Source organism: Punica granatum, chromosome 2, assembly GCF_007655135.1.
Source record: "Punica granatum isolate Tunisia-2019 chromosome 2, ASM765513v2, whole genome shotgun sequence".
NCBI classification, from domain to species: domain Eukaryota; kingdom Viridiplantae; phylum Streptophyta; class Magnoliopsida; order Myrtales; family Lythraceae; genus Punica; species Punica granatum.
In genome coordinates this window covers 43,021,871-43,133,438 of record NC_045128.1, presented here as the reverse complement: position 1 = coordinate 43,133,438, position 111,568 = coordinate 43,021,871, and the positions used below count along the sequence as shown (strand labels likewise).

The window sequence follows — 111,568 nt, the reverse complement described above, 5'->3', positions numbered from 1 at the left end:
ATGTCCAGTGTTGATGTCAACCTGGAAGATTGTATTCACCCAGCTGTCGACAAAAGTTTCTCTCTTATATATGGCGATTATTAAGATCGTGACTAATCAGGGTTAGAATGTAGCTGCAGGTAATTTCGGGATGAGGATCCAAATGATATACACGGAGGGTTATTGAGGTGGTGTGCGTTCAAACTTCTTGTGTATTTAACTATTTATTGTGAGATGAGGAGAGAGAAAAAATGACCGATGAAGTGGACTTACGATTCAATATAGCTGCACTCACCACCAAAGGATCTGATCTCTTGGAACACAACTTGCAGCTTAAAGTTAATATGGTTGCTGATGAATAGGTCAGGTTCAGTATGTATTGAATGGATCAATGCTAATCTCATAAAGGGTGAAAACTTCTGGTCCCTTAAAGTCCCCAATAATTGTTCATATGCTTGGAGGTTGGTCCTAAAACTGAGAGATAAAGCCTATTCACTTGTAAAATAGGAATTGGGCAATGGCAATCTTATTCACTTTTGGCATGACAACTGGACTTCAGGTTGTCCTCTTATAAACTTCACAAATGGCAGAAAGTTTGGGATCCCTCTCTATTCTACAGTGTCTAAAGTAATTCATTGCAGCAGACAGATTCAAAGGTGTTGCAGAGATTCTACTAGGCAAAGCATCCATGATGTTATTTCTGATGTGGCATTAGTCAGTAGCAAGGTTGATAAAGTAATTTGATTGACTGATAGCAAAGGGAGATTCACAATAGCAAGTGCTTGGAATGCCTTAAGGCATAAGGAAGCTCTTGTGCAGTGGTACAACCTGATATGGAAAGATCCTCTTATTCCGAGGCATAGGTTCATCAGCTAATTGACTGTTCGTAATAAGTTTTCAAAGCTCGATAAGGTTATTACTTGGAACATAGGAGTTGATAAGCTTTGTCATTTTTGCAATGAAGAGGATGAGAGTAGGGATCACCTCCTCTTTGCTTGTAAATTCTCTAAACATGTCTGGATTAAAATCTTGCAGCAGAGTAGCATAGATAAGACAGTGGGTGACTGGAGTGAAGAATTGGATTGGGGCATCAGGTATCTAAAGGGGAGATCTTCTAAAGCTTCTCTTCTTAGCCTTGCTTGGAATGCCTACATCTATTTCATATGGAGGGCTTGCAACTCGAAGATTTTCGAAGATGAAAGTTTATCCATTGAAAATGTCTGGGAGTTGGTAAAATGATATGTTAAGGCTGGACTCTTGGGTTGTAGTGAACTCCTCAAGAAGAATAGACATAATCTGCAGAATGATATTCTGTTGTGATGGGACATCAGCTAAATGGTCTGTTGGTTGCTTCTTTTCTTGATAGGGAGTGTGATGGTATCTGACTGGGCTTGTATGCCTTGGTAGTGTCTGTTGTCTGAGTTTTGGATGAATGGCTTTCCTTGTACTGATTTGAGCTTCATGTGGTTTGTACTCTGATTTGTTATATACGAAGAGCTCGTTGGATTTCACCCAAAAAAGTAAAAATAAAAATAAGTATGTGTAATCTCACTATAAAAATCTAATTTAAAATTTCTTGATCACCAAACGATAATGTATGTTATTGCATTACACTTCCTTTGTTCATATTATGCATTTCATTGATCAACTGCGTGTTACATATGGCTTCCCCTCTCATGTCCAATCATAAGATAAGCCAAAAGACACGCAACGAAACAAATTACGAAAATCAAACCCCCAGCATCGCCTCTGTTCATCATCCTCGATCTCTCCGGGACATCTTGTTAATTCTCACTTCCCTTTTCTTGGTTTTTACCAAATCATATATCATGTCCACTCTATCTCTTTCAAAACATACTCTACAAGAAACACACTTATTAAAGACAAATAATGAGAGGCAGTTATAACATTAGCGTCTGAAATTCTCATTTTGAGACAAATACAATATATATTTCTTATGTGGATTTTATTTGCCTTTTAAAAGCACCTAAAGTTAATACTTTACTAACTTACAAATCTATACCGCAATTATTAGCAACAAGTAAGTCATTTGTCTCAAAAGAATAACTTTTAGAAATATATTAGTAGAGACGTATAGAAAATTTGTCACTAAATATTTTTTAGAAAGTAAAAGTGTTAATTGCTTCTAAATCCAATCTTATTTGCCCCCTGATATATTCTTTTAGAGGTAAAATACAATTGCCTCTAAATCTAATTCTCATTTGCCTCCAATTTATGAAATTTTACCTACAGAGTAAGTAGATAGAATGTTGAAAGCTTGATGGATTATTTTTACCCAAACATAAATAATTTATTCAACATGAATTAAAGGATATTCAAATGACTCTCAACATAAGTAGAAAACATATTTTATTTATTTATAGATGTAAATTACGTTATTCAGATTTTGAATTAAATAAAATAGTAAACTAGTATTATTTTTGTGTATTTTACTCCATCTATTTGCTTATATGTGATTTATGACATAATTTTTTTAATAATTTAACAATTTTCAACTTACCATCCGAGAAGATAACGATATATATATATATATATATATAATGTTTGATTTAATATTATATGCATATTAATGATTTTTATTAATTTTAAATAATTATATAAATAAATTTTTTACTCATTCATGAGGCTTGACAAAATATTAAATATAAATTAAATGTATTCAATTCAAAAATGTATTGGTGGTGAAATGGCAAAGATGCGAGACTAAAAATACTATACTAGCGGGTCGAGGGTTCGAGTTAGATTCAAAGCACGATACAAAGATACGAAAGAGAGATAATAGTCGAATGTAATTACCATCATTTACTTTGAAATAAACTTTATATAGGCAATTACAACCGGCCTAACTAATAAATTTAGTAACAAAATTTGTTATTATATCTCCTTATTGGAGGCAAATTTAATTAACGGTAACAATACTAACGTACCCGGCCAGGTTATATGAGGATCGAATATCGATGATAGCCGCTAGTAAAGCTAACATGGTGCCCCCATATATCTGAGGAGAATAAACTTTATGAGCGGTCTCCGATGAATTTGGAAGTACTACCATCAACTAACATTCTGATTTTCATTTGCAAACTAAGTAAACAAATCGATGATGGTGGGATGCGCATGTACTTTGGCCTTCTACTTCCCTTTATATTATAATCTTTTTTGTGTCCTGTCCTGCTCAGAGATTTTGTTGCCTTTAGCCGAATCCAATCTTTTGACTTTGGACCAGACAGTGCGCGCGGGTTATGTTCGGTAATAAGTTTAGAATACTATGCCCAACCAATTAATGTAAAGGGATTAAAAAAGCACGTCGGGCTAAGTTCAAAATGAACAATATTTACCTTTTTGACGGGATCTTTTATAATGCCAAACATTAGCCCCCTATTGACCGTGGGGCGAGCAAACCTTTTGTGTACGGAATAGAGAGGTTCAAAATTTTCACTTGCGAAATCGAATCTAAAACGATGAATTTTAACTTATGTCACTGTAATGAGCTCCCTTCCTCCTCTTTCCTCCGTCTCTCTCTTAAGTCCCCATGATGATTGATGATGAGAGAGGGATGAAATGGATACATCGTAATACATGTGTTTATGTATGAAAATATATGTCGTTTACCCTTCAAAGAAGGACCGCGGACAACTGAAGCTTCGTGTGTTTGGCCTTCTTCCCGATTTGCATCCTCCAACAAACACCCAATCATCCAACCAGCGACCAGTAAAACCTGACCTTATTCCCCGCAAAAGTTGCCAGCTGGCCGCAAGTTGATCAAAAAAATCTTATATGCAACCTAATAATAAGTATTATGACGATGTTACATCCATGTTAATAAGGATTTGTCATTTTAATTTTTAATATTTTTAAAAAATAAAAATAAAATTTATTGTTGATAAAAATAATATTTTTTAATGTATCTCGTGACGTAATCTTACTTGATATTTCCAAAATATCAGCAAGCGCTAAGTCAGCCACGTGTGTAGGAGGGGTCCTTCTCCAACTTGATAAGTCTAAATTCGCTCCTTTTATTATTGTAATAATATTTATAATCATCTTATCGATATGTCGTTAGGTTGACTGGGTCTAGTGGTTACCCTTGCACGTCTCTGATCTTTATAGTTAAGATAAGGATTAAGGACCGTCCCGGTATGATTTGCCGGTAACTGATAAAATCACCCTTACAAAAGTACAATTTCAATCTGCCTATGTATGACTTTGGGCTGACTTGAGCTCGACCCAAATGATCAAATGAGCCCAATTTCCATTTGGCCCGAATTACTTCTCGTCCTCCTGGGGCCACCACTCCCCCGAGTAAATGTTCTTTGGTTGTCTCATTATAATCAGTCACGCCGGTAAGGCTTTTATTTTCACATACATCGTATTCGAACATATGAGTAGCAAGCTTTAATCATCAGAAAAAAAATGACTAAACAAGGTTCGATCTTGATTCGAACATCAAGTTTTCAAAATCGCGTTGCAAGTTGCAGATTTGCATCTTCTTTTGACCTTCAATAATATCTGAGAAAAAGTGAATAATTGATTTTGATGTGCAGTTAAATAAGGAGCTGCAAGTTCTTGAAGAATAATGTTTCTGATATGTCACCAATTCAACATAACTATATATATATATATTTAGAAGCCTAGCTAGATCTAATGAGATTTCTATTAACTTCTGACTAGACGGGCGCACCGCGACAAGCACGAACAACAAAAGGAGAAAAAAAAAAAAAGACGATTAGAATTGAAAGGCAGCGGTCCCTCGTGGACAGTTAAATAGAGAGAGAGTAAAAATGGGATTAATGGATAGTTATTTGTTACTTAATTATCATTACAACCTTAATTTAGTCCTTCATATATATTTTTTTTCAATATGAATCCTGATATCCGAAAGTTCAAATTGGGTCTCGACTAATTCAGTCAAATTGGGTCGGCTCACTAAGAGATAAAGTTCTCCCAGCATTGATTTTTTTACATTTACAAGAATTCGAATCTTAAACCTTATTTAAGCAGAATAAGTTTCGAACCGCTCGAACAAATTCACTTTGGTAATTTAATGGTTCATATTAATTGACACTATAATGTTAAGGGTGATTTCGGAAAGAGAAAATAAGACGAAAGCCAAACTTTTGGGTTTATATACACAAATAAATATATATAAGAAAAACCACCCCCGCGCGCGCGCACATATATATATAAGTATAGATAGTATAGATATATACCCTCCAGAATTATTTAGATGATTAATCTATATATATAGTAAAATGAATTGTGCTCGCAATACATGCGCATATCAATAAAATAAATATTACAGTTAATAAGATACAAGAAATAAATATATACAAATGAAGATTTGAAGAACACATATTATGAAAAGAAAAATAATGCAGGCATGTGATAATTAAAAATTTTAGCTTATAAAAAGGCATTAGTTGTTTAATCACAAAATGGCGACCAAAAAGATATATTTTTCACAAATTTAATATATTATAGTAAATAAAATAAATAATGGATGTTTTAACAATCTTTTATTTTACAAGTCCTTGCGCTTTATTATACATCTTTCAGTCTTTTCATCTATTGCTGAAAATTTATTATTCCAAATATATCATATTTATTGTATGTAATGTAATAACCCGTGCAATGGAAGGAAAAAAGAAAAAAGAAAAAAGCCAGGTGTCGGGGCTCAGCGATCAGAACTCTCCGTCCATAGACGAGTTCGGCAAAACTGCAAAACTTCCATGCAAGGCGCCACCTGTCCCCTCCCTCCTCCTTCCCTCCTTTCTTCCTTCCTCCCACACTGCAATGACGCAATCGCTCAGTTTTATTGCATTTTACAAACAACTCGTCAATTCATACACCTTCGTTCGTTCTTCATCCACTGCTAGCTGCTGCTGGGAATCAGTCGATCGAAATCCACAACCTGATCGATCCGTTTCATCTCATCGATCGTTATTGCTCTCCGTTCCGTAGTACTGGTCGATATATATATATATATATATATATATTATAGATCAATAATTATGGTGAAGCTAGCTTCGGCGAGGGAGAGCCGGATGTACGGCCCACGGCTAGCCAGGGACCGGTTCGAGTACATTAACGCCGGCCTCTATGTCTTCTCCGCGATTGTCCTCCTCGGCGGTTTCCTAGCCGAGCTATCCAAGGAGCCAAAGTCGGGCCTCGTCATCATCCTCATTGCACTGGCGATAATACTCTTCGTCAACGTCCACGACCTGATCGCGCACCTCGCTGGGATTGACTGCCGGCTGCCATTGATGGAGTTCGATGTGCAGCTCGCCCTCGTGGAGTTTGCGGTCCCACTTGTCCAGGCTGCTGGGTCCCTGCTCATGTTGCTCGGGATACTCTTTCTCTTCATACAGGTCCGTTCAGGATAAAAATAAATATATATGTGTAATCCAGTCGGATGCGATCCGTTATTTACTAACGAAACCCTTGCTAAGAAGATTATATATCATGATCGTCGTTCATACTGATCTTACACCCCATTTATCATCTAGTTGATTCGGTAATTAATTAATTAATGCTTCATTAATTGGACATGAATGAAGTTCATTGCTTGGCATCACTTCGGTCGCGCAATGCCGATTAATTATAGAGCAGTTGCAGTCTTCGCTTACGATGATTCTGAATCTATAAAAAGATCTGCTCATCACTGGTCGTTGATGGAGAATTACTTTGCGTGCAGGAGGAGAAAGGATATGGGTACTTCAAGTTGGAGAAGCACGCGTTGAACATGCTCGTCGCAGGGCCCGCCCTGTGGCTCCTTGGCTCGGTCCACAACTCGTGCCAGATCTACGAGAGGGCTGATGGGCACGCCCAAATATTGCAACAGACCGTCCACATCCCGTTCCTGATGGGAAGCCTGCTGCTCCTCGTCGGTGCTATCACAAATATGCGAGAACAGGCTAGGACGGTCCACCACGGCACGAACCTGATGGTAATCAACTAATTAAACTGATCATATGCCTCGAGTTCCTTCATGCGATTTTGGATGCTCCAAGAGCACTAGTTTATCCATTCTCAAAGGCCAGTTATCAGCAACTTGGTCTATAGCGATGGTGCAATGTGATATTGCCAATGTGGTACACTGTCATGTTTCCCATTAGTTTCCGGAGCATGAACAAGCTGGTACAATTTGAAGCAGTTAATGGCTTTCTAACATCCTCCCAAAGTTAGTTACTTATTCGGTGAATGCAATTCAAATAGTGCCGTTTCATGATCATGCAGGGAAGGACATTTACATGGTTTGGCATCATCGGTAGCGTGATGCTTATAATTGGGGGATTAGCGAACGTGGTCAAAGTGTTTAAGATGCAACAGGGCGGACTTCGGCTCGAGAAGCTGAGGGGAGGGGCTCATGAGCTTCTGCTTCAAGAAAGGGAAGGCCAAGTCCCTTTAATCCTGGAGGAGCAGGGGAGGCGGCGGCGGCAGGCCGAGGAGCTATCGCAGGCAACCGCTGCCCAAGCGGCAAGGGAGACAGCTGCACCGGCTGTGAGTACTCCTTATAAGGATGTTCTTGTTGGCCAAAGCTAAAAAAGGGTTCAGAATGTATTCAATACAACCATAGCGACTATACTGTACGTAGCTCTTATTTAACCTCGATTGGTCTGGATTAAATTTATGTTTCGGTGCAAGGCTTCGAAATTTTGCATGCTATTTCTTGATATGGACAGTTGGTTTTGGCTGCCCCATTTAGTTCCAAAGGCTAATCAACCAGTGAACAGATTGATCGATTGATCAATCATGAATGCTCCTAGTTCACACCGTTATATGTATCCATAAGGATTTTTCCCTCCTCAATCGATAAGATTTGTCGTTTGATCACCAAATCGGTGATGTTGTATGTTTGCTGTGTCCTGCCTTTGCAACTCTTCTTTTGGGAGGAATTCCAACGACAATTCCTGTAGGCGAAGGCATCACCATCTGAACTCCAATGACAAAACAGAGCAGTTTGGGGATGCCGCTAACACAGCTGAGCACGGCCCATGGATGCCCTGTGAATCCATTAAGCCGTCCCGCTTGACTGGGACTTGCTTGACTGAGACTTGGTTTGAGAGTATTGTTACTGAAATAAAAGTATTGAAAGTATAATTATTAAAAAATAAGTGCAAATTTTAAAATAAATAAATGTGTTTAGGAAGTAATTATTTAAAATTGTTGAAATTAAAATTAATGTGTAAAATAGAGAATAAACATAAATAGTTTTTATGAGAAAATCATATTTTTAACTAGTAAATTAGTCAAATTATGAATTTGAAAGAATGTATCAAACACTGTTTGACTACAATTGTTTCCACGTGACTACAATTTTTCTACGTGTGCGTTTTAGTTTTAAGCAAGCAATGTCAGCGAAATAGATTATGGAGATTCATAGCAAAATGGAGATTCACAGCAAAATGAAAGCGTAATAAAACTTTGCAAGATTTTTCCTTTAGGATGACGTGGTAATAAAAATTTAATGAGATTATCAGGTTCGGATTTCCATTTAATAATAAATTTTCATATTTAATTTTTTAAATTATTATTATAATTATTTTTTAATAATAAATTCTCTCATCTGTTATTACATATTTTGTCGTTAGCGACTGAATTGGAGTGGAAATTGATTCCAACTCTAAACCCAAACCATTTTTAACTTTTAGGATTAAACTTACACTACAAAAAGTTAATTACAAAAAACTATATCTATATATCTATATCTATATAATTAAGCTAAATGAAAGTTACAATAGAGCCCTCCCAAGCCATCTACATGACATAGTGCAATTTAAGTCAATATATTAAAAAAAATCCTATATAGTACATCAACCTCATTAAAGCATATTTTAATTCAATTATAAAAATACTATATATGTCATATTAACCCACCCCTCCTTATTCTCATATAATAATATTTAAATAGTTTCATATCAATCAATTAACAAATAGTATCAAAATGTAATACAATTCCATGGGTTGAATACTTTTTTTTCACATTCCAATTCTCCCACGATATCCATTTTATCAACTACCAAATCAATTAAGTCCCACATTAAGAATACACTATCATTTCCTTAAAATGTTATTCTACATTTTACTTTGAATTATTTTTTACTTATTTATTTTGGTGAAATACAAAGCGATCGAAATCTTTACTTTTTTACTATAAAAACTAGTATCCTTTCACGTGAATGTAAAATGATAAATAAATTTCTCTATTTTATCTCTTAGAATTACTTTGTTGAGAAAGCTGCTATACATGAGCTTAACTTTTCTTTGATTTTGAAATTTATCATAAACACCATGACATACTTAGTGTACATGTTAAACCATTAATGATTAATCAATTTTTAATCGTAAATATACAATATTAGGTAGAAAAAACTAATTGTATATTCAGAATTGCCTTCTATAAATTAATTACATTAATTTGTGCTAAATAAAATCTCATATTGTAATGTATAATTCCCCACGGATTATATTCACTAGTTTTTTTTTATAAGTAAGATAATTCATTAAATACGAGAATTAAGTACAGAGTATGAGGGCCTCAGGTTGGGATATCCTTGGAATAAACAAAGCGAGGGGGAATTGGACAATAATCCAAATTGGCCTAAGTCGTGAGTAGTGGAATTTTCCTCCCTCGGTACCCAAGAACAAACCCATGAGGAGAAAAAACTAAGAGCTAAAGAAATATCCTCAATTATGCTTCTAATTTCCCAAGGGGAGCTACCAGGGTTCTGAATAGCATTGACAAGTTGCAGGGCATCACATCTCAACCATATCTTCGACAATCCTCTTTCAGCGGCAATTGAAAGTGCGAGGAGGGCTGCTTTGGCTTCTGCTTGGAGAGGTTTATCTTCGTTTGAGGATTGGTACCAGGATAAAGAAGGAGTGCCATTCAAAAGCTGAAGAGTCCCGGAGAGGCATGTTTTATTGATGGTCCAGGCTGCATCTGTGTTTAAGATAAACCAATCAGGTCCTGAAGGTGCTTGTGATGCAAGGAGATGCAGATGATGGCGCGGTTGCTCTTTTTGAAGATTGTCCCCAGTGAGGTCGCATCTATGGTGCTCCAAATAAGACCTCTTAATCTTATTTATGCATTCAGGCAAATCTGCTGACTTCCCTGTGTGCAAGACATCATTGCGTGAGGTCCACAGATAATAAAGAGTAATGGCTGCATAAAGGGAGAAGACAGTCCTGTCAAAGAGTGTTGGGAAGATTGATGCAGGGGGGCAAGAAATGAAGTTGATAAGATCCTTCACATTAACTATGGGGAGAATGCTGGAGTGCAAGCCCCAGGGTGATTCCCTCCAAGCAACACGATAGAAGATACAATCTCCGTAGAGATGATCAATCCTATCGGAGCTGGTTTGGCATAGGGGACAAGGTGCATCCTCTTCGCTAAACCAGGGGAGGCTTTCACTACCTATCCTCCAAATATAGAGTTTAAAGCGTTCATGAATCTTAAGATTCCAGATTGCTTTCCAAGATATTCCGCTGTGATCATGGAATCTGTGCAGTTGATCAGTGAGGTAAAAGGATTTAACAGAATGCTTCCCTGATGAGTTGGGGGTCCATTCTGCGGAGTCTTCAAAATCGGCTTGGGACAGATGGATCTTAAGGATGTTATGCACCGTGTCATGCTCAAAAAGGGATGAGATAAGTGGAATGTTCCATCGCTTTGGGTTGAAGAGCATTAGGTCACGCGCCTTTAGGGCAGGGTCTTGGGAAACATCTACCCTAGGAGTTGGTTTAAAGTTGACCATACCTGGGATCCATGGATCTTGCCAAGCTGAGGTTGAAGAGCCGTTTCCTATAGAAAAGCAAGTACTTGCCTGGATACTATCCTTGCACCACTGGAGGCCTTTCCAGATCGGCGAAGCTGAGGGGCGGTTGGGGGAGTTTAGAAAATTACCGTATTTGGCTTTGAAAGCTCTACCCGCCAGGCTGCCGTTACCTTTTGTGAGCGCCCAAGCCGTTTTGGAAAGCATTGCCTTATTTGAGTCTTCGGCTCTTCGGAAACCAAGGCCCCCTTTTGCTTTTGGTTGGCAAATGGCATCCCAATTTTTTGGGGCATAGAAGTTGCCCTCCTCTTTGGTAGAGCCCCACCAGAATCTCCTTGTCACTTTGTCAATTGTATTGAGAGTGGACTTTGGAAGTCGAAACAAGGACATGGTATAGATCGGGGTGCTGTTGATTACTGATCTGATCAAAGTGGCTCTCCCCGCCCATGACAGAGCTTTTGTTTTCCATGCTGCAAGTCTATTTTTGATCTTATCAATGAGGAATTGGAATGAATCTTTCCTTTTCCGTTTGATGAACATTGGGTTTCCCAAATATCTTGCATTCTCCTTCAGTTTTCTAATGCTAAGGATGGATTTTGCTGATCTTCTAGAGTCCACTGTTGAGTTCTTGAAGAAGAAAAAGCCTGATTTGGAGCAGTTGATTTCTTGGCCTGACCATTGGCAGAATTTATCGAGGATGTCTTTTATGGTTGTGATATTAGCAGTAGAGGCCTTAGCCAGGATGAGGAGGTCATCCGCGAACATTAAATGGGTGATCTGAGGCCCTCCACGACTTATTTGAATGCCCTTAATATTGCCGTTTGATTCAGCCCTGTATAGGAGACGTGACAAGATTTCCATGGATATGACGAACAAGTAGGGGGAGATAGGATCTCCCTGCCTTAGACCTCTGGATGGCGCGAAATGACCATACGGAGAGCCATTGAGAAGGATCGAAAAGGTTGATGTGGAGATGCATTGATGAATCCATGAGATAAAGGTCGAGTGGAAGCCTAGCTTTTCGAGAATCTTGATGATGAAAGGCCATTCCAGCTTATCGAAGGCTTTCATAAAGTCAATCTTCATCCCAACCCATCCTCTGCGCGCTTTCGTTTTTCTCATTGTGTGGACGATCTCTTGTGTGAGAAGGCCGTTCTCATTTATCCATCTCCCTTCGACGAATGCAGTTTGGTTTGGAGAGATGATCTTCTGGATGAGTGGCTTGAGTCTGTTGGCAATTATTTTAGATATCACTTTGTAGCACACATTGCAAAGACTGATGGGCCTTAAATCTTTGAAAGTGGATGCTCCGTTACACTTCACTAGTTAACTTTTAAAGGAAAGCCGCATTATGAAATGTTATCAATTTTTTTTATTTTTTTTTGGTTTGGGGGTTGGTGTGCAATTGATCAAATTTATAGGAATTTTAAGAAAAAGGAAGACGAGCAAAGCTACAAAAGGCAAGGAAGGAAGGGGAAGATATTGATACGACACCGTACCATTCTTTGCGTCGGCTGAAAATGGCATGACCACTTTACCCTTCTGTTCCAAAGAAATCTAAATCTAAATCTAAAATACGCCGACCTCATCCTGCTAACCTGCGCCGCCTTCGTTACAGGACAGGCCTCCTTGGTGGCTTACAACACGTTATTTCCTCTTTGTAGCCTTCCCGACTCCAAACCCCAATCTCCGTCCCCTCTCCATTCCGTTCCTGCGGAAACCCTAGATTTGAGAATTGCACCGAATTAGGGCTCCAAAATCTCGAGGGTCACAGGTAACTTGTCCCTGCACCTTGCGATTTTGTCCTGATCGGTCGTTTTCTTCGATTGTCATTAGGGATTCGTATTGGCGCGAGAAATCGAGCACTCCCCGTCGCCTGTTATGCTCTAAAGCTATTTTCCTTGCGAAATTGTCAGTGAATTGTTATTTTATTGTGTATAACATAATTTGGCAAATCCGTATGCTCTCTTATGGGATTAGTCCGAGGGCGAGACGAGAGCCTTGCTCCCGAGCTGAGGTTGGGTCTGATATGTGTAGTTTATGTTGCTGTTTGATGATTTTCTATGACAGAGGAACTATGGCACGGTGTTATGGTCTTTGAAAATATAATAGGATATCTTTCACGAACGCGCTGTACAGAATACTTGCTGTATGCTTCTCCATAACAGAGTTTGTGAACTTTCGGTTCCATGGCTACTTCAATGAGTTATAATGACTATGGTGGTCTCCGTATTGCAGAATTCTGTGCAGGCTTGTGAGTGGTTTGGGGTTTTTTGAGCTGAGTTGAGTTGAGTTGAGATGGCATCTGTGTCCAGTCAGCCTCAGTTTCGTTACACCCAGCCTCCATCGAAGGTGCTGCATTTGAGAAATTTGCCGTGGGAATGCACGGAAGAAGAACTCATCGAACTGGGGAAGCCATTTGGGAAAGTTGTCAACACAAAGTGCAATGTCGGAGCAAACAAGAATCAAGCTTTTATTGAATTTGTGAGTTCCATGCCGTTTCCATTCCCCAACAACAACCCCCCCCCCCCCCCCCCCCCCCCCCCCCTCTCTCTCTTTTCTCCCTGGTGGGATCAAAGTAACTGGAGCAATGTTACTTATGCCATCTGTCTGCTGTTTATTGTTCAATTTATACAGGCTGATTTGAATCAAGCTATTGCTATGATATCATATTATGCCTCATCCTCGGAGCCTGCTCAAGTACGTGGAAAGACTGTCTACCTGCAATATTCTAATAGGCAAGAGATTGTCAATAATAAGACCACGGCTGATGTTGCTGGAAACGTTCTGCTGGTAACAATTGAAGGAAATGATGCACGCCTTGTCAGCATTGACGTTTTACATTTGGTAAGCATATTGCTTGCACTTCCATTTCGAATTCGAGAGGTAAAGTTGTTGCTCTGAGGATGTCCCTGTTGAGAGTTGTAGAGTAGGTTGAAGTTTGTCATGCTCTAGTAAACTTTTCTTTGACATGAATGTCAATGGATTAGCAGGCCCATGTCAAGGGAATATCTTCAATGGCAGCTTAGTGCATCGGGAGAAAAGAGCTTATGTGTGTTTGTCTCCTTTCTCCTTTCCTTAACCCTGCCTCTTTCTTCCCTGCTCTTCCTCCACATCTTCCTCCTCCCTTACTTGTAGATTAGGATTTTTCCTCTTGTTTCTCTGCTCCCTCTCTCTTCTTATATGCTTATGCATACTTGCATGGGTAGAAAGTGGTTTTTCAATTCACTAAGTGGAAGGTTTTCTTCCTTTTGAAAAGAAAGTGAACGATTACTTGTTTTGGTCTGTAAATTTAAACGCTATGATATGATTAGAATTTGTTAGCTCTAACTGATCGATCCTTGACAATAGAACACAGTTCTTATGTTTCAAGGGAGAAAATCCGTTGTTATGCATTCTTGTTACTCTTAATCTTCTGACGAGGCATTTTAAATAAGAAAAATGTTGTGTTTTCCCTTCTTGGATAATCTTTCTGGTGAAGTTGCTGGCATATTTTGCCAGGTAAGTGAACTCCAGTAACGAACACCTAATTTTGCTAGGAACTAGGTGATTGTATACTCTGGAGACCCATCTGTGGCTATTAAAATTTCTGTTTTTCTACTCTCATATGATGAGGTTTGGCTGGAACATCCAAAATTCCTGCTGGAAGTTTGAATTTGAAAACTTTCCTTCATTAGTTGAGATGTCAATTTATCTACTAGGGAATACTAGGTGATATGTTAAGGTGTATTAGCTGTTTTCATGCAACGTGCAATTTCGCTTGTAATTAGTGTTTTTGTGGAATTTCGTACTGGGTTTTGCATTAATATTCAGGTGCTGAATATTGTTTCTTGTAATGCAGGTGTTTTCAGCTTTTGGCTTCGTCCATAAGATCACTACTTTCGAAAAAACAGCTGGATTTCAGGTCTATGATAACATCACTTGTCTCTCTGGTTAATATATGCCTTCTAGTTCTGCTTGTCTTGACTATAATGTTCTTTTTAGGCCTTGGTGCAATTTTCTGATGCTGAAACTGCTTCTTCTGCAAAAAATGCACTGGATGGAAGATGCATCCCTAGGTAACCCTTTGACTTGTAATGGCCTTTATGTTAACATTATTTCAATTTTTATCTTAAATGTGCTTGGATGTTTAAAGATAAGATTATGCAGACACAGAGAGCCAACCGCCGATTAGAAATTTTCTAAACTAAGTTTATTGACATGTAATATTCAATCTGTCTCCTTTTGATGATGCCTGCCATATCTAAGTATTGTTTTCTGCATTATTTTTATTGTTGGAAATCAGCTATTTGCTCCCCGAGCAAATGGGACCGTGCACTCTCAGGATCACATACTCTGCGCATACTGACCTGAGCGTGAAATTCCAGAGCCACAGGAGCAGGTAGTACAAATGTTTCATTTTTCCATTCTTCATGTGGCGTGGCAAATCTTCCATGCTCGAGTTCGGTTTATATATATTGCCTGGATCTTTAATCTATCATTATGGTATCAACCATTTTTCTCATCTTTTTCTATTCTTTCAGGGACTACACCAATCCATACCTACCTGTTGCTCAATCAGCAATAGATGGCAGTGGTCAGGTAATTCCTTTGTGTCTCCTACTGCATGATGCCCTCATTCTCCAAGGCATCTGATATCTCTCTCCCCTCCTAACCTTAAATAATTGTCTTAAAAGCTTTTGGTATCTCGTCCTATGACCATGAGTTGTTGCGAGCTAGCCATTTAGCTTATACGCTTGAATTTCTTAGTTTGTTCAAATGATGCATATTTGTTGACAGTTGGCTGTTGGCGTCGATGGGAAGAAACTAGAACCCGAGAGTAATGTGCTTCTTGCGTCAATTGAGAACATGCAGTACGCAGTCACGTTGGATGTTCTTCACATGGTATGTCTGTTAGAGAGCAAGAAAGAATATGCTATAGTTGGTTGCTTTCTCATTCTTCGAACTCATGCAGCACTTGTATACTCGCTAGCCCCTATATCCAGAGATCTCTTACTTTATTGGTGTCGCTTTTGGCTTTTGTTATGTTAGGTCTTTTCTGCTTTTGGGCCTGTACAGAAGATTGCCATGTTTGATAAGAATGGGGGAGTGCAGGCTCTGATTCAGTATCCTGGTAAAAATCTTGGAGAATTTTCTAAGAATTTGTTAAGAAGGTGAATTATTGATGGAACTGCCCTGCAGATATTCAGACGGCTGTAGTGGCCAAGGAGTCCTTGGAGGGACACTGCATTTACGATGGCGGGTTCTGCAAGCTTCATCTTTCATATTCACGCCACACTGATCTCAGCATCAAGGTGATTAATCATAGTTTTAGCTTTTAGGTGATAAGTGTTCTTGAGTTTGGGTATACTGGAAGGTTAAGCAACTTATTTTTTTTGCTTTTGGGGGACAATTCTTATCTGGACCATGCATCACCGATGGATCTTTTTAAATTTGGTGCAGAATGTCTGATTTGGGATTCACAAGAATTGTCTTACCCTTCTTTATATTTAAAATCGAATTAAGGAAATAGGGATGTCCCCTGAAGAGTGGAGGAAACTAGGGAGCGAGTTTGATAAATTGCTGGTTTTTGCTTTCAGGTTAACAATGATCGGAGTAGGGACTACACTTTACAGAACCCTGCAATGGCAAATACCCAGCCCTCCATTCTTGGGCAGCAGCCTGGTCCAGCCACTTCTCAGTATGGTGGGCCGGGGCAGTACCCTCCTGTCTCTGGACAGACGATGATGCAGCAGCCAACAGCGGGTTGGGGCCCAGTCCCCGGCGGTCCCCAGTCCATGCCTATGCAAATGCAGAGCAACCCCTACATGTCTCAGGCGCCCGGACCCTATCAAATGGGTCCTGGGATGATGCAAGGACCGAGTCCTGGTGGGTTACCCCCACATCATGCCACAGGGAGGCCTCCTTACGGTGGTCCAGGTCCAGCGCAATAGCCAGCCGATAGCTTCTTTTGTTAGGAAATCGGGTGTCCCTCAAAGTTTGTGGATCCCTCCCGAAATTTTGGATGTGATGGGATGATGGAGCTTTTGCATTTATGGGACCTGCTGCTTGTTTTCGCTTTTGCTGGTTTGGGAATTTGTAACACATTAATCACTTTGTGCCTATGACATTTCTGCCTTACTAATTGAAATCAGATGCATTTGAGTTTTTCCTTTATCCTCGAGTGTAGTTTTGCAATTGGATTCAAGTTTTTCCCTTAAGTGGCTCGATACAGGTTATCAGAAAGGCTCTGTGGAAGCTGGATAATCCAAACAATTCATGTAATGGAAACAACAATAGGCGAACATGTTAGTGAAGATTGTAATGCTTCTTAATTAATCTAAGATGATGCAGATACCACAGAAAGCAAACACACCAATCTCTTCAACCCGAGTGAATCTCGCAATCCCTCCATAGTAATATTTTAGAGCCTGCAGTACACTTAAAGCTGCACTGCTTGTGCTAGCTACAAAGAATGTGAGGTTTGGTATATAGTGTCCAACAGACACCAACGGACACAGCTCTATGGTGACTGTATTTTTAAGGCCTGTCAGATGCCGAGAGCTTCAGGATATTAGCGTTTTGACTGTTGAGTCTCGGTGTCTTATTGGTCCTTGGGATTCATTACTCAATTGATAGGTGGAATGTGATCCTTCGGCGCTCAGCCCTCGCACACAGCAGCTAAAGATTTGAGATTGCACTCGATCAAGGCTTCCACAAAGTAATGGGTCTCATCCTTGGTGTTCCCCTCAGGCACATCCACCACAAAGGACTCGATCACTGGGGTTCCAGGCCTTCCATCGATTAGCTCTGGATGGAGGGAGATGATGGAAGAATAGTTCTGAAAAGAGCAAAAATTGAATGCCACGAGAGGTCAGCAGCTAGCACCTTATAGAATGGATGACTCATGATGTACAAATACGAGCAGCAGTTCAGGTAGAACTGATTTTGCAAGCTAGTGAATGAAATATAGCATATGTTATACGATGACAAACTACAGAAAAAGAAAGAACATACCCTTAGTCTGTGATCACCACCTACAATCTTTATGCTAAGCACATGCTCATTGCCATCAAGAACTTCCAATCTTTCTGTGCTTTTCGTGGCAGGAAGTCCGGACTTCACATCTACTTCCCGGAGACTGCCAGTTTCAAGGTTTCCCTGCATGAAGCACCTGCTAATGAACGGTTTGTACTTCTGCGGTTGATCAAATCTCCTAACCAGAGACCACACCTATGGAGATTCCGTTTTTAATCGACAAGAACTGCTAGAGAGACTACACACTAAAAAGAAATTACGATGAGCCTTTGCATATACGGCATTTCAGAATCTCGTGCGCATGATGAGCGGTCTAACCAATCCTATCAATCATCTCCGTATTCGTAATTCCTCTTCTTCCATGAAGTTCATATGGCAAGAAAGCTAAGCAAAGAAAATCAGAACAAGCTTCTTCAGATTGACATAAGTTATTCAACTCGGGTAGAAACCTGTAACAATTATGGGCGCTTCATGGAAGATCTCTCCCTCATTTTGTTAAGGCTGATGAACCGGTCATTGGAAAAGAAGAATCTGCCAATTGTTAAGTGATTTCAACCGTACAGTCACAGCTCACAAGCGCAAGTCATAGCCATAGACATTGACCTAACTGCATCCAGCCTTTGATCCCCAAAGAGAGAGAGAGAGAGAGAGAGAGAGAGAGAGAGAGGGAGGGAGAGGGAGAGAGAGATTACGGGATGAAGTGGAGCCTTGATGTGCTTGACGAGAGCAGAGCTACAGTGGCTCCCCGCGAACTCATGGCTATGGTACCTCCTCATGTACTCACTCTCCGCTCTGCCCAATCAGCATCCATTGATGCTCAAATCTCCAATCATCATTTCGCCAATCAGTTTAGTTAGAAACAGCAATCAGCTCCAAGCTTTTCACTCTCCTTCAAAGCAGCATGCAGGCAGCTACCGAGCAGAGAAGAGAGCATGCTCCGCCGGCTGCACACACCACACCTCCAATCGCCGGAAGCGAAAGAGATGATTCTTCCACAGAGAATTTCTAGGGATCCGACGGAAGAAGAGAAGGATTTCGCCTGAACAACACCATGAAATGGATTTCATTTTTATTTTTTTTCCCTCTCGGCGGGAAGAAGAAGCAGTTCACTCTTTTTGTATCTTCTCCGTCGGTACAAATTCCCACCGAAAGAAAAGAAAAAAACCAAATGGGCCCGCGCCTAGGCTCATCATGAACCTAATTTCACTAAATGGGCCCTTCTCAGATTTATAGGCCCATTCTTCTTTGCCATTTTTTATTTGTTTTTTTTTATTAGATTAAAATACTCAATAGTCCATCAGACATGAACTCCAAACCAAACCACAGGCAAGTATTGACAGATATCTTCCTTCTTGATACTTCGTCGAGAGTAAGTAACTTGTTCTTTATGGCAAGCTAAGGGATAAAACGGTGTCTTGGAATCAAAGGAGTTGTTGACCATAGAATTCTCACGCAGTTGAATATAACTAGCCTGCTCCTCATTAACAACCATTTCTACCCTTCCTCCTTTATAACATCATAAACTTTGGTCTGGTCAGGGGACCTGCCCACGCCATTCCACCACTTTGCATGTAAACATTTAGAGGACATAGAAGATGTTAGTTGTTAAACCAAAATTATTTAAAACTAGTCTTTTAGCCCACGCGTTGCGCGGAGTCTCTTGCAATTTTTCATTTTTCAATTGATATTTCATCAATTTAGTTCTAGAAAATATATTGAAACAGATAAGTATAGCTTAGTTGTCTTCAGAGAATTTGTGATACTTAATGAGGTACCTATTGAGTTCCATATGATGCGAATAGCATAAAATAAAATAAAATGAGTCGGAGAGACTTATGCTGCGTTTGGTTTCATAATGGGATTTTAAAATCAGATTTTAATTTTAAAAAAGAGTGGTATAAATAGGATCCACCCAATTATTTTGTTTTGCTGTGGAAAAAAGTGGTATAAATGTGGTCCACTCTTTGAATTTGTATAAGTTATTTTGTTTTGTTGTGAATAAAATTAAATTAGAATTATGATTCTAAAATTTCATCTACAAACCAAACAAGCCCTTAGGTGGAGAAAGAAAAAGAGGTAAGCGTTGTGAGAGTGGGGAAATTTAGTTGAAATTTGGTATTATGAAAAGTTATGTCTGGAAAATTTAGATAATAAAACATCTCAGAGAATTTCCATTACTTGAAAAGTTCTCAAACCTTTTGTTATAATTGAATCCAATGCAGATCTTGTGAAATGAAATTCTCTACCATTTATCCAAAAAAAAAAATCCAATGCAGATCTTGTGACCGAGAAGAATAGACCATCGAACATGCATTCCTAGGCAGTGTCTATATGCGTGTTTATATCTTTTGCATAATAATGGAAAGTAAGACCCACTTTCCCTCTATCGAAAAAAGGATGTCACGCCTTATTGTAATGTGTGATTATTGGGGGCTGTGGGATTAACCATATCTCGGGTTACAGCCAAATTTGGAGGAATATGACCATTTGGAAAAATACGTCAATAAATATTTATATCAAAAGATATTCTTATTTAATATTAGTATGTAAATAGGTGATCAATCACGAGTTAAGAATTTAAAAAAAAAAAGACTTGTATGGAAGATTCAGCGCATGAATGATACGGGAGTACTTTAAATATAATATATATATATATATATATATATATAGTCAAGAAACTGTGGGTGGTTTTCCCATTCCCAACACCGAGGGCATATTTTAATTACTTTCGAAGAATTCTTCAACTTCTTGGAAATTTTTTTAAAAAAATTGAGAACTATGAAAATACATTTACTTATATTAAAATAAATGAATAAAAGATATGTTTACTTTTGTGCATGTATTCGTGCTAAGCATTTATTCCCTTTGCCTCTTCGTTTTTGTCATACCTTTGAATTTTCTGAAGACTCTCCTCGTTCAGCCCCGTACGAATGTTTTTTCCAATAGAGCAATTAAGGAGTCGTCTCGTTAGGAGCTGAGGGTTTACAAAATTAAATCAAGAGTTGAGGGTTTTTAAAAGAAGCTCGTACATTTCACTTTTTGACTTATATATATAAATAAGAGTTAATTGTATTTGTAATTCAAAATATTTTTAGGTTGGTCCAAAATATTTTTTTGGTAACTTATTGGTACATTAAATTTCAAAACAATTTTGATATAGTACATTTCGTCATCTGTGTTTGACGCCGTTTCTACTCTAAACTTTTTAAATTGCAAAACGACTCAAAGTTTTAAATTTTTTTAAAATGTACCCCACATTCTCTCTCTCTTCCTTCTCGACTTTCTCTCTCTTCTGCAAGTTCTCTCGCTCTCTCTCTTCACCTCACCTGATCTCCGCCGACGACGCCCCCGCCCTCGCCAACTTCCCGATGTCCGCCTCCTCCGACCTCCGCCCTCTTCCTTCTCGCTTCGTACCAGATGACACTTCATACCATAGCACGAGCTATGGTGGCAGAGAGCGACGAGATCTACCTAGGGCAGAGAGAGGACTCTAAGGACTGGACCGAGGATGATGAGCCAAGGGAGGCGTTCAAGACGTTCAAGAGATTCTTCACCACAGTCCCACTCCCAGCAACCCCAGAACACCCTCCCAATCAAAACCTCAAACCGACAACCACCAGATATGAAGCGGAAAAGATCAAAAACCCTCGAAATTCGGATAATCCCTAGAATTCTCCGCACAGAAGCAGCTAAAGGTTTGATCTTTGGGCAATCTTACTGCACCGGACGAGTTGACGCTGAAACTTGCGAGCAGTAGACGATGAACACTGGAGTTAGGAGGAGGAATACGATGAATAATGGAGGAGAGAGAGGGTTGGGGCAAAATTGAAAAAAAATTAAAAATTTAGGTCGTTTTGAAATTTTAAAAAGTTTGGAGTTTTAATTAAAAATTTAAAAATATTTTTTATTATAATATTCTTGCCACATCAGTATTTTGCTGATGTCATCAATCATGAATTGACGAAATGCACTACATCGAAACAGTTTTGAAACTTAATGTACCAATGAGTTACCAAAAAACTTTTTGAACTAACTTGTAACATGTATGAAACTTTTTGGACCACAAATGCAATTAACCCAATAAATAAAATATAATATATTAGCAATTGATCTTTTATGCCAAAATTATTAAAAAGAAAAATGATCACTTGGTAAAGTGAATTCTTTAACTGTCTTTCATGTTCTCGTTCGACGAGTATAAAGAAGACAAGAAGTCGAGTAGATGAGGAAATGCTGAGAAAAACACGCCAGCAACTAATTGGAACTCTTGTTACACCCTGTTTGGTTTTACAATCAAGTTTTTAAAATTTTAACTCTAACTCTAACTTTACTCATTATATAACAAAAATCAACAACGCAATTATTACTTTTCCATTTTTTTTTTCATTTTTTTTAATCATTCAATTCAATTTTTAATACAAAACTTTCTCAACTATCCATTACTTTTTTCACAATTCAACAACACAATCATTATTTTCTCTTAACTATTCATTACTTTTTCACACTTTTTCTCATAATTTAACAACACAATCATTACAACTAAATTAAAATCAAAATTCAACTCTACTTAACTCTAAAACCAAACACATCAAGTTATTGATGTATTTGAGTGGTTTTCTCTTATTACGTCGTTGCGATTGCTTATAGTTAGAATCCATATAGAATACTAAAAATCGAGTCAAAGTATCGAGGTGCCATGTAAGACAAATGAGATTTCTCCTTACGCGACCCTTCGTCTGACCGCCAACAATTATGTCAGAAATGGCACACTATTATGTTGCCACGTCGCTTCATGAAACCGAAATTATTCGCAATAATGAAAGACGAAAAGATTAATATAATAAATCTATTAAACTATTCATAAGTTGCTATATGGTTTACATTTTGGTTGAAGCACTAAAAAAATATTAAAATTTTGAAAAAATATATAATATTAGTCAATTAGAATTTTTAATATATAAATTTTTTTTATAAAGTTATAACAATAATTTTATTGATTATCACAACCAATCTAGACTCGTTGGTCTAATTATTTCAGATTTTGGAAGTGTTATATGAAGCCGAAAATGCCACATCATCTCTTGGTTGACTGAGCTACATCATATCTATTTCGAGGAACTTTTTTATCCACGTGATAATTTATGGGTTACTCAGATACTATCATATTCAGATAAAAAACCAAACGACAAAATTATTTTATTTTTTCAAGATCTATTTTTATTCTTAAAAGAGTTTTATTCCGATAGACAGAGGATGAAGGTGGGTGCAGCTTAAGGATAGCAATGAAGACCCAACCCGCGTAGGTATACGCCTCGGTCCAAATCATTCTGGGCGGGCCATAATCGCTTCGTACAAAGAACATGGCGGGCATGGGTATTCTGGACAATACCCATGCACGAGCTAGGTAGGGCATGGGCATTATTTAAGACCTATCTCGGCCTGGCCCGCCCCATGCTGACCTGCAATGATTTAGACATTATTTATAATATTTATAGTTTAATATTTATCTTTCCCTTTTTGTTGCGACTAAATTCACAATTTGGTCCTTGAAAGATACACCTCGAAACAAGTTGGTCCTTGAAAGATTTTTGTATACTAATTGGTTCATCTGTTTGAAATATTAGCACCACTTAGTCGTCCTGTCAAAATTTTATCTAGTCCATGACGAAATTCACTGGCTATAAGACACCCAAAAGCGACTTCATTTTTTACCCTCAACTAGTGACTTTAAAAAAATAAAAATAAATTTGGGACTGGAGGGCTCGATCTGCATGGCGTCTCCCTCTCTCTTTTGGTTCATCAAAAGAGGAATAAAGGACGAGGGGCAGATGTAGGCTCTCTCGGCGACTACCCAACTGGGTGGGGTTGCCGGAGCCTTTAGAGGCATCCATCGACATCGCTCGAGGGAGGGCCATAGTTGATCTGAACCCCCGTTAAAAAAAATGAAAAATAGTAGAGAGAGATAGAGAGAATGGGAGAGAGAGAATGGAACCGAAGAGGATATAAAACAAGATCAATATAGGCTGGCGAACGCTGTCCTACAAGCTCTCCATCTCTGTGAATTATCTTCTCCAATAAAGAAAAGCCGCACGAATTCTGCATCTCCTCTAAGTACCGATCAACCCAACTCGACCACCCCCTCTCTCTATTTATGTTCGGTTCGATTGCCCCTCACCAAGGTAAAAAACGAAATGGAAAGATGAGGTATCGACCTCCCTTAACCCTTCCTCCTTAACTCGGCCACCTCGTCATCCCTTTTCCCTTTCCTCCTTATCTACCATAGCCAATCGTGAGACTAGCTCCAAGGTCTCTACCGCCCACATGAGTTTAGAAGCTCAAGCTTCGCCAGGACAACTCCATGGAGCTCTACCCCTTCTTTGGATTCTGACCAAGAGAGAGAGAGAGAGAGAGAGAGAGAGAGAGAGAGAGGAATGGGGGTAGATCGACCACTCTTCCAGCAACGAGCTCCCTTGAGGGGGAGAAGGATGGTGGTGCTGAGTGTGTACTATGCAATGGTCTAGTGCGATCTACTCCTTCAAAAGAAAAAATATATTTTTTATTTGAAAAGAAATTAATTCGTTATCTAAATCAACGTTATTTTGGGTATCTATTGCCAATGTGGCGTTTAACGGGCTAGGCTAGCCGATAACCTGTCACATAATTAATATCCGTCGGGGACTAAATGAAAATTTGAATGGAAGGATCAAATTGTACTAACGTTCCAAATGGAGGGACTAATTAGTATACCAAATATCTTTCAGGGACCAATTTAAAGCGAAGCGTATCTTTCAGGGATCAAATTGTGAATTTGGTCCTTTTGTTGCCGGAGCCCTAGCGCCCCACACGCCACACCAGTGCCACTAGTCTCCTCTTCGTCACTGAGTCTCTCTTCTCCTCTCAGTCTCTCTTCTCCTCTCAGTCTCTCGCCGCTCCCTCCTTCACGCCCTCGACGCGCCGGCGACGCCTCGTTCCCTCACTCGTGCTCTATCTGCTGCGGCCGCTGCCGTTCCCTGCTTCCTTCCTCACTCCCTCCCTCACTCCATCGACGCCTCGTTTCCTCGGTCCCTCTCGGCCTGCTGCTGCCGCAGCCACTCCTGCTCCGTGTCCCTCCCTCACGGTCTCGACGCCTCGTTCCCTCACTCCCTCTCGGCCTGTTGCTGCCGCAGCCGCTCCCTGCTTCCAGTCCCTCCCTCACGGCCTCGACGCCTCTTTCCTTCACTCCCTCTCGACCTGCCGCTGCCGCAGACAGAGGTCTGCTGCTCCTGATGGCCTAGTTCTACATGTGTGCTTGTAGGATAAGTTTAGTTCTCCCATGATTTTATGTATATATAGGTATATATACTTGGGACAACGTTCTCCGTCCGTGACTTGGACCTTAGCTGGTATATGGTCTCTGCTTTTTTTTTTTTTTTCCCCCCGGATGAATATGTGGTCTGTGCTTTCAGGAAGTAGGATAAAGTCTTAATTTAGCAAATATAATAAGCAAAACTGATCATGTTAAACTGCACTGAGAAGATCGTTTCTACTTGTAAATGTAATTCTGAAATCTGAATGTGCAAGAAAGCGGTGGCTTCCTTGGAATGTGCGAGTAGAGTCTCCTTGTGCTTTCTTCACTAAAATTAGGAGATCACAAAGGGCCGACATTTCGATTTTTTTTTCCTCAGAGATTATTTAGTAGCTTCTGATGGCCAGGGAAGTACGTCTGCTCCGGGAAAGTTGCTTGATTCTTGCATAGTTTATAGAATTTTATTTCTCACGTTTCTCATTGTATATTATGAAGGGTGGTGGTGATGTTATTTTCTCTTTGGTCTTTCTGCGAAGAGACAATCTTTGATTTAAAAAAATTTGGTCAGATATTGATGTGCAATTAGTCCAAATTCTCTGCTTGTTCTAAATTCTATTGAAATGGGTTGCAGGAACTGTGCAAAAATATAGCTGTTGAAGCTGAAGATGCAGGCCTGTATTGGAGCAGTGGTGACAGGCTCTCTGCAACAGCACATATTGATCAAGGCATCACCTCTCCCTTATAAAGGGTTCAATATAAATGGATTCCCTGATCAATTTAAGCTCAGTACAGTTAAACCCCTTCAGTCTTCCTCCACTGGAGGAAGTTTAGTCATTGCCAAAGCAGCCTCTTCAGTCTCTTTCCATGTGGCTGAGCTGGAAGGTCAGTTCTTGCCTGCCAAGCATCTTTTGTTGCTATAATACATCATCTTGCGTTTTGCCGTTTTGTTTTAAATAGTTGGGGTTCTTTCTACTAACTGATAATCGACTAGGCTAGCTAGGGAAATATTAGATTCCACATTTATTATCTGAACCAATCGCTTCTTGCTTCCTTCAATCAGGCAATGGATACACCTTCATCGATGATGCCCTCAATGAAGCTGATCCCGAAGTGCATGCCATAATTGACAAGGAAAAGAATAGGCAATTTAAAAGCCTTGAGCTTATTGCCTCTGAGAACTTCACATCTCGGGCAGTGATGGAGGCAGTTGGGTCATGCCTTACAAACAAGTACTCCGAAGGATTGCCTGGAAAAAGGCAAGTGGTCGGACCTCTGAAACTCCTTTTTCTCCCATTTTGACGATAGCCAGCTGATATTCGAATTTGGTCCTTTTGTTTTGATTCAGGTACTATGGTGGAAATGAGTATATTGATGAGCTTGAGATCTTATGCCAGGAGAGGGCATTGGCAGCATTTCATTTGGACTCGAAAAAGTGGGGTGTGAATGTTCAACCATTATCTGGTTCTCCTGCCAATTTCGAGGTCTACACTGCATTGTTAAATCCCCATGACCGTATAATGGTATCTTCTCCACCTTTATTCTGGCAACTTTGTCATTAGAATTTTTTGTTAGAGCAACATCTTTATTAATTAATTTCTTGTTAATCAATACAGGGTTTGGACTTACCTCATGGGGGACACTTGTCTCATGGGTTCATGACCCCTAAGCGGCGGGTTTCTGGGACCTCTATATATTTTGAGTCCATGCCTTACCGACTCAATGAATCAACTGGTGATGCACTCTTACTCTTGTTCCTGTAATCTTTGTTTAGTTAAATATTATTCGTCGAGATTCTTTCTGCTAACCTGTTATGAAATCTGTAACAGGCCTCGTCGATTATGAGATGCTTGAGAAAACAGCAATTCTCTTCAGACCAAAACTCATTATTGCTGGTGCTAGTGCATATCCTCGTGATTTTGACTATCCCCGCATGAGGAAGGTAGGGTAATATGTTATTACAATTTGCTTAACTGAAATGTTTGGTCCTTTGTAGCTTCTTCTTCCTATTGCGTCTTCTAATTCATTATAATTTTTTGTCATTGAGAAAGATTGCTGATGCTGTCGGGGCATTTCTCATGATGGATATGGCTCACATAAGTGGGCTCGTTGCTGCTTCCGTGGTTGCTGATCCCTTTGAGTTCTGTGATATCGTTACAACTACGACACACAAGGTGGTGATTCATTCCCCCCCTGCTTTTTGGGTTCTAGACTTCTAGTTATCTATGATCTTTGCATTCTTGCATAATGTGGTTGAATAGAAATTTACAGCGATGGCCTTGAAATGGGTGGAAAACTAGTTTTCATGAACTTTATGGCCTGTCAATAGAAATTGTTACTTTGCATGCCGGATAGCTACTAAAGTCTTTTGATGGCTTGATTTTATGTTTTCTAGTCATTGAGGGGGCCAAGAGGTGGCATGATCTTTTTCAGGAAGGATCTAGTTCTTGGAGTTGATCTTGAATCCGCTATCAACAATGCTGTCTTTCCAGGCTTACAGGTTTTACAGCATCTTCTCTTTCTAATAATCTGACATTGAATTAGTTTTGACGCTTCCCAAAGTCATTGGTTTATTATACACAGTTTGCTCTTTATTTTGACACTTACATCGTGCTGAGTAACGTGAACTTCTACTATGCAGGGTGGTCCGCATAATCACACAATAGGGGGGCTTGCAGTCTGTTTAAAGTTTGTGCAGTCACCACAGTTTAAGGCCTATCAGAACAAGGTATAGGGGTTTACATTCGTGATTCTAGCATGCTTCTCAATCTGACTGTAACCTTATGATTTCCTAATCTTGGTTTCTATTTTGTAGGTTGTCTCTAATACCAGAGCTCTGGCAGACCGATTAATGGAGCTAGGGTACACGCTGGTCTCAGGAGGGAGTGATAATCACCTTGTCCTTGTAGATCTGAGGCCAATTGTAAGTTTCTTCCGCTGTAACATAACTAACAAAGATCCATCTTAAGAAAAGTTTACTTACTATATCGATAATGCGTGAATAGGGTCTAGATGGTGCTCGGGTGGAGAAGATCCTCGACATGGCGTCTATCACCCTCAACAAGAATTCCGTTCCTGGTAAATCTTACAAGCCATTGCCCGTCTTATGGGGAGTTTCTTTTGTACATCCAGTCTGAGAAAAATTCTTCCAGGCAGAGTCAATCACAAACAGTTGTGTTGTGGGGCCTGGGAAAGTAACCAAGGAACCCGTAGCTATCAATTGTTGTGATTGACCCTGTTCTATAGGAACATTTTTTTAGACGAGATCTAGGTTAGAGAGTATCCAATCTTGTGGTGTTTGTATTGTTCTTCATCATTCTTCTGTGAATTAACCACTTCTGGTGATTTCTCATTTTTAAATCTAAAAGGTGATAAGAGTGCTCTGGTGCCGGGTGGCATTCGAATCGGATCGCCCGCAATGACGACCCGTGAATTCTCTGAGAAAGAGTTCAAGGCAACAGCTGACTTCATTCACGAGGGCATACAGATCACTCTTGAAGCCAAGAAGTCTGCTCAGGGATCGAAGCTCCAGGACTTCATGAAGCATATCACTTCTCCTGACTTCCCTCTGAAGGAAAACCTGTCGGACCTTCGTCGAAGAGTCGAAGCTCTCACAACCCAATTCCCATTACCCGGATTATAGATAAATCCCATGGGAGCAGAAGCAGAAATGAGATGACTGGGATAAGTAGATGAATAGATCGAAAGTGTAGAAATTTTGGTCATTTCGGGGAGGAGGATGTCATGTCATACAAGAACATTACAGATAGAATAATCATGTCTTCTTGTCTCGAGACAGGAACAAACTTTATGGTTTTGATGATAATTCACATAGTTAATAAAACGAGTAGAGGAGTTTCATATTCACAGTAAGGAAAGCTCAGATAGTAAAATTTCTCAATCCCCACAACCCAACTTATGAGAAAATCATTCCTTACTCCAAAAAAGAAGAAAAAGAAAAAAAAAGGATTCATTTCCCTGTTTTTCCCTTGTCGGTCGGTCGGTCGGTCGGTCAATCCCCTAGACCCCATATCTGGGCCGAAGACCTGCTGCTGCAAGAAGAGGCCCTTCTCCATCTAGCCAGACGCGATAAAAAGGTCAGCACTTCTGATGGATCGCTGAGCGAGTACAGAGCCTTAGTATCCTTCGGGACCGTTGATACGATGATTGGGTAACCTTGCCCTCTCCTCTCTATGGCCTGCAGCTCTCGAAATTACGGTCGACCAAGTTAGTTGAACCCATTATATATTGTTATTATTATCATGAGAAGAATCAAATTTGAAGTCAAATCAGGGCGGGAAAAAGACAAGTATGACCATACAGCACCTTGAAAGCATCCTCATCGGTTCGATCATCTCCTATATACAGAGGGAGGACGTCGCTCGAGTCCTTGAACCCGAGTGTCTCTAGCAAATACTCCAAGGCGTTGCCTTTGTTCCACTCTATAGATGGCCTAATTTCTATAACCTGCCACATATTAGATGAAACTGCGGTTATAACGAAGGAAAAGTAAAATAAGTAAAAATGGAAATAGCATCATCGGAAAGATCAAACTGCATACCTTCTTTCCCCCGGTTAAATGGAAATCCGGGTACTTCGCTATTACAGATCTAACCATTTCTCGTAATATATTAACATCCTGGAAATACCGAGAATTGAGGTTGCTTTGTCAATATACTAGCAAGCAACAGAACAGAAATTAGGACTGATAATATGATATTGTAGGCTGGAGCATAAAAGCTCTCACCTCTTCCTTGACCTGTCGAAAATGTACGGAAATGCAAAATCTGTTGTCCTCTAACCTTGCACCTGGTATTCTTCTAGTCTTTTCCTCCAATTCCGCATAAATCTGTAATTAAGAGGATGAATAATTTAACTCGGATCATGCTGCGGGAGCCAAACAAGATCAATAACTCTTGCTCGTTACAGTGTATTATCGTTAGATAATAAGCTAACCTGTCGAATTGCAGGCAAGAACTTCTTGGCTGGTTGGAAGAGAACTTCATTTCCCTGCCAAATCAGATCCTTTCAGTGCATATTAGATCGTCTCGGCTTGAATTCTCTAAAAATAATAAAGTATCATATATATACATATATCCATCCTGGATCCACAGAGAATGGGAGCCGTGCTAACTAACCTTTTTATCAAGAGAAACGGGAGGGCTTTTCCCATCAGAATTCTTCACAGGGTTCGGCGGAGCCATTATGTCCATTCCATGGCTCCCCGCATAATAAACGTTCGGTAACTGTACAAATTCTTTTACCTGCAAAGTTACAGAGAGAAAGGTTCGGTTGGTTAGGATATATATATATATATATATAATTGCAAACAGATGGGAAAGGGAAAAGACGAGGATAGAAACCAGTCGTTCATCTTTACCTTTTCTCTACTCCGCCCACTGATAATAGCCGTGGGGAAGTACTTTGCGACTCCTCGTACAGCTGCTCGCATCTGTAATTTGTTAAACAATATATATAGGTTTCATTAGCAAGGAATGAGACATCAATGAATGAAAGAAGGGAAAAAGTAACAAGCGGGGGAGTCTCTTGGTGTCGACCTCATCGGACATTAAGGCACGGTCGGGGTCATTTACAATGGGGGAGAGGGTCCCGTCGTAATCTAAAAACACGACAATCCTCTTCCCCCTGGCTGCTTTCATCATCCGTTCGAACGAGCGTAATGCTGAAGGGTGCTCCTTCTACGTTAATTTGTCAAGTCGCAACAAACGTCAGTGCTAGCGTAAAAAAACCAAACAAAAAAAATCCGATACACACCATGCTTGAGCAAATCCAGAAGAACTTCACAAATTAAGCCTGGTCAGAAGAATGTTGTATATTATGCGGGAGACTTACCAACCATGATAGGTAGGCTGCTTCCGAGGGCTCTGGTTCATTACTCGAGTCAACATCCAAGACGACGGACAGCGCTGTCTTCATTGAGGCAGAATCGCTGTCGATGCTGTTATCGACGTTTTTCGATCTGGAGAGGGAACGCATCTTGTGCTCGGGGAGGAGCACTCTCTGGAGCCCCATTGCCTGAAGGATCTTCACCAAGTTGGCCTTCATCTACGCACGAGTACGAGTCAAATCAAGAAAAACCAGAGTCTTAGCGGGAAAGCTAATGGGCTGGGCCGGAAGCTCGCCGAGCCCATTAAGTATTTGGGCTAACTATACACGTACGTAGTCCAGCCCATTTCATCAATATAAAGTAACGTAGGATGGGTGGGGAGGCCAAGTCAACAATTTATTTTCACCAGCTGCCGCCATAGCAACTGACAATTGGAGAACAACTAATTTCTAAAAGTCTTTAAGATTATACTCACTGGTCGAGTCGTAATCTGGAATAACTAATTTCTGCTCGGGCGAATCAACCGCTTGGATAATATAGGGCAGTTGCTTAATTCACCAACCAAAAATTGCTCCCCTGCAATCAATCAATCAATAAAAATAAAAATAAAAATAAATGGTCAGGCAGGCTCTTCATTAATATATGTATATGGGTAGGAAATATTTGAAGGCAAAGGGGACGGAGTCTTTAAGTTCAACTTATAGGATGGGATGGAGAAGAGAAAGGACGACAGTAGAGTTGAGATGGGCGAAGGGTAGACGCAATGGAAAAAAAGGGTCACGAGGAGGACCAACTGAACCAAAGTCAAGTTGACGAGGAACTCGTGCCGTGCCGACAGTTCTTGCCCGTCCCAAACCCCACACCCGAGCTCAAAACCCCCACCCCGCCCCCCTTTTTAGCATGACTCACGAACTCCCTCCTTTGATTTTCTCTTTTTTTATTGAAGTTTCGTGTCTTGTTTTTTTTTTTAACATTAAAACTAAAAGAATCATCCCTCGAGACTGAGAAAAAAAAAAATTCTACATATGCATGACAAACATGTATATGTATCAACCGTAGAAGGGAAGAAGGGAAGGCGGAAAAAGGAATATAAGAGGGGAGACGCCTGACAATCAAACTCAGCCCACAGTACTGGGCCGAAATTTCCCCTACGTTTTTTGTCTCTCTCTCTGTTTTTTTTTTTGTGCGGTTTGCTTTGCTTTTCGGTCCATGAGTTTCTAATGTTTTGGGGATAATTAACGTGCTAAGTGCAGGTAACTTACGAAGGGGGGCGATATCGCATTTCATGCATAAGGATTCACCACGCAAACAAATTAATTAAATTAAATTAAATTAGCCACTGATCTATCTAGTAGCTAATAAAAGACCTATTTGTGCATGCATGCTGGGTAAACGTCCAACTATCAATCAATAGACGTACTTCTAGTTTATGCAAATTATACATGCATAATAAACAAATGCAAAAGGCAAGCGAATGACATACGTGATCATCATCATCATAATGCATCATGAATGAATACATTAAAATAATACTCCAGGTGTGTATATATTGGACAGATGCGATCCATGGTAAGAAGTTACAGTTGCTAAAGTAAACGACAAAGAAATTTACAAAAAGCAAAATAAAGTGCGCTGTCAAGTTCCAGTCACAGAGGTAAAAAGAAACTTTTTGTCAAATGACATGCACGCATGTGAACCCAAACAGCAGTGTTTTTTTTTTGTCTTCTTTTGCTTTTCGCAGGTGTTGCGAATTAGTTGATGTTGGGGTTAGAGAAAGCTAGGTCACTTTCAAGATTATTTTTATTTTTTTTGTGAATATTTTATTAAAATTGCATAATTAGAAAACAAAACTATATTATATTATATTATACTATACTGATACATGAAAAGTCTCCGTTAGTTTGGTGAATAAACATTTTGCATGTAGGACGGGTGCATATCAGATGTTGGCTTCAAGTTAGGTTTCTATAGTCACAAGGCTAGCTAGCTGATTCAGTCGATGCAGACAATATACATATAAATGATGATATATATTTTTTATTATTATACAGAATATTATGTTATCATTATTAATTAATTCCCTCTTGGAACGGAGACATGGAAGCAGAGAAAAACAAAATTTCTCCATAATAGATCAGAGATCAGAGCATGGGTGATATATGATCCATTGAAACAAGTTTTCCCTGCCATTAAATAGAGACAGAAACTGTAATTCGCAGTTATACCGAACCAGAGAAGAATTAAAAAGAAGAAGACATCATGTCATTGGCATGCATGGAGAATTAATTGGAACGGATCGGATAATAACCTATATATGTAACGTAACACACTCTAGACAAGAAAGCAAAAGTGCGAAAATTCAAAGCTGCAGCATGCACATTCCTGAAATCAACTCGCACGATCAAAAAGTAAAACTTTTCTTTTTTCTTTTTCATTCAAGACTGATGACCAGAACTGGAAGCTTTTGAGATACCGATCGAGTCCTATCGAAGGCCCCTTTTAAGGAAGGGACTAAGCACTTCTCTCGTGCTTCCATTCATTCCACAGGGCACAACATCAACACTCCTTGGACAAAAATTCTAGCTTTTTCCCCTTTTCTAGAAAAGAGAGAGAGAGAGAGAGCACGTAGCAAAAGAACACGTAGATCCTATCCTATGGGGCTAAAAATTGACAACCCAGTTTGTTTTTAATCAATTCTAAAAGGTTGACCTCCTTTATCTAGTATCATTATATCATCGTCGTAATTATATATGAACTTAAAAAAAAAACATTCAGAAAGAAAGATGTGGGGTCGAGCGAGAACGGAACACTAATGGTGCGTTTGATTTTAAAGTAAAATTTTAAAATCAGATTTTGATATTAAAAAAGAGTGGTATAAATGAGGCATATCCTTTGACTTTGTATGAGTTATTTTGTTTTGTTGTGAAAAAAAAATAGTATAGATGGGATCCACTCTTTGACTTTGTATGAGTTATTTTGTTTTGTTGGGGGTAGAATTAGGTTAAAGTTGTGATTTTAAAATCACATTTGCAAACCAAACAAACCATAAGACTGTGTTTGGTATTAGAGTAGAGTTGAGTTTTGATTTTAATTTGTTTGTAATAATTGTGTTGTTGAATTATGAGAAAAAGTGTGAAAAACAATGAATAGTCGAGAGAAAATAATGATTGTGTTGTTAAATTGTGGAAAAAGTAATGAATAGTTGAGAGAATTTAGTATTAAAAATTGAATTGAATGATTAAAAAATTGAAAAAAAAAAGAAAAATAATAATTATATTGTTCAATTAAATATAAGTGGAGTTGAATTAAATAGAAAAAAAATTTTAAATCCAAACATGACCTAAATAGATCGATAGAGAGAGGAGTAGGACATGACAGCAAACAGCCAGAAGACAAGTTTACGTGTCAGGAGAGAATTGGGGGCTTCATTCAGCAACAAAACCCCATATAGATCTTAAAAAAGACAAAATTAAAAGGGTCCCATCCCATCGTCGCACCGTCGACGCGTCTTTGCTACTGCACGCGGTTTTCATCCAAACCAACGAAACCATTTCTCTCTCTTTTAATTTGTTTTGTTTTTTTGACAGTTCGACACTCTCTGAATTGTTGATCAGGAAAGTACTTCAAGACACATAGATAAGATAAATAGATAGAAAGATAGGAGAAACAAACGCAAAAGTCTACATCCATCCCCCAGTTCTAAGAAACTAACTCTCAACTATTAACCGTTTGGCTTTTCTTTACTTAATTACTACATAGACTAGATATATTGCTTCTCTACATTATCATGGATAAAATAAAAAAGGGAAAAAGAAAAAGAGATCGATAATTTTTATGAGACAAAAAGAAGGACAATTTTCTAATATTATTATTGTTGATTGATTGATCATAGTATATATAGATTTATAAGGTGAATACATGGCAGTACATTATTGTTCAAAGTGAATCACCACCTAAATCTAAGCCTCGTTGGCTGAAACTTGGATGGAAGTGCCGACTAGGAGTAGTAGACTAACAAACTCCTGAGCTTAATTTGAAAAATACATAGGAGGAAATGAATGATATATATGTCAGAACATCGTCGCACTCATAGTCAAGATAGTTATAAAGAAGCTATACAACCATTCTCGAGTTTTATGCGTGAAAATTCTTCAAGACCCCTTGACTTGACTTGAAAAAAGATATGTCGACTATATATTGGAGTATGTAGAGAGAATATGAGTTATTAGATAGAAAATTCTAATGTTTATTATATATTTTCTTCACGAGGGACTACTTTGAAATTTCTTGTAAGCATGAAATGGCTAAATAGCTACCAAGTTATACGGTAGCTAACAAAGCATAAGGTCAAAATGAATATTAGTTGAGATATTTGTGATGCGGAGAATTAAGATATTAATCAACATCAACAACCACATGAAATATTTCCTTAAGAATAATATGTATACACACACACATAAACCTTTGATGGACAATTATTCAATAAATATTTTATGTAAATTAATATGAAACGATAATATAATCATGGCCAGCACATGCGGTATCACGCCTTACATATTCTCACCTCTATAATAAAATAAAATTACATATTTTCCTAATTATCTATATTTTTGTTATTATTATTTTGAAAACTAAAGATAATAATATATATTTTTTAAAATATGCGTAATCTCAGGGGGCAACACGGGTTCAACCTCTAATAAGTGATAAGCTAATAAATCCCAACATCATCCCTCGATTTAGTAAATATTTAGGTACTTTTTAGTCCCGTCAAAAGTAAAGTGGCTCGTTTCGTAGGAGAGAGGGAGGGGGCCCCATCACATCAGAACAACTGCCCCATTAACTTTCATAACTGAAACAAACTGGTCGGTGGACCCCACACCGGCCACCCGCACACGTGGCGGATCCCACCGACATCCTGGACGAGTCGCTCGCCTGCGGGGCCCTGGGGGTGGGGGGGTTTGCTTTCTTTCGGTCGGGGAAGGAACTGCTGACTCGCTCTGTGCAGTCAACGGGGGCCCTTGGCGGGCCCTCGGCAGGACACGTGTATCGCCGACCGACCATAAGCCTCTCGACTCTCCTCCCGCTATTCGAGAAGAGAAGAGCGAGAAAAAGATTCCCTCGACCACCACCACCACCACCGGAGAAATACAGGCCTTTCTCCGGGGGAGGACCACGCACCATTGACAAGCTCGTGAGCGTCACGTTCCACGTCACGAGCTACCGCGCATGCATTACACGCGCGGGGAGATCGCGTGGGTGGGGCCGTGTGTGTGGGGGGGGGGGGGGGGAGGGGAGGGGAATTCTAGTAATGTTTTTGCCGCGGGGATCCCGCTTAAAAGGGCAAAACGAACCCCAACCGCTTCTCGTTTTCTGAGGTGCACTGCTCTCAAAGTCCTTTTCGGCAAAATTAATGGGCGGCAATGAATGAAAATTTTCCTTTTCTTTTCTTTCTTTTCCTATAATATAATTTCCCGCAGAAAACCGAAATATGGAAAATAAACCAAAAAAATATAACGATTCGAAGAGAGAGAAAATCGAGATCGCTAGCTTAGGGCGCAAACATGATGAATAGCTAGCTCATCGACCGGAATAGAATCAATTTACGAGCAATTGATGAGCTAGTCGGGAAAGAGCTTGAAATCAAACGGACATGGAGATTAACGAACGAAATGCAGATCACCAATCAACAGCGCGCACCGAGACACAGAGAGAGAGAGAGAGAGAGAGAGAGAGAGAGAGAGAGAGGATGAGGAGGAAGCTTACAGGTTAGGTCTTCCGTACGTACGTCGGCGGTAGGGCTTCGATTGCTTGGAGGCGCTCTGCACTCAAAAAACCGCGAGAGCTTTGACGAGACGAAGCTGATTCTTAGAGAGAGAGAGAGAGAGAGAGAGAGAAGAGAGAAGAGGGGAAGGAAGGGTGAGGGAAGGCGGAGAGTATTTATAATTGAAGGGGAGAGGGGAGAGTTCGGGGGGTTTTTGGAGCTATTAAATTAACTTGGTTGGTATATTTGACCCCAACTGACCCTCACTTCGCTCTTAATTTACTAAAATGCCATTATATAATTCACGAGCCAATAAAAAATTATTAGGCGGTTTTACATCATATACATCAAGTGGCGCATTGAGATAAAATGAAGAAAACCCCACGAGGTGGACTTGTGCATTTTGCTTTCTAGAAAATCTGGAAAATGGAGGTAAGTGTCATTACGTGTTGAATACCTTATATGACTACTAAGTCGCGCAAACAATTACATATCGTTTGTGATCCACCATTGTTTCGATGTACGTGTATGCATGCATCATTAATTTGCCATTTCCTTTTCAAGTCCCACTACCTCTATATGTTGTCAATTTGTATCAAGTGATGGCGAGATGATCAGTTATCATGTATGAAATCAATATCCGTTCGTCTATATATATATATATATATATATGTATGTATATATTTATAAGAACACCACAAAGTCTTTCGTTTCTTTTTTTTAAATACGCCTATGAGCTCTACACACTTTATACCATGCGATTGGATTGAGCATGTTTAAATGCATAAGACCATATCTCAAAACTGTAATACATGTAGGGTCGGAGATTGTTGTGGATCCCATGTAATTGGTGGTTGTTTTGAAAGTGCATGCACATATAATCACGTAATTGGATGAGGCACAGTTAAAATAAAATAGATGGCCATGTAATTGGATGCGATCATAGTTAAAAATAATGCTGCAGTTTTCCATAACTTACGGCAGTGAGTTTTACGTGTACCGGAACGATTCGCATGATAAGATTCAAGATTGTGATGGACGGTTGTCTCTTTTTTTCTTTTTCTTTTTCTTTTTTGGCGTGCATCATAATATCCGAAAGTTCAATGGGTCCTGAGTAATTCAATTTGAGTATTCTTTTAAAATCACATATTGTTAGACAACAGGGTCCACGCATTCAACTGGTACAAATTGGTCGGACTGATCAACTGCTTGCTTGAACAGCGCGATATGTTGGTCTAGGATTCGTTGTTGCCATGGATCCCGTTTCCTCATTCCTTTCGGTTTATCCCAATGGATCATTGCTCTCAATCGAAACTATATATATATTATTCTACTGACAGCAAGCAAAAGAGAGTTGGCATATGGATTAGTAACATAAATAACCGACGTTTCTTTTTGGCCAAAAGACCAATAATTGTAGGGGTTCAAAGTACGTAGATAAAGTGCATGAGAAATATCAGTTACGTTTCAATTTCAAAGAGAGACCTCATTTTTGCCGAATACAGGATATTAATAGAGGGGGGGGGCAAAGCTCGCGATCTATACATGGCCTCAATCTCAATAACAGGGAAATATCTTCCACATTCAATGGCTCATTTGCTAGGACTAGTCTTGTCTTGCTCTGGGCCCAGCCAAAAAAAGCAAAGGGAAACAGGACAATGGGATGCATTTTCCACTTCCTTTTAGTTTAATAAGAATTCTTTTTAAATAAGAAAAGACAAATAATATAGTCATTTTCAGCCTTCTCTCCATACATGCCATGCATGGTCCTTTTACAATTTGTATCTAACCGAATTATCAGCTAATTGAAGGGATTGCCATAAGAGAAAATTGTGATTAAAGAGGGAACTTATGTGAACCATTACGAGGACATTCCTTTATTTTTATTTTTTTGGCTTTGAAAAGGATGTTCTTTATTCAACTTAACAAAACATGGCCAAACATGGATTTTTACAGAGTAGAGACACAGTTCCGTACAACAGGAGAAACAAAGAAAAAATTCTAATCAACACCCCATTTCTCAAAAAACCTTATGTAATTATTGTTTCGTGCCTTCCTACATAGTCTTGCAGCTCCCAGCAACCTCCCTTGCACAGAGAGTCTTATTGAGGACCAAATCCCTTCTGAAATGGGCACAACTCCAGAAAAAACTCTCTCATTTCTTGCTTTCCATATCCACTACAAGTAGGCTTGCCAAGCTAGTCTTAGTAATGCCAATAAAATTGAATTGCCTTTCAGATTGCCTTCAGACCATCGAGTTTCTTCACCTGTGCTGTCCTGCAATATTGAGAACTCTCTCCCATATTCTTTTTTGTAAAGGGGCAGGTGAAAAGAATGTGGTTTCTTGTCTCGGTGACCGGACCCTTTCTGCCCCATAAGTAGTTTGCAGTTGAGTGGATCTGACAGGGATTAATGGCCTTGCCTACTAATCTTCCCACTAACGCATTCTTCCATCGAGCCTCACCTTCCTCTATGATAGCCTTTGGTGGCTTCACAATTCGTCGCCCATTCACTGGAGCTTCGAAAAACCTTTGACTCCGAGGTAGGTGCAATCGCATTTCTTGAATTTTCAGGTACTGGCGTCTTGGCACTGTTAATTGATCGATGATCAGTCGATGCACCAAGTGCACAAACTGATTTCTCTCTCAATTCAATAGATCCCCCATCGTCCAATAGCACTACAGTCGCCATTCTCATCAAATCGGTGAATCAATTCCTCTCTAGTCGAATCTTTTGCTTACCTGAATCAAAGCTAATCAATTCAGGCCAATGTGAATCGAAGATTCTCATCGAAAAAGTCTGCAATTTCTGCCAGCGATGATGATCACAAGCGGAGATGGAGATTCCCGCCAAAAAACTGTTAGAGAGGATTTTATCTCTCTTATATCTATATACATTCGAAATTTTAATTTCAAACATCCCATTATAACCGAAAAAAAAAATTAAACGTCCCATATATGGCCTTATATCAATTCTAGTCGCACTAAATATCCAAACTGACTCAATCAATAGGTTGGGACACCTCTTGTCTTATCGAAAAAACTATCAAGTGAGTTAAATAAACACGTTCGCAGTTAATTAATCAATCAATTAATTAATTAATCTAGCTTCTATATCTTTTGGAAAATATTAATATTCGACCTTTCAATTAATGTATACAATAAAATTATCAAATTAGAGATTTTGCTTCCTAAAATATATAAATGCCCATTAATATGTTTATTATTTGACATGTTTCCACTATAATGTGTCTCTACTTAATTAGTTAAGAATGAAAGAATTTACATCTTCATTTTAAAGTTTAAAAATTTCAAGGTCGATTATTAATGAATGGCCTTTTCGAGGATAGAATAATCCTCCAACTGGCCATTTAAACCTTAGAATTAGTATGGTAAAAGGAAACTTTGATAATTTAAACATAATATCTTCTTTGTTATTTGCAAACCTTATATTTTTTTTGCCATAAAAAAACTTTTATAAGTTGGAAATCAAATCTACGTGATATTAAAAATATCAAAACTTAATCTTTACTCTCTTTTTTTGGTCACACAATTCTTTATAATTGGAAATCAAATATACGTGATATTAAGAATACCAAAAACTAATAATAGAATTGGATTTATTTTTTATAGTTCTTTTATTATTCCTTTTATAATGCTTTTGATGAACTTTTTTTTTTTTTTCTTTTGAGATGTTTAGAAAAAAGTTTGTTCTTTCTTTTAAAAACTGTATAACTAGAAAATACTCTTTTTGCATTTTTTTTGAGTTCTTTAAAAATGAGTTCAAAAAATGAACGAGACCGGAGACTGCCCGCTTGGATGATGAATGTGATGTCTAAGAGGGGTTCGATAACAATGAGCACTACGAAGGAAGGACCAACGAGGATGAAGGAGGAGTTAGATATGGGGAAGAAGCGGGGTAGAGTAATTGGTCAACTCATCAGGCTCATGACCTGAAGATTACTCTTTTTTTTTTTTTGGGGGGGGGGGGGGGGGGTGATGGAACCTAATGTTTACTTTGCGTATATATAACGGACAGTCGAAAGGAATCGGCTGTTAAAGGTAGCGTTTCAGAAGGGAAGAAAGTTGCAGCGAATAAGCTAAATTAAATAAGTGTATATATATATATATATATATATATATATTATGTCATTTACCTATACAGTAAATGTAATTTCATATAGTACATTAATTATAGTTTTACACAGATAGAAATTTCTAACTCTGTCCCTGCAAACAAAGTGCGTTCCATTTTTCAACGGTAGACCAAACTTATTTTCGTCATAAAAAATAAAAGAAGAAAGATGAAAGTTTAGAGTGTGAAATTTTTTTAATAAGAAAATTGGAACCGTGTTAATGCAGTAATTGCAACCAAGCAGATCCCAATCAAATCGAGTCAAACCATAATAACTTCTGCTGCAGGGGACAAGTTTCGCAGCACTTAATTAGAGGTAATAAAACGGATATGGATTGATTTGTGTGATTTAATACTTGTTCTTTTTAAGTAAAATTTCGAATTCGAATATTGTAAATGAAGAAAATTTATATTAGAAGAATTTTATTTTTTTAATAGATTAATTCAATCCGAATTGAATAATGAATTAAAAAAAAAATCGTGAGGAACAAGTTTTGTCAATGGTGGATGTCAGAATCCAACTTTGGCTTTTTGGTCTTTGCTCTACAAAGACACGAGGGAGTTCATTAATGGCCATTCCCATCTCCACTCCTCGAGGCAAATCCTTGACTGACTGGACGGACGTACTGGTTCTCCATAAAATTAGAGCATCGAATGAGACCATTATTTTTTATACTAGCTTCTCTCTTTAAATTCGATATCAGTTAATTCAATTGATTGATTTGGACTTTTATTAACGGAGATCATCACATGCCGGATCTACAACGATGAACATAATGCAATCACAAAATGTACGTACACTCATCGAACATTTATATATGTATAATAAAATATGCGTCTGTAAATTGACCTTCTCGTAGGATTCCTAGGACCGACCCAATTAAATGAAAGAATTAACCAAGAAACTTCGCCCGAGGTCGTCGCACGACTTGGTTGGGGGCACTAATTAATTTAATTTATAAATCAACGAATATATTATATATAATAAATAGATGTCTTCATTGGAATCTCCGTCTTCGTTAAGGCAACTCTTCGTCTCCCCTGCAATTGCATGAATGTCGTCGGCGAAGAACACGATGTTGTTTTCCTTTTCCTTGTCCCTCATTTCTTTTTCAAAGAAAGAATCTCTCTTGTTTTGTCAAACCTGCCGTTAATAATTTATGCGCTTCGGAATAATTTTCTGCTATTGTCCACATCTCATGACTTTGAAACCATTGACAGACCACATACAATCATGGAAGCCAATTTTATATAATAAAAAAAAATTAATAACAATTTTCTTTTCTTTTGTCTGGTTTGGTTTTATTAGTTGATGGTCCTTTTCGAGCGTGTCATTTGCTTAGTTTTTCCCTTTCTAATTTTAACCACATCTCGAGGAAAATGGTCGAACGAGTTCCGTGTCGTGATAGTTGCCGGTTATCCTGGTTCAGTTAGCCTATTCGATTCCGTAAATCAATATCCATTGCAAAGTACTTTTACGGGTCCAAAGGAAACCTAGAAGCAGATATCTTGTCATTAAAAAAACATTCACAGGAATCCTTAACAAGTTAAATTAGTCAACAACGCAAAATCCCGGGATCCAACCCCAACCATCTCATGGGCCCGGCCTAACAACGGGCTACAATAAAATGCACTTTCAGGTCCGAAATCAAACAGCACACAGAAGCTACCTCAGACCGGGATATGGTCGAGACGGACTACGAAATGCTTTTGCTTCATTCTGTGGATCAGCATGTTCGATTAGCCGATACGGTGGACTGAATCGCACTTGCTTATTAGAAAGTGAAGCATCCCAAGTTCTTCCGTGAAAAGGTGCACTCGTCATTTGACAGAGGATTAAATGTTAAAGTCCAAACTACTATCATCGGGAGATGACAAAGAGAAAACAAAAACCAATAAATTAAACAAATTGACAAATCCTCGGCGATTGATCTGTACAAGCCAGCAAATCATGCATGCGCGCAGATCTTAATGTTACCTCAAGATAAATTAAAACTTTTTAGCTACAACACTTCTTTTCAGTCAACCCGCATCGACTCAATTGTAGCCTTCTCTTTGGTGTCTTGAGAAGCCACTGGGTCTACGGGCACTTTCTTCTCATGATGGAACTTCACCACGAGGCAGGTTATATTGTCAGCGCTTCCCCGGGTATAAGCGGTTTCTGTCAACTTCCGAGACGCTGCTTCGGCTTCCTCCTCTGCTCGGGCGATTGAGACAGCGTCCTGCAGATTGCCATTCTAGACAGTCAATAAACTTCTAAAGAAGAAAATCAAATAGGCCACTGCCCTTTTTAGGAATTAAAGGGCTTTATGGCCTTTTAAAGCATAGTGAAGAACAAACTTGGAGAGAGCAGAGAAGTTGGCCTTCACTACCTCGTTAGGTACAACGTCCCATAATCCATCACTTGCAAGAATGACCAATTCGAGTTCTTCATCGACCTCTTGGTCCTGAAAAATTACACATAAATGGCTTCAGCCTTTTCTGGCATATAAGACCAAAACTGAATATTTAATTCATGATGGTAACCCGAGCAATGATATCTGCATTATGTCGACACTTTTCTATCTTGTATTTGAGGAAGGACAAGAAGAAGAGGCTCATATTAGATTACTGTTGGATATTTTGTGAAGTAGTTTTGTTTACTGACATGAAGGACCGGAAAAACACATTTGCATATGTGCCTATATGACTTCCCCACAAGATCACCAATCAAATATTTACCTGAATCTCGGGCTCTGCTACAACATATTGCTTTAGCATGCGGTTCCCAAAAGCACGAGACATAGCCAAGACACCTCCAACCCTCCATGTCCCTGTTAACAGCACGAACAAATAAAAGGAGAAATTTGACGCTTAGAATAGCAGGTTCATGACAACCGTTCAGTGCTCAAGTTTCTTCGGACTAGGACTCAGTATATATACACATCGAAGGTTGAAGATTTATAGCAATTCTATTGCGTATTATGTCTCTTGTACAGAAGAATCAGTAAGGAATTGATTGTAAGGCGACATCCACAGACTTACCTGCCCACATAATAACACCCCCAGCACTTTCTATTCTCTTGCGCTCATCAATTCTATTAGGCTTATGATCTTCGGAGAGAGGAATAGCTGCGTACGAACATACAGAAACACATTTCAAAAACTGACATCCAACCATGGGCCATCATTAGCCAAAAATGAAAAAGAAGCAGAGGCCTGGAGCAGATATCTCGGGAAATATAGCATTCACAACCTATTAGGAATCGAATTTACCAGATGTGTTCAGGGGAAAAAAGAAATTGCAACTACCATGTAAGATAATAGCATGAGCTTTAAAAAATTTCCGAGTTCTCTTCATGACATGTTTGCAGCATATCTTTAAATAAACAGGGGTTAGAAACAGGAAACAATCTCGTATACCGATAATACCTTTTCCAGCTATAGATATCACAGTCCTTGAATCTCCCACATTGGCAACATACAGGTGGCTACCAACTAGCACTGCAGTTGATGCAGTTGAGCCATCATCTCGCAAAGAATCTCTTTCTGACCCCAAAAAATCAACGTCAGTCTTTTGATATGTCTCACCTGCAGCAATCAAGCATAAATTCAAATCAAGAAAGACCATTGAATGACAATACACACAAAAAGGATATCATCACAAGCTAAAATTAACTCAAGCCCATCAAATCATAGAAGATCTATTAAGATTTATCACGTGTAGAATCCAACACAGTATAGTGATGATCATTTGCAATAGTCCCGCATACTGACATTAGGTGAATAGAATTATTGTATGGCAGTGAAGAAACGCACATATTGCTGACTTTGTATCTGTCATAAATTGTGGATGCTTCATGAGATTGTCAAACAAATGCTCCTTTAAATACTCAGCGGCCCGTGAACCACCATGACCTGTACAGATACACAAATAGTACTTAATCACCATGCTTCAGGATAAGATTGTAACTAGCATTTAACATTAGTTACTCTTTAATATGATGACTTAGAAAAGAAACCGAGTACAAAAGCAGACTTTAAGTTCATTATAATTAAAACAAGGTCTAACAACCCTACTACAGTCCCAATTAGAATCAGCTGAAGCACATACAAAACAGAAGCAAAAAATTACTGCACAACCATATCTATGAAAGCAAGTAAATAAATAGCACAGCAATTTCAGAAGTATGGACTTCAATGCCTATCACTGACTTCCCAATATCTTGAAATTCCTCCCCGCTGAAGGTTGATATCACATAATCAAGGCCTACCATATAAATACAACCAACCCAATGTTCCTTTCACACCTAGGCTGTCCACTTTAGACACTTCCAACAACAAATGCAACTTCTGCTATCTGATGTTTTACATCAATCCTATTAAGTAACATCACCTAAATCATCTCAAGATGAGAGCTGAAGACAAAGAATCAGACCGTCAAATATTCCGAACATGCATATTGTCCTCCCATCTATTGTGGATGTCTTAATATCATAAAAATCCTCCATCGTCACCCTCTTTCCCCTGAAACTTGAATATCCGCAGCTTAATCTTCCATCATCGCTGTCAATCAGAGGGAACATGTGTTAGCATATGTGATATGGGCAAACAGGGAATCTTGTTCATTCAGTTACACAGTCAAAACAGGGTGCTTTGACAAAAAGAAACATATCTACTGGACGCAGTTATTGCAAAGGAAAAGGAGAAAAAACTCAAAAGGAGGAAAGGTAGTTAAGCTAAGAGAATGAAACAGTTTCAGCTTTTTTTAATATTCTCCCGTCCAGTTCTCTGCTAAAAGGACAAATTACGAAGATTTATGCTGACAAGTAGGAAAGACAGTAATGATCTCATAAGTTGCATCTGGAGTTAAAAAACAGGCACCTCTTCCAACCTCCGCTGGCGAAACTAATATCTTCCTCTTTCTCCATCATGAAGACAACCGCAGGATCTGGTTTTTCCGATGCACCTGTATCTACCATCATCTTGAAGCTTTTTAAATATCGGTAACCCCAACAATAACCGTTACTTGGGTCAGCCTCTTTTTTTTTGTCTGTTAATAGGTAAATGTCCTGTACATAATTCGGATAGCAACAATCAACATTACTTAATTTCAACAGTCATATGAATCACATCAAAACGCACATTTACAAAGACAATAACAAATACCCGTATTAGAATCAGATCAGCTGCTGAAAAACATGTTAGGAGTAATTAATAATACGATCATGTAGCACAATTGCAGGAGATTTTACTCCTACAGTTAAAAAGTACCAAATTAACCGTCAATTTCCTTTCTCTGAGATGAAAAAGTCTATTCATTCCTCTTATATGTAGAAAACTGGAAATTACAAGATCCAAGATTACAAAAAACACAACTTCTCACGGATGATGTCAATCTTCTGAACATTCATCATACTGAGTTGGGAAAGACAAATAATTGATCATAAAGATCTGAAGTTTTTCCTATTGAATCGTTGTAGGTATTCTTTGTGCAATCCTGTCCTCCTTTTCTTTTATCAACATTTTCATTAGATCTAAGTCTGTTAATTGGCCTGGGCCCACAATCTGCCAGATTGATGACAACATCTGAAGAAGGCAAGAGATCGACTTTGCATCAGTTCAGGATAGCCAAAGCCTAATAATGCCAGCAAATATTAATGTGCCTGTTTTTCCATGACAAGTCCTTGCGAATGAAATGCCAACATATGGTAACTACTCAAATCGGGATTTGGAGGATAAAGAAGCAATATATACATACGAAAGAACACGCATTTGAACGGAGGTTCTTTCTGATCAAGAAACTAAGTCCGAAACTAGAAAGCTGGAAGGCTGATATAAGCAATTGATCATCAAATAAGAAGATCAGCATTTCCATATTTCACTAGACACAACGAAAACGATTGCATCAGGATCACATATCATGTTATAAGCTGTTACATCCGTCCAGTGTGTTTCCGACAAATGCACGACAGGTTTTAAAACAAACAAACAAGCGAGAAAATATTATACGTATCAAAGGCTGAGATAACCGGTCGAGAGAGCATACGGGGAGAGGGAGACACTCACCAGGAAACCAATCGGCGCATCCCAGCGAGCAAAAACTTATTCAAAGAGGATCGGCCAGGGTGAAAGGAAGTCGAATGACGAAAGATTCAGCGAGCTGGATAACAAATTCCAAGAGACAAAGGAAACAAATGTAATGGCGACGGATCTCCCGCCGGAATGTCTCGGATTGCAGCTCCAGTAAACGGTTGCGGCCGCGTGGAAAGAACCGGACAGCGATGATCCGAATCTGATGATCTATAGAAATGCTTACGTGAGTGGAATCAGCTGAATCTCTCTCTGTCTCTCTCTAAACAGCGATGGAATGGAATGGAATGGAGGAGAATCGGATTGATTGCAGGGAATGGCCGGACGAGACAGAAGCAGAAGAAGAATGATTGAAAACCAGAGAGAGAGAGAGAGAGAGAGATTACAAAGCAAAGGTTGGAACCGAAAAGAACAGGCAACGTGGCGCACTTCATGCATCATCCAATTCCAGTCTGGGGGCAGGGCAGGGCAGGGCAGGGCAGCTATATGCTGCAACCCAACCCATTCCACCGCTCCAGCTTTGACAGACCAATCGTTGCCACGTGTATCCAGCTACTATGAATTGACGACCGGATCTCAGATTCTCAGGCGTGCCTACACACTACGACAGGTGTTTTTTTTTTTTTTTGCAAAAATTAATGTTTGAAAATTTTAATTAAGAAATGCATAATTTTTTTTACCTTTTCTTTTTAATTTTTAATTTCTTATGTGCTCCGACCAACTCGGGCCCTCCTAATTAGATTAAGGACTTTATATATATATATATATATATATATATATATACTCTTTATATCCGAAAATTCAATACATCACGACCAATTCAATTAATAAAGTATTGATTGAGTGGTAAACAACTCCGACGTTCTTAAAGAGAAAAATTTAAGTTCGAATTTCGAAAAATACACTTGTTGAGATGAAAAATATGATCTAACACTTGATCTCCCAAAATTGCTCTCATAATTTTTAATGGTTGTGAGATTCGGAACTTCATGTGTAATCCTTTTGAAAATTTATACTAGGAATTGGGAGAGACACAAGTGTGATCTCAATATTATAATAAGGGCTTTTCTTATAAAAATGGCATTATGTTCCTGGTAATTTTCGGATTTTTGGATATTCCTAATTCGTGAAGTGACTCCACTGTCCTTGCACCGTGGTTACGATTGAATCGTTCGGCAGTTTGAGTATTCACTCCTTTTCCATTTCTTCTTGACCTCCCATATCTTGACGGACTGCTGTATGAAAAGTTGAAAGCGATGCAATTTATTCCATGGTAGTGGGGAAAAAAAGAAGAAGAGCCAAAAGGATAGTCTTTCTGGGAGAAAATATTGGATGAATAATATGCAATCAAATAGACGTATAAAACTTCACTCTAAATGACACGTGTTCAGTAAAAAGGAGAGAAAGTTGTATCATAGGACTCATGTCATTTGACGATGGACTTTTACAAAGTCAAATGACTGTGTATATTACTCACATAATATTTTCTCGTCTTCAACTGCTCCACCTACTGAGCAATTGGAATACAACTTTCTTTCCCTTCATTATTGCCAGATACGGGACATTGGGTGACAATTCCAAAGACTAGCCCAAATCCAATGAGTTTTCGGGTCGTTAGTAACAAGACACAAAGCTGGGAAATAATTATTTACACCGGAAAGTCGAAGATTCATCGACGCTTCTTCTATGACTAGATCGAGTGGCTCGACAGTACAAGATGTTTCATCTGCACGGTTATCTTCGATGGGGTGCTGTGTAAGATTGCATTTAAAGTCGCGACAGCTTCAAGAAGATTCTTCCCTTTGTTTAGCATGATACAACTTGCCCTGCCCAAGTAAAACAGGACATTTCTACCCATGTCATATCTGTACGTATACCTTTCGTTTATAAAACGTATTGAAGACGAAAGCAAGGGGGGAAAATGGACTTAGGACTGACCTCCTTCCAAGGGCAACGTCAGTGATCTCAGCTCGGGTAGGCACACCCGATTTAACGAGTGACTCCAGAACCTGAGTAGCCCATATGACAGGAACATGGGCGGCACCACAGATTGACAGAATCTCTTCCTGCAGGTAGGCCAGCTTCTCCCACCCACACTCCACTGCAAGGTCTCCACGGGCGATCATTACCCCCAGGGGATTAGGCCCCTTCATCGCCTCCAGCAGCAATAGAGGCAAGTTCTTGAACCCGCTTTCCGTCTCAATCTTCAGGATGATCCCGAGGTTATCAAGCTTCCGCTGCTCCAGCTCTCGGCGAAGCAGTACAATATCTTGAACATCCCGCACAAAAGAGACTCCCACCATGTCAGCACAAGAAGATACAAAGTCAAGGTCCATGAGATCCTTTGATGTGAGGCCTTGGAAACGAATACTGCTCTCCGGAATGTTTATGGATTTGTCCGATCCTAGTTTAGTTCCTCGAATACCAGCACGGGTGATAGAAACTATAACCTCCGAGTGGCCTGTTCCTTGAATCACTCCCTCAATTTTACCGTCATCGAAATAAATGCGCTCTCCGGGTTTGACCGAGTCAAATAGGTATCCAGAAGGACAGGTTATTCTATGAGCACCCCCAGTTGGCTCTCTTTCACATGAGCTATCTCGAGTTATAATCAGCAAATCTCCAACTCTCAATCTAATAAATGGTTCGGAAGCAGGGACATCCACAACTCGACCGAGCAGGTGCTTACCTTTCTTTCCCTTGAGATGCATTTCTGCCCCAGAATGAATATATGCAGTTCTTGGACACTCTGCAAGGAAGCTATGACCACCAGTTGCGTGCAACTTACTATTAATCTTAAGCACCCTTTCCCTCCCCCTAGCATCATGGAATCTCAACACATCTCGAGGGCCCAACCTGTCTAGTAACTCTGGCCCATCGATGTACAGAACTGCATCAGGAGGAACGTGAGCATGAGGGGCCCACGCTCCTTTCTGCAATAGCCAAACTTGAGCAGGAACCATCACTTCTCCGCTAGCATCTCTTTTTGGAGAGACTTTAATCACGCATGGTCCGGGTTTTAGTCTGCCAGTTCGGAGCTTTGGTCCAGCTAAGTCCATGAGAATTCTGCAGGGCTTCTCCAGAGCTCGTGAGTTATGTCTCACTCTTCTGATTATCTCGCTCCACAAACTTGAGTCTCCATGTGCACAGTTGATCCTAAACACAGTGGTTCCCTTGTTTAAAAGGTCAGGAATCAGAGATTCACTCTGAGTTGCTTCCATGCCAATTGTTACCATAATAAGAGTAGTTCTTCTATCATGAAATGTGCCAAACAGCCTTTCTCTATTCAAGGATGCCCTCTTCCTCAAAGCATTTATTGAAAAATCTCCGTTCTTTCGTTTATCCAAGCTTTCTGCAGAGTGAGGTCTCAAACCAATATTATCTTGGGCACTCGGAGAATTTGAACTGGCATAATGACACAACTGAATGCCTGCTGTGACACTCGCCAGGACGTGCGAGTTGATAGTCCCCAAATCCAGAAGGCCAGTGCAAATGGCATCATGTTTGAGCTGTTCAATGTCAAGGCTTCTTATTGCCAGATGATGAATCAAGTTTGCTGCGCTAGTCATGTAATTCCTGTTCAAACCATACATTAATAATTGAAATTTGAAGGTAAAACAAATTAAGCTGAAGAAGGAGATTGCTAGTCTAAAAATAAAAAAATATTCAGAACAAACCCCAAAATGAAGGAAAGAATTGCCTAATTAGCACCATAAAGAATGCAAGTATGAATGGTTTGCTTGCAGATGAGCCAGCAGTAATCATCACTCTAGATGGTCTGACTTATATATTCAGGAGCAAAATGTCGAACATTTAATTGACTACCCATGCAGCATAAGAAACCAAAAACATACTTTATGTGGCATGTAACACGCTCCATCCCAGAGATCCAAAATTTTATGCAGAAAGACATAAAATTTTGCATGAACATTTGAGAGTATGAAAGGTTTTAGTTACATTTACCTATGGCACAATGCCAATCGCGAAGCATTCCACTGTTCTGATGCTAACACGTGCAAGTAAACAGCACTTAGTTTGTCAAGTAAGCTGCTCTGGCAAACTAGTTGCTCGATACTTCTAGATAATCCTGCTTCTGATCGAGAAATGGGATGGACTAAATCCACATGAGGATCGTCACTGCTCCTTTGATTTTCTAAGTCATCGAAAGTATATCTGCTGCTCGTTTCATCTTCGTTAATTGCTCTTGGAACAGCAAATGTAAAATTCCACCAAGCGAGACTTCTCTTAAGTCTTGTTGATCCTCGACTGGCAGGAGTCGGCTGATTGACCTGAGGTCTACATGGTGCGGACAAGTTTGCATTGGATAACAAAGATCCGAAGCAGCAAACTTTTTCAGATGCCTGCAGAATCAAGTGCAGAATTATTGCCAAAACTTTTAGCTACAGTAGTTCATACTTCAAAGAGAAGAACATTGATGTAATAAGCCGGAGAAAATTCTATAGGACCGATACGGAATGAGCTGAATCTAAGAAGCAATGCAAGTATAGAAAAATAAAATAAAAATCCTGAGATGTAGAGATAACGTTCCGAGTGCTCACATGGTCTGGAAACCACCCTTGATACGTAGCAACAGCAAAAGCCACAGCTGAACTAGAAGTCATCCAATCAGTCAGATGATGCACCGGGAACTGGGAAGCATGTGGAATCAGCCCTTCACAGCAGAGTAATCAAATATGGAGGAGGCAAGAGCTGGAAAGGAAATGAACTGTGGATAAACAATATTAGAACCGACCGATTACATTGATAATTGATTGACGATGAGCTGCTCTGTTAGTCGATATAAAGCCTTCACTCGTCAAGGCAAGGCAATCCAGAAGATTACGAGAATCGATTACAGACGACGAGAAAATGGATTGCCCAATGACGGAAGCGCCAAAAATCATTCATAACGGAAAAGTTGAGCTCGTCGGTCCGAACAGGTTCAGAAATGACTCAGAGAACAAGAGTAGTCAAGAGAGAAAATTGGTTACCTGCTACGAGTTCCTTCATTAATTTGATCCTTCTGGGCAGCTCGACGCAGAGAGCTGCGTCTGAATCTCCTCCGAGAAGAAGGGGAGAGAGAGAGAGAGGCTGAAGCTGAAGCTGACTGGTGGCGGCAATTGGATGGGGGCGAAGTGTGGATGCCGCGTGCCAGATTCTTCCACATGGCAGTATCTTCTTATTATATTATTAATTAACAATAATTAATAATCCATCGCCCAGCCCAAGATCAAGCCCAGCCCCAAGTCCGAGTCCTAGTTTTATTCACTGTACCGAACTTTTTTTTTTTTTTAATTACAAAAGTGGCCCATGAGCTAATACAACATTCACTATATTGTATAGTGTATTGTATATTGTACTAGTGTCGGCGACTCATGCATGCATGGCAGCAGGGGTGGTGTTAATATCTACACGCATTATGGTGTAATTATATTCAGATGGGTTGCAAAATGACAAATAAATTCATGACTTAAATGATCCTTTTATTTTATAATTAATATGTACATGTCTAATAAAATATATATATGTAATTATATTCTAAGAAAAAGGGGAAAAAAAAAAAGTTTGCAGGAGTATGCAAATATGCAAACTCTCCCCTATATTGACCAAAATCATGCAACTTTTTGGTAATTGGATTGGATTGGATTAGATTTGGATTGAATTGGATATAAATTAAATTAGATTTTAATTCGCCTTGCGATTTTAGAGCACGATATTTTGGGAAGCGGCATCCTTCAAAAAAATATCTTTGCTATGTACACCAAAAAAAAAAAAAATCTCTTATGTGTCCATGACTAAACCCGGTGCGAGAATCAGTTCGTCTCACCGAGAAAAAAAGAGATATTTTTCCCCCTTTAAGTAGACTCACCAATTCAATTTCATCTGCCTACTTTGCACAACCTGCTTACTTCTGTCGCTGAAACATATAACACAAAACTATATCATGCAGAACATAATTCACCTGTAGGATTCATCGCACTGGAATGATCAGCACGCATTAGGCAAACATATAGAAGGAAAAACTCTATTAACCTCATTTATATCAGGCTCATAGACCTCTTTATAATTAAAAAAACAAAAGAAAAAGAAAAGGAGATAAAAATACGTAAGAGGAAGGACACGTTAAATTTGGTATTAATTAGTCGGAAAGAACAACGATCACAGCTGGAAGAAGAAGCTATGGACGGAGTCGAACTTGTCGATTATCCAACCGAGGACTACTTCGGGAAGGGAGGGCTGCTCTGGGGGCCTCTTGTTGTTGGGGCCTCTTGGTCTTCTTGCTGTTCTAACTCTGCGACCTCCTCTTTCTTCTTCTTCTTCTTCTTCTTCAGAATATCGATAATCTTCCATTGTTCGGATGTAACGAAATGAATCCTGGTGCTCCGAATCAATCCTGGTGCTCTCAGCTCTCAGTTGGAATTTGTTCATCCACATAATGAGACGTAAGCCTATGTATATATAGAGAAAGGATGTCGTTTATATACATAGAGCTGAATCCGATTATATAAATATATATATAATTTTTGGTATAAATCATTTTAATTAAATTGAAAGGGAAACTTTATCCATAATAAGCGTACATAAGATATCAATTAGAGAATGAATGCGATGTTCATTGGTATCATTGATTATTGATATGATGTGCACATCTTAAAGAGTATTTTAAGATCATGGATAACCGCTGGTACATATCTATCTTTTATATCTGCGTGTCGATCCACAAAAGATCGGAGTACCGAAAATCTTGGGCCACTTTATAAATTTATTTTCAAAATCATATCCTAGATATGGATCGATTTTCAATTTCAATTCTTCCAAGGAGACGATGGATCAAACGGAATCCTTGAACGGCATCCCTAGGCCAAATGTGATCATTATCGATCAGGAACATCAACGAGACATGTCAATAGAGCATTTAGATTCTCCGCGGAGTTCATTAACTACGGAATCCGGGTTTATTTAGCTCCACAACAATCACACTTATATTGTCCTCGCTGCCCCGAGAAATGGCAAGCTCGGCTAAAATTTTAGCCGCCTCAGAGGCAGAGTTATCAGCAGTCAAAGTGTCACGGGATCGTCTCCTCATTCGTCCGCTCAAACACCTCCTCACGACCTCGCAAGCATACTCATTCGAGACCACGTCCCATAGGCCGTCACTGGCAAGTATGAGGAACTCATCGGAGTCGGTTCTTTTAGTTACGGTGACTTCTGGAATTGATATCACAAACGGTTTCAGGAACTCATCGCCTGCATTTTTAGCAAAGAGAAAGTAGTCCGAGGCTTTCAGTACCATTGTTTAACATCAGATACCATGAATGAAGAGTTAAATATAATAATCAAAAGTGAGTATAACGTAATAGTGCACGCTCTCATCTATTAGACTTAGAGATCGTAAGTTCGACACTTAGGATTATCCGTGCCCCTTTATTAGTTATTTCGAATCAATTAGCTATTAGTTAAGTTATTTAGCATTGGCCCTCCTTTACATTTAAAAAAAAAATTAAGTACATATGTGCCTCACCTATAGATCTGGATGTGGCGAGGACTCCGAGAACCCGATACCCATTCCAGTTTATGACCCTTCCGCCAGCGGCTTCTATCCGTTTCAGCTCATCGGGTCGACCAGGCTGTCACAGCATAAGTAAATTGTTTGATCAGATCAATTATTTTCGAGACATAATCGATAAATTATCGACAAACGGCACATATATATACCTTATGGTCGTCGGATAAGGCCACGGCTACGCCCCCTCTCGACATGACTGCCCTCGAATCCCCGCAATTAGCCACCACCACATCGTCCTTCCCAATCACAGCCACCACAGCGGTGGAACCCACCATCCTCAGCGCCTCCTCGGCCCCGGTCCCAGCCATCGCCACTTCCTCGTCCATCCCCTTGAAGCTCCTCACCATCACCTCCTCCCAGTCAATCATCTCTGCTCGATCCTTTCCATATTCCATCATGGCTCGATCGACGACCACCTCGTGCAATCTCTTGGCGCAGGCCTGCGCCACCTGGGGCCCGCCATGCCCATCGTAAACCCCGAAAAAATCGTACCGACCTTCTAGAAACTTCAGCTCCACCCTCACAGTGTCTTCCATTTCTTTCCTCCGTCCGATGATAGAAACCGAGCCGTGGGACAGTGTGGTCGTCCTCAAATTAGCAACATGTAAGCTCACCTCTCTAAGTCTTGAAGGCAAAACGGTGTCATTTTCCGAAGACTGATCGGATGCCGGCGAGGAGAGCGATATCTCCGTCGGCTTCTGATCACCAGCCGGCCCTTCATCCTCCTTCAGTACTACTCTGTCCTCCGCTCCGATGCTTGCCTTCTGCAAGGGCTTGAGACGCCGCCGGAGCTTGAACCTCCGCCTCGGGTGGTGACCCTTCGTTGTCATTCCGACCACGGTGACACTGCGGCAGATATTCCCCGTCCCGGGCGTCATCCTCGTCGCAGAAACGTCCCCACCGGTGCGTAAAAAGAGAGGAACAAAAATCCGAGTCGCTGGTTATACGAAAGATCTCCCGTTTCTATAACCAGGGGAATGTCAGGAAGAAGCCATGGAAGGCAAGGGAAGGAAGCTTTATAAGAAAAGGTTTCTTGAGTTTCAGAAGACGACTCTCATCTCATTTCATGACTGGGCTGAAGAAGGAAGGAAGCATTAGCAGAGAATCAAAGCCGTCCGTGTCGTATGATACGATGGGCGGTTGCCACATGGGGCTCTCGAGGGCCTCTAGCTTGGATTTCGCGATGTATACACCGACGGCTCAGATCGTCCCCCAGGACACGTGGAGCAGCGGATCCTCGAGGTAGTGATTCGGTCCCCGTTGGGTGGTGTGGCCCCCCCGCAAATATGGACTCTCGAAGCCGGTAACGTGGCGGACTGTGCGGGGTTTGACAAGGAGGGCACGGAAGAATATTGACTTGTCATGTCCTCGTTGGCCACGCGTCATTATCAGAGCGGCCGGTCGTTGAAATTATTGACCTCGTACGCCATGTGTCAGACTCCTGATATTTTGCTTCTCTCTCCCCACCGATCTGCAGTAATTTCTTTCCTTCCTTTCGGTTGGGGCCAATTTATTATTATTATTATTATTATTATTTCCTTTTTTTGACTTTTTTCCTAATTCTCCCATATTTTGGTTTCGCGGGGCCCAGCGGAATAATCCCGTGATATCATTGGCTTCGGGGTGACGTGTTAGTTCCTAATTTGAAGTAGTTGTGCCCCTGTCCTTTCTCCATTGGAGAACAGCTAACTCAATCAATTTCCCGGTGGGACCATATGGTCTGATTCGGCTGCTTCCTATCCACCAACTCATCGACTAGTAGCACTAGCAATTCCCGTTGTTAAAGCTTAGAGTAAATTATAGTCCGTTTGGTTTTGCAATCGAATTTTAAGATTTTAAGAGTGTGTTTGAATTTTAAAATTTTTTTAATTCGACTCAACTCAACTCCATTTATTTTCAATTTAACAATGCAATTATTATTTAATCATTACTTTATCTCAACTATTCATTACTTTTTCATACTTTTTCTCATAATTCAACAATACAATCATTACAAACTAATTAAAACAAAAACTCAACTCAACTCTAAATCCAAATACATTAACTCTAACTTTAATTTTACTCACTACACAATAAAAATCAACTCTTCAAAGTAAAAAAGGTAGGCCACATACATAAACCCACATACAACTCCATTATACTCAATTCAATTTTTAATACTAAACTCTATCAACTATTCATTACTTTTTTACACTTTTTCTTATAATTCAACAACAGAACCATTACAACTCAATTAAAATAAAAATTTAACTAAACTCAACTCTAAAACCAAACACATTTTTAATGACTTGGTCCTCCATAAATGTAATTTACATTAAATCTGACCTCAAGAAATTTTTTATATCAAATTGAATATTAACATATTAAGTGTATATCAAATGGGCCATTCTGTCAAATTGCCGTCCAATAATGTACAAAAAAATCTAATGTGACATTAAATTAACAATTTACCCATCGAGAAATTGGTGTTACATCAATTCCAACCTCAAAAATTTTTTATATCAAATTGGACCATGACAAACTAAGTGTACATCAATTGAACCCTTTCATAACCAGAGCCCAGAACCGCTTCGTATGCCCGAGCCTCCACTTCCACCACCTCTTCCCCCTCTTCCACCACCTCCTCCTTGCCCACCATTGCCATGTCCATATCGACTTACAGATCCATATCCCGAGCCAGAGCTATCGTGGCCTAACCTTCCTCCATCACTATCGTTTCTTCCTCTACTGTCTCTACCACCACCATTGTCGCTACCATCTCCAGAGCCACTTCTAGAGCCATGTGAATCGCCACTGCCTCCACCACCATCACCTTCTCAGATCGACCTTTCCCGAACAGTTTCGGCGTAGCGAGGCTAGATCTAGCCTTTCCACAACCAAATATCGTCAAAAAATGGGATATTTGGCCATCATTAGGATCGGTCGAAATCCTAGATCGCTCAAAGGTCTTCGACGATCCTTGCAATGGGCTAAACGATCCTCGTAATGGACTCGACAACGTCGGTCGAAGGTCGCCCAACGTCCATGAGTCGAGAACGAGCCTCTGGGGCCTTGAAAAAGAAACGATCTGCTAAGCCCAGACCGCCAGAAGCTCAAGACTTCTACGAATTATGCCTATCGAGCCTGGGTCCCGCTAAGCTGGGGGCTCGCCACCCCATGAGCTAGGCCCGCTAGTCCACCGCAAACTCACCCATGGGTCTCCGAATGGTTGGCTCAAGAGGGCTCACATGGTTGGGAGCTCCATGATACTATTCATCTTCTTCACAAAGAAAATGAACAGTGTCGTTTTAAATTTAAATTTAAATTATATTATTTTAGATTTATGGTTAGATTTATCTTTTTCGAATATGGTTCGGGTTACGAATCGAGACATGGTTCATAATTTTTTTTTATTTTTTAGAAACATATGAGCCCACTCGGCCAATCATCACGTGTCACGTGGTACTGTTATGTACACGTCAGCAATTCCAGTTAAAGTTAATGGAGATATTGATGGAATGGGTCAATTGACGTACACTTAATCTATCATGTTCCAATTTGATGTAACATCAATCTCTCGAGAGGCAAATTGTTAATCAACGGATGCCACATCAGATTTTTCCATCCATTATTGGACGACAATCTGACGTAATGACCCATTTGATGTATACTTAATCTGTCAAGGTTCAATTTAATGTAAAAAAAAAATTTGAAGTCAGATTTGATGTAAATTGTATCTCTTGATGACCAAATCATTAATTTACTCTAAAGCTTATTAGATGCGTCTCGATTCGATACTGTAGGTACCACATTTCCGAGTCAGGTGATTGCAAATGCAAGTCTATTAATCGACTAGATAGCACGGAGACTACTCATCTTCCCGGAAGCTCATTACTACTTGACGCATTTGAATATTATCCGCATCCTCCAATATGATACAAAGCCTGTTTCCAAGCTCAGGAAATTGGTACTGCTTTTTTGGCTGAATAAAAATTGGTACGGCTGATTGTAATTAACATGGGGATCATAATTATCATCACCAGTAATCGTTGCAGGAGCATTTCCCGTCCTTGAAATGGTGGAATCGGTTTGCATCTCTAACCACGATCTCCCTATCAGTAGCCATTGATATGTACTTGATTGCAGAGTGGCAATCTCCGCAGACACGGAGGTTCTTGAACACCCTGATCGGTTTCGGCCTCGGAGTGCTTATAAGCCCAAAAGCAACTGCTAGTTTCTCGCTATGTTGGAACAAGTACTGCTCCTTCTGTTCCTCCTCCACATCATGAAGAAAGAAATCGGTATTTGGAACATAACCCAGTTTCTTTATTTTGGTATTTAGCCGATCGAGCTCATTGAAAATCTCCCGAGCTTGAGGGTGTGAAGAGTCACCGACATGGAATTTGAATATTGTGTCTTTCACCTCTATCCAACTACAACCTGCTTCTTTGGTCAGATTCTTCAGCTTCATCTTCTTTCTGATTTCTGCCATATCTTCCCATCGACCTGAGGAAGCATACAAGTTTGCCAGCAGAATATAAGCTGCGGGATCACTTGGGTCTTTCTGAAGAATCATACCTGCAGCCTTTTTACCGAGCTCTACATTCCCATGGATCCGACAAGCTCCAAGAAATGTTCGCCAGACTAACTCATTGGCCTCAAAAGGCATCGAAGAGATAAACTCGAACGCTTCAACGAGCGAACCCGATCGGCCCAGTAAATCGACCATGCAAGCATAGTGCTCCATCCTCGGAGTGATTCCATGATCTTTCTGCATTGACTCAAAATACATCCTTCCCTTGGAGGCCAAACCCCCATGGCTACATGCAGATAAAACTGCAACGGAAGTGATCTCATTTGGCCTCATACCTAATTCAATCATCTCTCGGAATGTCTCCAAAGCTCTCTCACTGAACCCGTGTTTTGCAAACCCCATTATCATTGATGTCCAGGAAATTACATTCTTCTTATCTCCCATTCGGTCGAATACTCGAAAGGCAGCTTCTACGTTTCCGCATTTTGAGTACATAGAGATCAGAGCGTTACAAACGCACTCATTGAAATGGAGCCCTGATTTTACAATCCGACCATGGATTAGTTCTCCCTTACTGATTGCACCAACACTGGCAGCCCCACTCAAGAGGCTTGCAAATGTGTAAGCATCAGGGCCCATTCCCATACTCTCAATTTCATGAAACAGCGAAAAGGCTTCTTCAGAATTCAAATTCTTGGAATACGCATCAAGGATCGTATTATAAGACACCATATTCCTATCGAAAAGCGACTCAAATGCCTTTCGGGCATCTTCCGTCCTTCCTGAGCGGGCAAACATGCTAACAAGGGAATTCCCCACACAATTATCGGTTGATAATCCTAACTTCACCGTGTGAGCATATACCTGCACACCAGTTTCAACATTGATAGAACTAGCACATGCCTTGAGAACACTAGCAAATGTGAAATGATTTGGCCTTATGGGACCTCGAATCATTTCTAAGAATAGTTCGACAGCTTCCTTACTTCCGTCACATTGAGCATATCCTGTGATAACTGCTGTCCAAGACATTACATTGTGACTGGGCATCTGATCAAACACCTTTCTTGAATCACTAAGCGACCCGCATGCACCACACTTACGGTACATGTCCACCAAGCAACAGCCAACACAAACATCAGAGTGCAGTCCTGATCTCATGGCCCAAGAATGCAATTGCAACCCAAGTGGTAGAAGGCCCAAATCTGAACAAGCCGAGACAACAGCACTGATCGTAAACTTGTCCGGTATGCATCCTTCCAATAGCATGTCTACAAACAGATTTACAGCTTCTTCAGGGTGACCCAGCTCTGTACACCTAGTAATTATCTGTGTCCAAGCAACTACGTTTCTCTCAGACATTTTGTTAAACACCTTGAGGGAAGACCGCAGATCCCCTCGTCCCTTAACGAACATATCAATCAAGGCACACCCAACACAGGCATCGGAATCGAAATAACCATCTTTCATCAGAAAACCAAAAATAGCATCACCAATCCGGGCGGTTTTAGCAGTTGAACACGCCCGAATCACTGCCGTGTAGCAGTACTCGTTGGGAGAGAAACCCTCTTGCAGCATATCAAGAAACAGCGCGATTGCTTCCATCTCCTTGTTGTTGGTGGCGTAGCACGAGATCATAGCACTCCAAGAAACCAAATCCCTCTTGTCACTCCCCATGCTCCAGAAGACCTCCTCGGCCTCTTCCCAGTCGTTCGATTTGGAGTGGAGGCTGATAAGCGAGTTGAGGACGACCGAGTCAGGCTCGATTCCGGACTCCTCGAGCCGCCTGCGAACATGCCTGCCAAGATGGAACTCGCGACAGCGGATGCAGGACTTGAGGAGGAGAGCGTAGGTGACAAGGTCGGGGTAGGACCCGCTCCAGGCCATGGAATCCAGGGCAGAAATCGCTTCCCGGAGGCGGCCCGCATCGAGGTGGGCGGTGATCAGGCGGCTGTTGAGAGGCTGGGGATTGGAGGGCGGTTGAAGTGAGAGGGACGGCGAGGGTTGTTTTGGGGAGGAAGGGATGAGGACCCGAGACGACGGACGTAAAGGTGAGAATTTGGCGGGGGAGGACAGACAGATGTTCATGGCTTCACCAAAATCCTGGTAATGTCCGTTAACCGAGCTTTGAAAAGCGGTGGCTAATTATTTTGCAGACCCCAAAGTTTTCTGTTTGATTCATTTTGCCCCTATAATTTTAAAATGTCATTGCTTTTGGAGATTTCGAACGAGCCCATTCAAAGCTTCTGAAGCTGGCTACCTAGCAGAGCCAATGCATTTCACGAACGGTGAGAGAGAGACATTGGATTCGATCCGAAGCGGGAGCGTTCGATATGGCCCAAGTAGAGAGTTGAAAGTTAACGCCTGAACATTACCGTTCACTATGGAGAGTACGTCAAAAATGTCAAATCAGATGCGTCGCTCTCCTGAAAGTACACATTGACGAGCAAGATATCCATCACTGTAGTCCTTTGATCGAGTCACGTTACTGTTGTTCCAATATCTGCCACACGTGTATACATTTGGATCTCGTACGTGACATAGAATTGTTCGACTAAACATCGGTAAGAGAAACATCCACAAAATCACAGCCGACTTTCACCTTTTATTAATTTAACTAAGCATATTTAAACATGAAAGAGGGTAGGGTACATCACACTTACCATTCCACCGCAGGCTCTTCTTTATTAAACAAACCCAACCCCCCATATATACACCATTTGGATACTTACCGGGTCTTACGAGAAAGTTACTATAGTACTAGCCTTACAGGTTTTGGTTTCTCAAGTGAAGAACACTACCAAAGTGTTCTAGCGCTCATGCCGCCTTACTACTCATCGTCAGCACCATCGTTTCTTCGGTAAATTCATCATAACCTATAAAGCTAACTTCATCCCCTACAGCTTCCTTGTTATTTTAGCAGGAGTAGGTCAAACAGTTATTGCTTCTTGGAGATGTCGGACTCCTCGGTCTTTGCAAATCTTCCTCGGATCCTAGGCTGACTGTCAGCTAGGGCCTTCCTGCAAGCATACTGACACCAAAATCATGCTGTTAACGTTCTATTATTGCTTTTCTTCTTTTCTGGCTGACCATTGAAGTAGAGAGGCGTCGATGGTGAGGTTTGATCTAAATTTAGACCGAAGATATCTTCGGAAAAACTGGCCCTACAACAAATGGGCCCTCACTAAACCAGAGAACTGGTTCAGAGAATGCAAGATGGAGATAAACCAAAAGATACTTGGGCAAGTTTACCTTGATCTTCCTCCCGAAGTTCCTCTTTGTCTTCTTGTTTCTGTATCTTGAGAGCTTCTCCTTACGCTCTTCTGAGGTGCAGTTGCTGATGAGTATCGGCCGCTCAAGAGGAGAATGGATTAGGCTAGTATCACCATTACCATTACCATTACCATTATTACCGTTACTAAGAGTCTGTCATAAAAACGGAGTGTCAATGAACGACCCAGCCCTATCCTGTCGAAATGAGCCAGAAACATCTAAAAGTTTCTCAGTCACATAGACTTCAATCATCACAGTCAATCAATGCTCATTTGCTTTGATGCGCATAAAATGAGTCACTGAAACTTCATTTCTTTGAGAAAGAATCAGTTAAAACTAACACCACAAAACAAAGACGTGTCCAATAATAAGGCAAGAGATTTCCAACTTTTTACCATGATAGTATATGAATGCTGGAGCGCAGTAAATGTTAAAAAAAGTAGAGGATACACTGTGTATACAGAAACTCGCTTGAATGTATTTTCTTTGGTTCCAATTAGAGAGTACCCATTTTCGAACAAAAAGTACTTCAATTGCAAAATTAATACGTCAAGGGGGGTATGGTAGAGCTAAAAAAAGTTTGGGTCCAATTGGACAAAATTTGTTGAAATGTTCATAAAAGATGCAGTTAAGTGAAGCAATTAAATTTGACCTTGATGTCTCCTTCACTGAATGCCCTCCGCATCCCATAAACAGCTCCAAAATCCAGCCCAGAAAAGCCAAGAAAGTTCGGTTTCAGAGCAGCTCCCTGAATCGAGCTCAGACATCCTGAGCTGACGCTCTTTTGAAAAGGTAAATCGAGAGTAAGTTCATTTACCACGGACTGATTTTCATCAATCTTCAGTGGTGGAATCTTAATCTGCAAGGCCTCAGAGAAAGTTGCCTCTGTCGCTGCCTTTTCCAGCAGGTCTTTACGACAGTCATAGAAGACTTCGCTGAAGAGAGGCTCATTCTGAAGTGAGGCAATATCTGCAACCTTAAGATCTTGGGCCAAGATGGAATCTTCCCCGCAAGATATCATCGAAATGGCCGCAGCCATTGGATCGAGTCCGATGATCGGTTCTTCGATTATGGGTTCTGGAGCTTTGAACAGATCTCCTTCTCCACCTAAGTCGTACTCCATTATGGTGGAGGACTGAAAAAGTTTGCTCTGAAACAGGCACATAGGAAGACAAGTGAGATCATAATTTCTTTAAGCAAATAAGACAACTGTTCTTTGGCTAAGTGGAAGAAACCAAATTAAATCATTCAAACTTGAATTGTACAAGCAAATTTGTGAGCAAGGCACACAAAAGATTTGCAAAGTCTTCTGAGCAAGAAAGACCACAAAGCATTCCTTTGGATTTCAGCACAAAACCAATAAAGGTTTGTTTCCCAAAACGAGTAACCTCTAGGTGAAAAGAGAGGGCCGGATCTCCTTTTATTGGGAATTTTGGCTAACCCCTTTTTCTGCACCAAGACCACTCAGACCAAAGTACCAAAATATGCTCATTGGATGTCAGTGATAAAGAGAGTGGATGAGCTTTTGCTTATCTTCAATGCCCATCACTTTTTTATGCCTTTTATGGTCACCCCAATAAGTTCAACTTCCGTATTCAGCCGGAAAACCCAAACAAGGCCCCTCTAATTCACATCAGAAATTCAGAGAAAAATGGAAAGATCCTTACAGGCCATGGAACTTGAAAGAGTGAAGTTCTTCGCTACACATGCTTCCTGTTCTGTTTCTTTTCAGCTTTGCATCAACGAGATGAGATCATTTAATATGCAGAGAAAAGCCTCCAATTATTTCCTCTTATGTTGCCAAGAAGTGGTTCAAAAAGAAAACAAGAAGCTTCTCTCTATATTGCTAAAAATTCCTTCAAACATAAGAATTTTCTTAACTAGAGTAGATGTTGGATGGAACAGAATTTAGATTCCAACCAATCAGAGTTAAGTAAATTAGTTAACAAAACCAATTGAAATGTCTCCAAGTAGTATCTCAAAGTAAGTGCATTTTTTTTGTTCTATGCCAGAGTGAGCTTCAAATTTGACCGTATTTTGCTGATAAAAATAAGATGACTCAAATTTGATGAAAAGCTTATCATCAAAAGCTTTGATTACACGCATTTGGGATTTCCTCTATCTTGCCCTGCTCACCATTTCCTCAAGGAGCTGATCAAGACCGTACTGTACGACTCCACCTAAACTAGCCTCCATTCAACAGGAAGCTGATCAAAACCCAATTGCTCAGCTACCATTTAGGACGAAAACTTCACCCAACAATCAGCAAACAGCAATGAAGAGATCAGGAGTAAGACCAGCACTCAAAGAGAGAAAGAGAGAGAGATTGACAGCTATATAGCAAGAACCCCATAAGTGTACGTAGAGAAGAGAAGGAAAGGTACCAAAGAAGCATTGGGCTTCTGGGGTTTGCAGAAGTCGTCGAACTGTTGAGCTTCTTGGTACAGATTCTGGAAGCAAGGGAACATTAGCCCAGTGTCTGCATACATTTCTCTCTCAATTTGAAGAGCCCCTCCCCCCCCAGGTCGAAAAATGGGATCTTTGATTGATGTCCCCGCTGAAAGCTAAAACTCTGAAGGTTTTCCGGCAGAGTAACACCAGACTCGCAGCAGCAGGAGGACACTTGCACGCACAGACCGACACACATAGACCGTCTCTCTAGGGATGCTGAATAGTGATGACTTTTTCATGGAAGGATAGGGGGAGTTCATTTACATATTTATATTTAACTTTTACTTATATTCTTTCAATATATAAATAAAATAAGCACTGATTACGACATAAAAAAAAAAGAGAGAGAGAACTTTTTTTCATAATTAATTTTTACATTAGTTAAAATTGCATTTCTAGAGCAGACTAATTATTTACCGTACTGCTCATCACGTAAATAATTTTTTGCATTTTTACAGGCTCTCATTCGAGATATCGCAGGTGCTAGATAATTTTCAGGCCAGATAACAAATAGTAAGATCTAATAAGCCCAATCACCTCATCGCGATCACTATCAAGCACCATCGGTCTCTAATGCTATTATGAGGACATGTTAATTAAATGTTGTTTTTGAGGTTATTTAGTCTAATATGGTAATAAACTTAATAATTATAGTTGGAAATTAGGTTTTCTCTTCTTTAGATTTTATTAATTATTTGATATTATAAATTCCAATGTGAGGACAAAAGTGTGGAAAGGGATCTCCCATCATTTCCTTTTCTATAATGCACTGTCTCCCAGTCTCCCTTGTCATCATCTCTCTTTTTGCTGTGTTTGGATCTTTGAAAATTATATACATAATATATATATTCTTACCTTATTTTATTGGGAAAAATTATAATATCATTGGAAAAAAAACATTATTTTGTGGAACTATTTAATGGCAATGAGCAAAGCGCCGTGCATACATGGATGCACCCAGCCGAAAATTTGGGACATGTTTGTGGGCCCTCCGCAGTCCTCAGCTGCTAATCAAACTCCTCTAATACAGTTCTTAGTCAGTATGGGGCGCGTGATGATCGACGCCCCGTTTGCGGTTCCTAAATCCTACCCTCTCCCGTGCTTCGAGAACCCGAGCGGGCTAGCCGTGTGTGCTGCCGAGAAACTGGATGCGTTATGAAAGTTCGGTTGATGCTCAAAATAGCACATGAGAGTTGAGCGACTATCACTAGCAGTATGTAATAATTTCTATTCTAACTTACTGAGCTTTATTCAAAGCAATTATTCTATCATTATGACACCATTTAGGGCGATAAATAGGATTCGTGGGTAGCTGCACCTCGTAGCTGAAGTCGGGGCTCTGTTTTCCAACAATTTTTTTTTTTGGCTGAAACACTTCTAACAATCTATTGGTGTAAACCTATCAGTGTTCTCGTAATGTATTGTTTTCATTAGAGTCGGTCTGTCGATGTTATACTGCTATTACCACGCTATTTCTTCTTGTTCTTTTAATTATGTCCTACTCCGAAAAAAAAAACTCCACAGAAAAAAATCTCTACTAAAAAAAAGGTGATTAAGATCTGTGGCCAAAGAAAAAAGAAAAAAGTAACAGGGTTAATAATTATACGGTGAGAATAACTAAATTAATCGAATGGCGAGAATTTGCCTCCAAACAGTCCTATTGTTAGAAAATCCACTAAACCAATTGAATTAATTGTCAAATTAATTTTCAATTTCATGTCCACTAGCTAAGAATGGAAAATTTGCAGGCAGTAGTGCCCCCTGCAAATTACGGTCGGGCATCGGTATATTTGATTTTAAAGTTAAGTAGAGTTGAGTTTTGATTTTAATTAAATTATAATGATTGTGTTATTGAATTATAAGAAAAAATGTGAAAAAATAATGAATAGTTGAGAGAAAATAATGATTGTGTTATTGAATTGTGGAAAAAGTAATGGATAGTGAGAGAATTTAGTATTAAAAATTAAATTGAATGTTTAAAAATATTAAAGAAAAAGTAAAAAGTAATAATTGTGTTGTTGATTTTTATTGTATAGTAAATAAAGTTAAAATTAGAGTTAAAATTTTAAAAACTTGATTGCAAAATCAAACGGGAATTATTCGGAATTATTGATGTTTGAATTTCACTAGGAAAGCAAATATAAAATATATAATGTGTGTGTATATATATCTCTGTGTGTGTGTATGTATTACTTAATTCTCTTGTATTATTATAATTCCAAAGACCTAATGAAATATGGGCATCATACGACTCCTTGAAACTTAACCAAAGGAACATAAAGTAGCTATTTCTGCATCTAAACAACTCGATTTTCACTGTTTCAAAAATTCGATGATTGCAAGCAATAATGGTAAATCGTAATTTCGCTGTATTCCGATTTAGTAACCAATATGAGAAATCACGGGTTTGTTTATGGTCAGAAATTGCATTGAGAAAATAATGGCAGCAAATCATAACCAATCAATAGAAAATCATATATAACTCTATCAGATCATAAACATATCTTGTAAATACCGAAAAAAAGAACGAGTATATCGAGGAATAAACACATTTATACAGTAACGACAATCTTTTCTTTTAGAATTCTTGAATACTAATAAATCGAAATTTCATCAATAAATTAGCGAGGAAAAACAACATAAAATTGTACACCCGTATGTAGCATGGCTAGCATGATACTACATATCACCTGAGAAACAGTTACGTACGTATTTTCTTATATAAAAAAAAGCTATTCACCAAAAAAAAAAAAAGAGAAGAATAATAACAGCTGCATCAATATTTTCTCAGTCCAAAACTCAACCATATGATATATATTATATGGACCAGGCACTGTATAGCTAGGGAGCTTCTGCCGTCCCTTCCCTTCCCTGATATCGTACGTGCCCTTAGAAAATGGTGGAATTTTCCATGAGGAGTAGTCCACACCTCTTTGTCGACTAGGTATGGCCAGATCAGATGATGAGAAGGATTACATATATTGATAGTTGTAAAAACAGGATTGAGAGATTCGAAGTTCCAATTTGATAAAGAGAAAAAAAAATATATTCAAATTCTCTTTTGGAAGTGGAAAGGTCTATTCCTCCATCATATTGCAATTTGGGATTTAACAAACAATATTTTAAAGTGTCAACCTAACATTTGTCCCTTTCGCAAACTCATAAAAAAGCACATAACAAAAGAGGACAATGGAGTCCAACTCCTACATGGCATCAAATGGAAAAAGAATTTAACACGGGGACTCACCAAACAAAAAAAAAACAAAAAAAAACAAAGAAAGAAAGAAAGAGAGCAGTACCCTAGCTAAAATAAAATCGTTTTCTCCGAGAAAAAAAATCCCATTTTCCAGCTATATTATAATTCTTAGGAATATAAATAATTGAACACATATCCAATACAAAAAAAATTAAACTAATAAGTGGTCATATCAAATTTCTTATAAATTAGAGGATTTGCTCTTTTTTTACTCTCTCTTTTTTTTTTTTGATGTGGAATTATAAGATCAATATATATATTTGATGATGATGATAATACTAAGAAAATAAAAATTGGGCAAAAGCATCAATTAGCACGGGGTTTAGCGTAGACAATGATGTGAATCTTTTTTTCTTTTCCATTAATATATAATTAAAGATTAGCAAAAGGATATAAAGGTGATGAACTCAACTCAAAGCCTCTCGGTCGAAATAACACAATGGCCAATACTATTGGGACGCCATAATTGATATCTTATAAAACGCTTTGTTTAAGACTCGCGATAGGCTGCTTCTCCACTTTATAATAAATATTGTACGAACTAAGAGAGCGAGAGACGTAAAGCGAACGAAGTCAATGCTGATTTCTGCTGAATGCTCATACGATGTAATCATACGTGAAAATGCATGCTGACTTCGAACAGGGGAAAGCCACTCAAAAGTTTTCGTTTTCTCGCTAAGAAAAAAGGAATTGGCCAATAATTGTCGGGGTCGCATTAGCCTTCAACAGGACTCGTGCACGAGAAGGAATGTTGCGTTTTGGTTGTAAAGCAAAGCGTGTATATATATAGCCAAAAAGAAAGAGAATTTCGACACCCATAAATAAAATAAAATAAAATAAAAAAGGGGACAAACTTGGGCAGATGCTCCCTTTTTGGGTATAATGAGTTGTAAACGCCGATCCACTCCGAATGTACTCCAAGACAGTAAGTACAATATGAAAACCTCAAAAATTCCCACATTGGGAAAGACAGAGTTAGTAAAGGGGAACCCCTCCTTTCATGGGTGGACAGGATCATCCCAAGAACTCCGCACGTCGTCGCGCTACGATCAATTCGCCAATCGCTGCCTTACACTTGGCGCTCTGCAGTCGCAACAATTGCGCATGCCTTATAGTCTCGCTGATCGAGAAGCTCTTTGCCATCGCTTTTTTCTTCACATCCACAATCAAAATATTCCACACGTTACAAACCAAACTCACTTCATGCATTTTGGAGTTTTTGGACGATTAAGATAATACCGATCATATGAGATCCAACGGTTTATATATTAGCCGTGCGCATATGTATGCGCGATAGCCAATCTAATAAGAAAGATACGATAACCACATGCGTGCTGATACGAACTCAGGTATATGTATATAAAAACCCACCGATACAACTTATCTAACTATTGGAATTTATCGAATGGTGATTCATGAATTTAGAATAATGAAATCATAATCGTTAATAAATGAACATAGTAATTCCACTACGAAAATGAAATATGTAATCTCTCGATTGACGAGCAAGATTTGTTTTTTTTTTTTTAGTAATCTTGTCGCTTTCAGCTGTGTGAAACCAAAACACTATTGAGTCGAAATTAGGCGGGTTTGGCTTTTTGGTCCACTTATTGTATTTTCATGCAAAAATGCCTACAAGATGTATATATATTATTAAATTGCAGCAATATATGCATATATTTTTGGTGAAATATTTTGCAGTTCTGGTCGGAAATTTGCAAAATGGGGCGGACATTGATCCAAACGGTGACGTCTCTGCCGGCACGCTGAGGAAAAAGCCAAATCAGTAATGTTCAAATTACAATATATATTTTTATTTCTCCATGAATTAATTTTTCTTAAATATGTGAGGAAAAAGACAATGAGGTTAAGTGAACGGAACTGTCTTTGCAATGGGAGCTTTCCATGAATGAAAATGTCCTCCCCGTCAGGGGAGGTGTTCCCACTAGCTTGTTTTGGCTTTAGAGGAAAATAAAACCTACATCGCTACTACCTATTTGAGAACAGCGTATAGTACATATATAGATGTATAGTTTTATCTGGTAATTTAGAAATTTTAATTTTGATTATCATAGTGAGATTACTCGGACTCTGTTATCGAGTTTTTTTATTTTATTATACTAGTCTCACGAATCTCCATTGTAAAAATAAAATAAAATCTCTCCTACCGATTTTATTTTTTGTTCGACGCATACATGCCCTGACCGGACCAAGTCAACTGCTCAAAAAACCCATACATCGATTGTCAATATGTAGCTGTCTGATACACAGTTTAACGACTTCATTAATCCTATAATCTTTAGTTGCACGCGAGACGGATATTCTTGTTTCCATGAAGGATAGTCGTTGTTTATATTTATACAACTAGGGTTTCAGAACTATATATTATTAATGCTTCATTTTCCAATAATTTCATTATCGATCGATCCTCACAACAGCTGGAGGAGACTGTCTTTAAAGTCCTTTTGTCTTGCCTGATCAATTGGAATTTGCTTCGAGAGGGTTCTCTGGGACCCAAGGCCCTCCCCCCCTCACCTTCGTTATTTTCTTCCTGGATCAACATCAACATATGTCGAAAATGAAACTATGTCATTTTATATACATTCCCATGCATCTTCTTCGATGTTTACTTTGGTATCCGAAAGCTCATTATAACCCGACTAATCTAATTGAGTTCAGTCGATTCACTAAATGATTATACTCTTCCAATTGAATTTTTTCCATGCATCTTCTTTAATTAATTTTATTTGTGCGTAGAAAATATGAAATTCATTAAATAAGAATATAGAAACAGTTGAGACAAGCAATAGTAAATTTAAATATCACTTATGTGAAAGGAAGTATCAGAAAAAATAATGATAAAAAGGACACCTTATATCTCAACTTTTGGACTGTCATTTCAATTTTATCCCATCCTTTAAAATTTGTCGAGGCATTCAAATGTTTCACTTTGTTCCAAGTCAATCCTAGCATCGATTTTCCATCTAAAATTGATGAAAAATCTGATGTGGCACGTTATCTGGGACCTACGTTATTATATCGGAAAACGTGAATTTTCTAGTCAATTTTAGACGAAAAATTACTGACATGATATATTTGGAATAAAAATCAAATGTGTTAGGATCTCTCATAAAATTTTTAAAAGATAGTATAAATTTGAGAAAGCCTCAAACATTGGATACGCGATGTAATTTAACCAAAAATGATGAGAGAGACGGACCCTGGCGATAATCCATGCACTAGCTCTTCCACGAGCTAATGAATCGCATGCATTAATAGGTTGGCCAACCACAAGACATGCTTCGCCTTCTAGAAAGAGCAACCAAGCGCCCTAGTCATCCCGACTTAAAATTATAAAAGACATGATGAAATTTTAATAAACAGTTTTTTTGCCCTTTCTTAATTCGACCGAAAGAAATTTTTTTTGTTTTTTGCCCCCAGGATTTTGCGTTAACAGTTATGTTCTCAATTTGCATTACATGACAATGGCTTGATCCAAAAGGTTTCGATATAGAGAAAGGAACGTAACACATACATAGTAACATATGCTCTAGCTTACGAATTAAAAGATACTAGCTCCGATTCTTATTTGTTAAACTTCTATTGGATTAAAAAAAAAAAGGTTTAGCGCAGTGGCGTACGGTCGCTTGTTGACTTAGAGGTCGCTGGTTCGGTATCTAGTATGACTACTCATACCTCTTTATTAGTTATTTATGATTTTTCTTTTATTATATTAGATTTTTGGTCTCTTTTATAACCGAAAAAAAAATTCTATGGGATTTATAAACAATCAGACTTGTCTCTAACTCAAAAACTCGAGTCGATAAGTTATTGTACTCAGACTTTTATAAATCTCTGAATTTCTAATAATATTCCAATGTTGGACAACAAACTCTCAATATCGTCAATCAATATCGTCAATGAAACCATATATACCCTTCTATTTATTTTCGATACACTAAATACATAGATATCCCTTGATTTTGGAGTCCTGCAACATCAAATATATATATATAGTGAACGTAATATACAATTAGGTTTAATTATTAAGCATTCATAAAAAAAGAAAAAGAAAAAAAAGGTTCAATTAATAAGCTAGCCAGTTGTAAGAATTCTTTATCGGGCACGAAGAAATATGCTGGCATTTTAAGATGATGCATGTTGTGACTTATATATATTCATGCTTTTGACAACGTATGCAATGTATTTTCCCTTTTTAAATTTTTTTTCCTTTCCTCCCCAAATCAAAGGCAAACATGTTTTACAGTACTAACCCTGAATTTATCGCTTACAAAACTCATTTTTTTTATATATGTTTTATTTATGTACGACCTGTAAAACAATGACGTTTAACTGAAATAATTAAGCAGCTCGCCATCTCTATTATTGCCCCTTAGGATAACAAAAATAAATTAACCAATGTTTTGCTCCCTATCATTTTCATGATGAGAGCTCAAAATTTCCAACAGTTAATTTTTTTTTCGATATGAATCTTGAGATTCGGAAATTCAATTGGGCCCTAATTAATTTTGTGTACCTGGATCAGCCCACTATGTGTTAAAGCTCTCCCGACGTGAATTTTTTCCGTTCACAAGACTCGAATTCGAGATTTTGCTCAAAAAGAACGAGCGCCGAAAGGAAATTTTATAAATCCTTTCAATACTCAATGCCCTCTCCCACATGCTTTATTGATGTAATATATATGCCAATTCTAGCATACGTACAAACTAATTAAACCTCTCATAGCTATATGCAATGATGGAGTAATTGAACACATTCTTTTCAAAGGTGTGCCTGATCAAGACTGGACGATTGTTAGATCACGTCGACAGGAAAACTAAATACACGTGATTTTAGCAGAAATGTGGGTTCCGAGGCAAGTTCGATCGGGACCTTAAGCTGAGAAAGGAAAGCTCCTCTATCTGGGTCTACTGCTAATCTTAGAAGGCGTCCCCGCAGAATATATATTTACCCCACAAGATTTAATTATTGATGGTCAATTTTGTTAGCAAAATATGGTTATAGGAAGTACGTGTTCGAACAATTATTTCGATTCTCTTGGACCTTTCGTAAGAAAGAAACAATGGAAACTGCCAACTCGAACAGTAGAAATGGCCTTGATTAATTTATCTCGAACTACATATTTTATTACAACTCATTCTCTAGTTTCAGAAAAAAAAATCTAGCTAGAATAATTTTTCGGTGTATATCACCCGGTATGCTAAAGCTCAATAGTCTCCGACGAATTTATATTCGAACAAAATTAACCTACATTAAAAGATAAAACTTTCCTCGATTATAAATTTTCTTATTTTATAATATTTGAATCTAAAATTTTATTTAAGGATAATAAATGCAAAATCGTCGCACTCAATTCAGAAAAGAATGATGTCTCCATGTGAGAGCTAAATGGACACGAGGGGCAGAGAACTGGAGCAGGATCCGTCGAGACCTTCACTACCGGACAAAATCAAATGCTGGGGGCAAATTATTGCACTATCAAGTCTCAACCCGATTGATTTTTATCGAAGTGGGCCCGTACGAGTGTACATTAAAGACAAGCATTGGCTGTCGGATAATATTAGGCTAGCAATTAAATCAACCAATTATATTAAAATAATCATACTTCTTAATGAGTAATTAGATGAATGTATGCGTCTATATATCAATAATTAATATATTGAATAATACGGTTTGAATGCAAACTAATGTATCTCATGTTCGGAGAAAGACACTAACAACTTGCGGTGTCACTTGCATGGACTTTAGCAACCCTAGTTGGTAGTTCGGATGTATGATCGATGTAACTAGCTAGGTTTTTGCATCGGCGTTAATTCAAATTCCTGAACGAGGAGAAGGATGTCGACTTGATTAATCGTATGTCATCTCGATATAGAGAATTTTGTTGGGGGTGATGCATGGGATGTTAAATAAAACCAAATCCTGCATGCAATGGTGGGGACAAGAGGATTCTCGTCCTATATGTGCCGGATATCATGCGCCGTCTGATTGATCATTGATCATTGATCAGATCAGATGATAAGATGTGTGTAAGGTTCCATCTGTATACTCATGGCGTTTTGGACATATCTGAATGCTACGAAACAGTCCTATTTCGTTCCCACGAGCTGATTAAAAAGAAATAAACATTTACCCTATTGTCATTATGTGTGCATTTTCTCCAATTAATGATATATCTAATAATGGCTATTGTGTACTTTCTTTGGTTGTGTGTTCCCACATAAGATAAGACCTCATGCATGTGCTGCCCGATAGTTCTCGTTGCTTTTTAGACGATTGAAGAGAAAAGGATATATATCGTTCTTTGCAGTAGAGCTATCCGAAATCGAGACTTCGGATACGATGCTCGGCCTCAATAGGCGATCCATAGATGGAACTGAATATCTTTACAATATTTATTAAAGCAAGGATCAAAACTATTCTCATTTGTCGTGAATGTTCTTCAAATGCTAATCCTTTTTTTTTTTTTTCTTCATCATATGTTAAAAGATCGTCCGATTGGAAGGATATAGGGAGATCGTTTTCAGTCCTTTCAAATCTGTGTTTCGTACATCCATACAGTGTATATAGACACGATTGTCGCAATGACTGATTGGATGGGCATGCACCATGAACAAAACCTACAAGATCCATCCATGACATGAGAATGTGCATATAATTGAACTGTTGCAGAAAAAGTCATGTCGTCAAGAATCATACACATATATATTATAATAGAGATATCAAAGTCAATGGAAATATCTTTAAACAGCGGGTGGAGGGATTAAAGTATGGACAGGTGATGATTATGACATTTATAGTTACATTAGGCCAATAAAATAACAGCTTAGTGGCTATCATTCGACCCACATGTTTTTGTCTTATGGGCCTAATTACTTTTATTTTATATAGATGTTAAAAATGAAAAGTATTTTTGTAGCACATTCGATAGCCACCTTCACTTGGGAAATATTTCACCTATTAACTCACTTGGCCATTGAATTAGCATTTTCCCGGTTCAAGAACTAAAGTCCCCAAAAACAAACAGATCTTTCACGTTGTTCGTCGTCATGCCGAGGTTGTTCCATCGTGTCCGTATCATATACAGCACGGATGTGGGGAGATATGATTCTCATGCATATCGGCATATTGTACTCTGACCCGAACTTAACACGTACCAGAAAATTTACATGGAAAATTCTTTACGTCTCGTTACACGGGTCGATGTCTTATTAACCCAAATTAATGAAATGATAATGAAATGGGCATGCATGGACCTGCCCCAGTACAGGACAAAGGGGGTAGCGTTTGTGGCCCAGTCGAGGCCCATTCGCCCTTTTTGCGGAAAAGGCCAGCTGAGGTGGACCCATTTGGAACTTATTGCCACGTGTAACTACGCAGTGGCTCTGTCAGAATGCCCGCATCAAAGGGTGCATTAGCATTTCATTGCCTTGTCCTGTCCGACGACGTCTCCTGCCTCCAGATTTGTCCATGTCGTTCCCATCCCTTCCCTATTGGACCGTCGGATTCCTCCCGTTTACTGTTTGATCGATGCGTTCTCCCCCGCTGATTTCGGCCCGCCTGCATAATGCTTGCTAACAATCCTCGGTTCAATCTATAACCCGCATTTCGTTTGATTCGAAAGATATCACCGTGCCGACAATATTTCTGGATTCTGAGAGCAGCTTACAAGAATAGGAGAACGGAACTTGATGTATACCATCCATTGAACAACTTTTGAGTGCATAAGATCGCTGACAAGACCAAGATGAACATCTAGGAAGTAATTCTAAAAATATTGGTCTATGCTCTCGATATCCCGAGATTTAATTAATTGGCGTCTTATGTGCAAGCCACCTAAACTCCTAACTAGAATGATCCTTTCAATGTCCAAGCCACGATGACTCTTTCAATGTTCAGGCCACTAGTTCCATCTGGTGTGGACTCGATCTTCTGAAATGATCGTCACTGATTTCGAGTAAATCTGTGCGGCCACTCCGCAACTGCATGATATAGAGGTTCGGGTCACATCCCAGAAGAGTATCATTTCAAAGGCCATCTCCCGAGCTAGAGAAGGAATGCTCTCTTCCCCATATCCTGAAGCAATGAATTAACAAAAGCCCGTCTGTTCTCTCCCTTGAATCCATAGAATAGATGCAGATTGTCCGAGTCCTTGAGAATTCTTCTGGCCAAAGGAATGCACAGCTCAATACTGATACCCATCTGCAGGAGCTCATTTCCCACTCGCCTCTTATCTTCGTCCAGATCTTTTCCATGGCCAGTGCAACTTGCGATCTCATTGAATCCTTCATCAACCCTCTCCAATAAGGCGTCAAACATCTTTGCAATTTCGGGTATGTCGGGGATCGATTTGTCATCAGTAGTCCTAAGCCTCTTCTGCTGTGGTTGTCGAGCATCAAGTTCATATACTACTCTTGTTGGTATGTCATTCTCGTGCACCACCAGTTTCTCTTGATCGACCTTATCATTAACTTCTGCAATATCCTCACTACTGCCATTACCTCTACCTCGACTCTTCCCAAATATGAAGTCGAGCCGGTCGTAATGAGGGAATAACCTTCCCCTCAAAACTGCAGCATGAGGCTCTTTCTACATTGAAACAGTAAATCAGGTATCAGAACTAGAATTCCATAGTCATCAAATAGCGGGAGAGAATAAAGACTAAACATATTCACACTCCCATTTATGTAAACTCAGAACAAGTAGTCGCAAGAACGAAATAAATAAATAAATAATGCCATAGGACTCGATAACGCAACTAATATGCACTGTCATACCATTACCGGCATTTTTAAAAAGCTTAAGGTTGTACCAACAATCTTTTCTGAACATATACCTGGCAGTATGCTTGCCAGCTATCCTCACAATCGATGAGGATGCAATTCCTCTCGGAGTCCCAACCTAATCCACTCTGTTCTCGGATATCAGCAATTAGATGGTAGAGCTTCTTCAAGTTCTTCATCTTCGACTCAATATGCGGGTTACATTTTAAACCGGAACCGGGGCATTTGGCCTCTAACGCCCTCTCGACCATAGACATGTACCCAGGTTTAAAGAAGCCGTTCTCTGCCCTCATACCCCGGCCGATCAGATCTTCAAGAGCATCGAACAGGGAATTCTCCTCCTCTGCGGTCCACACTCGCCTGTCCCGCTTGTTCGCCCTGCCCGAATCTGATCCTTAATAACATAATTAATCAGGATCGTTAGTTTCATCAAAAGTTGATTGATCCACTGTCCCGCTTCGATAGTTGAGAAGTTCTAAGGCAAGTCAATTTCTTCGTTTTTCAGTGCTCGAGCAATCGGAGATAACAAATTCAGAACCCTAACCTCTCCACGAGCTCTTCTCTTCCCCCTTCACCTCAGCCGCTGCCACGTCAGCATCCGCCGCCCTCATCCTTTCCGCGCTCTCCATGGCCGCAGTCCTCCTCGCCGCTTCTACGGCCGCGGAAATTACGTCGTCCGCAGTCTCCGTCGAGAGGAAGTCACTCGTGCTGGCAAGGAATTTGAAGACTTTCTTCAAGAAATCGAAGGGGTTGGCGGGATCGAAGCTCGCAGTGAATAGTGCTGTGGTCGCTGAGGAGGAGAACGTAGCCATGTCGCTACAGCGAGCCGAAACCGAGCTAAGCCGCCGAGATCGCTTCTGTCTCCCCGCCGTCTACAGCGGATTTCTGGGTGGATAAGCAAACGGACTCCCGCCAGAGATTCGGATCGTCTATTTGTGCAGTTCAGTCCCTATTGTTCTCTTTGCTTGAGTTTTACGCCCCATACTCTTTACAATATCGAATCAAACCCCTGTACTAATATAGGTCCAGTCCATCTGGCTCATCCACGCCCAGCATAGCCCAAGTAGAGACCAAGATGTCCATTTAGCCTAGCGAGAAGAAAAATCATCATACTGCAGGAAGTATATGCAGAATTTGCAGCTCTTCATTTTCCGTTACACGAAAAGAAAGAGCCATGGTCGAAGAGATCTCGCACAGAACAATGACTAAGAATGATTTGTAAAATGATAGTTACTGATATTTCAAGTGTCATTCCAGACAAATAAATGAAATACAAATAGAGCGAAAACTTTCGCCATGGGAACTTACAAAAGTTGAATCTCTTGCAAATAATACGACAATCAAATGGCCCAGCTCAATAGAGGCCACAGAAAGTATTCCGAGCCTATCTAGTTAAAAGAATTTCCCTTGATTCTCCGCAAAAGAATTCCATTGACAAGAATGTTTGAATGGAGCCGGTCTGTATTAAGACGAGGAACGCATTCATGCTAGGGTTCAGCAGCAGCAACGGGAGCCTTATCTTTCCTCAGGACAGCGGCCTTGATGCTACTGAGAGACTCCTCCAGATCATCGCAGAGCTGATAAGGGTCTGGAATCACTTCGGGGTCGACAGCTAGAGATATCGTCATCTTGTCCACATAGCTCTGGCAGTGTAACGTCAAGGCCTGCTCATAGACAAAAGATCCTTGAGAAATTTTAGACGCTGAAACAAACTCGGACGCGCGAAAGGAAACAAATATACGTGGGCCGAGAAGAATGAGCTTACATGAGGATGACCGTAGACGCTGGGAGCAAGGTAAGCCATGGGATGACCGTAAAAGCTGATCTCCTCGAGCGGACCAACCACATTTGAGAAGGCCATCGTTGTCTGTGAGAGAATTCTATATGCTATCGCCCCTCCAGCCTAGCAGGAAAAAAAATTTGCTCCTGTGAAAGTGTCCTTTTCTCCTTAACAAACTGCAAAACTGTCCCTTTTCGTTATAAGATTATGTGTACATACTTTTACTCCGAAAACCTTGAGCACGAGCTCGGCACATAAGAATGTGAAGAAGGCTTCAAGGGAGAGCTTTTTCCGATCGATGGTAGCTTTAGCTTGACGAACGTACTCCAATGGGTCCTCTTGAGGGGTAACAGAGAAAGGAAGGACAATGTATCCAATCCAATTTCCCCACCCCGCGTTCGACTTCTTAGCCATCATGTCGCTCAAAGCCTGTTTCGAATTCCATCAGAAAGAATGAATCTCAGTTTTGTAAGACTAACGAACGACTGATCTACAAGTTTTTTTGTGGTTATACATATATCTCTCGATTTATATGACTATCCTGACAATTTATGGTGGCTGGGAAGACATTTATCCACCTGAACTCCAACAGTCGGTCTGAGATTTATGAGAACGGTTGCTCGGAGTCGCACGTTTTTTGGGATGTTAATTTTCTTCCCGTTCTTCCCGTTTTCGCCCTTCGCATTGGCAGCTGCATATATAGAAGTATTACGGTATGTCGAGGAGGATTTAGCTTCGTCAAATAGGTGCTCTGGGAAGCTCAAGTAACTCACCATATCTACGATCTAAATACCGAGAGAGCCCTGCTTGTGTCACTCCCAACACAACATCGTTGATTGTCTGAAACCACACAGCAGCAGCAAGGGAGAGAGATCACTAAAATTTTGAGTTGTTAGAGCATTGAATAGTATGAGGAGCTGCTCGGAACATACCATCTTGAGCTCATTCTTCACGAGTTTTATATCGTCCAAACTGACCGTGCGGTGCACAAATCTCTTTGTAGTCTTGCCAACTCCAGGATTACCTTTAATAGGAGTGTCCGTATCCTTAAGGAATAGAAATGTTGCAAGAAACAGAAGAATATCGGTAAGAGTATTCCAGATCAACTTGACCACCGACCATATAGCCAAGAAGAACCGCCAAAACCCACCCGAAGAACTCCCCGAGCCTGCCCGTGTCTTCTCAGGCACTGTCGGGAGCGCTTCAGGGTCGGAGGTTTTCCTGGTGCAGGCAAGGAGGAGAGACATCAGGGACGCCCCGTCTCCCATAGAATGGTGAATCCTGAAAAACCCAACAGCCTCTGCATCCGAGGTCTTCACGTTCAGCAGGTGGAGTTCCCATAAAGGCCGGGACGCATCTAAAGGGGTCTTGGTGATGTAGGAAATATAGTCTTCCACAAAGCGGTCGGGGTTGTCCATGTCTCGGTCCACGGTGGGGACGATCACGTGGTCATCTAAGTTCACCGTGGTCGGAACCCATTTCATCTTTCCGCTTCTCTTCACATCGCCAACCTATTTTACAAGAAAGACATTAGCTCAAGCTCATCAATTGGCTTGGTATTTAGGGAAGTTATATAGGGAAAGGTTACTATTAAAGGAAATTTGTAACAGAACAGAGCTCAAAGCTGCCAAAAAAAAAAAAAAATTTTAACATTTGAGTTGTACTCGGAGGATATCTATCTATCTACTGAAGGCAAGGGACCACTAATTTTCAGAAACCATCACCGATTTTCCTCTGCAGACATTTTCTATTTCGTCGACAACTTATCGTCCGACACTAATTCAATCGGACAACATTTTTCTTTCGGAAAGACTGAGAGCTCGAACCGAATCCAACCAAAAAAAAAAAAAAAAAAAAGAGGAAAAAAGTTACCATCTTGCTGGAGAAGCGAGGGTGACGGAGCAGAGTCTCCTTGAGGCCCGACTTGACGACGGCGGGGTCGATGGCGATCTTGCTGCCCATGATTGCTACTATGCAGCAGTTGAACCTCGGAGCGTGGAACAGGCGGGCAGCAGGGCTCAGCCTCGCCGGGAGAACCCCATCAGCCCCAACGACGGCACCGTTGACCTCCGCCCTTGTTTGCTTTCCCTCCTCCACGTCCCCGGCCTTCTCGATCTCAAAAGCTGCTGCAGCCATGACCAAGAAAAGAAGAACCGCCCGTCGCCCTCCTCCTTCAAACCGTCAGATCCCTTTTTTTTCTTCTTCTTCTTCTTCTTCAGTTCACAATTTCAGAGGTGGCGTTCGAAGAAGGTAAAGGTAGGAGGAGACTTTTCACGGAACAGTATTTGACCAGCACAGTTGTTTGAAGTCCAAGATGGTGACTTTAAGGGAAGACAAAGAAAGGAGATTGGGAATGAATCCCCAGAAGAGTCGTACGTCCCCCAACGGCAATTCCCTCAGTGAGGGGACGGCTGGCTGGCTGGCTGGCTTCAGAATCAAGAATTTGATCGATCAATTGAAGTCAAACTTCCTTTCTTTATCGGCAATTGATATTAAATACACGGCAGGGGATTTAAAAGCAAAAGCAGGGAGGGGCCATCCATGAGTCGTCACGACCCGACCCTGCAAGGACACCGGCTTTCTTAATAAGAAAAAGTCTGCTGCCTGTAACATGTTGATTTCATCATTATGGAGGAACGGTAGCGCCACTGTCCTGAGCTCTTCTGAATACCCGCCCAATCCACCGCGATGGGGAAAGAAGCCGGACAATCATTCATTGTGGATTGTCGAGGAACTTCTTCCAACCGGGTCTTTTATCTACTCTTATCCTATCGGGTCACTCTCTCTCTCAACGGTCACGTAACTCCGGTATTAATAAGCAATGGGAATTCAATGGGATTGGGTTAGTAGGTCGAGACTGCATTCGCGTATCGAGTAACATTGCCCGTAGAGTATCAGTAGGTGGACTAGCATTCGCTCACATGTATTAGTCATGACCATCTTTCTTGCTAGAGTCTCCATAATGATGAAGTCAACATGTTACAAGCAATTTTTTTTTCCTTTTCTTTTTTGCTTGGAAGGTTAATTCACATGTCACAAGCATGTAGAACATCATTTAATTACTCGAGATGCGATTTTGAAATGTTGCTTGCAGCATGTAGTTAGTTAGGCCCGGGTCGTGACTTATAGGTAATTCACATGTGAATCGCAACATATACATGAAAATTACTGGAAGAAGCCGCCTATTAATACGATGCAGTATAGAAGAAGCCGTCCATTGATATGATGCAGTCCGTAGATCCTGCTGATGGTCCACGGGAACTGACAATGGAACCAACATAAATATGTCACAACCATCAGCACGGTGGTCTAGTGATTAAGCATCAAGCACTCCACTTGAATATCACGAGTTCGAATCTCATTAAGGACGTAGAGCTTACCACTATGTGGGTGTATTATGGGATAGCAGTAGCCGGCACATAATGTTTGATTCAGTGAGCCTTGAACTTAATTCACTAGTGTGTTGGTGGGATTATAGTGACCAAGTTGGGCTAAAGTCTCAGCGAGTTATGGCGAAAAGAACATTCCGTGGCGATTAGATTTCCTTAATTTAGGCAATCATAGCGGGCTAATAACCCGACCTAGCCTTTTATTCAATAAAAATAAATAAATAAATATGTCCAACTGTTGCTCTGCAAGTGCAAAAGGTAAAACCGAAGGATGATGAACAAGCAAGCAACTTGTGGTAGATTATTTTATATATATATATATAGAGAGAGAGAGAGAGAGAAAGAAAGAAAGAAAGAAAAACAGAGTGAGATTATAATAAATAAAACGGAGTAAAATAAAATAAGGAAGAACTGTCCTTATTTTTCAAGGGCACAGCTCCTTCCGCGTCGTCAGGAATGAGCTGTATGCAATAGAATTAATCAATGAGATCATTATGATTCTGACATTATTTTACCAAACTTATACGGGCTTGTCTATTTTTCTTTATTGTATTTCAGTATAAACGTAAACGTACGTGTTTGCAGAAAAAATATTGTAGTTTTATTGTACAGTTTCTTACAAAAAAAAAAGGGGGGGGGGGTGGGAAGAATTTTTTGGTTTTTTCCTAAGTATATTGTCTGTCGGGCAAACTATACATATGTCTCCATCATATTCCATTGAGGTTCGTGCGATATACTTATGGTGTCAAAGTAATCTAGCATTTCTATTGGTGAATATGAGGCTTGCAAGGATACCATCCACTGCTTTTAACTTCTCGTTATCACTATCTTACGAGATTCGACTAGTATACAATTATTAGAAGTCCCCCAACACATAACTTTAAAATGATGGTAAATGTTCATTTCTGATGTTCTCGAAGTGGTTCAAGAACATAGTCCATGGGTTGCTTCTATTGGAATTAAGCTTCTATTCCTTTTTTTTTTTTTTTTTTTTTGGTTTCCCCCAGCTAGACATGGACTCTTTTCTCACCAATAAAAATCAGGTGGCCTAAAATTGGGCTTTCCAATGGGGTGGCCCAATATTAAGATGAGCTTAACTCTCGAGTTCAGAAAACTTTGTATGATGGCCCAATTTTTATTAACCTGCCCGAGCCTATATGTCGGACCAACTCTCGATGTCGAAGCGATGACGAAGAAATCACAATTGAATTACATCAAAGGATATGACATCATTTGCCAAGAGAAGAGAGACAGGGGGGAGAAGATATTAAACTAATCCTGCAGCTTAATTGTGAGTTAGTTATGGGAGTAATAATTGTTAGTGTTCGTTAAATCTGAATCTTAATCTTCACAGGTTGGGCAAAAAGATATATACATGCGGTAGGTTTTGTAAAAGGCAACCGACCAATTCACCAAAGTCCATTCCCAATAATGTCGAGAGTTATATATTCATGGAAAAGTCGCAATTAACGTAGGGGTTGGGGAACGCTATTCTAATTGGGAAAAAAAATGGACAAACAGTCATTTTACATAATCATGTTGGTTCATGTTCCCACCTTTGTGAATGTGCCATGACATCATGTGATCTGGCAATTTGACAAAAGCTTCCTTGATTTTAGCGCTCTAAATACCATCAAATTATTGATTGATAATATCCGGTTTCCTTATCTCGCCTTTCTTGATGGTCGTTAATATAATATATATATATATATATATATATCAGATATATGCTGTGAGCTCACACCAATGTTAATGGTAAATAACGCTGAACGGATGTTCAAGTGCATGCTGGTATGTATTTGCTTTGTCGTAAATTGATATGATATCGTGCAATATGTAACTATGATATATGGTCATTTGAGTCGGACAATACCGGTTGCGCAAGGTCTCGATGATCTCGTCTTGGTCGAGGACTGGGAACCGTACAAATAGGTGCCAAGTGCGATGATTGATCGACCAATAATGTTAGGCCAGACGGACAAACAAATGAAGCAGAATTGAATTTCCTCCATAAAGTTGGCACATGCCCATGTACGCACCGAACAATTATTAGGAATTCAATGGCCTTGCCTTCCTTCTGCATATAAAGACCGCACCACACCTTAGGTCTCTTTCATGGGTGTTCTTGACAAAATGGTCTTGTCTTCCACATGTATTTTTCAATTCGGATTCACCTGCATTTTTTGACGCAATGGTGACTTCTTCTTCTTATTTGTATGAATTGGATAATTATGTGATTTCGCCTCCTAATAATCTTTTATATCGGATCATTAGGTCTGACTGATCAAGAGAAAGTAGAGCTTCCCACCTTCGCACGTTTCAATTGAAACCAGCTTATAAATCAAGAGATTAAAAAAAAACGAAAAGCGATATTCTTAAAAGGTTCTTTTCCATCCAAAGAGGAAAAAAAAAGAAGAAGGAAAGATAAAGAAGTGATCCTATCCTAAAAGAACAGAATTTGATTCACCGCCATGGCAGCATCAAAAAAAGGCGACCGGGGAACTTTTGAAGGCGAGCATCTATTCTCAATCGTCCCCTAATCACTAATTATTCTCTAATTAAAATTTGAATCTTCGCATTTTTAGGTACGGTATAGTATGCGACATGGACTCTTTCTTCGGGAAAGGGGTATACCACTCTTTTTGAGGACCGTATATAGGATATAGCAAGTAAAATCTAGAATTCGTGTTATATATCATAGATTTTCTTCTCTCTTTTTTTCGATAAAAAAAAGTGAACAGCAATATCGACGACCCTTACCGTTTTCCAATATGCAATATCTCATATTCAACTACAAATATATCGTAGATCATAGATATATATGCATTTTCAGGGATTAAGTGAATCTACTTTGAGCTCTCTAGAAGCAGTTGAAGAATAGACATATATTTTCAGCAATAGTACGACCCGTTGTTTTCTTCCTATATCAAAAGATCATTGGAAGAAATAATGGGTCATTAGAATGGTAGGTCTATTATTTATCGATCCTGAACGTTTCCATGTGGATGGTTTTGACGCAAACTCTGGGTCTATACACATCAAAAGAGTGAAAACACAGACGTGGCAAAGCTAAATTCGATCAGACTTTATGCGTATATTGTCCTTTTGTCCTCATGCTTTTCCTTTTTCCTTTCTCCTTTTTTTTAATATTAAAAATCAATATGAATTAATTGAAATCATTCGACGTTTATTTCCCTTAAACAAAATCTCATGTTCGAGTCTTGTGATTGAAAAAAAATTCATATTGGGATAACTTCACCCCTTAATGAACCGATCCGGTTCAAATTGAATTAATTAGGATTCGCTGTATTTTTAGATAACAAGATATATATATAAAATAAATAAAAAAAAGGCCGCACGACCAAGAAAAGAAATAAAAGAATCTGCGCATTGGACAGTGGACAGAAGTACTGAAACTGGTGGTACACCAAATCATCATCATCTGCAGCTTTCCTACCATATAAAAGAACTGCCTGAAAAAGAGAAGAATCTAATGTTTGTAATGTGTCAGAGAAGGGAACTTGAAGTAGGAAAATCCAGAAATTGCGTTGATTTATCCGACCTATCAGTTCAGATAAATATCTTTTTCGAGTATTAATTTATCATAATTGCAAGTGCTTCTGAATATCTCGTTGATAACAAATGCAAGGGAGGAGCCAAAACCAATGGAAGAAGGAAGCTTCTCAAGACTCCGACCGGGATTTGGTTTGTTGAATGATTTTATATATACTCGTCTTCTAGATTTAACTGGCTCCTATATATAAGTATAGTTACCTTACGTCTTTCGGTTAAAAACCTTATAATCAGCCTGTCTACTTCGTTTACTTGGTTGTTGTGATAATGAAAATTAAGCAATATTGGCCGAGGCACCCTCAAAGCCATTAGATTGAGATACCCTGTTGACAGATGAGATGAGACAATGTTCATTATTTAGCCTAAGCAAGAAAAGAGGCATCACCTGCCTTCCTGCTTCTGATTCCTTCAAAATATACAAATGTGTACATACACAGACAGACATATATAGACACAGAATGCCGACAATACAATGCCCATCACTGTTTGCAATATGTATTTATTATATATAAGAATTCAATTGTGTGGTCCCTCCTTAATTATATTTGATTGGCTAATCCACGGTAGAATAAATTGTCCTTTTATATTGCCTTTTTTCTTAATTTCAGCATGATCAGACGTTTTATCAGTTGATTTGAACCTACCGCAGTTGGTAACACTAAGATCCAATTGTGATTATATACTACAGTGTATTTATTTCTTATCTCATTTCCATATTTTACTTTCTTTTTTATTTTCTTTCTCTCATCATCATATTGGGTTGCTAATTTAACGTGGTCGGTCTTATTAGTTGCAAAGTAATCATTCGTACAATGGTCTCATTTAGTATCACCCATAAGCAGTTAAGTTTTTGCAGCAATTATTCATTTCTAACAGATTAAATTTCTGTACCTTGATTTGAAATATACAAATAATAATAAAGGACAAATTAAAGAGGGAAGTTGGGTGCACAAATATTACTCCACGGATCGCGACTGCCGTCTCCCTTTCGTCCACTTGATGATTTGTATTATCAACATCAACTCATGAAATGATCACTGTTTTGCTCCTAACAATATATATATATATATAACATATAACATATTTCTCCGATTATACTTCCTCGAGAAAATAATTATAAAGATAATTAAATATAAGAGCTTGAGAAAATTTATATGGAAAACCATTATAATTTTCTCTTTTGTTCAATTCCCGATACCGTGAGCACAAGCCTCCAACCATATACATACACTTACTCTCAATGAGTAAAAACCTTTGATGTAGACCTCGATGTTGATATTGCTATACTTCGTGGTGCACACCGCATATATATGTCAATTATGTAGTACACCAAATTTAAATGCGTGAGGGAGGTGAGAGAGCACTAATTCGATTGAGTTTTATCAATCTGTTTGAGTGCAAGGAGATAATAATAATCGACTTCATGGTCGGGTTGGTGGGACCGTATTAAATTCGTTCAGGTACCAATACCACGTGGGGCTTTGATTACTTCTCTCGAACTACTTGTACCGTAAATAATTTCTTGAAAAAAATCGATCTACATACTTCTATATATGCAAAAGAGTGAAAGAAATTAATTAAGGGCATCGTTATTTTTCTTTTGGGTAATATTTGTTATTTAATTATTGTAACATAGATTTTTTTTTTATGAATGTAATTTCCACCAAACAAAACATTGATGTTCCGTTTGTTTTCGCAGTTAAAATCACAAAAATTTTAATTTTAATTTTAACTCAACACACTACACAACAAAAATATATATTTCTCAAGTAAAAAATTTTAATTTTTAACTTTAACTCAACGCACTATACAATCATTTGTCCCTTTTCACAATCAAAATCAAAGTTACTCTAACTGTGAAATCAAACGCACCATCACTGTCGAGAGTACATGCAAACACAGGAAAGGTGCAAAAAGGTAACAACCCAGTGGACTGATGTAGAAAAGGAACTAATTATAAAGACTACAATCAGCCCAAAGGTAAAGATGGGAAAACGATAACTCATTGAAACAGAGACTCCTTTCCTTTTCCAGATTCGACCCTTTCACTCAAAGTCTTCATCACTAAGAAATATACTATGTAAGCATACATTCGAACAAGATTAGTTTGATTCTAATAAATTGGAAAATCATAATTTTACTGAGAGAAAAGGAGACTCGATACAGTTTCTCAATACGAAATCAAGAATTCTTAATTTGATTCTAATAAGTACCTCATTGGCCTTTCTTTATAACTAGATTGAAAAAAAAGGAAAAAAAAAAAAAGAGAGAGAGAGAGAGAGAGAGAAGAAAACCGAGTTTCATACTCACTCATTGAAATTCAAATAAACCCGACCAAACGTATATATATAAAGAGAAGTATTTAGCTTGCATATTATTGTTAGTGGTCATTCCTCTACACTCACTTATATAGAAATAGTATAGCAGTAGTAATAGTCGTCGTAGTAATAGATTACAGCTCACGCATTTCGATATAGACCTCGCACCAACCAACTCCTCTTCTTCTCAGTCGAAGCCTCCTCTATTAAAGCCACTATGATAGCTCTAATCTGATCTACACCCGACCACCAATCGAATAAAGACCTCTGAGAAACACTCGGTTGCATTTCGCTTCATTGCTCCTAGGATCGATCAGCTGAGATGGGCTATGGCAGACTTGGAGGCGGCACAGAAGAGACGGACCAACCAGGTGACAGTACCGCCGCACCAGCAAAGCTGTCCTCCTCAACCTGGACCAAGCGGCGGCGGGTCCTATTCCTCGCTCTCCTCTCCCTCTTGCTGATCATCGCTTCCGCGGTATCTGCTGCATTGGTGATCGGGCTGAGGGCTCGGGCTGAGGGCCGAGCTGGGACCAGGAAGCCAACGCGTGCAATCTCAGGGGCTTGTGCCCACACGCTGTACCCAGCCCTGTGCGTGGAATCACTCCTCGACTTCCCAGGTTCGACCGCAGCCGGAACGGAGCAGGACCTCGTCCACATCTCCCTTAACATGACCCTACAGCGTCTGAGCAAGGCCTTCTACCTCTCCTCTGGCATCTCTTACCTCGAGATGGACCCTCTCGCCCACTCTGCATACGACGACTGCCTCGAGCTACTCGAGGACTCGGTCCACGCCCTCTCGCGGGCCCTCTCCTCTGTCGTGCCCTCGGAGGGGGAGGGATCAGAGGGCAGGGGATCCACCCAAGATGTGTTGACATGGCTCAGTGCAGCCTTAACGAACCAGGACACGTGTTCGGAAGGATTCGACGGAGTGGTGGGGCCCGTGAAGGATCAGATGTCAGAAAAGCTGAAGGACCTGTCGGAGCTCGTTAGCAACTCCCTGGCTATATTCTCGGCCATCGGCGGTGGCAGTGGCGACTTTGCGGGAGTGCCGATACAGAACCGGAGAAGGTTGATGGAGGAGGAGAGCATGATCAACGGGAGGTTTCCAAGATGGCTGAGCAAGCGGGAGAGGGAGCTGCTGGACATGCCGGCGGCGGAGATCCAGGCGGACATAGTGGTGTCCAAGGATGGAGGGCAAGGGACCCTCAAGACGATAGCAGAGGCGATCAAGAAGGCACCGGAGCACAGTGACAGGCGTACTATTATCTACGTCCGAGCCGGGAGGTAATTAATTAATTAGATAATTAATAAATTAAGTAGGCCTTTTGGTAAAATATTTCGAAAAATGCTTGCCACGCTGTGAAATAGCGATACAATTTCGGGGATATTTGAGGGTGATTTCGTCCTTTCATTAAATTGTTCCTCGGTGGGCCCCGTAACATAGGAGTACCGTCCATCGCGGGGTACACCTTCTGGTAATCTCGAGGAAGATAGTGTTAGTTATTCATGGGAACAAAGTAGAGAGAGGATCTGTTTTGGGTTTGGGCATCAACTAACTCCAAAATAACAGTAGCATGGCAGGTAAATTAACATTCAATTTCATTTAATTTAATTTAGTTTGATTTGAGAAGATGAAAATAAAAATAATTAGGAAAAATATGCGAGAGAATTTAAAGAAGAAAATAAAAAAGTAATGATTGTATCGTTGAATTGAAAAAAAAGTGTTAAAATTGAGAAAAAAATGTTGAATAGTCAAAAAAATTTAATATTAAAAAGTTGATTGTAATAATAAATAAATAAATAAAAGTACGAGAGAATTTGAAGAAAAAGATTAAAAAAATCATTGTGTTTTTCAATTGAGAGAAATATAAAGGAAATTTAAGTTAAGTTAAATTTGATTTTGTAAACAAACATGGTAACATGTGATTTTCCATAATTACCCCCGAGCTAAATGTCCGGTCTTAAGGAGTCGGCATTAATTGATGTCTATAATTGGGCAAGCAAACTAAAGTGTAGACTCACGGTTTGGATCTCATGTTTGGATTTTAAAAAAAAAAAACAGAGAGAGAGACTGACAAGTACTAAAAAATCGAAACAAACGTGAATTTCAATTATGTCACCATAACGGACCGGGCTATTATAAGTTGAATTAGAGGAAGGAGGGGGATGAAGTTGTTGAGCTCCTACTTCAGTCCCCGCGCTTGTCTCGGTCTCATCGGTCTATCTATGCTTTTCTTCTTGTTGTTGGCTTGGCTTTTCTATGGGGAAAGAAAACGATGATGAGTTCTTTGCGTAGATTTTGGGCTGTTTTTTTTTTTTGTCCTGCTTGAGATGTTTATTGACTTCAGACTCCTAATCATGTCTGTCTTTTGTTTATGGTCTTCTCGTGAACATAATTGCATGTGATGAGGTGGCTTAGAATTGCAGCCTCTACATTATAGACATATACATAATATGTTATCATATATCATTAATAATTATTTTCTAGAGGAGATTGATTAATTAATTAATTTTCAATCAGGTACGAAGAAGACATGCTGAAGGTTGGGAGGAAGAAAACGAACTTGATGTTCATTGGTGACGGGCCGGACAAGACAATCATCACCGGCAAGAAGAGTGTCGCCGACAAGATGACTACTTTCCACACCGCTTCTTTTGGTATAATTTTGTTCTGTTTATTTACTCGCTATCATTTTCTTCTTTTCCTTTTATTATGATTATTATTATTATGCTCACTACCATTTATTCCCGTTAATTAAAATCCCTTTCTTCTTCTTCTTCTTCTTCTTCTTCTTTTTTTATCGTAATAATTATACTTTGATTCAATTTTTTTCTTTTTTATTTTGCCAATAAAATCACAAGTTTATTAGTTAAAAGTAATCTTCGTTCGACCAACAATTTATTCCGAGATACATGTAGAAGTTGTCCGATTTTGAGAAAAACAAAATACGTCATCATCTTTTTACGATAGTGATTAAAGTCCTCTTTACAGATCATAACTTGAATTTTCCAACTTACATTGAGGACGCTTTATATCAACTTCATTACTAGGAGATTTTCGGAAAATTTGTATTCTCGTGATAATAACATGATAAAGAAGTTTCATTGTCATGGTCATGGGCCACGACAATCATTCTAGCCAGTAGTCAAGCAGAGTCCTTTTACAAAGACTCGATGAGTGACTAATTTGATTAGTGTCCCTGCCTTAGCTGTTTATTTGTACGAAACAATCTCGATCAAGTTAAATCTAAGTAGACCACTCCCATTACCCGTCTGATACACCGAAGGACGGCCAGGGGACATCACGAACCAGTACCTCCCGTCCATGTGGATTGTATCTAATGTGCCCCATTGATTACGACGTTTGATGTTCAACATGACATTGCCAAGTGCCCAAATTTAATAGTGACAGGAATCCATAAATAATACAATTGGTCCCGAGGGAACGCATGGCCGTTATTCTCAGAGGAGGAATCGAATAAAATTGGAGGTGATCAGTGAGTGGTGCGTAACATCATTGTCCTCCGACACATTAAGGGCGATAATCCGGAAAAAGAATTTATCTGCTCGATTATAAAAAATGTTTTTGAGTTGGGCTTTACTCATGTTATGAGTTCTACTTCTACCTGCGGTTTGACAGCGGCCACTGGTTTCGGTTTCATTGCCCGGGACATGACCTTCGAGAACTATGCGGGACCAGGGAAGCACCAGGCGGTGGCCCTCCGGGTCGGGGCCGACCACGCGGTGGTCTACAGATGTACCATCAAGGGGTACCAGGACACCCTCTATGTCCACTCGAACAGACAGTTCTTCCGGGAATGCGACATCTATGGCACGGTGGACTTCATCTGTGGGAACGCTGCAGTGGTCATCCAGCACTGCAACATCTACGCCCGGAAGCCCATGGCTCAGCAGAAGAACACCATCACTGCCCAAAACAGAAAGGATCCTAACCAGAACACCGGGATATCAATCCACGCGTGCCGTATCCTTGCCACCTCTGACTTGGAGGCATCCAAAGGCAGCTTCCCGACATATCTGGGCCGTCCATGGAAGCTGTACTCGAGGGTCGTGTACATGTTGTCCTACCTGGGTGACCACATCCATCCCCAGGGGTGGCTCGAGTGGAGCTCGACCTTTGCTCTAGACACACTGTATTACGGAGAGTACATGAATAATGGACCTGGGGCGGGAGTGGCGCAGCGGGTCAAGTGGCCTGGCTATCGGGTCATAAAATCACCGGCTGAAGCCAGTAAATTCACAGTGGCACAGTTCATATATGGTTCGTCGTGGTTACCCTCTACCGGAGTGGCCTTCATGGCTGGATTATCAGTTTAAGCAGAACTAGAGTCTAGAAGCATAACTATCCAAGTCTTGAAACAAACGAAGACAGAGGTTCTTCCCTAATTCCATTAAGATACAGTTGTTTTTGTAATTTTGGGTCCATATATTTTTTTTCAGCAAATGTACTCATAAATCATAATTATGACGAAATGTAAGAAGGACATGGAACTTCAACTTGTCCACATCAAATCAAATTCCTCATGGGACTCCTCACATCTGTATACGGCTAATTCAGATTCGTTTCTTTTTGGCCACTTTCGGGTTAAAGACCCTCTCTCATTCATTCTATCCGGAAAAGATTACAGTGAGAAACATATTCATCTATCAAGATAATTCTTCCCCTTTATTTAAGAACAAGAAAAGCAATCTAGTCCCAGCACCAAGACCACATCACCCAAAACAATCAAATTTACCAATCTGCAGAACATATACTCCTGTACCTTATGTGGCTGATAGCCCATTGAGGTATTGGTCCATGACCATTGACAAAGACTCGAGAAAAGAAGCTTCACTAGCTCCAGGAAGCAGAGCTTCTTGAGCTTCTCGTACAATGAGTTCGATCACAGATTCCTCCTTCAGAGTTACTCGGCACATTATGCGTCCAATGGTGAAAGGAGAGAGTCCCTTCTCAGCGCCTTTCTTCAAAAGCATGGTGGAGATTCGGAGCGTGCAAGCGCATTCAGTTGGCAGTTCCCAGCCGTGCGATTTCAAAAGCTGAATGTCTTGCTCGGCATCCAGTGATTTGATGTAGTCAATGGTTTCCGGAGAGTAGGGATGACGAGCTTGTGGCCAATATAACCAGTCAAATGTGCAATCTTCAAACTGCAGAATTGGTATCAGTAAGGATGAGAAGGACATAAAAACACCTCCAGTTACCCAAGGACTGCCATATGAAGTTTCCATATTTCCACTTATTATCTTTTGAAATTAAGAAAGCACATGTTATTTATCACAATCTTTCAAAAGATGTATTGCATCACAAAACATTTCATGAACTGCAGCACAAAATATCTCCATATTTTTTTTGTAAGAAATGGAAAAATAATGAACTACAAATAAACTACCAAACCACATGTTATAAGACAATATGTCTCCACAACTAACATGACAAATAATGAACTACGAATATCAAATTTCTCAAATATTTTTTTACGGATACTTACATTCTCGGGCAAACAGTACCCATGATCAATAGGTGTAAGCACAATGTCTCCGTCTTCACCCTCCTCTCTGCTGATCAATATGTTCCCTGCATGCCGATCTGCATTTGCCAACCTTATATCCAGCACAGAGATCTTGTGAACCTCATCCACAGGGAAAGTGCAGGGCCCCATGTCCTCGCAACTTCCGTGGTTCTTCACGAACATCTGAAGAGATCCGATCTTTATGTTTGCGGACGAGTATTCATAACCTTCTGGGTAGTTGAACCCTCTGTGCAAACACTTGACGATAATTGTAGGTGGAACCCCAGAAAATCCCTTCTCTGCACTATTGGAAGAACGGGGTCCACCTCGCGGGTGATCTAAAATGAAAGCAGCAACTTCCCTCAGGGCACCCTCTCCTACACGTGTGCCCTTCTTCAATCCTTCACCAGTCGTTGATAACGGCAGTCCCCTAGGATTATTTACAGCTAACGGCTCCTCATCAATCGGCTTAAAAACTGATATGTACTTCTGACCTGAACAGTCCTTCATTAGGTAGGCTCCTCCTGAACCCTCTGAAGAACGAATTGGGTCATTCCCACTCTCTAAACCTTGACCTGTGGACCTAATCAATTCTTCTAAGACACATGGGAGTTTAATATCTCGGTCAGCGTTTAAAGCTTCCAACAGAAAATCTTTTCTCTGCTGTTTTATACCAGGATACCCTGGCAATAGGGTTCCCAGCGGGTAATCATTGAGAGCATTTGCTGGTTCATCCATATCTGAAGCATCAATCAATACTTCAAAGTGTTTCTGAACAGGTTTGGCCCTCACTTTAGCAGACTTGCGAACAAGCAAGTGGATCACAGCATCAGTGTTTCTGCAGAAGTCATATATGAGTTGTTGGTCTTCCAGCTCCTCCCCATCGCATACCAACTCTTGCTCCTTGAGATCAAGAAGTCTTCCCCCTTTCTTTGCAATCTGCTGCTTCACATAACCCACATTTCTGCTCCTCTCCACCTGGAACTCAAACTCCTTTCCGCAGGCAGTACGAACAATGATACCTTGTAGATCAGAAAGCCTCAGCACCAGATGCAAAATGTTACCATCAGCCACCCCATAGTCGCAGACACGAGAATTGTTCCGAGCAAGTTCTCTTCCTCCAAAAACCAGTTTCTGCCTTTTCACAAAGAACCCTTGCACCGACTGAATCCTCAGCTTAACAGAGGCAATCGAGTCTGATTCTGTGATATGCATGGGCATCATAGACCCAGCAACAGATAAGTAAATCAAGATCGGGTCACCCGAGCGAGGGCCATATCTGCTAATTGCACTACCTGGAAAATTCAAAGATTCTTCCTGCACCGGACTAAGTGCTACACCAGCAAGAGACATCTTTCTCCTCTCCAATCAACAACCTCTTTCCCCCTCTCAATGAAGACACTCAAACATTCAGATCATCCCAGCACTCAGCGACGAATCGATTTTCTTGAGAAATGTAAAAACATCCACCCCATTTCATGGAATATCATCAAAGAAATGGAGATACAATAGGTCAATCTTGTTAAGCAGAAAAGTTCCCCGAAGTTAGCATGTCCAAAGTACGGAAATCTTTTCGCGGAAAATTTCAAGGTTCATGCCTAGGACCTGTATGAATTGGGAAAAAAATAATAATTAAAACTTGGCCTTGAAATGCTACAAATTGCAAGGTGCTGATGAGAGATAAGACCTCCAGCTGAGGATCGATTTCCTGTCACTACTAAGGCCATGGAGCATAGCTTCCTAAAATTAGTGAAGCAGATCCCTTATAAGCATGGCCAAACACAATGAGAAGGACCAAAAAATGGAAGCAGATGGTATAATAAGCATCACATTGGCTGTAGGTTACACAAAACCATCATAACTAAGACATTAAGCATAATTTGGCGTCAAAAGAAGCAAGAAAAATGGGATCAGATGCTGATGAACATTGCACAAATCACGCGTACAATCAATTGACTCAACAATCACAAAATAACTCACAAGTTGCAGTGAGATTCTAATGCCGTGATTTCATCAGATTCTTCACCGCACTCCAAGGCATGCCAACTTCGTCCACTACTCAACTAACTCAACAATCAAAACAACAAGACAACAGGAATGGTGTGAATCAAACACTTACCAAAGGAGAAGCTCACATCGAACAGGAAAGTACGATCACAAGCTGCTGAAGCTCGAGAGGCAGAGAAATAGAGAGAGAGATGCAACCAGGGAGGTGGTGACACAGATTCTCCCTGCTTACATATTTTTTTTTTTTTCGGTTGATTCCGTGCTTACATATTTATAATGAATAATTATATGCATATATGGAGACATTTAAACGGAGGGGAGATTCTTACGGAGAAATTCTCTTTTATTTCCTCTGATAGTTATTAACGGCGTTATTTAACTTGACGGGCGTTATCTCCAGGCCGGTGGCATGGCATCACCCGGGGGCCCACGTGATGTTGCAGGAAAGTTTTTGAAGTTTTTTAAGACTGGTTCCCCTTTTTTTTCCTTTTTGTTGGATTCATTTATTCGGTTGTAGAAAGTAGAGATCAGTTTTCGTTTTTCGCATGTACACATCGGTCTACGATTATTTTTAAAAAAAATTAGTCTATATAACTTTTTTAAGTTTTATAATTACCTCATTTTATTTTCTTTAATATTTCTATAAGACTAGGACCGTCATGAATCAATTATCACTTTTTATAATCTCTGCTTTTGTAGTGTCGTCATTGAAGATCGTAGCAGACATTAAATCACTCGGCTTAACAACGATGACTGATAATTATCATATGCGAGAAGATCAAGTTTCAATAATATTTACTAAATAAATAAATTTAGGAGCATGTATGTAATTAAAAAAATAAAATAGTGATGACTTTTTTATAGTAGAAAATAGTAATATTTTAGATTTCAATGTGATTATCATTTTCATATTTGCATATTTAAAAAAAATTAAACCATATGTGAAATATAAGGCATATGTTACTTTTTGCATAAACAAATCAAAAGTGTTCACTTCACAAGAACAACAGTGTTTCTTCAACAACAAGAAAATAAAAAGTTGGAAAGTTTTTAAATATTTTTCAATGTATGATGTCATTATATATCGCATAGTCATGCTTGTTAAAGTTTTTACTATTCAAAATTATATATGTTTTAATATAATCATAAAAGATGACAAGATTCAATTATGACAAATTTTAATTAATTAGTTTTAAGCAAATCTGGCGGGATATTAAAAGTACGGAGACCTATATTTTATAATTTACAGCACTCTAGAACTTGTGTTCTAGTAATTAGCGCCAAACGAGTGATTAAAAAAAGAAAAAGAAATTAGAGCCAAACAGAAAGGCTACGATTGTAATTTGAAATAACGTGTGGCATCACTAGCGTACGGGCACGCTGTACGGAGTTAACGATGATAAACGGCCGTTTAACAGCGTTAAGATTGTTCCTGTCTTGGCCTCCAAGTCTCAAACGGATCTCCAGGCTTCAGAGTTCGCGCGTAACATTGACCAATGAGCCTCTGACACTCGTAAAACGTACATATGGGCCACTCATCTCATCTTATAGGCTGAAAGAAACGAGTGTTGGCCCAGATGCTGCTTCGATAAATACTATTTTTGCTAAATAAAAGTCTAGGTCGAATTATTGGTCCGCTGTGACTGTTTCAACTAAGGAAATCTGGTCGCCAAGGAATGTTCCTTTCGCTATAGCTCACTGAGACTTAGCCCAACTTGGTCACCGTAACCTCACAAACACATTAGTGAATTAAGCCGTCATGGATTGTTTCGAAGCAACAATAGTGAGCTCTACGTCCTCAGCGAGATTTAAACTCGTGATGTTCAAGTGGGAACCCTTAAAGCTTAATCACTAGACCATCGTGCTGGTGGTGATGGAAATCGACCTTGAATCAATGGTTTCTAGCTCAAAAAAACTCTTCAATTTCTGATCTCATAATCGGTCTGCTAAAGTAACTTAGGGGCCGTTTGGATTTAAAGTTAAAATTACTTTGATTTTGATTTTAATTGTGGAAAAGGACAAATGAAATGTGATTATAAATTTGACTTGAAAAACGTGTATTTTTGTTGTGTAGCGTGTTGAGTTAAAGTTAAAGTTAAAATTAATTTTCTTTGAATCCAAACGGGACATTAATTAGTTGAGTACTTTCAAGTTTCATATATTAATTTTCCAGGGGTGACATGATCGGGAGAAAATGCAAGCGAAAGTCCACACACGACACGAGACAGGAAACTGAAGCAGGCAGGGAAGCATGAATGAGTAGGTTGCTGAAAAGAAGCGGAAATTCGAGGAAACCAAAGTACCATCCCAAATACAAGCAGCAGCAAATAGATCATCAGCAAGAGAGGGATTTATTGCTTATTTATCAAGAAAGATGCTTTTAACACGCTTTTCTTTTTTCACAGGTTCCTCTCGATGAAATCCCAGATCCTCTCCTCCATGTAAATCCGGTCCCGGAATCTTCTCGGCATGTGCCTCTCGTTGGGGAAGATCAGCAGCTCGTAAGGCTTCCTAGCGTCCACGAGCGCATTCACAAGCCTCGCAGTATGTCTAAAATGAACGTTCTCGTCTATCATCCCGTGTACAAGCAACAACCTCCCTTTCATCTTCCCAACATGAGACAACACGGAGCTTGACTCATAGCCTGATGTGTTGTGGGCTGGCAAGCCCATGTACTTCTCGGTGTAGAACGTGTCGTACCCATCCCACGATGTCACGGGGGCCCCAGAGACAGCACAGCGGTACACGTCTGGGAACCTTGCGAGTGACATGGCTGAGAGGTAGCCCCCATAGCTCCAGCCGTACAATCCAATTCGCCCAGCTTCGGCCAGGCCCTGTTTGATGAGCCACCGGACCCCGGCGACCTGATCCTCAGAGTCTACAAAGCCGAGACGGTGTTTAACAGCCCCTTCGAACTTCAAGCCCCTTCGTGCACTTCCTCGATTGTCCATCTGCAAGTGCAAAGGGACTTAATATTCCCTCTCCAATACAAACAGAACAGAAGGGCAAAGAAGAAAGCATAGAACTTTGTATGAATATTTTGCACTAACCTTCCATACTAAGATGCCCTTGCTTCGGAGATACTGCGCTTTCATGTCCACTGTATTGATCCACGAATCGAAGACAGACTGCACAATCGGGCCACCATAAACGCTTACCATGGTCCTATAAGGCGGAGGGCCATATATCATTATGTCAGGCTTGTATAACGCCCCGTACAAGACTGTCCCATCATTCGCTTGAATCTGAACTATCTCTGGAGGCTCAAGCTGCAGCTTTTTCAGTCTTGGAATCGTGAATGGTGGCTCATACAGATTCATAATGACGCTTCTGTCGTGCAATGAGCAGAGCGAAATACGAGGGGGAGAAGTAAGGGAATCGTGAATATCAACAAAAGTTCGCAAATGATGATCAAGCGCAACAGCGTGTTTTCCATTTCCCTGAGTCAATCTCCTTGGAGCAGGCAAAGGAGCATTCCTGTCGGGGAAGAGTTTTGTAGAATACAAATGATGCTCTAACGGTCCATCCAGAGTCCCAGTGAAATACACGAGTCCAGAAGCTTCGTTCACGCCAGCAACTTGCTCGACCATCCACTCACCCTCGGTGATTGGCCCAAGGCAAGACCCGTTAGTATCATGCAAGTATAGGTGTCTAAATCCTGTCTTCTCGCTGGCCCATATAAATCCTCCTGAGAATTTTGCTAACCCTCTGTCGAGAGGAGTGAAGCAGTCGTGCAAGTTAATCCACGTATCTTGCTCTTCCACCAATATGACTTTACCTTGCCCAGTCCGAATGTCGAACTTAAGCAGCTTTATCTTGGATTGCGTTCTATTCACTACCTGAGCTACGAGGCCATTTCCATGCATCCAATTAACTCGAGCTAAGTACTCATCCTCATTGTCCACTTGGTCTGATCCTCCGCATTGAAGATCCATCCATCTAATGGGACCCCCAGCAGAGGGAACTACCCCAAGACGAACCTTGACATTTGAGGCTCCTGCAAAGGGATAGGGGTGATCTTCCTGTGCCTCAGGACCAACCAAGCTCTTCCCTTGATGCATTATCCTGAACGGAGGTACCTCAGAAGAATCGACCTGTGTGAATGCAATGAATCTGCTGTCCAATGACCACCAGTACCCGTTCTTCCTATCCATCTCTTCCTGAAAATATATTAACAGTTAAAACAACCTTAGACCAGAGTAAACTAGGATAGCTTGCTCTAGAGAGAAAACATCATCGAGTAATTGACGGAATTACAAACAGGTTTGATCTTGCGAGTTTAATTACATATAACATAGAAATGCTCACCTCAGCTATATATTCAGCAAGCCCATGCGTCTGAAGAACATAAAACAATGATGTCAATATCCAGACAACAACCATGTATTGCTAGGGAGGGAATGGAAATCTCAATAGCCATCAACAGCTCAGGGAAGCTTACCATGCCTTTTTCTGCAGCACCACTTGTTAGTTGCCGTTGTTCATTATACAATGCATATAGAACATGCAACTCACAATCTCTAACAAAAGCTATCATGCTGCCATCTGGAGAAATATGTGGATCGATAATTGGTGAAGATGGTGAACTTGAGAGCTTGAGTTCTGGACTCGGAGAAGAGAGATCCTGGAAGAATATCTGTCGATGGAAGGGGGAAAAAGAAAAGAAAAGAAAAGAAAACAACCTATTATCTTAGAGGAAACTGAATATCTACAGCAAACACAAAAGGAGAGCACTAATCAATTGTCCATCTGAATGGCAGATGTCATTCTTCCAGACCATAAAGTAAAAAACAGAGGGAAAAAGTCTCTGAAATAACATATAAAGTGCAGAGAACAGACCCCATTAGGGAGAGGGACCATGATGGTTTTCTTCTTCGTACTCGTCTTAACCCATTCGTATCGTGTAACTCCCAGACCACGTTCCCTCAACCTTTCTCTTCTCAACTTTTCTTCAGGTGATATGTTATTCTCATCGAGCCCACCATCGGGAGGACTGAAGAACAACTCTTCCTTGCAGCTCTTTAGGTCAAATACAAAAACCTTCCTATTTAAAGTCTGGTCAGGACTATAGAGATAAGTCACCAAACTGTCATCGGGACTGAAAGTTATCGAACTTGGTCCAACATATCCAGGCAAGGGATACTGCACTATTTCATCAATGGGAAAAAGACTGCAGTCCTCTACAGTTTGTGAAGCCGTGTTGTCAGTGACAGGCATCGTGCGTGGAAAGGACCTTGATCTCTTCAACTTCTTCCTTGTCTCATCAGCTGATTGCATTACAAGAAAACTGGCTGCTGCTGATCAAACAAAAGAACAAGCAATGCAGCACCGATTAGAATTTAGTCTAGACGAGCACAGATATACTTGTCCTTTAAAAGATGAAACTTTACATTTGAACATCTATGTTTCTATTTTGACCACGCTTTCAAGGATCTATAAGAGATCAAAAGTAATGCAACACTATCACATCCGAGAAAACCCAACTAAAGAAACCAAGTTCTTGGGAGGTCATCATTCATTTAATCCGTCTTCCCAGCAACTCGGGATATATTAACAGACCTAAAGTTTATAGCTTTTGGAATGCCCGAATTCAAGTAATTATGCGATAAAAATTGCTCAATTGTGATAGAAAGAGCATCTATATGATCTTGGTTCTTCAGCTGCCTAATCAACACTAAAAGGAACTTTACTTAAAAAAAAAAAAAAAGTTATCCATAGTCGAAACTAAAGTACAAGAGATACTGTAACACCATAATTCCAAAACTTCGATTTTGCGTTGCTTTCCCCTTACTTTCTCAGCTACCCAACGGCAGGGCGCCATAAATCCCAAAACAACAGGCTAGTATATTCATAAAGCGAACAATTACGGCTGTCATTACCTGCTAAGAATCAGAAGGAATCAGCTCAAGAGGGACAATCCCCTGCATCCGGTGGCAGGACGTCAAAAATCTGCACCGCGTCAGCACGTAAAGTCGAAAACGAACAAAAATGTGTTCAAAAGTAAACCTAGAAAGCTCCGAAGGGATCATGGAGTATAGCTGGAATTGGACCTGTAAAGGCAGCGGATGTAATCGGCCATGAAAGCGAGAGTCCGAATAAGGAGATTCCGACATCAGATTCCGGGAGAGAGGGAGGGGGGGAGGGAGGGAGAGAGAGAGAGAGAGAGCGTTCCGTCAAGTTGAGAGGAATCGGAGATTGGATTAGGAATCGGATTCCAAGGAAGGAGTCGGTCGATGTCGAGGGGTAGCAGCGCAGAGATCTGCCGCTTTAAGTTTTTGTACCGGTAAACAGGACAACATGATGTCTCTGCTTTGCTTTGCTTTGAATTGAGAAAATTGGAATTTGGGGAGAGGAAATATATATAAATTTAAAAAAGAAAAATAAAATGGAATATGGAAGCAATCAAATCAAACAGGTTAAGAAAAATTGTGGATAAGAAGAAACATCGTGCTGGATCTGACGTGTAAATGTGTTTTGCCTCTTCACGGCTGGTTTTATTATCGCGGAAGTTATAGGGTTCTGCTTGCCCTATTTTGTCCCATTAGAAGCTAGTTTAGCAAGTCAGTTTTTTATTTTTTAACACCGCCACGTAATGGGTCCCATTCGGGGCCCGCACCTATAACCACAACTTACGCAAAAGAAAATATTGGAGTACGACGCCGCACAGCTCTCTTGTTTATTTGGATCGCTCTCGTGTTCAAGGGCGTCGTAATAAACTAATATTAGCATATAGCAGAAATGAACTAGAGAGCGACGCTCTCGTGCTTGGGGGCTTCGTATTACGCTAATAGTGGTGTACGATGGAAATAAACAAGAGAGCGACGAAGCGTCACTCTTGTGCTTGGCCGTGTCGTATAAAGCTAATATTGGTGTACGGTGCCAACAAGCACGAGTACGATGCTCCATCGCTCTATACTCCATTTATGTTATACTCCAAAAATAACTTGTACAATGCCCTCATACATGAGTGTGAAGCCCTATCGTTCAGATCATTTGCATCGTACTCCAAAACTAACTTGTACGATACCACCAAGCATGAATACAGCGCTTCGTCGTACTCTACTTCATTTTTGTCGTACTCCAAAATTAATTGTACGACACCCCCATGCACTAGTACTACGCCCATTGTACCCTAATTCTCGTTTGGCGTAACACAGTCGACTATATGGTTTGTCTTGTGACATCTGTTAGATTTGGTCCTCAATGTTAATGCAATCGACTGGAAGAGACGTATAGTCAACTACATAGAAATTCTGCGAACTGGTTGACTCCATGATTTGTGTGGTTGCATCTCATAAAAAAGTTGAAAAAATAAAATAAAAAAATTCAATAAGTAAAATATTTAAAAATATCTAAGATAATCAAATATAAAAATTTAAATTTAAATTTAAAATATTCAAAATTGAATAAATGTCATTATGCAACTCCATTGGGTTCAATTTATAATCGATAGGTTTCAAACTTGGTTCCATCAAACTCAACTCAAATCATAGTCTGACAAAGTAAGCTCGACAAAAATCAATTGTTCTTATTCAATTTGTTTCATCACAATACAATAAATCAGAATTGATACTGCTAGTTCCACGGGGCGCAACGGAAGCGAAAAGGAATAGAAATTCAAAATTTCATACCCGTGAAACTAATTCCAAGACCTACTAGAAGAGTAAGAGTAAATAAAAGCGTACCTGGAATATTTAAAGTTGTCGACCGAGCGTCCCACGCGTGACGCCTCTACTGGTATCCACACCGACTTTGTCGACGAGTTTTCGAGATCGGCGGTGCTAGCGACCAACACTCGAAAGAAACACCCCGATGCGACACCCGAAATTTATTAGACTAGTAGGATTAATTCAAATTGAACAATTCAACTTGAATTTCCTTACATTTATACACGTATACCCATATACATGTATATATATATCTCTTATATCTAAACATGCATGCTGCCCCTTTTATAAGCAATATGGGGAAGACAAATTCAAAGCCCCACCGATGTGGGATTAAGGAGAATCAAGGCTCCAAGTGACATGTGTAAGTCTAGGTGACATCATTTAATTAGTCCATGTGTATAGCTAAGTGTTATCATACAATTGGCCCATGTTTCTTTCTATAATTGGCTCCAAGTGGTTCCATAAAAATAACCACTTAGCACACCATTAAATCTAATAAATCGGGTCTAATTAATCGGCAAATTTAATCTCATTAAATATCCGATTAATCGGTCGCACCATAAATCATCTAATCTTTATTAGACAATTTTGTTGTTTCAAAATATCTCGTTAAGTTAGTCGTAGTGTGTGACCCTGTAGGTTCCCAATTACGTTGATAGTAATATCGAAATCTCTATTTTAATATTACAAACAGTGAGCGGCATCTAGCAATGCATCACTGTTACTCAAGTAATCGGAAAGTCAATTTCTCGACGAACCTCGTGACCTATATTACCGTGTAATATAATCCATTGTCCCCTATATCTCTATTGAGCCCAAGGCATGGTCGATGACATCCTTGTATGGCTCAATATTTCTCTTTCTTGGTTTACCGGTTAAGTCTATCAGAACAAATGAGCTCGATATCGTTATATCGACTCATTTGGGTATGCATACACTTTTAGACTTAACCACCAAGTGGCCGTGAGATATCGCTCCCGTTTTGTAGGAGGGACAAATCCTATCTTGGTCACTCACATTCTTTTCCATGCTTTGTGGCATACCCAATAACTATCTTTATAACCAGCCAGTTACGGTGGCGTTTGACAGTATCAAAATATACGACATTACACGTAGGAATCCATGGTGACCTCAAGTCAAAGGACCATTACACTATAGTCACTTTGAGATATACTAATGACAGTCACGTAACAACCCATGTAGCAATCTCATGGCGGGTCAGTCCAATACACATTACTCTTAATGTATACATGTGGTGTGATTTGATATCTCCATATCCATGACCTATGAGATTTGGTCATCAATCAACACTCACACTAGTCTAACCGTATTACCGTTGTCCTAATTAACGATAATACTTTGACTATGGACATTTAGGAATAATGTTCAGTAATTATAGGATCTCACAATCAGGTCACACTTGATGCCTATTGAACCTACTATTCCAAGGACATTATTGTGTAAAATCATATTTAGCGCAATCTACACAATAACAGATATGCCTCGTAATATAATGAAATAGATATCATATTACAGAACTGATTATAGATTGCCTCTAGGGCATACACCAATTCCCAACAATCTCCCACTTGCACTAGAGCCAATCTGGCATCTGTCTAATGCCAATAGATCTAGTGTGAGCCTCGTGCTTGCGCTGCACAAGAGGCTTCGTAAGTGGATCTGCGAGATTCTCATCTGTTGGTATTCTGCATATCTTCACATCTCCTCTGTCGATGATCTCGCGAATGAGATGGAAGCGTCTGAGTATATGTTTGGATCGCTGGTGAGACCTGGGTTCCTTAGCTTGCGCAATGGCTCCATTGTTGTCACAATAGAGATCCACTGGGTCTACGATGCTAGGAACCACAGCAAGTTCTGTCACGAACTTCTTGATCCAAACGGCCTCTTTTGCAGCGTTAGAGGCAGCAATATACTCGGCCTCTGTGGTAGAATCGGCTACTGTCTCCTGTTTGGAACTCTTCCAACTCACAGCACCTCCATTCAGGCAGAACACATACCCTGACTGCGATCTACTGTCGTCCTTATCGGTCTGGAAACTAGCATCGGTGTAACCTCTTACAACGAGCTCTTCTTCGCCTCCATATACCAAAAACATCTCCTTAGTCCTTCGTAAGTACTTAAGGATGTTCTTTACTGCAATCCAGTGTCTTTCACCTGGATCTGATTGGTATCGACTCGTCATACTCAAAGCATACGAGACATCTGATCGAGTGCATAACATAGCATACATGATGGATCCAATAGCTGACGCATATGGAATCCTATTCATGCGGTCCCTCTCCTCTCGAGTAGAAGGACACTGAGCCTTCGAAAGGCTTATGCCATGTAACATAGGCAGCGACCCTTTCTTAGAATCCTACATGCTAAATCGCCGAAGCACTTTATCTATGTATGCACTCTGACTTAGGCCAAGCAGTCTCTTGGATCTATCTCTATAGATCCTAATACCTAGCACGTAGGTAGCTTCGCCTAAGTCCTTCATAGAGAAACACCTTCCCAACCAAGTCTTCACAGACTGTAGGGAAGGAATGTCATTTCCAATCAGAAGTATGTCGTCTACATACAACACCAGGAAGATTACTACACTCCCACTAACCTTCTTGTAAACACAGGGTTCATCTTCATTCTTGATGAAACCAAACTCTTTGATTGCATCATCAAAACGAAGATTCCAGCTCCTAGAAGCTTGCTTCAGTCCATAAATAGACCGTTGTAGCTTACAAACCTTTCCGGCACAATGTGGATCGACAAAACCCTCAGGTTGTGTCATAAACACATCCTCGAGGAGCTTCCCGTTCAGGAAAGCAGTTTTGACATCCATTTGCCAGATCTCATAATCATAATAAGCTGCAATTGCAAGCAAGATCCTGATGGATTTAAGCATAGCTACCGGGGAAAAGGTTTCGTCATAGTCAACACCATGAACTTGTCTGAAACCTTTTGCCACAAGTCGGCCCTTAAAGGTAATCACATTACCGTCCATGTCAGTCTTCTTCTTGAAGACCCACTTACACCCAATGGGTTTTGCCCCTTCAGGTGGATCAACCAAAGTCCATACTTGGTTAGTGTACATGGACTCCATCTCAGATCTCATGGCCTCCAGCCATTTCTCAGAGTCTGGGCCTATTACGGCTTCCGCATAGGTTGTAAGCTCATCATTATCTATGAGCAATACGTCATTGTCTTGAGTCACGAGAAATCCATATCTCTCGGGCTCATGACGTATCCTACTAGACCTACGAGGCTCATGTGTCACCTGTGTAGAAGATTGTGCCACAACAACTTGTGATACTTGTTCTGCAACATTGCCCGTCGATTGGTCAATGTCATTTTGTGGTAGAACTTCCCCAAGTTCTAATTTCCTCCCACTAGTTCCTTTGAAGAGAAACTCTTTCTCAAGGAATACCGCAGTTCGAGCGACAAACACTTTGCCCTCGATGGGATTATAGAAATAGTATCCTCGAGTTTCCTTAAGATACCCCACGAAGTAACATTTGTCCGATTTAGGGCCAAGCTTATCCGAAGACAATCTCTTCACATAAGCTTCGCAACCCCATATCTTTAGAAAAGACATCTTGGGACGTTTCCCATACCACATCTCATATGGTGTCCTTTCAACTGATTTCGACGGAGCATTGTTTAATATGAGAGCAGCTGTCTGTAGAGCATATCCCCAGAAGGAGTCAGGTAAGTTTGCATGACTCATCAAAGATCGAACCATATCTAATAAAGTTCGATTCCTCCTCTCAGCTACACCATTCCATTGTGGTGTTCCAGGTGGAGTCAGTTGAGATAAAATCCCACACTGTTTAAGATAGTCAGCGAACTCATAGCTCAAATATTCACCTCCTCGATCTGATCGAAGAACTTTAATGCTCTTACCCAACTGATTCTCCACTTCATTCTTAAATTCTTTGAACTTTTCAAAGGATTCAGATTTGTGTTTCATCAAAAACACATATCCAAATCTACTGAAATCATCAGTAAATGTAATAAAGTAGAGATACCCACCTCTAGCAAGCTTGTTCACTGGTCCACATACATCGGTATGTATGAGAGCCAAAAGATCACTAGCTCGCTCACCTTTTCCGGTAAAAGGGGCCTTAGTCATTTTCCCCATTAAGCAAGGTTCGCATGTCTCGATCGATTCTAAATCAAACGAGTCCAGTAATCCATCCTTATGGAGTCTAGAGATGCGATTCTCGCTAATATGGCCTAAACGACAATGCCAGAGGTAAGTCGGGTTCGAATCATTAGATTTGAGCCGTTTGGTTTCCACATTATAAATAGGCGTATCTAGATCAAGAACATACAGACCATTACTTAAATGTGCACTGCCATAATATACATCATTCATGTACATAGAACAACACTTGTTCTTGATAGTGAAACAAAATCCCTTCTTGTCCAAACAAGAAACAGATATTATGTTTCTACTAATAGCAGGTACATAATAACAGTCGTTAAGATCTAATACAAGCCCAGTAGGCAAAACTAGGTGATAAGTCCCTACAGTTAATGTAGCAACTCTTGCTCCATTTCCAACTCGTAGGTCCACCTCGCCCTTTGTCAACGATCTACTGTCCTTTAGGTCCTGCATATTTCCACAAATATGAGCACCACATCCGGTATCTAATACCCAAGATGTAGAAGTAGTAGATACATTAATCTCTATAACATGGATACCTGAAGTGGAAGTCTCACTTCCCTTCTTCTTCTTCAACTCTTCTAGGTATATCTTACAATTCCGCTTCCAATGTCCAGTGTTGCCACAATGGAAGCAGTAATCATTCTTCGCCACCTTGGCTTTAGGCTTCAACGCACCCAAGTCAAAATTGGATGCACCTTTAGCCTTCTTGCCTTTACTCTTGCTCTTGCCCTTTCTTTTGGTCCCTTGGACCATTAGAACGGACGTCCCCTTGCTGATATCATGCTCAGCTGTTCTCAACATGCTAAGCAGTTCAGGCAATGGTTTATTGTAGTCATTCATATTATAGCTCATAATGAACTGACTATAACTGCTGGGCAGCGACTGTAGGACTAAATCTGTGGCCAACTCTTGACCAAGAGGAAATCCCAGTCTTCCCAGAGTCTCAACGTACCCAATCATCTTGAGTACATGAAGACCCACCGGGCTACCCTCAATCAACCTTGCCTGAAAAAGTGCTTTAGAGATCTCGAATCTCTCATGTCGGGCCTGCTCTTGATAGAGCTGCCTGAGATGCACGATCATATCGTACGCCTTCATGTTCTCGTGTTGCTTCTGAAGCTCCGAGTCCATGGTGACTAACATGAGACATCCGACGTTTACGGCATCATCATGATGCTTACTATAAGCATCTTTCTCAGCTTGGGGGGCATCGTCAGGCGGTGGCGCAAGAAGAGGTTGCTCTAAGACATATAGTTTCTTTTCTTGGGTGAGAACAATTCTCAAGTTTCGATACCAACCAAGGAAATTATTCCCTGACAGTTTGTCCTTATCAAGGACGGATCGCAAACAGAAAGTACTAGAAGTGCTCCCTGCCATGGTAACTACCATAGAAATATACAAAATAAGTATTATGACACAACAATATTTAATGAGGACTTTATAAATATTGCTCCCACTATTTATATCAAATCAATGACCCTCAACATTGATTCAGAGAATATCATTCTCATAGTAGCTCAAGATCCATATCTCACCAAGCTCTGAGTCAGCAAGGGCTGATTCACCCAGAACTGGCTATTTAGGTAGGGAACTCACTTTCCCAATTGCATCACATGCAACTCTTGATTAGTTGGGTGAATAACTCCTTATTCAAATCTATCTTATAGATCGATGCCCAACTACATGCCTCTGAACTCCTAATCCTATTAGGCTTGCTCAGTTAAGTCCGACCCACTGGTAAACACAACGTCTTACTAGGATAGATAAGGGCATCCTGCGAAGGCAAGGTCTACACACTCATCGATCTTGGTATTGACGAGCGTTACACGGTGGAAGGATATGGACTTAATATTTTGAGGGATTTGATTAACATTTAATCGATCTCACTATACATTATTATGTAACTATTACATAATAGTCCACACGTATAACTATTATACTAACACAACTAGGACATAGTCCATGTCTAACAGTCATGCACCGCAAATATCAAACATAATCATACCAGTACCAAGCATAAAATCATATTTTATGCTATTATCTACTCAGATTCTAACTAGCTAGGCTCTGATACCAATTGCTAGTTCCACGGGGCGCAACGGAAGCGAAAAGGAACAGAAATTCAAAATTTCATACCCGTGAAACTAATTCCAAGACATACTAGAAGAGTAAGAGTAAATAAAAGCGTACCTGGAATATTTAAAGTTGTCGACCGAGCGTCCCACGCGTGACGCCTCTACTGGTATCCACACCGACTTTGTCGACGAGTTTTCGAGATCGGCGGTGCTAGCGACCAACACTCGAAAGAAACACCCCGATGCGACACCCGAAATTTATTAGACTAGTAGGATTAATTCAAATTGAACAATTCAACTTGAATTTCCTTACATTTATACACGTATACCCATATACATGTATATATATATCTCTTATATCTAAACATGCATGCTGCCCCTTTTATAAGCAATATGGGGAAGACAAATTCAAAGCCCCACCGATGTGGGATTAAGGAGAATCAAGGCTCCAAGTGACATGTGTAAGTCTAGGTGACATCATTTAATTAGTCCATGTGTATAGCTAAGTGTTATCATACAATTGGCCCATGTTTCTTTCTATAATTGGCTCCAAGTGGTTCCATAAAAATAACCACTTAGCACACCATTAAATCTAATAAATCGGGTCTAATTAATCGGCAAATTTAATCTCATTAAATATCCGATTAATCGGTCGCACCATAAATCATCTAATCTTTATTAGACAATTTTGTTGTTTCAAAATATCTCGTCAAGTTAGTCGTAGTGTGTGACCCTGTAGGTTCCCAATTACGTTGATAGTAATATCGAAATCTCTATTTTAATATTACAAACAATGAGCGGCATCTAGCAATGCATCACTGTTACTCAAGTAATCGGAAAGTCAATTTCTCGACGAACCTCGTGACCTATATTACCGTGTAATATAATCCATTGTCCCCTATATCTCTATTGAGCCCAAGGCATGGTCGATGACATCCTTGTATGGCTCAATATTTCTCTTTCTTGGTTTACCGGTTAAGTCTATCAGAACAAATGAGCTCGATATCGTTATATCGACTCATTTGGGTATGCATACACTTTTAGACTTAACCACCAAGTGGCCGTGAGATATCGCTCCCGTTTTGTAGGAGGGACAAATCCTATCTTGGTCACTCACATTCTTTTCCATGCTTTGTGGCATACCCAATAACTATCTTTATAACCAGCCAGTTACGGTGGCGTTTGACAGTATCAAAATATACGACATTACACGTAGGAATCCATGGTGACCTCAAGTCAAAGGACCATTACACTATAGTCACTTTGAGATATACTAATGACAGTCACGTAACAACCCATGTAGCAATCTCATGGCGGGTCAGTCCAATACACATTACTCTTAATGTATACATGTGGTGTGATTTGATATCTCCATATCCATGACCTATGAGATTTGGTCATCAATCAACACTCACACTAGTCTAACCGTATTACCGTTGTCCTAATTAACGATAATACTTTGACTATGGACATTTAGGAATAATGTTCAGTAATTATAGGATCTCACAATCAGGTCACACTTGATGCCTATTGAACCTACTATTCCAAGGACATTATTGTGTAAAATCATATTTAGCGCAATCTACACAATAACAGATATGCCTCGTAATATAATGAAATAGATATCATATTACAGAACTGATTATAGATTGCCTCTAGGGCATACACCAATTCCCAACAGATACACACTTCGATAATCACAAACTTAAAATTCTGACAAAGTATATCAGAATTATAACACACTTCCAGGAGCACCGCATCATAAACTTCGATGTTTCATTACAATAGAATAAATCAAGTTTTGATCTTCTTTGAGAATTCTGTCAATAATGTTAAGGAGGGTCCTTGCGAGATCATTATTGTTGCTCCATTCATGGACTTGAGGATTGACAAAGTTCCTATTGCTCCGAACTTTTTGCCAGGGAGGGAACCCTTTCATGGCCATCAAAAAGTCTCGTGCCCTGAGCTTTAAGCACAATGGTCATCTTTCCCATTTGTGATGTAGATAAGTCTCGTGTTTTCATCACCGACTTCAGAAGCTAAGAACTGATTAAGAACAAGGCCCTGCAGTGTAGTTTCCAAATTTCCAACAACTTAATTGGATTGGGTTGAAGGCAAGAGTATAAAGTGCATTGAGATCCAAAAATAAATTACAGATGTTGCGAAGGCCAAAATAACAGCTTTGTGTATCGGATGTAATGTGCCCCTTAAATCAAATTCATCTTGCCTAAAATCCTTCTCGTTCTTTGCCAAGAGTTCGTGTTTCTGCATCTCCGCTGCAACTTCCTCGAACCCATTGTA

General features: G+C 39.9%; 15 protein-coding genes across 23 annotated transcripts; 4 read left to right on the top strand and 11 right to left on the bottom strand.

Annotated features, from left to right (window-relative positions):
* Positions 1 to 5,700: 5,700 nt before the first annotated feature.
* Positions 5,701 to 7,670, top strand: LOC116194203. The gene is made up of 3 exons (XM_031522955.1): positions 5,701 to 6,365; positions 6,692 to 6,943; positions 7,234 to 7,670. Exons 1-3 carry the CDS (start codon positions 6,009 to 6,011, stop codon positions 7,537 to 7,539), a joined length of 915 nt encoding a protein of 304 aa, XP_031378815.1. The 5' UTR covers positions 5,701 to 6,008; the 3' UTR covers positions 7,540 to 7,670.
* A 4,719-nt stretch (positions 7,671 to 12,389) lies between these two features.
* On the top strand, positions 12,390 to 16,928 carry LOC116194201 (polypyrimidine tract-binding protein homolog 2). Its single transcript, XM_031522952.1, has 11 exons — positions 12,390 to 12,546; positions 13,011 to 13,256; positions 13,410 to 13,619; positions 14,614 to 14,676; positions 14,757 to 14,830; positions 15,058 to 15,153; positions 15,296 to 15,353; positions 15,552 to 15,656; positions 15,804 to 15,885; positions 15,954 to 16,066; positions 16,352 to 16,928. Exons 2-11 carry the CDS (start codon positions 13,071 to 13,073, stop codon positions 16,703 to 16,705), a joined length of 1,341 nt encoding a protein of 446 aa, XP_031378812.1. The 5' UTR covers positions 12,390 to 12,546; positions 13,011 to 13,070; the 3' UTR covers positions 16,706 to 16,928.
* Positions 16,929 to 17,015: 87 nt separating this feature from the next.
* LOC116194204 (abscisic acid receptor PYL8-like) lies at positions 17,016 to 18,890 on the bottom strand. Its single transcript, XM_031522956.1, has 3 exons — positions 18,482 to 18,890; positions 17,769 to 17,912; positions 17,016 to 17,592 (listed from the first exon to the last, which is right to left on the bottom strand). Exons 1-3 carry the CDS (start codon positions 18,563 to 18,565, stop codon positions 17,413 to 17,415), a joined length of 408 nt encoding a protein of 135 aa, XP_031378816.1. The 5' UTR covers positions 18,566 to 18,890; the 3' UTR covers positions 17,016 to 17,412.
* Positions 18,891 to 24,625: 5,735 nt separating this feature from the next.
* On the top strand, positions 24,626 to 28,938 carry LOC116194200 (serine hydroxymethyltransferase 3, chloroplastic). Its single transcript, XM_031522951.1, has 12 exons — positions 24,626 to 25,040; positions 25,706 to 25,956; positions 26,135 to 26,330; positions 26,420 to 26,594; positions 26,688 to 26,805; positions 26,901 to 27,013; positions 27,123 to 27,245; positions 27,467 to 27,571; positions 27,713 to 27,799; positions 27,887 to 27,994; positions 28,077 to 28,149; positions 28,440 to 28,938. Exons 2-12 carry the CDS (start codon positions 25,740 to 25,742, stop codon positions 28,712 to 28,714), a joined length of 1,590 nt encoding a protein of 529 aa, XP_031378811.1. The 5' UTR covers positions 24,626 to 25,040; positions 25,706 to 25,739; the 3' UTR covers positions 28,715 to 28,938.
* Positions 28,839 to 36,849, bottom strand: LOC116194202 (probable trehalose-phosphate phosphatase 4). Its single transcript, XM_031522953.1, has 11 exons — positions 36,686 to 36,849; positions 31,395 to 31,495; positions 30,925 to 31,137; positions 30,630 to 30,770; positions 30,452 to 30,523; positions 30,210 to 30,335; positions 30,028 to 30,081; positions 29,819 to 29,920; positions 29,633 to 29,710; positions 29,398 to 29,538; positions 28,839 to 29,269 (listed from the first exon to the last, which is right to left on the bottom strand). The coding sequence occupies exons 3-11, from the start codon at positions 31,135 to 31,137 to the stop codon at positions 29,084 to 29,086; spliced, it is 1,113 nt and encodes a 370-aa protein (XP_031378813.1). The 5' UTR covers positions 31,395 to 31,495; positions 36,686 to 36,849; the 3' UTR covers positions 28,839 to 29,083.
* A 5,840-nt stretch (positions 36,850 to 42,689) lies between these two features.
* Positions 42,690 to 47,331, bottom strand: LOC116197376 (probable protein phosphatase 2C 76). The gene is made up of 9 exons (XM_031527513.1): positions 46,866 to 47,331; positions 45,681 to 45,868; positions 45,235 to 45,362; positions 44,616 to 44,714; positions 44,229 to 44,387; positions 43,842 to 43,928; positions 43,539 to 43,630; positions 43,190 to 43,264; positions 42,690 to 43,039 (listed from the first exon to the last, which is right to left on the bottom strand). The coding sequence occupies exons 2-9, from the start codon at positions 45,779 to 45,781 to the stop codon at positions 42,836 to 42,838; spliced, it is 945 nt and encodes a 314-aa protein (XP_031383373.1). The 5' UTR covers positions 45,782 to 45,868; positions 46,866 to 47,331; the 3' UTR covers positions 42,690 to 42,835.
* An 895-nt stretch (positions 47,332 to 48,226) lies between these two features.
* On the bottom strand, positions 48,227 to 52,047 carry LOC116196058 (plastidial pyruvate kinase 4, chloroplastic). 4 transcript variants are annotated; one of them, XM_031525577.1, is made up of 5 exons: positions 51,881 to 52,047; positions 51,449 to 51,615; positions 50,853 to 51,250; positions 48,828 to 50,465; positions 48,227 to 48,715 (listed from the first exon to the last, which is right to left on the bottom strand). In XM_031525577.1, the coding sequence occupies exons 2-5, from the start codon at positions 51,509 to 51,511 to the stop codon at positions 48,580 to 48,582; spliced, it is 2,235 nt and encodes a 744-aa protein (XP_031381437.1). In that variant the 5' UTR covers positions 51,512 to 51,615; positions 51,881 to 52,047; the 3' UTR covers positions 48,227 to 48,579. The 4 variants fall into 4 exon arrangements, with proteins under 4 accessions (XP_031381437.1, XP_031381438.1, XP_031381439.1 ...); XM_031525578.1 differs by having other exon boundaries at positions 51,449 to 51,599; XM_031525579.1 differs by having other exon boundaries at positions 51,449 to 51,538.
* A 1,576-nt stretch (positions 52,048 to 53,623) lies between these two features.
* Positions 53,624 to 55,557, bottom strand: LOC116196060 (protein phosphatase 2C 51-like). The gene is made up of 3 exons (XM_031525580.1): positions 54,606 to 55,557; positions 54,412 to 54,517; positions 53,624 to 54,137 (listed from the first exon to the last, which is right to left on the bottom strand). The coding sequence occupies exons 1-3, from the start codon at positions 55,332 to 55,334 to the stop codon at positions 53,827 to 53,829; spliced, it is 1,146 nt and encodes a 381-aa protein (XP_031381440.1). The 5' UTR covers positions 55,335 to 55,557; the 3' UTR covers positions 53,624 to 53,826.
* A 2,702-nt stretch (positions 55,558 to 58,259) lies between these two features.
* Positions 58,260 to 61,139, bottom strand: LOC116196057 (pentatricopeptide repeat-containing protein At3g49170, chloroplastic). The gene has a single exon (XM_031525575.1). The coding sequence runs from the start codon at positions 61,055 to 61,057 to the stop codon at positions 58,472 to 58,474; it is 2,586 nt and encodes an 861-aa protein (XP_031381435.1). The 5' UTR covers positions 61,058 to 61,139; the 3' UTR covers positions 58,260 to 58,471.
* A 406-nt stretch (positions 61,140 to 61,545) lies between these two features.
* Positions 61,546 to 64,940, bottom strand: LOC116196061. Its single transcript, XM_031525581.1, has 4 exons — positions 64,627 to 64,940; positions 62,895 to 63,392; positions 62,222 to 62,395; positions 61,546 to 62,000 (listed from the first exon to the last, which is right to left on the bottom strand). The coding sequence occupies exons 1-4, from the start codon at positions 64,729 to 64,731 to the stop codon at positions 61,908 to 61,910; spliced, it is 870 nt and encodes a 289-aa protein (XP_031381441.1). The 5' UTR covers positions 64,732 to 64,940; the 3' UTR covers positions 61,546 to 61,907.
* A 10,194-nt stretch (positions 64,941 to 75,134) lies between these two features.
* Positions 75,135 to 77,883, bottom strand: LOC116196064. 2 transcript variants are annotated; one of them, XM_031525587.1, is made up of 3 exons: positions 77,298 to 77,883; positions 76,807 to 77,141; positions 75,135 to 76,559 (listed from the first exon to the last, which is right to left on the bottom strand). In XM_031525587.1, exons 1-3 carry the CDS (start codon positions 77,563 to 77,565, stop codon positions 76,017 to 76,019), a joined length of 1,146 nt encoding a protein of 381 aa, XP_031381447.1. In that variant the 5' UTR covers positions 77,566 to 77,883; the 3' UTR covers positions 75,135 to 76,016. The 2 variants fall into 2 exon arrangements, with proteins under 2 accessions (XP_031381447.1, XP_031381446.1); XM_031525586.1 differs by having other exon boundaries at positions 76,807 to 77,147; positions 77,298 to 77,877.
* An 80-nt stretch (positions 77,884 to 77,963) lies between these two features.
* Positions 77,964 to 81,245, bottom strand: LOC116196063 (O-acyltransferase WSD1-like). Its single transcript, XM_031525585.1, has 7 exons — positions 80,406 to 81,245; positions 79,466 to 80,044; positions 79,307 to 79,373; positions 79,112 to 79,224; positions 78,753 to 78,962; positions 78,519 to 78,656; positions 77,964 to 78,417 (listed from the first exon to the last, which is right to left on the bottom strand). The coding sequence occupies exons 1-7, from the start codon at positions 80,667 to 80,669 to the stop codon at positions 78,241 to 78,243; spliced, it is 1,548 nt and encodes a 515-aa protein (XP_031381445.1). The 5' UTR covers positions 80,670 to 81,245; the 3' UTR covers positions 77,964 to 78,240.
* A 6,658-nt stretch (positions 81,246 to 87,903) lies between these two features.
* LOC116194606 (probable pectinesterase/pectinesterase inhibitor 34) lies at positions 87,904 to 92,375 on the top strand. Its single transcript, XM_031523454.1, has 3 exons — positions 87,904 to 89,100; positions 90,338 to 90,474; positions 91,457 to 92,375. The coding sequence occupies exons 1-3, from the start codon at positions 88,136 to 88,138 to the stop codon at positions 92,152 to 92,154; spliced, it is 1,800 nt and encodes a 599-aa protein (XP_031379314.1). The 5' UTR covers positions 87,904 to 88,135; the 3' UTR covers positions 92,155 to 92,375.
* On the bottom strand, positions 92,223 to 95,619 carry LOC116194607 (phosphatidylinositol 4-kinase gamma 3). Of its 2 annotated transcripts, XM_031523456.1 has the most exons (4): positions 95,464 to 95,610; positions 95,032 to 95,084; positions 93,324 to 94,949; positions 92,223 to 92,982 (listed from the first exon to the last, which is right to left on the bottom strand). In XM_031523456.1, the coding sequence occupies exons 3-4, from the start codon at positions 94,695 to 94,697 to the stop codon at positions 92,602 to 92,604; spliced, it is 1,755 nt and encodes a 584-aa protein (XP_031379316.1). In that variant the 5' UTR covers positions 94,698 to 94,949; positions 95,032 to 95,084; positions 95,464 to 95,610; the 3' UTR covers positions 92,223 to 92,601. The 2 variants fall into 2 exon arrangements, with proteins under 2 accessions (XP_031379316.1, XP_031379315.1); XM_031523455.1 differs by lacking the exon at positions 95,032 to 95,084 and having other exon boundaries at positions 95,464 to 95,619.
* A 1,972-nt stretch (positions 95,620 to 97,591) lies between these two features.
* Positions 97,592 to 101,687, bottom strand: LOC116195814 (dipeptidyl aminopeptidase 4). 4 transcript variants are annotated; one of them, XM_031525181.1, is made up of 7 exons: positions 101,402 to 101,687; positions 101,231 to 101,300; positions 100,191 to 100,648; positions 99,793 to 99,987; positions 99,660 to 99,689; positions 98,402 to 99,511; positions 97,592 to 98,302 (listed from the first exon to the last, which is right to left on the bottom strand). In XM_031525181.1, exons 3-7 carry the CDS (start codon positions 100,626 to 100,628, stop codon positions 97,751 to 97,753), a joined length of 2,325 nt encoding a protein of 774 aa, XP_031381041.1. In that variant the 5' UTR covers positions 100,629 to 100,648; positions 101,231 to 101,300; positions 101,402 to 101,687; the 3' UTR covers positions 97,592 to 97,750. The 4 variants fall into 4 exon arrangements, with proteins under 4 accessions (XP_031381041.1, XP_031381040.1, XP_031381043.1 ...); XM_031525180.1 differs by having other exon boundaries at positions 100,191 to 100,645; XM_031525183.1 differs by having other exon boundaries at positions 101,231 to 101,272.
* Between the last annotated feature and the right edge of the window lie 9,881 nt (positions 101,688 to 111,568).

Bases quoted from the DNA above. Each gene is read 5' to 3' on its own strand.
- LOC116194203 (XM_031522955.1), top strand. From the start codon at position 6,009: ATGGTGAAGCTAGCTTCGGCGAGGGAGAGCCGGATGTACGGCCCACGG. The intron at 6,366-6,691 runs GTCCGTTCAGGA...CTTTGCGTGCAG, and splicing joins TACTCTTTCTCTTCATACAG to GAGGAGAAAGGATATGGGTA. The intron at 6,944-7,233 runs GTAATCAACTAA...ATGATCATGCAG, and splicing joins ACCACGGCACGAACCTGATG to GGAAGGACATTTACATGGTT.
- LOC116194201 (XM_031522952.1), top strand. From the start codon at position 13,071: ATGGCATCTGTGTCCAGTCAGCCTCAGTTTCGTTACACCCAGCCTCCA. The intron at 13,620-14,613 runs GTAAGCATATTG...CTTGTAATGCAG, and splicing joins GCATTGACGTTTTACATTTG to GTGTTTTCAGCTTTTGGCTT. The intron at 15,354-15,551 runs GTAATTCCTTTG...ATTTGTTGACAG, and splicing joins CAATAGATGGCAGTGGTCAG to TTGGCTGTTGGCGTCGATGG.
- LOC116194204 (XM_031522956.1), bottom strand. From the start codon at position 18,565: ATGAGGAGGTACCATAGCCATGAGTTCGCGGGGAGCCACTGTAGCTCT. The intron at 17,913-18,481 runs GTAATCTCTCTC...TGCTTCATGCAG, and splicing joins TCAAGGCTCCACTTCATCCC to GGAAACCTTGAAACTGGCAG. The intron at 17,593-17,768 runs GTATGTTCTTTC...TGCTCTTTTCAG, and splicing joins GTGGTGATCACAGACTAAGG to AACTATTCTTCCATCATCTC.
- LOC116194200 (XM_031522951.1), top strand. From the start codon at position 25,740: ATGCAGGCCTGTATTGGAGCAGTGGTGACAGGCTCTCTGCAACAGCAC. The intron at 25,957-26,134 runs GTCAGTTCTTGC...TCCTTCAATCAG, and splicing joins CCATGTGGCTGAGCTGGAAG to GCAATGGATACACCTTCATC. The intron at 27,014-27,122 runs GTAGGGTAATAT...TCATTGAGAAAG, and splicing joins ACTATCCCCGCATGAGGAAG to ATTGCTGATGCTGTCGGGGC.
- LOC116194202 (XM_031522953.1), bottom strand. From the start codon at position 31,137: ATGAAGGCCAACTTGGTGAAGATCCTTCAGGCAATGGGGCTCCAGAGA. The intron at 30,771-30,924 runs GTAAGTCTCCCG...AAATTAACGTAG, and splicing joins CAGCCTACCTATCATGGTTG to AAGGAGCACCCTTCAGCATT. The intron at 30,082-30,209 runs GTTAGTTAGCAC...CTGATTTGGCAG, and splicing joins CCGTTTCTCTTGATAAAAAG to GGAAATGAAGTTCTCTTCCA.
- LOC116197376 (XM_031527513.1), bottom strand. From the start codon at position 45,781: ATGATGGTAGATACAGGTGCATCGGAAAAACCAGATCCTGCGGTTGTC. The intron at 43,929-44,228 runs GTATTATCGGTA...GTTCGTACGCAG, and splicing joins GATATCTATAGCTGGAAAAG to CTATTCCTCTCTCCGAAGAT. The intron at 43,265-43,538 runs GTAAATATTTGA...GTAATTTTTCAG, and splicing joins TAGCAGAGCCCGAGATTCAG to GACCAAGAGGTCGATGAAGA.
- LOC116196058 (XM_031525576.1), bottom strand. From the start codon at position 51,793: ATGATTTTTGGCGCTTCCGTCATTGGGCAATCCATTTTCTCGTCGTCT. The intron at 51,539-51,649 runs GTAATCGGTCGG...CATGCTTCCCAG, and splicing joins ATCGTCAATCAATTATCAAT to TTCCCGGTGCATCATCTGAC. The intron at 50,466-50,852 runs GTAAATGTAACT...TGGTTTGAACAG, and splicing joins CGATTGGCATTGTGCCATAG to GAATTACATGACTAGCGCAG.
- LOC116196060 (XM_031525580.1), bottom strand. From the start codon at position 55,334: ATGACGCCCGGGACGGGGAATATCTGCCGCAGTGTCACCGTGGTCGGA. The intron at 54,518-54,605 runs GTATATATATGT...ATGCTGTGACAG, and splicing joins CCTTATCCGACGACCATAAG to CCTGGTCGACCCGATGAGCT. The intron at 54,138-54,411 runs GTGAGGCACATA...CTAAAAATGCAG, and splicing joins CGCCACATCCAGATCTATAG to GCGATGAGTTCCTGAAACCG.
- LOC116196057 (XM_031525575.1), bottom strand. From the start codon at position 61,057: ATGAACATCTGTCTGTCCTCCCCCGCCAAATTCTCACCTTTACGTCCG.
- LOC116196061 (XM_031525581.1), bottom strand. From the start codon at position 64,731: ATGTATGCAGACACTGGGCTAATGTTCCCTTGCTTCCAGAATCTGTAC. The intron at 63,393-64,626 runs GTACCTTTCCTT...TGCCTGTTTCAG, and splicing joins AGAAGCCCAATGCTTCTTTG to AGCAAACTTTTTCAGTCCTC. The intron at 62,396-62,894 runs GTCAAATTTAAT...TTTTTATGACAG, and splicing joins TCAGTGAAGGAGACATCAAG to ACTCTTAGTAACGGTAATAA.
- LOC116196064 (XM_031525586.1), bottom strand. From the start codon at position 77,565: ATGGCTACGTTCTCCTCCTCAGCGACCACAGCACTATTCACTGCGAGC. The intron at 77,148-77,297 runs GTTAGGGTTCTG...TATGTTATTAAG, and splicing joins AGAGAAGAGCTCGTGGAGAG to GATCAGATTCGGGCAGGGCG. The intron at 76,560-76,806 runs GTATATGTTCAG...GTTTCAATGTAG, and splicing joins GCTGGCAAGCATACTGCCAG to AAAGAGCCTCATGCTGCAGT.
- LOC116196063 (XM_031525585.1), bottom strand. From the start codon at position 80,669: ATGGCTGCAGCAGCTTTTGAGATCGAGAAGGCCGGGGACGTGGAGGAG. The intron at 80,045-80,405 runs GTAACTTTTTTC...CTTGTAAAATAG, and splicing joins CTCGCTTCTCCAGCAAGATG to GTTGGCGATGTGAAGAGAAG. The intron at 78,657-78,752 runs GTATGTACACAT...TTTTCCTGCTAG, and splicing joins TCAAGGTTTTCGGAGTAAAA to GCTGGAGGGGCGATAGCATA.
- LOC116194606 (XM_031523454.1), top strand. From the start codon at position 88,136: ATGGGCTATGGCAGACTTGGAGGCGGCACAGAAGAGACGGACCAACCA. The intron at 89,101-90,337 runs GTAATTAATTAA...ATTTTCAATCAG, and splicing joins ATCTACGTCCGAGCCGGGAG to GTACGAAGAAGACATGCTGA. The intron at 90,475-91,456 runs GTATAATTTTGT...GCGGTTTGACAG, and splicing joins TTTCCACACCGCTTCTTTTG to CGGCCACTGGTTTCGGTTTC.
- LOC116194607 (XM_031523455.1), bottom strand. From the start codon at position 94,697: ATGTCTCTTGCTGGTGTAGCACTTAGTCCGGTGCAGGAAGAATCTTTG. The intron at 92,983-93,323 runs GTAAGTATCCGT...CCAATTCTGCAG, and splicing joins GGTACTGTTTGCCCGAGAAT to TTTGAAGATTGCACATTTGA.
- LOC116195814 (XM_031525181.1), bottom strand. From the start codon at position 100,628: ATGCAATCAGCTGATGAGACAAGGAAGAAGTTGAAGAGATCAAGGTCC. The intron at 99,690-99,792 runs GTAAGCTTCCCT...TATGTTCTTCAG, and splicing joins GTGCTGCAGAAAAAGGCATG to ACGCATGGGCTTGCTGAATA. The intron at 99,512-99,659 runs GTGAGCATTTCT...ATATATTTTCAG, and splicing joins TTGCTGAATATATAGCTGAG to GAAGAGATGGATAGGAAGAA.